Below are 144,179 nucleotides of genomic sequence, written 5' to 3' on the forward strand. Positions count from 1 at the left end.
TGGAATTCTATAACCTTATTGTCATCTTTGTCTAAGATCAGTTAGAGATGTAAAAGTAAATGAAGATTTATAATTATTATTAATGTATGATTTATATTTATAATATGATTTATATATGTAATAATTTATATAGAATTTATTTATATAATTGATAAACTTTCACCATTAAATATTTTTTCTTGTAAAATTATTAGTTTTTGTCATTTAAAGATATTTTTCTTAATTCTAAAATACTGTCTTTAATAATATAATCCCTAGTCTCTGATTGTATAAAATATATCTTTAAAGTTCACAAATTGAGAGATGGCTGATGATAATGTGATTAGGCCCATAAAGAAAGGAAATATTGCCAATATCTTCTATTTTTATTTTTTCTATGCTCCCCCTTTTTGAATAAGATAACATAACCAGAAATTTTTAAGTCTTGTGAGGATATTCAGACCATGCCCTTGCAACCATATCAGAAATATTTACCTTTTATCTGAAAATTTCTAGCAGAACCAGGAGAATATTGTACACAGTAAGAGCAGCATTGTGTGATGATCAGCTATGATACACTTAGCTCTTCTCAGCAATACAATGATCTGAGACAATTCCAAAAAACTCATGATGGAAAATGCTATCCATATACAGAAAAAGAACTGTAGAGTCTGGTCTGAATGCAGATCAAAGCATACTATTTTCTCTTTTTTTCTTTCTTGTGTTTTTTTTCTTTTGTTCTGACTCTTTGTTCACAACAAGACTAATGTGGAAATAGGTTTAATATGATTGTACATGTATAGCCTATATCGGATTGCTTGCTGAGTTGAGGAGGGGGGAGAAAAATTTCAAAGTCAAAATTTTATAAAAGTGAATACTGAAAACTATCTTTACATGTAATTGGAAAAAGTGAAATACTGTCAAGTGGGGGAAAAGTCTGCAGAATTAAATTACACTTGTAGCTTTCTCTGGGAAAGCATATGCTGAATGTTAATTATCATAAAATGGTCTGAAAAAATTAAAATTACTCAGTAGTACAAATTTCTCCACAATGAGCCAATATTCCTTTCATCATTCCCTAATAAATTGAACACTGAACTAAACCATTTCTACAAATTCTCTATACAGGACTAGGCCTAGGCAAAATTCTCCCCAATCAGTTCTTTCCCCCTTCCCCTTCAACGCAGTAGAACTCAGTTCTATTATTATGCTACTCCATAGTGATATAATTTAGAAATACAAATTCACACTTGCCTTACAAAAACCCTGAGTTAAATAGAGAGACTTATTAATCCCATTTTTATAGATGAGGAGCCCAAGTTACAAATGTGACTTGCCCAGTATCATACAGCAAGTATCACACTATCATACTACCAAGACTTCAGCTATCTCTGTGTTTTCCATTATGTTGATAGCTAAGCTGATAACTACTTTACACTGTCGTGTTAAGATTCTTAACATTTAATGAAATATTTTTTTCCTAAAATTGTCTTGTATTTTCCTTCTCCTTGCCCTAGAAGAATATATGTTTCCTGAGGGCAGGGATGATTTTTGTCTTTCTAAGCCCAGGTTCTAGCGCAGTGCCTTGCAACTGGCAGACTCCTAATGTTTGTTGATCTTGTGGCATTGACCACCAGGAAAGAGTGTACTTAATGTTAATGCATTCCCAATAGCTGAAGACATAGACTTCAGCTCTGAGATGTGGAGGAAACCCTCAAAAAGCAGAGACTAAGGCAGCTTTCTTCAGTTCATTCTTAAGGTCAGCACTTTGCAAACTTATTATTTTTTTTTCTGAAGGCTGTGTTCACAGGGTGTCTGACAATTCATGTTCCAAAGATGGCTTTGAGAATTCATTTTCTTGAGTCTACTTTTAATGAGCTGAATTAATATGGCAGAAGTTGTAGCAGAGGAAATTCTAATAAACAAATAATCTAGTCCATTATGGAAATCAATAAATATTAAATGGAATTTTGAGATTATGTGAAATAGACAAAGATATAAAATTTCTGAGGAATAATGGAATATTCTACTTTTCTTTTTAAAAAAACTTTCTATTTAAAGATAACTATAATATGAGAACATAAGTTGATTTGGCTAAATTATAAAGATAAGAACTGCTGTGTAGTATATACCCACCATTCTAAGTCATACAGACCAATGTTCAGGTCTTCTGGCACATACTGGCTGTGTAACCCCGATCTAGTCCCTTAATCTCTCAGTGCTCTAGACAACTCTCAAAGACAATACATTGCAGAAAAGGAGCCCATCTGCAAGTGGTAGAGGGAGTGTTCTCACTTGAGAGGGGAGTTCCCTATATCTATGATATCACAGGCCCAGTCCCTATCTCTTATTTATACAGAGGCAGTTAAAACATGAAAAAGATAAAGCTATTTACCTAGAATATAGTCGTATTATGTGTTGTTATTATAATGAATTATTGTTTGTGACCTAATTATCCAATTGATAGATTGTAGTCTTTGCTATTCTTTCTTTTGCTCCTTGTCTTTTGTCCATTTTTATAGGTTACTAAGAATCTTCAATAAAAAGTGAAGGTGAGAGGAAGGAAAAAAAAGGAGAAACTAATTATACTGAACTTGCTAAACTAATAGGGTTTGTTAAGGTGTCAGAGTTGAAATTATTAGTTAAAAATAGTATTTTGGATTATTTTTTGACATAATTTGACCATGCCACAACAGTCATCTGTTAGTTACATATTTGAGAATTGATTGTATCATGATATTCTGCACTTAATTTTTCCCTGCAAATGATGGCATGATGGTAGAAGTAGAAATAAGCGAATGGAGAGGTTGGCTACTCTACAGGTCCTTTGTACAATCTATGTATTTGTAAATTCTTCAGACTATGGAAATGGATTTCAGAGTATGTTCACAAGTAAGAAACCTTTCTATCCTCCCTAACTACTGTCCCATGATTTTCTTGCCTTTTGTGGCAAAATTCCTGAGAAAGTTGTCTATAGTGGGTGCCTCTACTTCCTTTCCTCTCCTTCTGAACTCCCTACCATCTGGCTTCTGACTTCATCATTTAACTGAAACTGCTTTTCCCAGTTAGTAATGATCTCTTAATTGCCAAATCTAATGGGCTTTCTGAATCCTCATCCTTCTTAACCTCTTTGCAGACTTTGGTACTATCAATCACCCTCTTCTCCTCGATACTTTCCTCTCCAGAGATTTTCAGTACATTACTCTCTTGGTTTTCTTCCTACCTATCTGACCACTCCTCTTTCTTTTGTTGGCTCTTCATCCAGGTCACGTCTGCTAATCATTGGGTACCCCACAAGATCCTGTCCTAGGCCCCCCTCTTGTCCCTTTGCACTATTTCACTCGGTGATCTCATCGATCCCACAGATACAATTAATCATCTCTGCTGCTGATTCTTAAATTTATTTATCTATCCATAACCTTTCTGCTGTCCTACAGTGTCACATCTCCAACAGCCTGTTAGACATCTCAAACTGAATGTTTTACAAATATCTTAAATTCAAAGCATTCAAAACTGAACTCATTATTCCCCTCCCCTCAAACTCTTCCCTTATCTGAATCTTTCTATTATTGTTGAGGTCACCATCAGTCTCTCAGGCTCAAAACCTGGGGGAAATACTTATATATCTGTGTGTGTCATCCTCAACCTCTGTCTCTTAGCTTTGATATTCAATCTGTTGCCAAGATCCTGTCAAGTTCACAATTGCAACACCTCTCAAATATGCCCCCTTCTCTCCTCTAATGCTGCCAGCCACTCTGGAATGGGCCCTCTTCTCCTTAACACTTGGACTATTGCAATAGCCTACTGGTCTCTCCCAGCTCCAGGTCATTTTACACTGTTGTTTTTCCTAAAATGTAGCTCAAACCCCCCCACCCCCCACTCAATATACTCCATTTTATCACCTATCTACACTCCAGTCTATCACCTCCATGATCAAATATATAATCCTCTGTGTTCAAAGTCCCACATGACCTAGCCATCCCTTCTCTCATTCATTTATTCACAGTATTTACTCATACAGTATAAATACAGAACTCATGCTGTATAAATGCAATATTTATTCATATTGTAGTGTCTTGTACACTTCAAATTCTGGCTCTTTATTCCTTCCTTCTTTTTCTTCCTTTCTCCTTTTTCTTTAATTTAGTGCATTCAGAGCTCCAAATTGCCACCTAGAGGTCATTTACTTCAATACACTATATTACCTTCACCAAGTTCTCCACAGCAATGCAATGGATTTGGGAAAAACAAAAGACAAATGACAATTCTCCCCTCCCCCTCAGGCTTATGTATGATTAGATATTAAATCCACAAAAATGTATTAAAACTGATGAAGTGTACCAGTTGGTATAATGGAGTTTTACTGTACTTCAAGCTAGAAGATTAGGGTTTGAATCTCTGCCTGCCCTGGGCTTGGTGAGATGAATCAGAAAAGATGCTATAAGTCCCTATCAAAATGTAAGGTGGCATTATATTCTAGCTCCATAAATGGAATTAGACGTGTGGGAGAAAAATCCAGCTTTGAAGGATAAACATAACGAACGCCTAATATTTTAGTTTTAGTGACAATAGTAAATTATGGAGCATGGTTTTGGTGTCAGTTACAGTGGAAGGAAAAAATGATATATATATGTTTATATGAATATATGTATAACATATTTTAATTCATGTAAGATTATATATCTTGATTTACACAGAATTATACCCATATAATTCTATAGATCTAGATCTATCTAAAGTTAGAAGGGCCCTTAGAAGACCATCTAATTCAGCCTTCTCATTTTACAGATTACAGAGCTAAGAGCTCCCTAAGGTCATGAATGTCTTTGTTGCAATATAAATGAAAAGGATACATCAAACGGAAGGTGGTGAACCTTGCCTAGGGGACAGCCCTGTGCTGAGGCTGGTAACATTGTTGCAGACTCTCTGCAAAATTACTTCCAGTGACCCATGCTGGTACATTTTCCCCCAATACTGACTCTTGCACGTAATACTAAATAAAGGACAATCCCGGCGTCCCTACAAGTTGCCCCTTATCTCCATTATTGGCAGGGGTGGGTGGAGAGTAGTATCTAGAGTGGAGGAAAGACCTGGTCCAGAAGCCAGCCTGGCTCTAGTTTGGTCGACTTCACCGACCTTCCGGAGCCTCAGTTGGTCTCTTCTATAAAATGGGAAGGAGACTAGCTCCTGGGGCCACTTCACAGCGCTTCTGTGACCACAGGAGGCCATAACGGCCCTTACAAAAGCCTGAGATGAGTAAACTGCTTCAGCCACTTGTCCCCACGGCTTCCCACGAAATAATCATCTTTCATGTCGGAGCCCCTCCTCGTCACCCCCTTTCTCTATGGGAATGAAGTGACTTGACTTCGGCCGCTTCGGGCCTCCCCTCCCTGGCGTCTTTCGGGCAGTCTCGCCCTCCCAGCCCAGTGCCCGGGGCGGGGGCCATTGCAGAGAAATAGCCAACGGTCTCTTTTGTCCCGTTTCTGCTAGGCGGGAGAGGGAGGCGGGAGGACTAGCGCGCGTGGGCGCGGGCGCGCGAGCGTAGGGGCGCGGGGTGGGGGCCGTTCCCTCCCGCTCCTCCTTCCTCTCTCCCTACCCCACCCGTACGAAAGGTAGAGTAGTCTGGCGCGCGCGAGCGGACAGTTGGAAGCCCCGTGGAACAGAGAACGGTTTCGTCCCCCGCCCCCCTAACCTCCGCAAAGCGGTTGGAATCCTTAGTCGGTCGCTAGGTAACTCGGGGCAGCGAGTCTGGTCCAATCCCCGAGCAGCCGCCCTCGTCCTGGAGCAACCCCGCGGAAAGGATGCCCGTGGTTTCTCTGAGTGCCCGAGAAGAGCGTGGATGGGAAATGGAGGACAGAGAACGACAAAGACAAGAAACTCCTCGGCGCCGTCCGGGCCCTTGTTTTACCACCTTTACTTTGATCTTCACCATCCTTGCAAGTCTAACCTGGCTTTGCATTACTCTGCGACTTTCCGCTCTCCGCAATGCCATCCCCTTTAAATAGCATATCCCTGGCTGTGGGAAACTCCCAGGCAGACCCTTCATCAGGGCAGACTTTTAGGTAGTAATCTCTATTTAAATCTCTTCTTAGGGAACGAGGGCACGAGGCTGAGAAATGACTTCTCAATCACTCTAGTTAAGAAAATTGATTTTCCAAAAGTCATGTACCTACCTAGTAATACTCGGTGTGATTATCATTAGATGATAAATTTCCACATAGATGGCCCAGTACCCGCAAGAAGAGGTTAATCATATCCCATTTCATAATTTAAGAAAACAAGCATTGGATGAGAATGGCTAAAAATGGAATTGTAGCTGTTTACATAAGTATATTGTGTCAACTATATAGCAAACGAATTACTTTTAACATTTGTAAGCTTAGACTATTCTAAATTATATTTTTAGATGATCAAATTTGAGTTTTTATCATTAAACTTTGTGGGCTTAGTACCAGGATGTTAGATTAAAAACAAAAAACTAGAAATCATAAATTTACATACGTAAATATACACAAAATGATATATTGCTTATCTATAATCAGATAATAAATCTAAATTTTAACAATTGGAATTGAAAGTCATTAATGTTATATTGCGCTGTTTCATCTTTGAATAGTTGATAGCAATAGCTGTGATTTACAGAAAATAGTTTTATAACTATTTTGTACACATCTGTAGACTTGCTTACGTTTGCTATTTTACTGGCTATATATTTTGGCTGTTAGCCAGTGATATGAGATTTTGTCAGTGAAAGGTTTTATTCCAGTTGGAAGTAATACTCAGTTGAAGTGAACCTAACATAAATAGCATTCTTGTAGGTGAAGCACTAATTGAACTTTTTACCAATAAAATACTTGATCATTAATTAAGTAGTATAACGTAACTCCTTGGACATATAGGACAGCCCTACCGTCTCTATTACGGCTTAATCTTTGGAGAAGGGCATTGGGCAGATTTCCTCTGCTTTCACAAATTGGATACAGTGTATCTTAAATCAGCGTTCATGAAAATGGGAACAAATAGCCATTGACACCCTGGAACACTCCAGCCACGCGCCACATCTCTTTTCTTCCTGAGATCCTATTCCTTTACACATCTTTTTTTGGTCTGCCATTTTCACCTGCTTTCCTAATATCCCTTCCCTTAAACTCCCGATATTCATTTCCGATTATAATGGTGTCCCCCACGTGTTTTTTCTGGTCCTTTCTCCATTCTTTCACTTATCCTTTCCTATTTGTCATCAACTAGTCCTCCATTTTTTCCTCTCTAAATAGTAGTTGATTGACCACCGCTAGATAAATCAGTTTTGGAGAGAATATGATTATTTCTTTAATGGGTCAAGAGAAGGAAAGATGCTTCCTGGATACCATTCTCGGACAGTATGGGAATCCCACCCCACCTCGGGTGATCATGCATTTTATTTGGGGGTGGCGAGTAGAGAAGGGCAGTCATGAAATGAGAAAGGGAAAAAAAGGAAGACTTGTCTTAAAGCGACTTTACATTAAATGATTTAAAAAGTGCAAAAACTGAATAATGCATTACTTTGAGAAAATAGAGAAATACGATTTTTAATATAAAATGGACGAGGAGACCTTGTGGGAGTTGTCGGATCGCTCAGAACCGTGGCCGACCCCGACAGTCCCCAAAGGGCCGGGATAGGGGGTAGGTGTTGGTGTTTCTTGAAACCTCAGGACCCGCTTCTTCTCCCGCCAAACCCCTCGCGTGTTGCAGCTGCAGGAACTTTTCTTGCACCCAACCCGAAGCCCGCCACCGGGCCCGGCCGGGCTTGGCGCCCCTGGCCGCGCCTCCTCCCCCAGACAATAACAAGGCTGGGGCCGCGGCGGGCCGAGCCAGCCAGAGCCCGGGCTCCCAGCCCCAGCGGTCCCGCGTCCATCGCGTTGCTAGGCGAACGGGGAATCCCCTCCCGTGCTCGTTCGTCACTGCGTCGACAGCCAATGAGGTCTCGGAGACGGGAATTCCCGCTCTGGCTGCCGCTCGCGCCTTCTCTTTAAACCCAAGCCTCGCAGCCTCCGGCCAAGCTCGCTGGGGGGCCCTTGGGGAGCTGCGGAGGAGCGGGAAAAGGAGCGTGTGTGTGTGTAGGATCCGGCGAGCTTGGCGGCTGGGGAGGACGGAGGCGGCCGCGGCAGGTTGGTGGGGATGGAGTGGAAGCTGGAGCGATTCGCCTCTCTGAGGGTGCGGACGGAGGAAGAGCTGTGGTGGGTGAGTGAGGTGCCTGGTGTGCCCAGAGGGGTTCAGAGCCAGGGGTCAGTGCCACCGGCTCAGCCCTAAGCTGCGGGGGGATTTCGGCTCTGCTTGTTCATTGGGCTTTATTGTTGGGTGGAAGGACGTTTTTAAATGAGGTTTTTTCGGTACAGCTTGAGAGTTTGAGATAAGCGAAATCGGACGTGATTATAATCCTAAATAACTTACCCCTTACTATGTTCCTATCTTCAAAGGAGAATGCCATGAAGACGTTTGCAAAAGATATTAGACGGAACAGAAATAAGAGCTTACAGAAGGGTAGCAAGGTAAGTCTCCAGTTCTGGTTTTCGGTGTCGTTTCTGTGATTCAGGGAAAATAGAATTCTTGCCGGATGTATCTGGGAAGGGACGGCAATCTAGGAATGCGGGAAGTCTAGGCCAAGCTGAAAACGTAGTACAGTGTGCTGGATTTTTAATTTTTACCACCTGCTTTATCCCAAATCGTATTTTAAGACTAAAATTAAACGTGTTGTAGAAGTTATGTGTTGTCTTAAGAAAAATCCTTGGAGTTCATCGTAAGCTATAAAATGTACTGGATTGAATGCTGGACTTGGTGTCCAAATCATATTTTAAGATTAAAATTTAAAAGTGTTATAGAAATTATGTGTTATATTAAGAAAAATCCTTGGAGTTCATCTTAAGCTATAAAATGTACTGGATTGAACGCTGGACTTGGTATCTGGACATTGAAGTTTGAACCTTTTCTATTACTATTTACTATCATGAACAAGTCATTTAACTTCTCAGAGCCTGTTTTCTTATCTGTAAAATAAGAACATATATACATACATACATACATATATATGTAACCACTTGATGAAGGAAATAAACACTTGAATTATCCACCTCACAGGCCCTTATGAGTAACGACTTGGGTGGGGGGGGATGAAGGTAAATGCAAACTTTTTTCTTCATTATTCATGGTTATTCATGGTTTCTTCATATTCATGGTTAAACTTTTTTCTTCATTATTCAAGGTTATATTCATTATTCATGGTTTGAGAGAGTTTTGGACAAATGGTCCCGTGGTCTTTGTTATTTTCTATATACTGTCACATAAATTGTTTCATTTGAGTGTCAAAGACAGCCTTATGGGGGAGATAGGGCAAAAATTTTCATTTTGCAGATTAGCTATCAAGTTAGAGACTCATTTGAGTGACAGATGGGTTAGCCGAAGATCTGGGGCTAGAATCTAGGTCTTCTGATTCCTGGCGGCTGCTCTGGCTCTCTTCACCCTTTGCAACCCTCCCTCCCTAAATGGGTAAAGAAACTTCTGTAAGAAAAAAATTTCATTTGGAAAACATTTTTAAAAATGGATATTACACATGGTTTCTGTCCTAAAGGAGTTGGCATTCTACTAGGATCAATCAGTTAAACATGAACTTATTAGCTGGGGGATAAGACACAACGTACTGGTTCTGAATCTGGTGGACCTGAATTCCAGTCCCACCCTTGGAAACTTTTTTAGTTATATGATTTTGGGCAAGCTGTTTAATCTTCCTTAATCTCAGTTCCTTTATCTGTAAAATGAGGGGATTGGATTAGATGGCTTCTGAGGTCCCTCCCAACTTTAGACCTATTATCCTGTGAAATATAGTATATTCCAGGAAAATTTGGGGAGAAAGTAGTTTTGAGGTGGAGGAGAGGTGTGCTAATCATATACAAAAGGGTTGGTATTTGATAAACTGTGAGGGAAGAGAAAAGATTTTGCAAAGCACAGATGAGGAAGTACTATGTTTCAAACATATTTGAACACATAAAGACAGAGGCATTGGGTTTGGGGAATATTAGTGTAGTTTGACTAGAATATAGAGTGTGTAAAGTGGAGTAGTGTGAAATAAGAAAAGGTAGGTTAGAACCATATAATGGAGGGTTTTAAAAGCTAGACTAAGAGTTTATAATTTATCCTAGAGGAAATCAGAAACTAGGGATGCTTTGTGAGCAGTTGAGTGACCTGGTCAGATCTGTGCTCTAGGAATATAATTTGGGAGCTGTGGCTGTTTGAAGGTTGGGAGATTGAAAGTCTATGAGAGTCTGAGAAAGGGGTGTGTGTGTGTGTGTATATATGTGTGTGTATGAGACAGGGTGGGACAGAGGGATGGAGAGAGAGAGAGGGAGAGGAACAATTAGGAGGCTAATATAATTCAGACAAGGTAAGTGAGATTTTGAACTAGTTTATTAGCTAAAGGAATACATAGAAGAAATGGGTTTAAAAGATACTGTAGTGGTAGAATTGATAATAGGACTTAGCAACTGATTGGATATGGAAGGAGGTTCAGGGAAGATAAAAAGTCAAATGTGACTGATTTTGAACTGGGATGATTATGAGGATGGTGATATCATCATTACAAATAAGGAAGTTTGGAGTGATGGGGTTAGTAAGATCTTGAGTTCAGTTTTGGACAAACTGAGTTTGAGATGCTGTCAGGACATCGAGGTACAGACGTACAACAGGCAGTTGGAGACGTAAAACTAGAGGTCAGTAGAGAGATGAGGAATGTAGATGTAAATGTGAATCATCTACAGAGGAGTAATAATTTAACCCATGAAAGTAGATGAAATAACCAAAGGACAGAGAATAAAAAGAGATAAGTAGAAAAGGACCAATTTGTGAAAGGATATACAGATGATTTTTCATTTGATCCTTGAAGTGATAGGGAAATAATGGAATTTACTGGGAGGTGGGGGGAGGGGTAACATGGTCAGACCTGCACTTTAGGAAGGTCACATTAGCAGCTGAGTGGAGGATGAGGAGAGGCTCGAAGCAGAGAAAGCAACCACCAGGTAATTATAGTCCAGGATTGAGCCTTTGGGGACACCCACTCACTGGGTATAACCTGGAGAAAAATCTATCAGAGGAGACTGAAAAATCGGTCAGACAGTTCAAACAGAACCAGGAGAAAGCAGCCTCCAAAATTTCTCATCTAGGAGCTACTATCAAGGATGGGGCAACCAAAAGCATCCAAGGTGTCAGAGAGGTCAAGAAGAAGGAATGTAGGAATAGAAAAGGAGGAGTGCAGAGGTTAAATGTTGCATGGCTTTGAGTAGGGAAGAGGACAGAGCTCATGATGGAAAGTCCCTGTTTCTCAGTAAAGTGGGAAGTGAGGTTACCTGCTAAAACAGTAGTTGCTGGAAGGGGAAGGTAAGGGAGGGGTGCTGAGAAGATGGGTTTATAAAAACCACACAAGGGAAGTATACTTCAGAATGGGTCAGCTAGCAAGGCAATGCACGACAGACACACTTGCTTTTTCCTTTCATACCTGATACTACAATTGTATTTTACCGCTCCAAAAGGTGCAATTCAACATAAACCACCTGCCTCAGCAGAGAAAACAATATATTCCACTCATTGTTACCTTATCTTTTGAAGTTTATTTGTGTAGATGTTTCAAATTTACCAAAATACATTTTCCTTTTCTTAATTTCTCCAAGTTTACAATACTGAAGAAAGAAATCTGAGTTTTCATTTTTCTTCTTCAGTGACTATAATACTTTCCTGAATGGCTGTAGCAAACTTCTCTTCCCTCAAAACAAATCCTACCAACCTCTCTTTCAGCAGGTAACCTCACTTCCTACTTTCCTACGAAAAAAGGCTATCTTTCCTCTCTCCTACTTCATACCTTGAAACCTGGCAGTATTTAACATCTTCACTCGCCCTTTTTGGATTTATTCTAGTTTCAGATTTGAAAGTCCTCCTGTCTAGGGACATCTAGTTTTTATCTACTTTTATCCTTGATTCTCATCCCTTCCCATGTCCTTGGGGAGTTTATCCTTTCAATTATTCCGTGAATTTCTCTACTGGCTTCTTTTCAGTTGTTCACAAACAAGCTCAGATTTTCCCTATGCTTAAAAAATTTTTTTTTGCCTTGACCTAACTATACCCTCAAGTTTTCACAGTTAAAAACTCCTGGAGTAGTATATACTCATTGCCTCCATTCACCCCTCAATCCTTTCCAGTTTGCTTTGACTGCAATACTCTACTGAAATGTTGCCAATTACCTCTTAATTGCTAAATCCAGTGGCTCGTCCTCCTTGATCTTTCAGTCGGATTTACCATCTTCTTGGAGATAGGCTCTCCTCCCTTGAATTTCCTGACACTTCTTTCCCCTAGTTCTCTCCCTGCCTGTTTTTCCTCAGTCTTATTTATTGAATTATATCCTGTCCCTTACATGGGCATACCCAAGGGTCTGGCCTGGGCCCACAGCTCTCTTTTTATCCTCTGTCCTTTGATTATTTCATCTATTTTCATGGGTTAAATTATTACTCCTCTGTAGGTGATTCACATACTTATACATTCCTCATCTCTCTACAGACCTCTAGTTTTACGTCTCCAACTGCCTGTTGTACGTCTGTACCTCAATGTCCTGACAGCATCTCAAACTCAGTTTGTCCAAAACTGAACTCAAGATCTTCCCTACTAACCCCACCACTCCAAACTTCCCTATTTTTATTGATATCACCATCCTAATAATCATCCCAGTTCAAAATCAGTCACACTTGACTTTTTATCTTCCCTGAACCTCCTTCCATATCTAGTCAGTTGCTAAGTCCTATCAATTCTATCACTACAGCATCTTTTAAACTCTTTTCTTCTATGTATTCCTTTAGCTAATAAACTAGTTCCAAATCTCACTCCACTACTACTGCCTTCCCTCGGAGATTACCTTCCATTTATACTGTATCTATCTTGTTATATACGTATACACATAAGCAGATATTTGCATAGTCATGTTTGCATATCATATCCCTCATTAGAATGTGAACTTAACTTCAGGGACCATCTTTTTGCCATTTTTTCCTCTTTAATGCTTAGCTCAATATTTGTTTCACTCACCATCATCAGATTCATCAGATTAAAAAAAGAGTAAATATATCGCCATCTTGTGGACTTCTAGGAGAAGCTGTAGAATCAAGGGTTTTGTTAACTAATTTAGGATCTCTAGGCTTCCTTGATTACCACTGTGAGTTTTTCTTCCATGTAGTTTCCTCATCTTTAAAGTTAAAGGGGCTGGAGAATATGATCTCTTGTATCCTTTCCAGTCCTCAGTCTAGGATTTGCTCAAGTCTGATTTTTAACCTTTCCTCCCAGATTCTAGTTTCTGACCCTTTAATTACGTTCTTTATATTTCTGTATACCTTTTTCAGTATTTCTGTATCTCTAGTTGTGAAATGGCCAACGTACTTTATGAAATGTTTGACATGTATCAAATATAATGTGAGACAAAAATCATACACAAGAAACTTCCATTCACATTTAAAGAAGGAACAACATGGAAACGATTCTATCTTATGGATAGAATGAATGGAAGCTGAAATGTATTTGGCACAGGGCTCATAACTTTGAGAAGCTGCCTAGTTTATTTTTCGTAGTCCAGCATTCTATATGCTGTGCCATATTACCTTTCCAAATGAAAACTGAGTCTGGAAATAGCTCTTTAATTATATGTAAGGGCTTGGCCCATCATCCCAAGCTCTGCACTTAAAATTACTATGTCCAATATTGGAGTGCGGAGCTACTGGTTACATGTAATAAAATGTTTAATATTTAAAGGAAATTACATATTCATTTTTATACCCAAAACCCTTACCACATTGATGCCTCATTTTCAACTTGTAGATTGCCATGATCCATGGACTTTTTCCCTCACAGAAGCACTTACTGGACAGTCAGTAGAAGTAATTTATGAAATTAAAATGTATTTAGGTAATTTTAAAATATCAGTTATATACATCATCCAGTTCCCATTGTCAGCATTTTTGGTTCTGAGAAGCTACCATTAGGTAGGTATTTTGGTGGCTTCTGGAGATTATTTGACTGTCCAGATGAAGTTTTTTTGAGCAGTCTCACAACATTCAAATACATTTAGCATTATTTTTAGGGGGGGATGACAAGTTTCCTCTCTCCATTTTCTAACAATGCTGTTGAGTTGTCAGTAAACCATAACCCCATAAACAGCTCTATCACCCATCTATGGTAATTATTGTTCCTATTTATTTAGCAAAAGTTTTCTCCTTATGATAGCCCTGTAAATACATAGTACCAGTATTATCCCCATTTTGTGGATGAGAAGTAGAAGCCCAGAATGGGCGAGAGACTTGCCCACAGACACAAAGATAGGAAATAGCAAGTCAGCACTACAACTAAGGTCCTTTGGCTCTAAGACGAGAGAGCTTTCTGCTCCGTGTACTGTCCCCATTCCCTGGGTCAGGTAGGCAGTGTGCTGTAAGCTGGCTGCTTGGGTTCAGTTCAGCAGTCACAACCACCCTGCCACTTGCTCCTGGACTAGTTCATCTTTCTCAGTGAAATCAACAAGAAGACTTTGAAAATCATTGGTTATATGGTTGTGATGGGATGGCAGTGTATTGTTAGCTGGTTGAATATCTGAATGTACCAGCTACTATGCAACTGCTGTCCTATTGCATCTGCCATGACATAAACAAATGTTCATACTTTTAATTTTTTAGTTGTCAATATGATATAGAAAAATTATGGTGTCCATGTGAACCATTTACTGTATTACAATTTATTTATTTACAATTTAATATAATAAAATGAGTTTGGGGTTCTTTTAGAACAACATATACCTGTTCTTCGTCTACATGGCCATTTTCTTTTTCTTTTTCTTTTTTGAGTTGCAAAGATTGTTTTTTGTTTGATCTGGCAGAAAAACCAAAGACTGGTCTTAGTATATGTGTGTGGTGATTGGGCAGTGTATTGTTAGTTAGCTGTTTTTCATAATTACAGCAACTGCATACACTTCCATATTTCCACATATTCCTTCATCAGGGCAGGTTTAAGCAAATTGTTTAGAGCACTTAGAATATTTATATTAGGGCTAATGAAGAAATACTTTTTCTTAACCCTGATTAAAGGTACTTTGGGTTTTACTATGTTCATCTTTCATCACAGGGGAATTTTAACTTTGTGTAGCATTCTTAGCTCAAAGAAAAGAGACAATTTCTTCTGGTGTTCTTCTTCCATTTAGGCAGCAATCCAGAACATTCAGATAGCCAGTTTTCTTGCTTTCTGAGTGTTCATATGGTAGTGATGTTTGGTATGCTTAACTTAAGAAGGATGTAACCTTTTCTACTTTTCACGTTGTGAGTTGTGAGTGGGCCAAACTGCTATGACCAGCATAACTTGGAGGTTCCTAACAATTTCAGTTTGTTACATACTCTCTGGTTCAGTACATCCAAGTTAGTACATCCCTACTTAGAGGTGAGGTTTCCTGCTTTCCCTCATAAAAATGCAAAAAGAATTCTTAATTGCCCATAAAGTATAGGAATACTTTCCTGGTATACAGAAGCAACCACTAAGCATTTAATAACCACCTAATATGTGTCATGGTAGACACTAAGTAGTGAATAAATACAGATAAATGCAAGGCAATTAAAAAGTGGAAGAAAGGATAGTTGGGGGCATCAAACAAGGCCCATGTAGAAGACAGTGTTGATTCATGACTTGAAAAAAGAAAGGTAGAATATTTTTTGAGACACAAGTCAGGAATTAGTGTATTCCAGTCATGGATATGGCCAATGCAGAGGTAAGGAGATAAGAAATGAAGTGAAGAGTTGAGAGGAGGTCAGTTTGGCTGGATCACAGTGTGCAGAATGGGGAATAATGTACAATGAAGCTACAAAGAAAGGTTAGGACTAGGTTTTTAAAAACTAAACATTTTTTATCCTAGTAGTAACACGGAGCTATAAGAATTTATTGATTTGGGGAATGATGTGGTCATAAGAAAAGTGTAGCATTGTGTAGGATGAGTGGAGTGGGGGAGAGACTTGAGGTTAATATAATAATCTAGTTGAGAGGTGATTAAGGTCTGAACTAAGGTGGTGGGTGGTATGAGAGAAAAGGTTGGATGGGAGAGATGCTATGGAGGTTGAAATGGCAGGTTTGGAAACTGATTAGATACGTGAGGTGAGAGTCTTGGATAATATTCAGATTATGAATTTAGGAAATTGGAGAAATGGTGTTGCTTTTGACAAATTGGGAAGTTTGGAAGAGGGGTAGGTTTTTGGTTGGTGAGGTAATGAGTTCTATTTGAAATATGTTGAGTTTGACCTACATGCAGGACATACATTTTTTAAGTATGCAAGAGGCAATTGGTGATGTGGGAATGAGACTCAAGGAGAGACTGGGACTGGATATATAGATCTCTTCATCTTCTGCATAGAGATGATGATCCAATCCATGGGAACTAATGAGGTCACCCAAGAAAAAGTGTACAGAGAGAGGAGGGCACAGGGCAGAATACTTGGAGCATTCAGAATTAGGGACTGTGAAAAGGATAATGAGCCTTTAAGAAGGAGTGATTTGATAGATAGGAGGAATAGTGGAGACTGCAGTGAGAAAGAAAAGAAAAGATCAAAGAGTAGGAGAGGGTCGTCAGCGGCATCAAATGCAGGAGACAGGATGAAAAGGATAAAGATAGAAAGCACCATTAGATTTGGCAATTAAGAGATCATTGGTAACTTTGTGGAGCAGGTTCAGCTGAATGAGGCTAAAAGATTACAGAGGGCTGAGGAAGAGACAAAGTAGGGGCAACAATTGTACGTAGCTTCTTCTAGGAGTTTGGCTGAGAAAAGGAGGAGAAATAGAAGATGACAGCTTGAGTGAATGAAGGATTTAGTGAAATTTTTCCAGGACTGGGGCTTAAGACATAGGGCATATTTGAAAGCTGTAGGGGAGAAACCAGTAGACAGGAAGAGGTTGAAGGTTAGAAAGGCAGGGATGATTGAAGTGATAATGTGCTGGGAATGATGGGAAGGGATCGGATCAAGGGCAAGTATGGAGGGCTTAGCATTGGCAAGGGAAATGACCACTTCATTGTGCGGGAGTATAGGGTAAAGGAGCGAGTTGGGGATGATGTTAAAGTATTTAAAGACTGGAAGGGGAAAAGATAGAGCTCATGTCTAATAGTCTCAATTTTTACAGCAAACTTAGAGGCAAGTTGTCATCTGGAAGGAGAACAGGGAATGTGAGAGATGTGAAGGTCTGGAATAGTTTCTGTGGTGAGAGAGGCAGGGTATCAGGGAGGAATAGAAGGTTAGCTTTGCAACACTGAGGGCCTGTTTGAAGTGGGATAACGCATTCATCATGTGCTCAGTACTGTTGTGTGACTTCCTCCAGCTCTGTTCAGCAGTAAGTGAATATGAGTGGCTGAGGCAAGATGGTGGGCCTAATGAGGGGCTGAGATTGTGCAAAGAAGGTGCAGGAGAAAGAAGCAGGGAGAGAGATTTGAAGGTGGAGAATAGTGTGTTATTGAATTGGGTAACCATTGCATTGACACTGGAATGGAAAGAAATGAATGAGAGCAAGGGTAATTGTCTGGGAGGACAGTGTGTGAGTGTGTGTGTGTGTGTGTGTGTCTGCATGTGTCTGCGTGTGTGTGTCTGTGTGACACAAGAAAAGACATTGACATGCAGTACAAGGTAGGACTGTTTTGGCCTTACTTCCTGGAACAGAACTCAATTCTTTTGAGAACCTTGGAATTTAAATGTTATCTCACTGCACATGGAAGTGACTGGTACCATCATGAAGTGAGATAGCATGCTATCCTTGAAAGCAGGAGGAGCCTAGCTTCAAAGTCAACCATTGAAATATATTGGCTGCATGCCCCGGGGCACAACCTCTTGGGCCTCTAGGCACCTCTCCAAGTCTGTAGGTTTCAAAGAAAGTGCCAGTCTGCATTGGTAGAGGGAATTTTCTCACCTGGGAGTTCCTTTTCCTAGTGAAAGCACTGGTCCAGTCCCTATCCCCATCCTCTATCCCACTGCAGACAGTCTTCATGTAGGGACAAACTATAATACATTGGGTAGGATGGTAAACCACTGTACTCTTCTGAAAGAGTTCCATAAATGTAGATGCAGATGAAGGCATACTTTTTTCACTTTACTTTTTTTTTTTGTTATATGTGTATGTTCTCTTTCACATGACTAATGTGAAAATGTTTTGCATGACTGCACATATATGACCTTTATTGAATTGCTTGCCTTTTCAATGAAAGGATCGAGGAAAGAAGGTGGGAGATAATTTGGAACTCAAAATTGTAAAAAAATGAAGATTATATAACTGGAAAAAATAAAATATTAAAGAAAAAAGACTTCCATTTTAGCGTTTGATCTTATTTTCATGCCTCAAACATCATTATTGTCAAATTCATCGAGACAGCCTGGGGAGGGGCTTCAGAGAGTTTGGTCCAAACCAGAGATTAGGAAATTTGAGTCCCAGAAAGGTTAAATGATTGTCCAGAATCACGTAACAAAAAAGTGGCAGAGCTGAGCGTGGGATCCAGGTCTCCTGGACTCTTTCCAGACAGACAAGGTCGGATATAAAGAAAGTTTCTGTCCTTAAGAAACCTATCATTTAGACTGCTGCTTCTATTATAACATGCTGCCTCTGAGTCTTTTTTAAAACAAAACAAAAAAAACCTCCTAAAGTCTTGATGTTTAATGGAAACTTTGTAAAAACAAATCTTATTATGCAAGCCTAGGTAGTTAAAGACATGTTGGTGTGCTTCTGCAGATATTTCTAGGTATGCCCTTTTAAGAACTTTAGTTTCAAAATAGTTTAGAACTGAATCCTGGAATCTTTTCTGCCTCTGCACCTGAACCCAGAACAGTAGCTTAATGGTAGGGCGGCAGAACTACCTCCATCTTACCAACGATCCTCACCTTCATAAGTGAGGACATGCTTTATGATAGAGAGCCAAACCAGAAAAAAATGGAAGCTGACCTTCTCTGTCTTAGCCAAATTTTAAATCACCCTTTGGCTATTAATCCCACCTCATTGCTCCCTTGATTTCATAGGAAGACATAATTAGAAAGGCTGCCTTACTTTTAGGGGTAGATTACTTGGTTAGAACATGACTATTATGTGACTGACAAAATTTATAAATTATGCTTTGGGAGGAAAAATCATGCAGACTTTTGAACTGCCATCTTACGGCTTCTATAATAATTGCAGTTCCCCACATTATTCTGCCACCATTATAACCTTTTGGGGATTGAGTCCAACCTCTCTCTCATTCCTTCCCATCAAAATGACCAAGCTTCAAGCAATGAATTACTTGCCAAGTGGTCAGTGCATCCTTAAAAGAAATAATCAATCACAACTAGTTGCTTTGAATAATTACACATACATCTGGACATAATTTTCAGTTAGTATTTACTTTCTTCAAATCCAAGCTATAGACTGGACATAAGCACCATTTGTGGAATTAGATAAACTTTAGGGAAATATGAGGAAATGACTAATAATTTACTAAAATTTAGAAAGTTCCTAAATAGCATGATATAAAAATTTTAAGAGACAACTTTGTCAAAATAATAAAATGCACCAGGATATCAAAAGGATGGCTAGGTGGCTCAGCTGATGGAGTGCTGGGCCTGGATTCAGGAAGACTAATTTTCCTGAGTTCAAATTTAGCCTCAGACACTTACTAGCTGTGTGACCCTGGGCAAGTCACTTAACCCTGTTTGCCTCAGTTTCCTTATCCATAAAATGAGCTGGAGAAATGATAAATCATTCCAGTATCTTTGCCAAGAAAACCTCAACTGGGGTCACAAAGAGTCAGAAGTGACTGAATAAAAGATGTCAGAGGAGTTCTACTTATAAAAATTTTATTTACAAATCTGAATATGCATAAGACTGCACATTGATCTTATGCTCTACAGTACCTCAGGACCCCTTTTCTGCTAATATTGACCATACAAAATTTTTAGTTATTTGTCGTTCAAATGTAATTGTCCTTACATAGCATTCTGGGATAGTTAGTATTTAATCTGTCAGTAACAAGCATCAAAAAATTTCATGTTTGTTAAATGGGCAGTAGTGAGCTTTGGTGATGAAGTATTCTGAATTTTCAGCTTTTGATGAGTTCTTGGTATATTTAATTTTGACTTTATCTCCAGCCTAAATAATCTCTTTATGGGAGGAGGGGCAGGAGAGAGAGTAACCTCCTAGGCACTTATTTAAGAGATGCCACCCTTCTGGACCATATTTAATGGGATTCCAGAATTGTTGGAATGATTAAAATGTCATTTAGACATTTTTATGCTCTCATTGTTGCATTAGATTCACATGCTTAATGACATTTTCAAAGGTCTTCTTTCTTTTTAATGATGATTTGTCTAACCAAAGCTGCTACATCGGGTCTGATGGCTTCCAAGGACTCATCAGGTCTCCAGAATTTCACAACTTTACCCTCAGGATTGACAAGATATTTCCAAAAATTCCACCTTGGCTCCTTCTTCGATGAATCTAAAAAAATAATCAGATAAATTAGCATAATTTCAGTGTAAACTAAAATCTTCAACTTAATTTTGGGCATAATTTCTGCTGAATTCATTTCAACTCAGCAAACCCATATGTAAGACACTGTGCTAGATACTGTACCTACAAAGACAAAATGAAAACGTTTTCTCTCAAGGAGTTTATATTCGAAAGTTGATACAGGATAATTAGAAGTTGCAAAGAGCCCTAAAAACTAAATACTGCCTAAATGAGGTCTTAGGAATCAGAAATGGAGTGTGTAATAATGTTAGTCAAACTCTTTTAGGAAAAAGTTGAAATGTAAAGATCTGGTTGTAGGAATGATTTTCTATAGATCTGCTAAGGGGTGGAGTGGAACAGTTCATTTTGGAAAAATACATTTAAATAGAAACATTTTTAACCTTATTCCTTTACTTCATTTTAATGGATAAAATGATGCTTTAATAATTTGTGGCTTAATTTGAATACTTAGTATATAATTGCTTCAAATATTAAAGAATACAATAACTACAAAAACTGAAGAATTACATGTATATAATAAATTTTTTTAAAGGTGGCTCTTTGTTAAGGTAGGAAAGGAATTGTTGCCTTTTAATGCCATTTATTTCAAGTTATTTGGTGTTCAGTTTAAACTTATGGATGTGTTTCATTTGTGCCCACCTAACTGACTAACTTAGGAAAGAGGCAACATATGAAGAGACATTTCTAACGAGAAGAACCAAATAAAAATTGCACTGAAGAACATATTTCAGTTAACATAGTTTAAAATTAGCTTGAGGAATGGAAAAATTTCCATGACGGAAAAGGTTTCAAAGCATAATACAACAGTTTGTGGCAAAAATCTTTTCACTATGCAAGGAGCTCCTAGCTAAGATGCTGCTTTATCTAGGCCTATCCTGCTCAAAGGACCCAGTTCTTATTTGCATCTGAAGTTTTGACACTTATTTGCTCTCAGAACTTTGCTGGACTTCAAAGAAAACCTTAAATCAACACAAGTTGCTAAATTCTTTGAGGGAAAGACTTTAGAGACAATGGAATTTCAGAAATTAACTTGAATAATAATAGGAAAAAAGATATTACAGTAATTCTCACATGAAAATGAGAGAACTAATTCTAAGATTCGGGTTGCAAATGGAGGTTGTTGATCTGCAAACACAAAAATGAATATTAGACTTTGAGTGTTACATGGATATAGTAAACAAATAAATTAGAAATTATTAATAAAGTCAGCAGTGGCAGGTAACTAAATAAAGATCTCTTGCATCTATTTCCTCCTTTCCACTGCCATTCCTACTAGGCCAGATTAATCTTTCTGAGACATAATTTCCCTGATTTAAATGGTTCCCCATTACTTATGGAATAAAATCCATTCTAGCGCACGGTGATGTAGCCCCAATCCACTGTTCCAACTCTTAACACTTCCCCTCATGCACCTGATGTTCAGCAAAACTGAACTACTTCATCATTCCTCGAAGATATCCTATATTTGTTTAGCTCTGGATCTTTGTTTTATCTACTTCCCTTGACTTAGTTATTGGAATTCCATCTATCCTTAAAGGTCCAGTTAAAATATTAACCTCCTTTATGAAGCCTGTCCTGATTCCCCAAGCCAGATGTGATCTTTTCCTTTTCTATGCTTCCATAATTCTTTGCTTAAACTTCTTAGTGCGTAACACCATTAGCTTTCTCTTATATTTAATTTAGTGTCAATTTAACAAACATGCATTATGTGCTGTGTGCTAGGCCCTGTGCTGGCATCGGTGATATCAAGATAAAACTGGACATCACACAGTTACTGTGCTTCAAGAGTTCGTAATTTTGCAGAGGATAGAAGTCATACATAAATAACTATAATATGAATTAGAATATAGTGAGTACAAGGAGAGGTCAAAGATGCAGTAAGAGATGTGTTGAGGGAGAAACTACTTCCAGCAGGGAGAATTTTGGAAAAAAATTCCTACGAGAAGTAGTGCCTAAGCTGGGCCTGAAGGATTTTCACAGGCAAAGATTTCTAGGGAAAAGAGTCCAATCCAGGTGATAGAGCTGGGCAAGAAGAGGGGAAATGAGCAAGGCAGTCTGGTTAGAATATAGCATTTGTGAAGACAAGAGCTATGAACTATGGACAGCAAAGGAGGCTGGAGTCGGGCTCTAGAGAGCTCTGAATGCCTGGCTAAGGAGTCAAGAGAATCACACAAACAGGGTGAAGGAAGGTGCAGTGATAGGACAATTGAATGGGGAGACGCTAGAATTAAGATCAGTTAGGATGTCGATGATAGTTCTTCAGTTGAGAGGCGATATAACTAGGAGAGTAGTGGTGTCATTACTGTAAAATAAGGAAGCTAAAAGGAGCTGTAGGTTTTGGGAGCAAAGGGATGAGTATTTAGTTTTATATTTGTCAAGTCTGAGGTTCTGGTAGCATGTCCAGATGGGAAATGTCTAGGAGTAAGTGGAAAATTATAGACTTGGGAGCCATCCATGTGGAGTTGATAACAATCCTAGGGAGTACATGAGCTCATCAGTGGAGGTTCAAGTTTTGGGGATAGAAGGAAAAGGAGGAGCTAGAAAAAGAGACATGGAAGAAATGATTAGAAGACTAGAAGGAGAAACATGGGAGCACAGTGTTAACAGAAGATAGTATCAAAGAAATGGCAGTCAATGGGTTGTCAGCTTCTTGAAAGCAAGGACAATTTATGGTTCATCTTTATATCTTCCAAAGTGCCTAACAGTGCTTTGCATGGAATATAAACTCAATAAATGCTAAATAAGGTATACATGTCATCAGTCCTTGTCTGGACTATTGCATTAGCCTCTGAAGTGGCCTTGCTAGAAGAATGTAAGCACCTGGAGGGTAGAGACTCATTTTTGTCAATTCATCCTGAACAATTAACACAGGGCCTCATATATAGTAAGTGTCAGCAGAAAAAAATGCTTATTGAGTTGGGGCAGTTCCCATTTACTGGAATAGACACTGTGTATATATATTTTGAGGGTTACAACCAATAATTGAATACTAATAGGGCTCACAGTGCCTCTTTTATCTACACTGCTAGATAGTCATTATGTTTGCTTTTTAGGATGTCAGGTCCTACGTAAGTTTTTCCAGCTGCTTCATATAACGTCACTAAAAGGGATAGGTCTTACCTGGCCATGGAAGAGTACAGAGAACTTTTACTTTCTTCATAATGTGGATCAGTGGTGCTTAAAGTTGCAAGGATTCGTAGCGAAAATGTTATGATATGGAACTGGGTAATTCAAGCACGAAGGTTATTTTACTTTGAATCTAGCAAGCTTTTAAAGATAGCCAAACTTGAAGGTAGCCTTGAAACAGGCTTTCATAGCTGGCAGGAAAATTATCAATGAGTTTCCTTTCTCATCAACATTATTTAGAGGTATGCAAAGAGAACAATGAGGTATTTCCATATTATGCTTTATGAAGTTATGCTAATAAGAATTTGCAAGATGAAATCTTTCATGAAATATGTTACGTAGCCATAGCAATGCTTCTGAATTAAACTGCAATTTACATTGGATCAGATCTTGCACTACCAAAGAAAACGAAGCACTAATTTTGGGGAAAGAAAACTTGCTAAGAATTGTTATTAGTAATAACAATGCCCCACTAAAGACTTTCTTCAGTGCCTCCCTATGTTGTGGAGGTGACTCTGGGCTGAATAAATCCTGTGTAAAATTAGGCTAATAAGGATTTGCACGGTGACAGCTTTGATGAAATAAATGTATTTCATAAAAAAACCTTTGCTAATAGCTGTACAAATTGTAAAGGAACTACCAAGTTAAAGATGAACCGTGTTTTTGTTTGTCTGAGGACTTGCATAGCTAAGTTTGGGGGTTACTTTCTTGGCCATCGGGGGGTGAATTTAGGAGACTATGGCAATTCATAAATACTGTGTGCAAGTATCTACATTTGTCAACAGAGTAATTATATAAATGAAGTGAAGGATCCTTAAAATATTTAAGTATAATAATATGAACTCACATTTACATAGGACTTTACTGTTTACAAAGTACTTTTACGGTTTGCAAAGCACAGAAGATGAGATGATTGTTTTGTAAGACTTTGTTAATGAAACATTTCTGAAATGAAAAACAGAAAATTAAGGTCTGGAAGCAGAGGGGTTTAATCTCAAAAATGAAAGCCAATTAGAAAACATAACAAGTGAGGAAGATATTTACCAATAAGGAATCTAAATGCAGGGTCTCCTTCAGATCCTAGAATCTTAATCTTGTGGAAAACGGGGAAGGTTACTCCATAGTTGGATTTCACAAAAGCTTCTATTTCGTGGCTGGGGCGGGGCTCCGATTCTCCAAACTGATTGCACGGGAAAGCCAGGACGTTGAAGTGGAAGGATCCGAACTCTCGGTGCAGTTCCTGCAGGGCTAAGTAATTCCTGTCTGTGTGCTGGCAGTTACTGGCCACGTTTACAATCAGTGATGCCTCCGGGAAAAAGAGAAAGGCCAACCAGAGGGTGAAACATATTTTCATAAAAACTGCAAGTTCAAAGAACAAAAACAACTTCGAACAAAGCAGCTCCTCTTTGGTTCCATTACATTTCTTCGTAAATATTTATAAAACAACGTAACAGTGCTAGGACTTAATAGCATTATATCACTGGTTAAGAAACCTTGGGAGTGCAGAAAAGGAGAAACTTTAAAGTTTTAGTGATATACGTAACTTTTTTTTTTGTTGTACCTGCATTTTCATATAAAAACTATTAAGTCATATATTCCTATCTCCATCCCCATCCCTACCTACCCTCCCCCCCATTAATCCCTAAATGATCCAAAGCATTAACACAAACAAGAGGTTTCTTTTAACATCCAGAAAATGAAAAAAAAGAGAACCGAACTTTATTTGGCTTGTGACATTATTTCAAATCTTGCTTTCCTTAGGGGTTAAAGGGACGTGTACTGAGAGTTCCCCCTGGGTAACGCCTTAGTAGTAACTAAATCCATCAATCCCTCCTAACCAAGTGTTACTATTACAGGATGTAAAGTTAAGACGTGGATTCTGCAAAGAGGATACAAAGTATCTGGAAAGGCATCTAAACGAAAACCACAAGACGCTACTCACTTTGCCCCTGTACTTTTCCAGAGAAACAGTCCTTCCCCTGGAGTCCTTCACTTCGAAAGAATAAAAGTCTTGGATTTTTGGCTTCAGGTATCTCAGCTGCAGCAGGAACAAGGTCCCGGAGCACAGGGCCATGGACAACAAGACCGCGATCACCCTGGCCTTGGGGACGGAGCATTTCAATGGGGTCGCGGCCAGAGGCTCCATTTTGCGGGGCTCGCGGGCGGCGTCGGCAGGCCTGCAGTGGGAGGAGGAGCCCAAACCCTAGGCCGGCCGCCGCCCCGGCCGCGGCCTCGCCAAAGCAGCCAAGGGTGCCGCAGCTCCGCTCGGTCCGGAGGGCACGGGAGGAGGCTGCTGGAGGGGCTTCGGCGGTGACACGACGAGAAGCCGGGAACGGACAGGCCCCTAACTTGTAATTGTCCCCCTTGCTCTCAAAAGAAGTCAGAACATTCCGCCAGTAGATGGCGCTGCAGCAGCTCGAAAGCCCCTCCGAGGCCCCGGCGTGAGTGGAGGAGGACGGTAGGGCGTGGAGCTGAAAGGGACCCGAGGGGGCATCCGGTCAGCTCCCCTCCTACCGTTGGGGCTGAGGAAGGACTTCCTAAGAGGCGGAGGGATGTGCTGGGCGGCCTGATGTCGTAGGGATTGAATGAGATCCTTGGGATTTAAAATGGGGAAGCCAGGATTCTGATACACACAAAACAAACCAAAAAAACCCAAACCCCAAACGTTCTCTAGACTTCTGTGTGGAGAAATAAATTGATGAAAAAAAAGACATAACGGATTGCGTGCCTTCTCAAGGAGAGGGGAAGGGAGAGATTTTGGAACTCAAAATTTTAAAAACGTGTTAAAATGTTATCCATGTTAAAATCCTTTATAGCCCTTTATCTCAGCTTCTCAAAGGGTTAGTGTTTATAATCCACCTCCACTTCATTTTGTTACATACAAAAATAATCCCATTACATTTAACTCAATGAAAAATTATTTAGCATCAACTATGTTCAAGGTGCCCTTGTAGGCTCTGGTTACAAAAATGAAAAATAATGATCTTTGCCCTCTAATTACTTACAATCTTGTAAGGGGGTATGAAAAGTATATGGATGAGTTTAATGTGAGTTAGAGTATCCAGAAAGTCAAAAAAGAAGGGGTTACAGTAACACCTGCATTGGGGCTTGAGATGGAGAAGAATTTCAGTAGGCAGAAATGACACTGAGAGTCTGGTGTAGGCACGAAGGATCGTGCACATGAAAAGCTCAGTGGTCAAAGATTTCTGTATAAGTATGTTGAGAATTCAAAAATGCCATTAGAAGGAAGGCCATCTAATACTGATCAGAGGAGGGAGAGATAAGTTGTGGTGGAGAGTGACTCTCAATGGCAAATAATCACCAGATATGAAGGAGGCAGAATATTATCTTTCTAGGAAATATACCTGAGATATGATGGACAGTCTAAGCAATGACAATTACCCACTTATGATTCGAGTGGAGACAAATTCTATTTTTCCTTTTTTTAATTTATTTAAAATGTTCATTGATATCTCTTGTTTTTATATCATCCTTGTGAGTCATCCCTTATAATAAAGAGTGAAAAAGAGAAAAAGTAGCCCAGCAGAACTAATAACATATGAACCATCTGACAGTATAGTTCATGTTTCATTTCCATTGTCCCCTATATTTGCAAAAATAGGAGGGGTTAATTGTCTTATCTCTTCTCTGGAGCCAAGCTTGGTCATAATTTCCTCCTTTTTTTGTTCTTTCAATTTACATTATTGTAGCTAGAGTATATATTGTTTTCCTGGTTCTGCTTACTTCTCAGTGAATCAATTAATATAAATCTTCTCACACTCTGAATTTTTGATACCCATTGTTTCATATGGAACAGTTATATTTCATTATATTCGTGTACTAAAATTTGTTTAGCCATTCCGTAATGAGAATTCATGACCTTAGCTGTCTATACATAAGTATTGGTGATAAATAAGGTAAAATATAAATATTGATAAAAGGAGGTATTCTATTCGTAGGTATTCTTAATAATAAGTGGCATTAAAATATGACATATGACTGGAATTTGACTATTCAAAAATGGCAGATTGGATAAGTATATCAAGAAGTTATGCTTGTATAAAGAAATCTGAACTAGAGAGAGGAAGCATCGTGAAAAGCAATAAAATGAAGTTAAATATAGACAAAAATAGGATGGTGTGGTCAAAGTAATATATTGGGCCTGAAGGAGGAAATGATTGATAAGTTTGGGAAGCAGATAATAAGCTTGGCATATGGCATCACAGCACAGTGGTATTGGTTGACTTCAACTATCTAGATGGCTGTTAGAATCTTTTCTTTTTTGTTACTAAAAGCAAAGATATATTCTTGACATGCTTAAATAATAATTTAATTCTGGATGTAGACAAGGAGGGCTGTATTTATCTGAAGTTTAAATCCTTGCTGTATCCTTGCTGAGTATCCTTGCTGAGTGTCTTTTCCATGCTGTGGTTAAGTGTCAAATGGTCTAGACTGTCTCATTTTGTTTTGATCCTGAACCTGAGCCACCAGACTGGACTGAATCAGGTCTAATCTCCTCCCCCACTCCTCCAGGAATCTTGGCAGGAAGTGTCTATGTATCTTAAAGTTTGTGATAGATAGACAAGGAGGGGAAAGCTGGCCACAGTATGATGCCTGCCCCAGACTTTGTCATGGTTGTTCAGTTGTTTCAGTCATGTCTGATTCTTTGTGACCCTATTTGGGGTTTTCTTGGCAGAGATATGGGAGTGGTTTGCCATCTCCTTCTCCAGCTCATTTTACAGATGAGGAAACTGAGGCAACACGGTTAAATGACTTGCCTAGGATCACACAGCTAATAGATGTCTGAGGCCAGATTTGAAGTCTGCCTGACTTGCAGACTGGCACTTTATCCACTGTGACACCTAGGTGCCTACCCTAGATTTCGGGGCACTGTCTTTTAAAGAATTCAGATAGTACATAGGTAGGATCTCATGGTAGAAAATTCTACAAGGTCTATAGAAGGTTATGTTTGTCCTTCGTAGACGAAGAAAACCATGCCATCAGAGAAATGATGGCAAGAACTGCAAGGTCTAATAGTAATAATGAAGTACTCTCAAGGGTGGAACTGGGATGACAAACACAAATGATTCCAATGAGACTCAACTACCCAAATCTTATTTTGCTTCTGTTTTTTTTTTCTGCCAAAGAGAACAACCTTTTTGTCTTGAAAGGGTAGAATAAAGATGGTTAACAGGGAGTTGAAATCTCAGAAAAGTAAGAAAGCATTAGGAGGTCTACCACATGCCAGGGTGCTGAAAAAAAATTGTTTGTTTTTATGTGTGTGTGTGTGCGTGTTAAACTAAGAATAACAAGAGAGGTGGATTATTGTCAACTTAGTTTTGATTTTGGGCAAATTCTAGAATGAAATGTTAAAGAGATGGTTTTTGAGGGCATAGAAAGGGAATCAATGATAACCAAGAGTTAGCATGCCTTTATCAGGAATATGTGAAATATCATTACAACTTTTTGTCAGGATTACTAGATTGGTAGACCATGGATTTCCACAGACATAATATACTTTGGTTTGAGCAGAGCATTTGCTAGTATCCTTTTTTTCCCCAAGTAGACAAGTTATAGTTATATAGATATTGATATAAGATCAGTTAGTAAAGTTAGTTGGATTTGGAACTTTTTGAATAGTGGTATTCAATAATAATTAACAAATTAATGTCAGCTTAGAGGGTGGTCTTGAAAAATGCATTTTTATCAATGACTTTCATCATCTTTGACTTCAATACTTTGGAGGAAAGAATAGTTGTCATGCTTATCAAATTTTTTGATGGCATGAGACTGGAAGGGAGAGTTTAAATACTGGATGTCAAAGTCAGAATTTTGACAGATAGGCCAAATCCAGTAACATGAAAGTTAATGTAATAAGTGTGAAGTCACATTTGGGTTAAAAAAATGACACTTTAGAAGTCTGTGTCTGAGGAAGCGTGGATGAACAACAACTTGCATAACAAAATCTTGGGACTTTAATGAATTTCAAACTCAATGAAGTAATAACATGATATGACAGTCAAAAAACTAATGTTCAGAATGTTAGAGGTATTATAGAAGTAGAATAAACAGGGCTTAGCAACTGATAGGATGTGAATAGTAGAGGAGAGTGAAGAGTCTAATATACATTTCATGTTTTGAGCCTGATTGGACTGGGAGAATGATAGGCTTCAGTATCCTTATTTGCAAGAAGAGAGAACTAGACCAGATGGTCTCTGAAGTTCCTTCCAATTCTAGATCTATGATACAATGATGAAACATGGAGTTAATTTTTTTTTATCATGTTGAGCTTGAGGCATCAGCAGGACACACAAGTGGAGAAGTCTGTCCAATGGATAATTGGAATTTCTGGACTGAAGCTGAGAGGTGAGGTCTGGGCAGAGATATTTGGGAATCATCCATATGGTAGTGATAATGGAAGCCTTGGGAGTAGACACAATTGCCAAGAAAGCAAGTTCAGAGAGAAAAAGAGAAGACAGACATGGATATAACTTTGAATAGATTGCCCACAATTGGGTGACAGAAAGAACAGAAATGGATCAATAAGTTAGCAAAGGAGAGGAAAGAAGAAAATCAGGACAGAGCAATCAATATATGTTGGTTTATAATGAACTGGTAGATTTCACTATACGTAGATTTCCTGAGATGAGTGGAAAGGTCAGAAGGAGGAACCATGGCTGGTGAGGGTGAGTGTGGAGTAATCTTGAAACAGAAGGTGTGATTCTGAACTCTAGTGTTGTGGGAAATGACTGCTAAGACCTGCAAGGTGAACAGTCAAAAGGTTGGAGGAGTCAGCTCAAGATGGACACTGGTAGGGAAGTAGTTTAGGCACAGAAGGAGAGATTTTGGCAGTGCTGTAAAGGCAAAAATGGTAGTTTGGCATTGGATGTTGTGCATAGCAAAGTCAACAGCGATGCGTAAATGAACCTGAAGTTTCTGGCTGAGGAGGGAAAACTATGTGATGGTACTGACCATTTCAAGTGTTCATATTTTAGTTTAAAATGTTATTGAGATACTTTGGTCTTCTCATTTGAATTTAAAATGAAATTGAGATATTAAGTTTAAAATTTTTTGTAGCAAAAGAGGCCAAGAGACAGTTCAGAGACCCAATTATACTCTTCACAGTAGTCTTCTTAGTCTCCTTACCCCCTATGGAACTGATTTATTGCCTTTTATTCAAACATTTACTTAATTGTGCTACTTAGAGAGATAGAGAGAGAAAGAGAAAGAGACAGATAGAGACAGAGAGACAGAAAGAAACAGGGAGACAGAGAGCGACAGAGACCAAGAGACAGACAGAAAAAACCAGAAATGCATTAGCTGTAATGATGGTTATTAAATATTTTTATGAACAATGTACTAGATGAATTCTATTATAGTGAATCATAAATATTTCCTTCTGGGTATGTTCATACTTTTTGGATGGTGGGCCACTTGGGAGGCGATGGTTGAGAGCGTATTGGATCATCTCTGTTAATTTTATCTCCACTGTATACTCTAGTGGAAAGACTTTAGCATCACTTCTTTGCCTTTCCTGGCATTTCCAGGTCTCCCCCCCCGAATATGTGTGCCAGATTATTTATCACCAGATATATTTGTTTCTATTTTCCCAGTTGTTTCATTTTGTTATTTCCTGACCTTATTTTTACCCTCTCTCTAGGTTCCATTCTATTTATTTTTTGGCCAGCGTACTCCAAATTCCTCCTGATTTAGTGTCAATGTAATGTGAACTTTAAAGGTAAACAAGTCAAGCAGATTTGCGTAGGGTATCGAGCCATCCATCCTTTTTCCCTTCTTTGTCTTGTTTTTCTCATCTTCCTCTTCCTCTCTATTAATAAATACTTGAGTCATTCCAAACTATGCGATAGGCATTTCCTCCAAGGGAGATCCTGCATCCAAAGTGTAAAAACACGGCAGAATGAAATGGTATAATCTAGTGGGAAGGCATGTCCCTCGGGACCCTCTCACGATGTACACAGTGAAGGGGGAGGCTGAGCAGCATTTTTGAATCAATTTGAGCTGTTAATCCAAATAATTCTGACCCTCACCTAGACTCTCTTTACAAAATTAAATAAGACATATGTCAAATTCAACGAAGACTAAACATTACAGGTTGCAAAATTATGTTGTGAGTAATGTAGTGTCTGCTCCAACACCTCCAGTGACAGAGAATGTATTACTTTGCAAGATGGCCCATCAGAGAGCCACAGAATTGGACTCCACGGCTTAGTCCCTATGTAGCCTTGGGCAAATCGCTGTCCTCTTTGGACTCCACTGGCTCTTCTAGCTATAGGGCCACCTAATCCAACCTGAATCTAAACAGGAATGCTTTCTATAAGGTGTGGTTATTGGGCTTCAACTCTTCTAGGGAAGGGAAACCCAGATTATCCTGAAGCAGCCCACTGACCTGTTTGATAGGATGTCCCTTACTTCAAGTGGGACTCTGCAACTTTCATCCAGTGATCCTGACTCCATCCTTTGGGGCCAACTAAACAGAACCATTCTATCTTCTACATTATGACTAATAAAACACTTGAAAACAGCTATTGTGACCACTTCTCCTCCACAAACTTTCTCTTTTTCAGGCTAAACATCTCCAGTTTCTCCATCTTGATGCCCATTCCCTGGTCTCAGAAGTCCTCATGTTCTGGTTGCCTTCCTCTAGACAGGCTTGTCAGTGTCCTTCTTAAAATGGTGCACCCGAATGGAACATAACTCTACAGATATGATCTGACTCCAGCTGTGTACACTGTATAGTGGTTCTGGAACCTCTCTCACATTAACATAACTTAAGACTAAGTTAATTTTTTTATTTGGGTCATGCTATTTACTCATATTTAATTACTGTAGTTCCCTAACCTCCTCAAATCCTATTCATCCCTCATCCCCTGTTGCTTGTTTCGGTTGAAGAAGTTGCATGTTCATTCTCAGACAAAGATGCACATCTGTTTTGCTCCCCCTGGTTTCAGATCCCTTAACGCTGCTTTTACTGAAATCTTCTTTGTTTTTCCATGAGGACTGGGCCTCCCTAGTGTCTTTCCCAGTCTGGAAGTGCAGGAACACTCACAGGCCCTCTCTGTCTGCTGATTGGCATTGAAGCTTTGACTTGCTGTGTATCTGACCTGAGCCCATTTGTATCTCTTGAGTCAGAGCCTGATGATGCTCCATTCCTGGGGCCTCACCTCAGTGGTGCCAGACTTATTCAGGACACCCAGTCCACTCCAGCCCTACTGCAGCTCAGATCTTGGGAACTCAGTCAGTCCCCCCACCCCCAACCCAGGAGCAGGGATTACAGGTGGGGCCACCATGCCCAGCCTGATAGGTTTGAAAAATCAAATCTTTATCTTTTACATCCTTTATCCTTGCTTAGTCTAGGTCAGAGCTTGATTCTTGATACTCCATTTTCCTAATCCCCTCCTCTCATTGCTAGGATGACACCTTGCTTTCAAGAAATGTTTATCACTTCATCTCCCTCTCCCCTCTTTCTTTTCTCTAGGGTACTTCTGTCTGATCAGCAGAGCCTGTTTTCTCTTTGTTCCCTCCAATATCCTTAGATGAAGTAGGACTTCTAAATACTCCCCAAAGACTATCTCCTTATTGTACCATGTAAACGACGAGACTTAGGCTACCTGGCCTTTTCATTTTATGTGCAAGTGTTTTATCTTTAAGTCTCCTTTGTCTATTGTTCAAACTTGCTCAACTCTGGCTTTCTCAAGAGGAAGGCGAAAGTAAGCCAAATTGCCAAAGGTCTGTTTTCTTTCACATTTCCTCAGGTCCAAAAGACAAGTTATCCTATGGTGTAAGCTATTTTCCTTTTCTTTTTGGAATATAAATAACATTCTAGTCTTTTATTTCTTTTCATCAAAGAGTGTTGTTGTTCAGTTACTTTTCAGTCATGTCTGAGTTTTTGTAACCCTGTTTGGGATTTTATTGACAAAGATATTGGAGTGGTTTGCCATTTTCTTCTCTGGCTCATTTATGTATCTCAATTTATAAACTGAGAAACTGAGGCAAATAGTATTAAGTGACTTGCCTAGAGTCACACAACTAGTAAGCCTCTCAGGTCAGACTTGAACTCAGGAAGATAAAAGTCTTCCTATTATAGGCTGGGTGTTCTATCCAGTGGGCCACCTAGCTGCTCCTCATCAAAGAGTAGTGTCAATGATTTGAACCAGTATTCTCTGAGAACACTAGTTCCTCCTGGAAACTTGCAAAGCCCTTTTGTTTATTCTAACCCTTTGTGATTACATTCCTGGGTGAGTTAATTTGGCTCTTGTCTTTTAGTATCCTGTGGATTCTGTTGATGTCCACTTTGTCCTCTAATTCTATATGATGAGGACATTTTCTTGTATGATTCCTGAACTGTGACATTCAGGTTCTTTGCCTTATCATTTTTTTTCTTCTTAATTCCTGTCTTCAAGATCAATTACTTTGGTTAAACATTCTTCAGATTTTGCTGTCTAATGAAGTTGCTATTTCTTGTGACATCTCTGTATTTTTGCATTCTGTCTGCTGTTCTTTTTGTCAGATTTATCTGGTTTATCTACCGGTTTCCTGCTATCTGTTCTGAACTATTGATTACCTGGTTGGTCTTTTTGAATTTTTGTTTAAGATTTTGCTCCTTATCCTTTCCTTTAAGTCTTTTATTAAACTTCTCAGCCACTCCAGTTCTTGCATTTTGAATTTCACTTATGAGGTTGGTTGTAATTAGGACAGTATTATTCCCTTCTGAGATTTCTTTTCACAATCTTTTATTCCTTAATATTCCTTTCAATATCATCCGGATTTTTTGTTTGTTTGTTTAATTACTTTTTTCTTCAGTCTCAGATTTTTTTTACTGTGGTTTTTTGTTTGTGAGCCTTTCTTTTTCCCTTCACTTTTTGGGGGCTTTTAAATTTTGCTTGGTATTGTTATTGTTTTGCTGTTTTGAGGTGATGGAGATTGGAACTCTTGCAAAACATTTTGGGACAGGCCTGGCACTTAAATTTGTTTGAAGGAGTTAGTTGTTTCCAGTTATTTCTTATATTATTATGGGCTTCATTTATTTCCTGATTTTTAAAAATCCTTTCCACTTTGAAGATCATTCATTCTCCTTGGTGGGCAAGATGGAGAAAAAAGAGGAGTCAATTTCCTCGATTTTCCTCAAAGTCCTTGAGTCTTTATTTATTTTGATCTTTTAGCTCTATCAATCACGTTTAGGGCAACAGATGGAGGCAGTGACAGCAGCATTAGGATCTAGAATCTGGGTTTTGTTTCATTGGGTGTATGGCATTTACCGTGAAATTCTTTGGCAACATTTGAAAAAAAACCAACAACTTACACTCCTCTCCCCCCGCCTCCCATAGACTCCTCTTCTTGTTTTTTTTTTTTGGTTGTTGTTCAGTATTTTCAGTGTTGTCTGAAACCCATTATGATTTTTTTTTGGCAGAAATACTGGAGTGGTTTGCCATTTCCTTCTCCATGTCATTTTATAGATGGGGAAATTGAGGCAAACAGGGTCAAGTGACTTGCTCAGAGTCACACAGCTTGTAAGTATCTATGGCCAGATTTAAACTTAGGAAGATGAGTCTTTCTGACTCCAGGACCAGGCATTCTATCTACTGTGCCACTTGTTGATATTTTTGGTTTTTTATATTACTGTAGTTATCCCTTATATTCTTCCTCCTATCCCTCTATCCCATATGACAAATGATATTTCTTTAGAAAGAAAAAAAAAGTCAGCACAACTGATTAATACTCAAAAAGTCCCAACACATGAGCATTGTGTAATGCCTGTGGGCCTCCTGCTCTTCCCTCACTTAAAAAAAAGTGGAAACCACTTAATTTTCTGTTCTTTGCCATAATTTCAATATAACTTACGGGACTCAAATGATTATTTCCAGAGCCTCATGATAATGCAGTAAGTTGGCACAATGTAATTTTTGAAAGAGAGCTGGTATATATCTTTTATTATTGCTGTTACATAAAGAACCTGAGTTTTCAACACAACAGACAATTCTCAATAAATATAAAATAATAACATGTTTGATTGAATTACAACCAGAAGCTGCTTCTTGCAAGGGGGTGGGGGAAGAATCCCTTAAGGATGTATGGTCAAAGCATTTGAGAGAATGTTGGCTGAAGGGGGATGCCTGGGAAAAACTTTACTGAGATTTCTGCAATTTAAACTTAGGTCCCTGGAAATAGTATAGTGGTATGAGACTTGTTTGAACTCTGGTAATTTAAGACCAGTTAATCTATGTTGTGTCAGACAAACTGAGCATTCTTTTAGAAATATTTTATTTTTACTTATTTAGGGCGACCACAGGTCACAGCCCTTTGTTATTATGTTGTTCGATAAACAGGAATCAGATGCAACTGATGCTACATACTCCAAGTTCAAAAGCAATATTGTGAAGAGACAGACAGCTGAGATGCCTGTTGCTAGTAGTCCAATAACCACGAGAGGGCAGCAGGTCTCCACTGGAAATTGTGGAGCTCACTCTGGGGAGGATCATTCTCTCGATCAGAAGGATGCTTCTGGATCAGAGTTGGAGAAAACACAGGAGGAAGTGAACATGATTCTTGGTAAGAATATAATACTGTGGGCCATTTCTGAATGGTTTAAAAGAAGGGGCATTCTGTCACTTACAACCTTGGACAAGTCTTTTACTTAGACAGGTCCAAAGTTCCTCATTTGTAAAATGGGGGATATTGGAATAGAGGTCCTGTAAGCATTTGTCCTCCACTCCTGCAGCCCCATCCCTCTCTCCCCTGTGCTGGACTAGAACCGTGATCCTATTAAGTCGTGTCTTGTGACTGAATTTAATGATGTTTCTTTTTTGAAATTAAATTTAATTTTTGGTTACATTTTAAGTTTGAAAGTGTCTCCCTCCCTCCTTATTTAGTATTATTTCTGCTCCACACAAATTGTCGAAATATGAGTTATTTTGTATTTACCCCATCTGTGTTTCTCTTTCCATTCCAAATGATTAGAAATTTCCAAAGAGTAGGAGCATCAGCTTAGTGTGCAAGTAGAATATAATTTGACTTGAAAACTTCTCTTAGGCTTACTTTGATATATGATCTCTTCTAAATCACTATGGCCTCTTAAAAAGATGCTTTCGATTTGTTTTGAAAATTGTTTTTATCATTCTGGGAAGAGATTCATTTGCTAGTCCTTGGTGGCTAAGGAAATTCACTGATGTTGAAATAATCAAGTGTCTAATTTCTAGTTTACCTATAATTTCTTGGGGTGGGGTAAGGGAAGAAAGTAACTGGAAAGTTCTATACACTGTGGCTGAATTAGAATTCAGGTTGTCGCTGTCTCTAATCAAAGCTCCCCATCATGGGCCCTATACATGGAGAGAGGACAATAGTCTGGAGTACTTAGCCAGGGACTCCTGCCCCACTGTCCTTCCTCAAAAGGTTGGAACCAGTCAGGAGAGTGGGAATGAGCAAATTTTTTTTGGGGGGGGTACCCTGTCATCTAGGGGAGAATAAAGGGAGGGGGAAGGAGAGAAAGAGAGAGAAGAATGGAGGAAGAGAGAGACAGAGAGAGAAAGAGAGAAATGATTCTGAGAAAGAAAAGGAAAGAAAAGGACAAGATGAGGTTAGAAAAAAAGAGGAGGGAGAAGGAAACAGAAAGAAAAGAAAAAATCGAGATTGGTAAGAGCAGAGGAAAGAAAGAAAGCAGAGCAGAGAGATGGATGAAGAGGGGAAGAGAGAAGATGCTTATGACCTTACATTAGGCAGGGCTTGGAATTGGGAACTTCCCTAAGGGGGCTGGCCCCAATTTTGACAGACAGGAATTCTAGTATCAACCTATTGGATCTTAGAAGCATGGACTTCCTCTAGAACAATGCTTCAAAGACTTTCCAAGCCCCTTTTCGTTTTTTTTTCTATCCAGGTCTCTAAATAAATGTTAATCCTGGACTTTAATTCATTTTGACCATTGTTTTTCCCTTCTGAAGCAGGCATTTCTTTGCTTATCCACTACATAGGTTCCAACCACTGTTAACAAGGCTCAGTGACCTTAAGGTCTAAACAGACTTAACTAGGAATTCAGGTATCTGGGAGAAATTGAGTTAAGTGGGGAGGAGGGATAGTAACCCTGCTCTGCTGCTGGAAAGCCAGAACATGCTGCTTAACCCTTCCAAACCTGATGCTGGTCCCTGACAGCCTGCATGGCCAGGGCCTGGCAGTATGCTATGGACAATTATTTCTGATCAGTTATGGTAATGGTGGCATGGCCGTAGAGGAAGATGGGCACCAGGAAAGGGGTATGACCGTAATGGGATTCTTTGGTTTTAGTACAGGGCAGGGGAGAGAGGGATGGTGCTGCAGGTGTGGAGGACAAATTTTAAGGAAGTATGCCCCCATTGGAAGTAAGCACCCTGAGTCAAGCTCAGGTTGCCCTGAGCTTGTTATAGCTCTTGACTTAAAAGGCAATTAAAATTTTAAACTACTAAAATTCCATGTAATAATAATTTTTATGAAAGACTCTCCTAGCCTCTAGGCTTCATGGATAGTGCCTAATGGATTGCTTGGTGCCTCTTTACTCTTACCCTCTCACTTGGGGAGGAAGCTAAGATTATGACAGTCACAGAGTTCTTGAGAGCTGATGACTTTATAGGCACTCATTTGGTATATTAATGCTAATAGAAGGAAATATTATCATTGCTATCAATATCCTTGCTATTGTGGTAGGAGGAGGATCTTTAGGCTACTCTTTTTCAATAAGAAAAGCTTGCTCCTTTCCCTAAGTCTGTGTCTGCACAGTGGTTTGGGAAACTTGGTTTTTTTAAATTATTGATTTCCCAGAATCCTCACTGGCCTCCTTTTAGATTTTACTAACCTGAATTTGGGTCCCTATGCCAAGATTTTAAATTAATTAACTAATGTAATACAATGAATTGAAGCACCCACTATTGTGGAGCACATGGAGAGCAGAGAGGACTTTCTACAAGGGAATGAATGCACTTTTCTATAATATTAAGAGTAAAGATAACTCTGAATAGTTAAATGGTGAAAGGGATGTTCTGTGTAGCTACAGATAAGACAGCAGGAGTGATCAAAGAGATGATCTCCAGGGTGCTTTTGAAAGATTTATGATGTTCCTAAGTAGTTCTTTGTTTATGTAATAGGGACAGCTCCCCCTGAAACAAGGTAGCTCATACTCAGTGGAGAAAGCTCCAGGACATTAGACTCCTGTGGGACTTTAAGCCTAGACTGGGAACTTTGTCAGATACTGTGGATTTAGAAAAGGAAAAAAGGAGTTTGGGCAAGAGCTGGAGATTAAAAAAATGGGTAGTGAGCATGGAAAGAACAGTTTTGGAGTATCTGTGAGGTTCTGGGAATGGAGTGGGAGAGATACAAGGTGTGGGCTGTGGTCAGAGCAGAGAGATAGAAGGGGAGGTGCATGGTGAACCACTTACTTCTGTATCAAGCAGAATTTCAGTGATCTTAGATACAAGCTGAGACGTTTTTAGCAGATTACAGCCTGTCCTGGGATGTTTGCAGATTTCTGTGATAAGAATACTCTGAAAGGAGAGGACTCATTAACAGGTTTCTCCTCCCCCCCCATCCTGCCCCTCCCAATCCCTTATAAGTTTTCCCTGAGAGGGTTTTTCTCGATTTACCTCCTTGAGAGACATAGGAGTTGTATCTGTTTTTTGTAGCTGGGAATGATCCTATTACTTGACACCCTGTCCTTATTTACGTTGCTTTTCTTTTTAATTTTTTTCAGATAAATAATTCTTTTAATACAAACATATCCATGAAATCACATTACCTCCTTTTATCTACTTAGAGGCAGAGCATTATAATGGCTAGAGAGCTGGAGCTGAAACTTAAGAGCTGGATTCAAGTTCTTCCTCTGATAAAGGTCATGTGACCCTGGGTAAGCTTTGAGAATTTTAAGCAACAAGCTTTTATTTGTTCTCTGGACGTTTACAATTTTTTCCCCCAAATAGAAAACCATAGATTTTACATTATCCTAGCTCCTTCATGCACATTAGTGTAAATTTCTGAAATTCTTTGGCAATTTTGAGAAAACAATTGATTATAAATTTTGAAAAGTTCATCTAGGGGGAGGTAAGAGTTGTTAGCATTTTTACAAAGAAATGGGAGTAAAATCAGTACAGGCAACATCTTTTTGACCCTTAAGTAGGGTATTTCCTTTTAACTTCATGCTTAAATGGTAGTTAACACGTCCTTACCCTCCATTACAGTATCTTAGGACTACAGTTCCCAGAAGGCTACATTGAGAAGGGTGCAGAGCATAAAGGATTTATTAACAGTTTTGCTATATTCCCAGCCACTGTATGTATTATAACTTCCAGAAATAGGGAAGGGATAATACCACAGTACTCTGCCCTCATCAGACCATCTTAAGTACTGTATTCAGTTCTGGGTACCATGATTTAAGAAAGATATTAATAAATTGGAAAGTGTACAGAGGAGGATAACCAAAATGGAAAGGGCCTTGACTCCATGGTAAATGAAGATGAGCTGAAAGAACTGGATATGTTTAGCACAGGATAAAGGAGAATGGGTGGGGATGAGGAGGTGTGAGGATTGGACAGCTATCTCAAAAACTGAAGGGTTATGAAGGGAAGGAGGGATGAGACTCATTCCACCCCACTGTGCTCTGAGCCCCAACACCCCGCTTAAAGCAGGAACAGTGGGGAGAAGTTGCAATGAGGTATATTTAGACCTGATGTTAGGAAAGACTTCCCAACAATTTGCTATCCAGCAGCAGAATGAGCTGCCTTGAAGGGTGGTAGGTTCTTCCTCTTTAGAGCTCTTCAGTCAATTGTCTGCTTATTAAGAGTGTGAATTTTTTTTTGTGTGTGGGTTGGGCTAGATGGCCACTGAGGTCCATTGCAACTTTCAAAACCTCACTACTTACTGAAGCAACCCCTTCCACTTTTGGATAGTTCTGTTAGGAAGTCTTTTGTTAGATCAAGCTAAAATCTGCCATGAGTATTTTTATGTTGTTCAATCCTGTCCAACTCTTCATGACCCCATTTGGGGTTTTCTTGGCAGAGAAACTGGAGTCATTTCTTTTTTTCAGATAATTTTACAGATGAGGAAACTGAGATAAAGTTAAGTGACTTGCCCAAGGCCACACAGCTAATTTAAATGTCTGAGCCTGGATTTGAACTCGGGAAGATGAATCTTCCTGCCTCCAGGACAGGCACTCTATCCATTGCACCACCTAGCTGCCCCAAAATGATTAAGAACTTTTGACAAATAATCTGATTTGTTTGACTGATTCATATGGTTTGTTTGACTGATTAATTTGATAGATGTATTCTCATCTGATAAAGCAATTAAACTGAGTCCATTTTCTTACTTTGCCTTTCAGAAATCTTTATCTTTCCTCAGCTCAGGTACTACCTGAAGCCACCCCTGGTTTCCCTAGCTGAAGGCATTCTTCTTTTCAAAATTTTCTCCTCATACTTTGTTGAAGTTTCTACCACTCCCTAAGGTGAGATCTCACCTCAGACACTTGACACTCACTAGCTGTGTGACCTTGGGCAAGTCACTTAACCCCAGTTGCCTCATCCTGGGTCATCTCCAGTCATCCTGATGAATATCTGGTCACTGGATTCATATGGCTCTGGGGGAGAAAGTGAGGCTGGTTACCTGCACAGCCTTCCCTCACTCAAAACAAAGTCAAGTGCAAGTCATGTCATCATTTGTCTGAAGGCGTGGTCTTCTTTGGCAACGAAGGACAAACACACCACTCCCTAAAACATATTGCACAGAACCAATTGCAGTCTTATAGATGTGGCCCCACAGGCATGTTATAACTGAATTCTGTTGTGCAGTGGATCATATCTGCTTCTTTAGCTCCTGGGTGCAGTGCAGTAGAAGCCTCAGGCTTACTCGTGTTTTCTCCAGACTGTAAGGGAAGACTTGGATTTTTGAAATCTGAGAGGACTTTAGCCTTTATTCACATTACATTTTATCCTATTAGATTCCCATGGTAAGGCAGTGTGGTATAGTGGATAAGAAAGGGTGACCTCAGAACCATGAAAAGCTGGATTCAAGTCTTGTCTCACACACTGGCTGTGTGACTCAGGGCAAATCATTTAGCCTCTCATTGCTCTTGGCAGCTCCATGCAAGTGCACATTGCAGGGACAGTAGCTATATGCACCGGTGAGGAGGCTCTTCACTGGGCTCTTCACTCCTTTATCTGTGTCAGAAGATTAGTTTCTTTTCCTCAATTCTGCTCATTGCTCTAGCTGGTCAAGACCTCCTGATACTTGTCAATTTAGCCTATTAGCTATCCTTCCCGGTTTTATGGGATTTTCAATTTTATAAATACTATATGTCATCTATCTATCATGCAAGTCATTGATAAAAATGTTGGGTAGTAACTAGAGTCCCTGCAGACTGACATCATTCTTTTTTGTTTGTTTTGTTTTTATTTTAGACTCAAATATCAGGACACAAATACACAATAGAGAACAGAAACAAAGGCATATCATAGACCGTAAGTAATACATACACCACAGATCAACAGGCAGATCCAGCTGTTTGACTATTACATGCATACATAGTTACCAGTGAGAGAATCACCAACATCTGGGTTTTCAAAGCCAAGGGACTCCTTAATGGCTGCCCAGAGTCTCATCTGGCCAAGCAAACAGTTCCAATGAGTAAGCCCCACAGTAAAACCTCACTGCAGAGTATTTATACACTTTTCAAAGCCAGAGGGCATCACAACCCTTGAGAACCAGTGCTTCATTAACAAAAGGTATGGGCCTTCTTACAAATCCTCCCTAATGAAACTCCCCTTAATGGCCATTAACAATTAATAATTAACAATTAACATTACAGAAGGGAGAACAGACATAGTGCTTTACCCATTTTGAAAGAAAAGTGGAAATGAACAATATCACTTTTAAGGTACTTGATTTATACGTTTCTCTGACTTACAAAGCATTATTTCACATACATTATTCCAGGCTTGAGGGATCTGTGAGCTCAACAGTGGATATTCTCTCCATCAGTGATTACATAGATTACAGCCTATCTGAGCCATTTTTGTCTGTATCTTTCCATAAATTCTCCGCAGGAAAGCTAGTCAGTGCACTAGATGCAGGGGTGTACCTGCCGCATGTAGCCTTCTAGGTCCTTTGACTGAGTCCAAGTTTTACAGAACAAATCCTTTTATTATGGGAATTTGTTCTGTGAAATTTGGATTCAGTCAAAGGGCTACACTTGAGCACATAGAAGGCCACATTGTGGCTTTGAGGCTGTAGGTTCCCCATTCCTGCACTAGAGTAATAATGCTTAACCTTTTTTACGTCCTGAATGCCTTTCACAATATGGCAAAGTCTATAGGGCCCTCCTCTCAGAATAAGATTTTTAAATGCATAATACAAAATACCTGAGTTTACAAAGGAAACCAATTTTACTGAAATACAGTTACCAAAATATTTTTAAAAACAGACTTGTGACCCCAGGTTTAGAACCTCTGCCCCAGAGGTCTTGCTTTGTTTCTTATGTTGTTTCATGGCTGCCAGGGTCGAGTGTTGGCTCTCCGTCCCCTCCCTTTGGCTGCAGGATGCTTTCTTTTTCTCCTCTCTACCCCACCTACTTTTCTGGCAGTGTCTGTCTTTGATAACATAGGATCATATCTCTGAAGCTGGAAGGGGCCTCAGCGGCATTTAGTCCAACCTTCTCATTTTACCGCATGAGGACCTGCCAGGTTAAATGAATTAGGTGACAGGGGTAGTGGCATCAGAGAGGGGATTAGAACCCAGGATGTCCCCTCTGGAGTTCCTGCTCTTTCTCATCTACCACCCCATTTTTTGATTCCTGCTTTGCCACATTAACACAAGGACCACTTGGCCTTTCCATTTAACTTTCAGCTGTTGTCTCCCCCTAGTAAGGTAAGCAAAGAAGGCAAGGATTGGCTCACTTTTTTATAGGTAACCTCATCACTTAGTACAATACTTCACATATAGTAAATGCTCTTTAATTAATTAATACCCCTTTTCCTAGTAAGTCATTGTGAATAACATATTGCAACCTTCTTACATGCACCATGCATCTTTCCCTTATGAGTTATGCTCATATGTCCTTATGACTTATGAGTTATGCTCAGAACATTCCTCTAGAATAGGGAGGGGAAGGACACTTCAGGAAACTGAGGCACATGGTCACAGAAACAAAGCAAAGGTTAATTGATGGTTTCCTGAGGAGGCAGTAACATTGTGCAACATACTAGCATATCTATTGAGATACACTGTGACAGAGTGGGTAAATTCTTAGATTTGGAATCTAGAAGACCTGCGTTCAGATCTTATTGCTTATAACCATTGGTAAGTCACTCATCCTTCTTGAATCTTCATTTCCTCATCTGTAAAATGGGGCTCATAGTAACTGCCTCCTAAGGCTGTTTGGCTCAGAACAGATAGTGTGGTGTGTGTGTGTGTGTGTGTGTGTATATGTGTGTGTGTGTATCACTTTGTAAACTTCAAAGCAGTTTGTAAATGTCAGGTTTTTTTATATGCTCAATTGTGGCCTTGGGGTGGTGAGTATGGGGGAGGAAAGGGGAAAAAAGAATGAAGTAAAAAAGTGTACAGCAGACAACAAAAGAAAACCTACAGGGAAGCAAAGTAAAGAGGGACAGCTCTCAACACAATACACAGTGTTTAATATATAGGATTTCTTGAAATAAGTTATTGCTATATCTTTTAAATCCTTTCCTGTGTTCTGGTGTGCATATGACAGTTTTTCTTTTCTTATTCATATTTAAGTTTAATATGTTTCTTTTTCTTTTCTTATGTATTTGAACTTTAGTATTTATCTAAAATAAAAAAATAAAAATAATTAAAAGAAAAATAAATGCCAGTTTTTATTATTATTGTAGTCATAAGTATGGGTTGACAGTGTTCTTTTCCCCAAACATTGGGTGTTGGATTTTGGACTCTACCTCTTGACCTAAAGCAGTTTTGCAGCTACCATTCCTGTGTTTAGACCAGGTCCTTTGACACAGATTGCAGAATCCTGCAGAAACCAATGTAAGTCACAATTTGTTTTTTTAAGAACTTAACTCTCCTGGATCTTTAAAGGATAGTAACTCTGTGACCTTGCATGGGCTGGACCAGGACTTACCAGGTTTTCCTAACCAGGTTGTGTTTCTTGTTGTGTAAGAGATGCTTTCAGGGAATCCTTCCATTTGGACTTGGCCCCTTGAATGAGGACAATTCCCTTCTCAAGGTTTGCAGTGGAAGGGCTGGGGCCTCTTTTCTGGTTTGAATAAAAATCAAATCTTGTTTTCAGGATCCCACAGTGATCAGTTTTGGAGGACCTGTGCAGCGTTGAAGTTAAGAAGAAATGATGCTTCTTTAAGGTGTTGGGAGTCATCGAACATCCAATGGAGAGATTGGCAGGACAGTGTTGCTCTGAAAAGTCAGGTAGGTAGGCATTATTGATGTTGAGGTTCAGTGGATTAAGGCCAAGAGGGGAGGAAAGAATTACACACTGCTGTTTAACCTTGGGAAATTGATGGAGGTCTTCCTAGACCAGGGGTGGGGAGCCTTTGGCCTGGAGGCCGTGTGTGGCCTTCTAGTCCTTGGGTGTGGCCTTTTCACTGAGACCAAGCTTTACAGAACAACTCCTTTTATTTAGGGGAGGTCACAGGTTCTCCACCCCTGCCCTAGGTGTTGCGCTGTGTACACTACAAAGGATTGGCTCCAGTTTCTGAGGATTGTGATTATAGATTTCAAAGCACTTTATAAATGTAAGGTATTAAATAATAAAAACAAGACATGCTGTGGGTAGGATCTTACATCATTTGGTTCTTGTCAGGATGTGTATTACCACCAGATTTGACACCTTGGGGACCTCTTTCAGGGAGCTGTTAATACATTGCATCGAAGCATCAAAACTAGGTGTATTTTCAGGTGGATCTTAATGTAAAGAAAGTGTCAATGCTCAGTGTTTCATTTTCAAAACAGGAACTGAGCTGGGTAAATGACAATTCTTAATTTTGGCAAAATCTTTCATTTAGAAATGAATTTAAGGTTAGAGTCAGAGGTGCTTCTTCCATTCTTATTTTGGGATAAACATTTCTTGTGAAAGGAACATTAAAATCATCTGAAAGCAGATTTTAATTGTTTGAACCCACTCAAGAAGACGTCATCATCTTAAATAAATTTCTATGTTGTAAGCTTCATCCATACAGGTATTTTTTTTTTTCTGGTGGTGGTCACAGAAACATGGGATTTCAGTACTGGAAGGAGCCTTGAAAGATAATTTAGTGTAATGTCCTTATTTTGTAGGTCCAAGATCTCATAGCTAGTTAGTTATGGAGCTTAGACTCAGCCAGGTTCATTTGTCTCCCACCTCTGTGCTTTTGTGTAGACCATTCATTCCTGACCCCCCCCCCCCCCCCCCCCGCCAAGATGTATTTTTTCATGTCTTTCTTTGCCTTTCAGAAATCTTTCTGTTTTCTCAAGGCTCAGCTCCGGTACCATTTTCTTGCTGAAACCATCCTTAGTTTCCCTAGGTTCTTCCTTTCCAAAATCTCCTAGAGTACCTTGTTTTAGATTTCTACCACTTCCTATCTTGTATTGTAATTATTTGTGTATCCCCACCTCTATCCCCCACTGGAACCTAAGGTCCTTAAGGGGTAGGAATGAGTAATAAAAAAAATTTTTTTTTGTTTTCTCAGTGCCTAGTATGGTGCCTTACACGTAGGAGGTGCTTAATAGTATTTGTTATTTGCTGGCTTTCCTCACTCTCAGTTCAATGCCACACTATATGCACTGTGCCATGCTGCCCAAAGGGGCACTGCTGACCATATGTTAGTGCCAACTCCCTGTTCACATCCTCCTCTCTGCAAATGAATGGACCATTCATTGCCTCACTGATCTGGGCTTCCTCATTACCTCCGTCATTACAGAACAGAGATAATGATAACGGCGAAGTGAGCAGTGAGTTGGCTGCTACATTTGTGGGATTAAGGTGCTTGTTGGCATCATACTGATGAGGTAGAAGCCCAAGCCAAGACCTTTTTCCCTTGGATCGAGAAGGCTTTTGTCCCATTTGTCTGAAGGGCCCCCAGAAAGTCTAGCCTTTGGGGGGGCTCCTTGGATTCCCCTTCTATTTCTTCCAGGTGAGATATTCCCTGTCTTCTATTTAGCATTCTTTTGATGTTCCTCCCTTTGATCCTATTACGAGCCAGTCCCATCAAGATCCTGCCTAGAGTCTATCCGTATTTATCCCCCAGGGTATCGGTCACTCCCGTATGGCCCCATCAAGACCATTTCTGGGACCCCAGACTAGTTGGGGGCACCTGGATTCTTTTCTCAGTCTTTTTCGGTATTTAAGGTCCATCTTACCTCCATGAAGGCACTCAGGTTGAATCCAGCACAGACTCTGTCTAGCTGAGATTCTATCTGGCCCGCTTTGCAATACAAGCGCTACAAATGGTGAGGCTCCTTAAGAGTCAACCCAAGGTGGCGAATCTTTAGTAAACTTTGTTTTTCTTTGGCTTTAAGAAGGCTTGTGTTGAATTCATTCTAGCAGGACCCAATGTGTTGGTATTTTGGGGTCCCCAGAACCCTTGGACCTCATCAATAGCACTTAGAACCATTAGTAACCCCCTTTTGCCCTTATTCCAGCACCACTAATGGACCCTCTGCATGATGCCTACTATGTGCAAGGCATGCTGGTGTTACATGCTAGGGATACAAGTTAAAAACAATCTTTGCCCTGGGGAAACTTCTATTCTACTGGATAAAATGATGTGAATTACTGATGGAATTTGTCATACTAACCTGTATAGCTGTGTGTGTGTGTTCGTGTGTGTGTGTTCGTGTGTGTGTGTGTGTATGTGTGTGTGCTGAACTTGGAAATGTGGAGCCAACATAGCAGGAAAGAATGGTAAAGATCCAGAAAAACATCTCTTCTAGATTCCTGTGAACACGTGTGTGGTCTTTCTCTAGTCCTAAAAGGTTGTTTCCAGCTATCTCCTAGTGAATTTTCCATGTAAGTGTCTGAACTTACTTTGGAGACTGTGCAAATTCTAGTAATCCGATTAACTCTCTGCCAAATTACTCTCTTAAATGGGCTCACTTAAGTTATGAATAAAATGTCTAGGAGAGAGCATCCCCTGGGACATGGAAAGAAGAAATACTTTTTATTCCGCAGTAGCTTAGATGCTTTTGTGGTTCTCATGGGAGTTAGAAGAAACAGGATGTTGAAGGAGAACATGGGTAAGAGCAACCCTGAACAGCTGACCAAGAGCAGTCTTCATAAACATTAGGGATTTATAGATATATTGGGATAACTTTGAATGCCTAAAGACAAAGCATCTGTCGGATGGCTAATTGTTTTCCTTGACACCATGAAAACAATTTTACAAACCTCAAGTTCCCCATTCATAGACTCTTAGGAATAAAAAGGATTTCTTTGGCAATTTAAAAACCTCATGGTGTCCTTGAGCACCCATCTTCTTTCTTAGTTGCACCCCAGCTGGGATGATTGTACCCCTGCCTCCCACTATCACTTGTCCCAGAGCTACTTTTCTGTTTGAAAATATGGTTAAGATTGTACTTTACTACTCATTTTTCTTCTCATTAAAGAGTTTACTAGTTTGATGCTAAAAAAACAGAAAAAAAGGAAATGGGAAGAATTTTACATATCTAGTCATACATAGGGGATTAAGCTTAATAAGAGGTAGTTTTACTTATCTCTCAGGATTTTGAAGTAAAATTAAAAGAATCCTTAGGGAAAGTATTCTTTTTGCCATAAGAAAAGTAATAATTTGTGTTATTACTTATTAAATGTCAGAAATACAGATTTCTCAGCCTGATTTCTAAAATCCTCTACAATCGGGCTTCCATCTACCCTTGCAGTCTTGTTTCATATGTAATGGGGGTCTCAGGAGTTAGTTCCATGCAGTTGTGTGCTGGTAAATGTTTAACAGCAAGCTTCCCTCCTCATCCCAACGCCCCAAAAGGTGTGCAGGACATACTTTTCAATTTACTCTACATTATTAACATTTTCTCCATTACTTTCTTAAACTGAGGCAATTAACAGAACAATAAATTAAGCCCTCACTTGTAGCATTTGCTGATTTCCAAAGTGTAAACAACTCATTCTAAAAATTTAACTATCTTCTCAAGAGAGGTGGTTTGAGCAGGATCTAGTACATTCCTGCTTCCATGATGTATATTCTAGAGAGATGAAGGAAAAGAGGGAGAGGTGAAGGAAAAGGGAGAGAGGTGAAAGAGAAGAGGGGCGTTGAAGGAGAAGAGGGAGAGCTGAAATGGTTCTCTTTCTCTTTATTCTATCGAGTGGATAGCTCTTCCTACTGTGGCCAAGCATCTTGAGACATTCCTTGGCTCTGTTTCTTTCATGGGGATCAAAGGATTTGGGCACCTCACCACTGAGTCCCACAGGTGGCACATGCTCCTTTGATGGTGGTGGCTTTTCAGGTGTTAGCTGATTATCCCTATTACACACATTACTTTCCTTTGCTCCATTTCTATTCTACTTCCACTGGCTTGCTAGCCCCTCCTTGGCACATGGCATTATCTCCTGCCTCTAGACTTTGAGAAGCAGTCCTTCATGTCTGGAATATACCCCCTTCTCTCTTCTTCCTTCTCCTTGAATGCTTCCTTCCAATCACAGTTCATTCAGGTGCCATGTCCTGTGTAGTTCAGTTTATATACATAAACTCTTTTGAAATTACTTTGTGTTTGCTTGTTTGCATACATGTTGAATCTTACCAGTTGAGAGCAGGGCATGCTTCATTTTACTCTTTGTATCCCTAATACTGTACCTTGTGCAGAGCAAGGGCTTGACAAATGTTTGTGGAGTTAAATTACGGCATTCTCCTCCAACATAGCTGACGCCTTGGAGCAGTCCCTCATTACTTTATAATTAGACTATTGGGGCAGCTAGGTGGTTCAGCAGATAGGGAGTCAAGTCTGGAGTCAGGCAGACTCATCTTCTGGAGTTCAAATCTGGCCTCAGATTCTTACTATCCGAATGACCCTGGGCAAGTCACTTAACCCTGTTTGCCTCAGTTTCTCATCTTTAAAGTGAGCTGGAGTATCTCTGCTAAGAAAACCCAATTTATTAAATTACAGTGACTCTTTATTACTTCCAGGATCAAATAAAAAAATCTTTTGTTTGGTTTTTGGAGTGCTTAATAACCTGGCCTCTCCTATCTTTCTAGTCTTCTTATATCTAATATTCTAACATCCCTTTTTCCTCACTGCTTACTCTGAAATCCGATGACACAGGTCTCCCTGCTGTTCCTTGTACATGACACTCCTCCTGAATGTGCATTTTCATTGGCTGTCCTCAAGCCTGGAACATTCTGTCTCCTCATCTCTACCTTCTGGCTTCCCAGGCTTCCTTAAAATCTCAGTGAAAGAAAGAGGCCCTTTTGGGTCCCTTTTAATGCTAGTGCCTTTGCTCTATGGATGATCTCTAGTTTATCCTGCCCAAACCTTGTTTGCACAGAGCTGTTTTCATGTTGCTTCCCCATTAAATCATAAGCTCCTTGAGATCAGGGACTGTCCTTTGCCTTTCTTTGTATCCCCAGACCTTCGCCCAATGCCTGGCATATGGCAGATGCTTAATAAATGCTTATTGATTGATTCTCAACATGATATTTGCATATTTGGGAGCTATACCAGCTTCTGGTCCACAGGCAGTTTCTCCTGAATTTGAGCTTTTTAGAGAATTACCCATGGTAGCTCCACATTTTTCATCATTTGAAATTTGTCTAGCCTTCCTTTACTTTTGTTTACTTTCAGAGGTGCCTCACCCCACTGTCATCAGCCTTGAAGGAGCTCTGGAATGTCACTGGGAAAATGCAGATTTGTGAGAGACCCAAGTGCCTTTGGAAAGGTCAGTGTTGGAAAGATGGGAGAAAATGGAGCATATAGGTAGTGCTTAAAGAAGCGCAGAGAAAAGTTTTTTCTTTAATCCATCTTCTTTCTGTCAAGTTGTAGAAATTCTTTTCTTTTGAGGTAAAATGGAAAGGGCTCTGGAGTCAGAGGACCTGGATTCAAATCCCACCTCTGAAACTTGGACAGGTCTCTTAATATTCTGTGCCTCAGTTTCCTCATCTCTGAAAAGGGGCTGGACTGGATGACCTTTGGTCCCTTTCATCTCTCTCTCTATGATCTTAATCCTCTCTTCCTTCATTTTTCTTTTTCTTTTGTCTCTTAATATTATCCTCACTCCTAACTAGTTGGTCTAGGCTTTCTTCCTCTTGGGAGTAGGGGGGTCTCTAGTGGAGTGAACATGCCAAGAACACAGAGAGAAACTTACATTCTTTAATGATAACCGTCCTCTAAGATTTCTGAGGCCTAAGGCACTTTCTGAAGCATGCATGAGAACTTGTTTTTATGAGTGCCCATGCACAGAGCAGGGGCCAAATCTGTTCCTAAGCATGCTTGATATGACATAGGCATGACAAAGGACTGGGACCTAACTAGAAACTTTGAGCCTCGAGCAAAAGTTTTGGATGAAGTCAGTCCTTCTGCCTTCACTGAAAGAGAAAGAAATCTTCAAATCTTTCTTTAGGGCCAGAGCTGGTTATACCTACAGGAAAGGAAAAAAGCAGGCTGTTGCCATGGGGTCTCTCCTTTGGATTGACTTGACGGATTTTTGTACTTTTTCTTTTCCTTTTTAAAAAAAATTTATTTATTTTTAGATTACAACATTCATTTCCACAAAATTCTGAGTTCCAATTTTCTCCCCATCTCTCCCCTCCCCCTACCGCATAACACCTTGCATTCTGAATACCCCTTTCCTCCATGTGCCCTCCCTTCTATTACACCCCACCCTTCCCTTATCCCCATCTTCTCTCTTTTCTTGTAAGGCAAGATAGATTTATATACCCCATTACCTGTATTTATTATTTCCCAGTTATATGCAGTAACAGTTCTCAACATTTGTTTTTAATACTTTGAATTCCAACTTCTCTCTCTTCCTCCCTCCCCACCCATCCCCACTGAGAAGGCAGGCAATTCAATATAGGCCGTATATGTTTTGCAAAAGACTTCCATAATAGTCATGTTGTGTTGTCCTGCCCACTCCCCCATTCTATTCTATCTTTTGACCTTGTGCCTCTCCAAAAGTGTTTACTTCTAGTTACTCCCTTCCTCCATTTGCCCTCCCTTCTATCATCTCCTTTACTCCTTTTGTCCCCTTCTCCCCTACTTTCCTGTAGTGTAAGATAGATTTTCATAACCAAATTGAGTGAGCGTGTTATTCCCTCCTTAAGCCGTATGTGAAGAGAGTAAGCTTTACTTTTCCCCTCTCACCTCCTCCCTTTTCTCTTCCATTGAAAAAGATTTTTCTTACCCCTTTTATGAGTGATAATTTACCCCATTCCATTTCTCCCTTTCTCCTCCCAATATATTCCTCTCTCATCCCTTAATTTTACTTTTTTTATAGATATCATCTGTTCTGATTCAACTCAACCTGTGCTCTGTCTATATGTGTGTGTGTGTGTGTGTGTGTGTGTGTGTGTGTGTGTGTATGTATAATCCCTCCACCTACCCAAATACTGAGAAAAGTCTCAAGAGTTGCAAATATTATCTTTCCATGTAGGAATGTAAACAGTTCAGCTTTAGAAAGTCCTTCACGATTTCTCTTTCCTGTTTACCTTTTCATGCTTCTCTTGATTCTTATGTTTGAAAACCAAATTTTCTATTTGGTTCTGGTCTTTTCATCAAGAATACTTGAAAGTCCTTTATATCATTGAATGACCATTTTTTCCTCTGAAGTATTATATTCAGTTTTGCTGGGTAGGTGATTCTTGGTTTTAATCCCAGTTCCTTTGACTTCTGGAATATCCTATTCCAAGTCCTTTGATACCTTAATGTAGAAGCTGCCAGATCCTGTGTTATCCTGATTGTATTTCCACAATATTCTCATTGTTTCGTTGTAACTGCTTGCAATATTTTCTCCTTGACCTGAGAACTCTGAAATTTGACTACAATATTCCTAGGAGTTTCTCTTTTTGGGTCTCTTTCAGGAGGTAATTTGTGGATTCTTTCAAGATTTATTTTGCCCTCTGGTTCTAGAATATCAGGGCAGTTTTCCTTGATAATTTCATGAAAGATGATATGTAGGCTCTTTTTTTGATCATGGCTTTCAGGTAGTCTCGTAATTTTTAAATTGTCTCTCCCGGATCTGTTTTCCAGGTCAGTTGTTTTTCCAATGAGATATTTCACATTATCTTCTATTTTTTCATTCTTTTGGTTTTGTTTTGTAATTTCTTGGTTTATCATATAGTTATTAGCTTACCTCAGCTCCACTCTCATTTATAAAGAACTATTTTCTTTAGTGAGGTTTTGAACCTCCTTTTCCATTTGGCTGATTCTGCTTTTTAAAGCCTTCTTCTCCTCATTGGCTTTTTGGACCTCTTTTGCCAATTGAGTTAGCCTATTTTTCAAGGTGTTATTTTCTTCAGCATTTTTTGGGTCTTCTTTAGCAAGCTATTGACTTGCTTTTCAAGCTCTTCCATGTCCTGAGCCCATTGCATATTTATTTTGGAGGTACCGAATGCAGAAACCTTGACTTCCTCTGACAGTATGCATTGTTCTTCCTCATCAGAAAGGATGGAAGGAAATACCTGTTCACAAAGAAAGTAATCTTCTATAGTCTTATTTTTTCCCCTTTTTTGGTCATTTTCCCAGCCAGTTACTTGACTTCTGAGTCCTTTGTCAAGAGGAAGGTCTTAATGCTCCTCCTTACTTAGGATGTGTTCAGGGCTGAGATTCAGATCAGCTACTCAGTTCCCCCAGGGGTTTTAAGCTGAGCCATTCCCACGATGGAAGCTGCTGCCCAACTTGGCCATTGCCACACAACCCTGCTGCCTCCTGCTGCTGCTGCAGCTGCTGCCTGTGGCCCATGCTGGGGGGGACCCTGCTCCCCTTTCACCCAGTTGGGAAAGCCCTCTCACTGACCCTTGAAGCTTTCTTTGGCTCTTGTGGGTTGAGGGATCTAAGACCCTCTCTGCTGGAGATTCTGCCCTGGAGGCCTGTTCTGATCCTGTTCCTCTCAGTGCTGCATGGCCAGGGCTGGGCTCTGCTCCACTCAGCATCCTATAGGATAGACCTTTCCTGTTGGCCTTCTGGGTTACCTTTGGCTGGAAATCTCTTTCACTCTGTCGTTTTGGGGCTTCTGCTGCTCTAGAATTTGTTGAGAGTTATTTTTACAGGTATTTTATGGGCTGTGGGGGAAGAGCTAGTGTATGTATGTCTTTCTACTCCATCATCTTGACTCCATCCCATACTTTTTCAACATGACCCAGAGGCTTCTAGTAATTACCCCTCAACTGACTGAGTGGCTGAAACTTTGCAACTGCTCCCAGTCTGACTGAGAGGTTATACATGGAAAGGCATTGTTGTTGCTTCCTTGGAGGGGGAAGGTTGTGAATGATATTCTCTGTTGAATCAGCTGAGCCTAGGAGACCTCTTGAGAGTCCTTGTGACTTTTAGTTTGTCCCTTGAGCCCAAAGAGCTTGCTTGAATGGTACCTTTGTACATCAAGATGTAGTCAAGAGATCTGGCAGCTATAGCCATGTCAGATTGTCCCTTCAGGCTACATTGGGTTCTACCAGAGGTTTCACAGGTGGTAGTCATGTCTGAGGGAGATGGTTGGTGAGCAACCTAGCCTCTGGTTGGAACCATCATTGGGAGAACTAGCTGTTCTTTTCATGAATGTCTAGGAAACTTGCCAGATACATTTCCTTCTGGAATAAGTGTCTAGGTTGCTTTATGTTCAGCATTGATTGAGAGTTGGAAGCCCTGAATCCTAAATTGTAATTTGACTCCCCAGTCTCCTTCTTTAGACTTTTGTGTAATCATTCATTCTCCCTTTCTTAGTTTTTTCCAGGTGCCAAATGGGGACTAGAGTATAGTCAGCTATACATTAGAATAGAGGCACAAGCTTCACACATTTTATATATTTTTTAGGTGGGCAGGAATTTAAAGTTGGGAAAATGGGGAAAGCTAGGGCCAGACCATTGAGATCTCTGCTTTCAGGATGATGCTTTATAATCAAACACAAGCATCAGGGGCTTTGGGGAAATGTGTAGGTGAAAAGGAGTGGGGAAAATGTCTCTTCTACTTCCTCTTTTGATGTGACCAGCAATAAGTTTGTGTTTTAGTAAGATTCTAAATACTTGATTTTGGTCCAAAAAACATGTTAGCAGGTTGAGGCATCTATCCTGTGTCTGCATTTTGACATTCTAGGAGATTTTTGGCACAAAGACACATCTGGCCTGAGGATGTCTAAGTCTGCAGCTGTGGTCCACATTTGATTACCTCATAAAGAACCTATTAACCCTAGCCTGGTCCCTTGGCTTCAGAGTCTGCAATCAACTGAGCAAAAATCCAACATTAAAAAAAAAAAGATAGCTTTTATGCTTCCAAATAAGTGAAAAAGCCTTGCTGGAATTATCTGCCATGGTTTTAATATAGGAGTTCTTGACCTGGAGGTTAAACTCCTAGATTTCTTGGGGTCTGTGAATTTGGATGGAAAAAAATGACTAACCTCCAGCTGGAAGTTAGCATAGCTTTTGATTATTTAGAAAGATTATTCTGAAGAGTTTGTAGGCTTCACCAGACTGCCAAAGGGATCAGTGAGACCAAAAAAAAAAAAATGCTAAGAGCCCTGGTTCTGATCAATTAGTCCCAAACTTTGGAAGCCTGGACTAGGGTTGAGTGTTCCAGTTTAACAAAAGAAAAGGAATTTGCATGATTTGTAGTGGAAATAGTTGAGGGCAGAAAAGGTCTTTTTTGTAATGGTCCATGAGTAGAATAGGGGTGTTTCTGTCTGTCGTGACTGCAGATTTCCTCAGCTGACAGAGAAAGCATCTTATTTATGGGAAGGCAGTTTCTTGTTCTAGCATGCAGGGGTCGTTTGTGATATCATACCAGTTATAATCTGCACTGCAGGACTGCTGTGTGTGTTGTGTTGCTTGTGGTGTGCACAACGCTAGAGAAGTAGAAACCACTGTCTTGTGGGTTTCGCCTTTGGAACGGAAGTGTCTTTTGATGAGAACTTGATGCTATCAACATTTTAATGACTATCTTGAAAGTAGAAAGAATTAGTATTCTATTTGCTGACTTTGTTTTTTTAATTTTTAATTTTTAACACAGTTCATACCACATAAAACAATTCCAACTTTTGGTCAGGTGATACTTCTCTTAAGGCATTTACAATATAGACCACAAATGGATTTTTTTTTTTAACATTAACCAACTGAGACACAAATAATAATTATGTGTGCTAACTTCACAAGCCTTTGACCTGATTGTCTCCACACTATTGCTAAGAATTAAAGGACCCTAACTTATTGTTGTTGGTCTAAAGTCCTAAGCCTAGTAGTTTAATTTTAGACTTAACCTCGGATGTTCCCTTACCAACAATCTATAGGAAACTGCCACTAAGAATAGGGACATTGCAAGGAAACAATATTTCCCCAACTTCATGTCATTTCCAGGCAGGAGCAGATTGTCATCTTGCATTCAGTCAGGCTTAAAATCTGTCAGGTGTCAGTGGAGAAATTGAGTCAGGAGAATCCTACCTCAGCCCAGGCTGAACAGCCGCTCTCCCACCCTTCCCATGAGATCACCTTTTGCAGTTCATACCAGCATCTCACTGGCTTACTGACATCATGGATTGGAGGCTCAGACCGTCTTTGTTGCTATCCATACCTGGAGTTAGACTCAGAAGAACAGTCAGTTAATAGTCCCATAGAATCTTAAAATAGCAAGTTCCAATAACCAGGTTTCAGATATGACTATAATTTCACATTGGCTAAGGAACATCTTTTGAGGCAAGTCTTAAGTAGCTTACATGCCTTTCTGTACTTGTTCTAGTTCCTGATTAAACAACAATCATAAAATCAAATTTACCATTAAAACCTTAACTTTTCCATCAATGCCAAATTTTACCCGAGGTTACTTGCCTTTAGGAAACTTAGACTAAAATTCTTTTCCCCAATCTAAAGATGTCTCTGATTTAGTCTCAGTAATCAACTGAGTAAATTGTTTTAATACTAATTGCTTTTACATCACTTTTTAATATGACCAATTTTTCTCCCCATCTCATTTTTCTCCCCTCCCCCTACCCTGTAATACCTTGCATTCTGATTACCACTTCCCTCAATGTACCCTTCCTTCTATCACACCCCACCCTTCCCCTATCCTTATATTCTCTCTTTTCTTGTAGGGCAAGATAAATTTCTATACCCCACTACCTGTGTTTCTCATTTTCTGGTTATATGCAATAATAATTCTCAACATTCGTTTCTAATACTTTGAATTCCAACTTCTCGCCCTCCCTCCCTCCCTCCCCATCCCCACTGAGAAGGCAAGCAATTCAATACGGACTAAATATGTGTCATTTTGCAAAAGACTTCCATAATAATCATATTGTGTAATACTAACTATATTTCCCTCTATCCCCCCTTGTTTTTTTTATTCTCTCATTTGACCTTGTCCCTTCCCAAAAGTGTTTATTTCTAGTTACTCCCTTCTCCCATTTGCCCTCCCTTCTATCATTTCCCTCACCCCACTTGTTGCCTCTTCCCCTACTTTCCTGTAGTGTAAGATAGATTTTCATACCAAATTTAGCAAGCATGTTATTCCTTCCTTAAGCCATATGTGGAGAGAGTAGCTTCACTTTTCCCCTCTCCCCTTCTCCCTTTCCTCCTCCACTGAACAAGATTTTTCTTATCCCTTTTATGAGTTATAGCCTGCCCCATTCCATTTCTCCCTTTCTCCTCCCAGTATTTTTCTACCTCACCCCTTAATTTTTATTTTATTTATTTATTTTTTTGTGGATATCATCTCTTCTGATTCAACACAACCTATACTTTCTGTGTATATGTGTGTATATGTGTGTGTGTGTGTGTGTATGTGTGTACAATCCCTCCATCTACCCAAATACTGAGAAAAGTCTCAAGACTTACAAATATTGTCTTTCCATGTAGGAATGTAAACAGTTCAGTTTTAGAAAGTCTTTTATAATTTTTCTTTCCTGTTTACCTTTTCATGCTTCTCTTGATTCTTGTTTTTGAAAGTCAAATTTTCTCTTCAGTTCTGGTCTTTTCATCATGAATGCTTGAAAGTCCTCTATAGCATTGAATGACCATTTATTCCCTTGAAGTATTATACTCAGATTTGCTGGGTAGGTGATTCTTGGTTTTAATTCCAATTCCTTTGACTTCTGGAATATCCTATTCCAAGCCCTTTGACCTCTTAATGTAGAAGTTGCCAGATCCTGTGTTATCCTGATTGTATTTCCACAGTACTCAAATTGTTCCTTTCTGATTGCTTGCAGTATTTTCTCCTTGACCTAGACACTCTGAAATTTGACCACAATATTTCTAGGAGTTTCTCTTTTTGGGTCTCTTTCAGGAGGTGATTGGTGGATTCTTTCAATATTTATTTTGCCCTCTGGTTCTAGAATATCAGGATAGTTTTCCTTGATAATTTCATGGAAGATAATGTCTAGGCTCTTTTTTTTGATTGTGGCTTTCAGGTAGTCCCATAATTTTTAAATTGTCTCTCCTGGATCTGTTTTCCAGGTCAGTTGTTTTTCCCATGAGATGATTCACATTATCTTCTATTTTTTCAAACTTTTGGTTTTGTTTTTTAACTGCTTTGTTTATCTCATAGTCATTAACTTCCCTGAACTCTATTCTCTCTTTCAAAGAAGTATTTTGTTCAGTGAGCTTTTGAACCTTCTCCTCTATTTGGCTAATTCTGCTTTTTAAAGCCTCCTTCTCATTGGCTTTTTGGACCTCTTTTTCCAATTGTTAGCCTCTTTTTAAAGGTGTTATTTTCCTCAGCATTTTTTTGGTCCTCCTTTAGCAAGCTGCTAACTTGCTTTTCAAGCTCTTCTATCACCTGAGTACAGTTTAAGTTCACTTTGGAGGCCCTGGAGGCAGGGGCCTTGACTTTCTGTGACAGTATGCCTTTTTCTTCCTCATCTGATAGGATGAGAGGAGACACCTGTTCACCAAGAAAGTAACCTTCTATGATCTTATTTTTTCCCCTTTTTTGGGCATTTTCCCAGCCAGTTACTTGACTTCTGAATCCTTTGTCAACAGGATGGTCCTATTTCCCCTCCTCTCCCAGATATGGTATTCAAGGTTGAGATTCCACTCAGCTGCTGGATTTCCCCAGGGGTTTGGGTGGAAGTGGGGGTGGGGTAGTCACTCAGGGCTGAGATTTAGATCAGCTGCTCCCTACCACCAGCGGCTTTAAGCTGAGCTTCCAGGACAGTGGATTCAGGTTGCTTCCCGACCACTATAGCTGCCTGCAGTCTGCTGCTACTGTTGCTGCCATCATTTGTGGCTGTTGCTGGATGAACCCCATTCCCCTCTTACCCAGGAGGGAAAGCTCTCCCACACTGACCTTTGGAGATCTCTTTGTTGCTTGTGGGTTGAGGTATCTGGGACGCTCCCTGCTGAGAACTCTGCCCTGGAGGTCAGTTCAAGTCCTGCTCCTTCCAGTGGAGCATGGCCAGGGCTGGGCTCTGCTCTGCTCAGTGTCCCATGAGATAGACCTTTCCTATTGGCCTTCTAGGTTACCTTTGGCTGGAAACCCCTTTCGCTCTGTTGTTCTGTGGCTTCTGCTGCTCTGGAATTTGTTGATAGTCATTTTTTAATAGGTATTTTGGGGCCTGAGCTAGAGTATATGCATCTTCCTACTCCACCGTCTTGGCTCCACCTCTATTTGCTGACTCTTGTAGGTAAAATGAACTGGAAACTCTTTGTAGATGCTGGGATACAGAGAAAAGGAACACAGAAATGGATTAGTCAACCAGTATGTATTGAGTGCTTTGTAAAAAGCAATCCCCAAGTAGAGCTTCACTTAATAAAGGGGAATTTTGGCACGCTGCTTATATGAATGTGCAAATGTCAATGTGGATTTGTGAATTCAAATAAGATAATAAACAACCCAAGCATGTTCTAACTAAGTTGTACTGTGTGTGGTTATATGTATGTGTGCTTTTGTTTTGAGGCAGTGTGAATAAAGTATTGAACCTGGATCAAAAAGACCTGGGTTCAGATGTTGCCTCTGACGTTACCTCTGTGGACAACACGTGGACAATTTCCCTTTCTGTTTCTCAGTCAACTTCCTAAGGCTTTTTCTACTAAATTATAGATGGATTATAATATGCATGTGTCAGTCAGACAGGCAGTCAGGTAAGCATTGTGCCTACCATGTGCTGGGCCCTGTGCTAAGATCAAGGGAGCATAAAGAAGGCAAAAGACAGTCTTTTCCCTTGAGGAGCTCACCATCTAATAATGTGCACTGATGTACATATGTATCCTTTAAATAAGAAAATGTCTTTTTATTGGTAAAAATAATAGTAATATCTCTGATTTCAGTTACTCCTGATACCTTCTCTTTCTCCTTTTCTCCTTTCTCATTTTGAAATGTATCATGATGCTCACTTTCCCTCTGGCACCTTTTCGTCTCTGGCACCTCTTTATACACATGAGGAAATATTTGAATGTGTTCCCAGGACCACAGTGGAGTGTTGGATAGGTTCATCTTTGATTTGTTCCTTGCAGGCTGCAGAAATGCAATTCCTAGAGAGGTCTGTGCATCATCAAAGTTTCAGTGATGCGAAACATCTTGTATTCCAGCCCGAGGTGAAGATTCATCTTACTGGCTTGCAAGATGACTACTGTGAGTTTTTTCTCTTTCTTCTCCCAGCAGATCAATTGAAAGGTAGAAGTGAGTAGTAAAATTCACGTGTAGACACATGGTAGAATTTGGAGTTCTGTTTTCTGTCCTGTCCTCTGGCACTAACTCGCCCTTTGAGTTTGGAAAAGTAATTAAGTCTTTTGTGCACCAGTTTCCAAAATGGCACATAAATATAAAAAATGATTAATATAGATAATAGTTGTCCTATTTTGAAATGCTGATATTGGGGGGTGGGACTAGTATTTTTTTCCCTCTCTGTCTCTGTTTGTCTCTGTGTGTCTCTCTGTCTCACTCGGTCTTTCTCATTTCTCAAATCAATCAATCAACCAATATTTACTGAATGCTTTGTGAAAAGCATTCACAAAATAGGACTTCATTCTCCCAGCTGAGGTTAGCATGATGGTTATATATTTATGCAAATATCTCCTTGCATTTAGTAAATCTCTAAATTAAATTCTCTAAATCCAAGAGCGTAATAAACCCTCAACGCATGTTCTAGCCAAGTTGTCTATGTCTGTCTGTCTGTTTCTGTCTCTGTCTCTCTGTTCCCATTGTCTTTGAAAACAGATAGTTCTGCTTTTGAATTGTTCAGAATTGGCAAAATAATCAAAGATCCAATAGTGTGCTAGCAGCTGGTTCACTGGGGATCCAGAGCATACAGTGACATAGTGATTGTGGGGTCTTTGGGAGGTTGGACCCAGGCAATGAGTCTGTTTTCTAGACTCTAATTTGGTTCAAGGTCAAACGATATAATGAGAAAACTAATGGTGCAGGGTGCATTCAAGTAGAGTGGTGTGTGTTGAACATATTATAGAAATGAGATGGTGCATGAACTGAATATTTGTGAATGAAGACACATTTTTACTATTTGTAGCAATAGATTTTTTTCTTTCTTCTTTTACCTTTTATAGGGATGCTTTAGATACTATCATTTTAGAAAATTTCCTGTTGCCATAGCTATAGGCAATTAAATAGCCTCCATATCCTTATCTGTAAAATGGACGTAATAATAGCACGTACCTCCCAGATTTGTTGTGAGGATAAAATGAAATAACTTATTAGGATACTTTGTAAACCTTAACTCTCTGTATAAGTGCTAGCTAATAACAAATGAAAATTAAAATAAGCCACATACATGTTTGCAATATTTAGCTGACAACAAGTGTTATAGAAAAAGGAATCTTAGTCCAGACAGAGGTTGAGTGACTTCAGGGTCACAGAGCAAGTAATTTTCCAAGCTGGTCCAATGCTCTATCCATTGTGTCAAAAAACATTCTCTTTGGATTGCCATGTCTGGACCTGATTTTGAGACTGGATGGGATAGATTCATTGCCCAGGTCCCAGTGTCTCAAAGACTGAGGTCCCTACCTAGTTCACACTAATTTTCTTCAGGGTTAAGGAGAGAAAGTTAAATAGCTTGTTTGGAAAGGAGGATTTTCCTATGCTGGAGTGAAGCTGTAGAACAAACAGAGATAGTATTAACAGAAGTATCGAGGGAAAAATATGCGGTGGGCAAACATAGCTGGCAAGTTCCAGGTACTGTACTAAATGCATTTACAAATATCTCATTTGATCCATACAACATCCCTATGCACTAGGTGCTTTTATTTTTATAATTCAGATACTGTGATTAAATGACTTTCCCAAGGTCTCACAGCCAGTGTCTCAGACTAGATTTGAATTCAGATCTTCCTGACTCCAGGTCTAGTGCTCTAGCTAGCCACTCTACCACCCTGCTGCCCTACGTGTGAGTAGTTGAGAGTTGACTCTGTTTTTTTGTGATTATCATGAGGTAGAAATCAAGATAGCAGCTTGTTCTTTAGATAAAGAATCTAGATTGGTGCATTTTAATAAATAATCAAATATAATTTATTTCAGTAGCAAGAGATTTCTAATAGCATAGACTAGAAAGGAATGCTGAAAACCTTATTTTATATAATTGAAGAGTGAGAAGCTAGGTGGTTCAGTGGCTAGAGCACTGGCCCTGGAGTCAGAAGGATCTGAGTTCAAACTGGGCCTCAGATACCTACTGGATGTGTGTCCCTGGACAAGTTACTTAACTGATTGTCTTCAAAAAACTCCAAAGCAAAAAACTGAATAGTTTTTTTCCTTTAATAGTCAGTCTCCAACTGATGGAGGTGGGGATTGAGGTGGTATCTCCTCCCAAATACATTACATGATATAAGAGCAGCATGTTTGTAATTTTGGGGAACTATGTAGGACATTGCTCATGTGCTAATAAAGTAGTAAAGGAAAGTGTCCTGCTCCTTACTGTACCCTCTTATCAGATGCCCTTGACTTTACCAAAAAATGGAATTGCTTCCTGGACACCTTGGTGTGTATATTTGGGTTCATTCTCTTTTCCCATCACTCACTTGGCAACTCCATATTTATAAAATGGAAGTAATAATGCCTGCCCCCTCATGTCTCACAACATTAAGACTGAATGCCTTGAGAAAATTAGATAATGACTTTATCTCATTTATGTAAGTCTAAGAGATGTCTGCTTTGGGATTCTGTTATTGCTAAAGAAAATGATTTATTACAGCTCTTTTTCTTCCTTCCTTCTTTCCTTCCTTTTTCCCTTCCCTCTTTCCCTCCTTTCCTTCTTTCTTTCTTTCCTTCCCCCATTCCTTCCTTCCTTCCTTCCCCTTTCTTTCCTTCATTCCTTCCTTCCTTGTAGATCTCAATATCCTGGACTGGAATTCTGAAGGTCTTCTTGCTCTTGCCCTTGGGTCTGCTGTACACATCTGGAATGGGGAAAGCCATGATGGGATGGGAAGCATAGACTTGAGTCCCGGGTCCAACTATATCTCCTCAGTTTCCTGGACAAAGGAGAGAGCCTGCCTGGCCATTGGCACCAGTGAGGGAGAAGTACAAGAACTGAATGTTTTGTTCTTCTACACTCTTTTGGTCATATTGGACCAACAATTTTTAGATATTTCAAAGCTTCTTTTAATTGGTAGGTTAACATGAAATGTTAACTCTTGAATAGGAGAACTTGAGGCTATTGTGAATTAAGGGGAGATGGCATTAAAATTCTTTCTGTGGAGTTTAAAGCAGCCCTGTTGTCCTTATCTTCCCTCACTTTCTTTTTCTTCTTTCCTTCCTTTGATGTGGGTCAAGCTTTCTTCTTATGCCCTGTATTTTGTGGAAGAAAGAATTGCACAGCATTAAAAGTTTCATTCATCATATGGATCAGAATATGCTGTAAAAAAAAGTCCGTGACTTCCTATGGGGAACATGGAGGAGACCAGTTGACTTTTGCAATCTGCTTATAGGCAAACTGCATCCAGAACTCCAAGTTTGTTGACTCCTTTAACAACAGTCAGAGAGGACTTGTGGCCAGGGCTAACAATGCTCTCTTGACCATCAGCCAGCAGAACACCAGCCTCCTCAAATTTAGCTGACTCGTTAATAGCCAACCCTGCACAGATTGAATTAGGACTGTAGAAGTGTTAGGGGCGGAGCCCTAATTACCGCATCAACTCACCCCTGCCCAGGGGTCTTCAGACGTCTCTGGCTCCCCTTGGGGGGTCGAGGGGAGAATCACTAGGCAGAACACCGGAGGTGGGTAAGAGCAGCTTTATTACATGACGGTCAGCAAGAAATCCCCCCCGTCCCCTTCCGTGTTGTGCCTTATATCCCCCAGAACTCGCCCTCCTATTCCGGGTAAGCCCCTCCCCAGTTCCTCCCTGAGGGCGGAGCCCAGCCCAGTCCAGTAGAGCCGCCCCAGTGCCACCGTGGCAAAGCCACGTCAGCAGGTCCAGACTCTTGGGCGTCTCCTATCCACCCAGGGGGCCCAGGTCCAGAGCGCCCCTCACATAGAAGCACCAATAGAACACTGATGTGGTTATAATCCTATTTATTTCTTTTCTATTCCCAGTTATGGGATGTGGTGACTAAAAAGAGGCTGAGAAATATGGTTGGTCATATTTCAGTTGTTGGGGCTATGAGCTGGAATGATTGTGTCCTCAGCAGGTGAGAAGTACACTGATGGAACCAATGATGTTTAAAGAAATTGTGTGTGTGTGTGTGTGTGTGTGTGTTTGTGCGTGTGCATGTGTGTGTGTGTTTAATTTTAATTGAGCAATGGATTGGGGTTAGCAAAACTAATCAATTTTAAAAAAGACTGATGAGTCAAAAATCATTATATTTTTATATCTTCAGATTATTTAGTTGTAGAAATGGTCTGATTACCTCAGGTGCTTTCTGCCAATGTAAAACTCCTTCCAAATAAAAGCTTTCTTTAGGACAGCTTTTCTCCCATACACACTAGTGGTCATCCTGGAGATCATGTGATTATTGCTATGATTTTCATTACTTTTGGATTAAATTAAGTTTTATGGAACGTTGTTCCATTTCTTAATCTAAAGTTTTAGGTTTGTCACATAAACCAATTTATCTCTAAAAAGGAAATTTAAGGCAGAAGTTTCTTTCTTAGTTATTCAAAGGATTTCCAGATGGGTCAGAAGTGACCAATAGCATCTATGTAACAGGGTGGGAACCTGCAGCCTTGAGGACATATGTGATACTCTAGGTCCTACAGTGTGGTCCTTTGACTGAATGCAAACTTCACAGAACAAATCCCCTTAATAGAAAAATTTGTTTTATAAAACTTGGACTCAGTCAAAAGGCTGCACCCAACAACCTTGAAGGCCACAGGTTCTCTGCACCTGAATATTATTTTTTAAATAATGTTTTATTAATGTCTGTTATTTTTATATGACATTCATTTCCTACTGTTCTTCCAGACTGAACCCTTCTTTTTTTGTTTACAAGGACTTCTTGTACAGAGTCTGTATTTGACAATGTTTGCCAAATTTTGTCCTAGTAGTCCCTTACCTCTCTGCCAAGAGAGAGAAGGTAGACTTCATTATCTTTTCTTTGGGATCTTCATTTTTTTTTTGTTACTCAGAGTTCCTTTTAGTGATATTTAAAATTTGTATCATTTTCCTCACTGTGTATATTGTTCTCTAGTTTCTATTTTGCTCTGCATTAATTCATACAAATCTTCCCATAGTAATTTTTTGTTGCACAATATTTAATGATATTCTTTATTATACTATGAATTTAATTCTTTACCATATGCTCCTGACAATAAGACTATCATAAGAAGATGTCACAATTTACTCCTATCCCTAGATAAATCTAAACAAAAAAATAACAAGAAGAAAATTAATGACATGAGTAGAATTTTGGACAAATTAGATATGACTGATCTTTAGCAATTATTGAATGGAAGTAGGAGTCTTCACATTTCTCATCTGTGTGTGGTGGCATCTTTACAAAATTTGATAATGTCTTAGGACATAAAATCTCACAAATGCAGAAAAGCAGAAATATTATACATATCCTTTACTGATTATAATGCCAGAAAATCATATCAAAGAGTCATTAAAATGTATTAAGAATCGATGAGAGACTAAATAACAAATCCTAAATAGCAATCCCAAAGAATTATTGGGTCAATGAAGAAATCATGGAAACAACAGAAAATTTCATTAAGAATAATGACAGTGATGAGAAAATGTTCCAAAATTTTGGGTGCAAAGCCAAAGTCGTTCTTAGGGGGAACTTTTATTAACAAAAAAGAGAAAGAACAAGTCAATAAATTGGGAACACAACTAAAATACTAGAAAATTAATAAACCAAAAACCCTTGAATATATTCAGGTACCACAGTTTTCTGGCCATTCCCTGACACTTTTTGCTACCACAAAGAGTCCATAGCATCTATTCTTGCTAGAGATTATTCTAGGGAATATTTGGATAATTCACCACTGATTTACTGGAAGTCCCTTCTTTGCATTTTCTTGATGGTCACAGAATTCTTGCAGTGTAGGTAGTTGAATGTGGTGTGGAAGTCAGTGGTCAACCATGCTTCTTTTTCTCCTCTACAGCGGTTCACGACTGGGCCGTATTCATCATTACGATGTTCGAGCAGCTCAGCATCATGTGGGAACACTTCACCATAAGCGATCTATCTGTGCCCTGAAGTGGTCACCAAGTGGTAAACTGCTTTCCAGTGGTTGTATTGATGGGCTTTTGAATATATGGCCCTGTGATCCTGGTGCCAAATCCTGTCAACCACTAAAAGTTCTACATCACTCTACAGCAGTAAAGGTAAGAAAATCAAAAGCTCTTTTTGGTTAAAGAATGTTCAGTTCAACAAATTGGGGTAGATGGATGGTGTAGCGGATAGAGTATCAGACCTGGAGTTGGGAAGATTCATCTTGGTGAATTTGAATCTGGCCTTGGACACTTACTAGCTGTGTTATCCTGGGCAAGTCATGTCACCCTGTTTGCCTTGCTTCCTCATCTCTAAAATGAGCTGGAGAAGGAAATGGCCCAACACTCCAGTATCTTTGCCAAGAAAACCCTCCAAAGAGGTCACGAAGAGTCAGACAAGACTGAAAAAGAAACGAACGACTTCAACAAATACAATTTGATTAATTTTTATGAAGTACTTATAATGTATTAGTCCCTGAGGGTACAAAAATAGATGACAAAAAAAGAAAACAAACAGCCCCTGCCCTTAAGGATCTAATTTTCACTAACACCCTCCCCCCCATTCTAAGTAATAATAGCCTATGTTTATACAGCAATTCATGGCTTGCAAAGTGTTTTACATACATTAACTCACCTGCCTCGTAACAGTCCTGTGAGGTCAGTGCTGCAAGTATTATTAGACCTATGTTATAAGTGAGGAAGAATAAGCTCAGGGCAGGCAAGTGACTTGCTCGTGGTCACACAGCCCCCATTTCTCTTGACTTCAGGTCCAGAATTCTTTCCATTACACTATTTCATATTCCCCCAAAGTATAATACTTTAGCATGTGACAAAGAAAAGACGGTGGTTTCAAACTCAAAGAGAAATGATGGGACAGGGAGGGGAGAGAGCAGTAAACCATGTCTAAGGATCCCTGGGGTGAATATTGAGTGAGAAAACCAAATATTAACATAATGTGTGCGTTATTGTATTTATTCTGTTAACTCTTTCTCTATTTCATTTTAATTTGGTTCATACTACTGGACAATACTGTAGCATTGAGGAGGATGGGTTGTTGTTGTCACTTGTTTGTGCTTTGTTCTTCAAGAGGACCATGACATCAGGAAAGTGATGTCATGACATCAAGTGAATAGATTTAAGTGAGGGAGGACTGTGCCAAGTCACCAGCCTGACTGTCTCCTCCAGAGCCATCTGGGTCCAGTGGCAAGACACAGATCAGGATGACTGGAAATGGTCCCAGATGCTTGGGACACCTTGGCCTTTTCAGCCTAAGGTCTTTCCCAGGTTTCAGTTTGACTGAGGCAATGCCCATTCAAAGATTAAAGCTAGGTAAGAAATTAGGCAAAGAATGGCCTCTTCTATCTAGTCAAAAAAAAAAAAAAGTCCTTCTGGTAGGGGAAAACTCTCAGGGTTTCTGGCCAAAACACAAACAATTGTGATTTATCCTCACTCTGAGCCATCATACCCCAAGCAGTGACCAGCTGAGACTTGGGCTTAGCCCAGTCAATGAGAGCCAGAGTGATTTGGGTTTAAGGCTTGGTCCTAAAGAAAGAAATCTAGCCAGTAAACCTCAGGATCAAAATTTCTATTCCTTTGGATAGAGCTCCTGCGTGGTTATGGGAAGGAAGAGAGAACTTTTCACTAGGCAGATATTGAGGAGGTGGTCCTGGGAGGGTCTTGAAGAGATGAAAGTATCTCACCAAGTAGAGATGACTAGGGTGTTGTGCATGGACGTGGAAACAGGATGAGACTGGGGACTAGATAGAAACCCAGCTTAGCTGGAATATAGCAAATGTGTGAAAGAAATATAGAATAAACTTAGAGACAGATTTTCAGTGGCCTTAAATTTCATGTTGAGATTGTTTTATATCCTAAAGATTATAGGGAGTCATTGAAAGTTCCTGAAAGTGATTCATGTGACCAAACTGATATGATTAGAACTCTGTATTAACTTAAGGCAATGGGGATGGAATGCCCTATACATGTAAGGAACTAAAATCTCTTCTAAGGAAATTTCTGTGGAGAGGTAACCTCTAGATGTAATCTACAAACAAAAGGATATAACTCAAATTATCAATAATCAATATTCAATACAAAACAAATTAAATGGCCATTCTTTCCTTTATATAACAGTGGGAATAAATGGTAGGAAAGAAAGTACAGAGACACTCTGTACATAAACACAATAAGTGCTGGGCATTGCCAATCTGTAGCAAGAGCCTGTTTTCTTTATTGTTTCTTCTCAGGAAGAATCCAGACTCTGAAGGAGTGGAGTCTTTTTCACTGTTGCTGCTTCCTTTTCCTACTCAGAGTCATGGCACAGAGTTTTCATCAGTAAGAGCAATTTGGGGTCATCTCACCAAACCTAGTCCTGTCATCACCACATCTGTCTTCACCACACACACAATCTCTCTGGGCCCAGTAACAGCTGCACTGCTAACAGGTGCAATAGTCATGGTTACCTCTCAGTCTTCTTACAAAATATCAGGGGGGCAAAAATCAGGAGAACAGCCACATAGTGCTGTTTTGTTTTGCTTTGTTTTCTGAAAAAATCTACCTGGTGGTAAGATGGAGGACAAACTCCCAAATTCTGACTTGGTTTGCCTCTCTTCTGGCATCTTTCTCCCAGAAATCTCTGTGAAAGGTGCAGAAACACCTGTCTTATGATTTCAGTGCTGGTGGATTCTGGGGAAGCATCTTTCATTTTTCATCTCCATACTGATGCTGATGAAGGGTTACATTAGGAAAATTTTCTATCAGCTATGTGAAGAAGGATAAATTGGTGACTGGAAAGACTGGAGGCAGAGAGCCTATTTAGAAAGTTATTACAGTAACTCAGACAAGAGATGATATAGGCCTGAGACTAAGGTGTTTGCAGTAAATATAGAGAAGAGAGGACAGATGGAGGAGAAATTGTGGACATGGCTTTCACAGTGATAGCGGATTGGATTTGGGACGTTAGAGAGAAGGAATGAAAAAAGACAAAAGGTTTTAAGTCTGGATGACTAGAACTATGGCAGTGTCATTAGTAGTGATCGTGTTCGTCCTTTGTTGCTGAAGAAGACCATGCCATCAGAGAAGTAATGACATGACTTGCACTTGACTTTGTTTTGAGTGAGGGAGAACTGTGCAGGTCACCAGCCTCACTTCTCCTCCAGAGCCATTTGAATCCAGTGACCAGACATTCATCAGGATGACTGGAGATGACCCAGGATGCACTGGGAGATCTTGGGCCCTTTAGGCCAAGGCCTTTGCAGGTTCTCACTAAGGAAGTTAGGAGAAGGACTGGGCTTGGAGGAAGAGAAGACAGGGAGTTCTTTTTAGAAACCATTTAATTTGAAATGCTGGCTGGACATTCAGGTGAGATGTCTACCAGACAGCTGGAGATAGAGGGCTGCTGCTCAGTAAAGAAAAGAAGTTTGACATAGGCTTTGTAGTTACTTATAAAGAAGTAATCCATCATCATGGTAGTACATGAGTTTGTCAAGGAGAGGAGTGAGGAGGCATGAGGACAGAGCCTTGGTGGGCACTGCTTAGGGGGTGGGAGGAGGACAATGAGTCCATAAAGCCTACCCAGTGGTTAGGAGTGATTATATAGGTATGAGGAAAACCAAGAAGAGGCAGTGTCTTGGAAACCAGGAAAGAGAACATATAAGCAAAGGAGGAGGTGGTCAACAATGCCACATGCAGAAGGGTCAAGGAATACTACTTCTGGACTGGATCTGGGATTTCATTGGTGTTGGAAACTCTTGATGATGAAACCCCCTCTACTAAAAAGGCTCAGCACCTGCTTCTTCAGCTTATGATTTTAGAGAATTCTGGGGCACAGAAAAATTAAATGAGATGCTGCGGTCACCCAGCCATTATCTTGCAGAGGCTGGACTTGGAGAGGCAATGCGACATGATAGATATAGTGCTTTCTGAATCAGGAAGGTCTGGGTTCAAATTCTGCCTTTGAAATTTACCACCGTGTGTAAATGTGTGTATGTATGTATGTAAAATCAGGAGGTTGAATGAGATGGTGTCTAGGGTCTCCTTTAGCTGTAAATCTGAGATCCTGTGGACCCAAGTCTGCTTGACTCCAGGACTGACTCTTTACACACTGTGCCATGCTGCCTCTCTAAGAAATGTTAGAGAGAGTAGAATGGTTGAGACTGAGGAATGAATGAGAGATGAGAAAACAGAAGCCAGAATCAGAGAATTTAGCAGGGGTACCCTTGAGGGTTTTTTTTGGTGGTTTTAGGGTAGGGAAAACCTGAGCATGTTTAGAGAAAGCAGAGAAGGATCCAGGAGAGAGGGAGAGATTGAAGATAAGAGAGAATAATTGATGGAGTAAGGTCCCTGAGGAGATGAAAGGACATAGGATCCAGGTCATGATAGGGGTGGTATGTTGGTTTGTTTATCCTTTGTTCTTGAAGAGGACCAATGGTGTCAGGAGGGTGATGGCTTGACTTGAGAGTGAGTTGAATTTAAGTGAGACAGAGTGGTACAAAGTCATCAGCCCCACTGTCTCCTCCAGAGTCATCAGAGTCTGGTGGCATTACCTTTGACAAGGAGGCAGATCACCTTATTCTTGGAGGCCAAAGGAAAGGAAGGAGGGAAGAGTGAAGAAGTAGATTTGGAGGAGTAGAAGGGAAGAGATGAGGAGGCTCACGATGGATGGCTTTGGTCTTCTCAGGAAAGTAGCAGACAAGATTGTGATGAGAAAGAGTGATGGGGCTGGAGGAGAGGTTTGGAATGGCAGCTGTGGGGAATTTGTCATGGAGTCAGAGAGTGATGGAAGAACTGCCATGCCATTGGGGTGTGTGTGATGTTCTCCCCACTTCTAGCTTATTCTCTCTGAGATTCCTCTCATCAATGACACTGTATATCTAAGCTTCTTGAGGGCAGGGACCATATTTTTGCTTTCCTTTATATCCCCAGTGCATAACTTAATGTCTGGAACATAGTAATTGCTCAATAAACACTTGTTGGTTGATTGATAATTAGCTTGAAAAGAGATTGATCTTTAGACACTGGTCTAATGAACACTGACCTACTGATACCGTTTCATAGGGTCCTCAGCTCTTGTAGAGGGGAAGGATTTCTTTATTAACGGTGCAAAATTTTTGAACTCACAAAATGAAAACTTATCTATACTTTAAGGCTATGAACTGGTGTCCTTGGCACTCGGAAATCCTTGCCGTTGGAGGAGGCATGAAAGATGGACATTTATATGTCTGGGATGTAAACACCAAGAGTAGCATCCAGACTCCATGTACGAAATCACAGGTACACTCATGAATTAGATATGAACTGCTTCTGAATTCAGTTCATTTTGGTTCTTCCATATTTTAAAATAGCAGTTTGTGGTCAAGTGCGGGGTCCAGATCCCCCCTTTTCGTACTTGGTATGGGTGGCATCCTTGTTCTGTAGTGGTTTGAATAAGTAGGACCCAAATAGACTGTCTTCTCTATAGAAAAACTCCCCTTTCTAGACTGTTATTTAGATTGTATTTCAGACTGAAACAACAATGTCCACAATTCTTTAATTTATTTACTTCTTCAACAGATTTGTTCCCTGATCTGGTTACCTAACACAAAAGAGATTGCGAGTGGCCATGGTATTCCTAAACATGAGGTGACTCTGTGGAACTATTCCCTCCTGACCCAGTCTGGTGGGTTTTTCGGTAAGTGGGTGAATCAAATGTGTGGTCCTACACAGTCAAAAAATATTTATTAAGCACCTACTATGCGCCAGACATGCTCTACTATGTGCTAAAGCTCTGGAGATACAAATACAAAGAAGAAAGAGAGTTCCTGCCCTCAAAGAACTTAGAATTTAGTGCACCAAGACAAAGATAAAAGGAAACTGAAAAGCAGTGGTGGGGAGTGAAAGGGGAAGCAAGGTGAAAGAAACTACTCTTCTTTAATTGACATGAAAACTAGAGTGGAGAGGGAGTAACTACAGTTTGACTGACAGGGGGTTGTCATTTTAAATCTCTGGGTCTCCTCTTGGCATCCAGTCATGGATGACATAGTGACGATATTGGGCAACTGAGCTCTAATTCTGAGCCCCCTTAGCACCACCTCACCTCACTTCGAGTGAAGAAAGCACTGCCTGGAAAGGTAGGAGACTATGCCATGAAAGGGCTCCATTTCTAAGAGCTGTCCATCACAGCCCTCACCCATGTGCTCAGGGCCTGTCCTGGAAAAGAAGGCCGAATCTTGTTTATTGACAATGGCGATCAGAACACCTCTTAGTCTTGTTTGGCACAGCCACGCCCTGAGAGGGCCAGGGCTGGGGAGGCCTCCTGGGAAGCCCAGCTCCACCCCGACTGTGCTGCCACCTTGGTCTCTGACCTCCACTTTCCTTATCGGCAAATTGAGGGAACGGGACTAGAGGATCCTTAAGATCCCATTCGCCTCAGAATCTGACATCTGTGAATTATACACCATCAACGTTAAAGGTGCATGTGGGCACAGAGTAGGTGCTTTATAGCTAATTGCTCACTAAAACAAATTTGTAAAAGGTTCATGGGGTCTTTTTAAAAAAAATTATCTATCAATGTAGTATGGTATAATGGATGAAGTGCTGGATTTAAAGTCAGGAAGACCTGGGTTCAAATCTGCTGCAGACATTTATTAGCTGTGTCCTTTCACGTTTCTGGGCCTCAGTTTCCTCATTTACAAAGTTTTAAAGCTATGATCCCAAGTTCTGCAGAATTAGTGTTCGTAGAATTTAGTAATTATATTGACTTTCATGTAGGAGGTTAATATAGATTATCTCTTTTGTTCTCCCAGCATGAGGTGGCCCTCCAGAGAATATCAACACATTTCTTACATTAAAAATTACTGTTTGCAGAAGCCTGAATATTGCAGTTTTGTTGGACACACAGAACCTTAGTGTTACGCTATGATCCTCAAAATATAAGACTGCCTGCTCAGAATACTCAAGTGGCTCTGTGATCTCATTGGCAGGGGTGTGGTGCCTTGGGGTAAAAGAGCAGAGACAGTTGTTAAATTTTCAGTGTGAGCGTTTACACCTCAGAAATGGGCACATGTTGCATATTGAGGCTTTGTTCGCCACTTTGTTGGTGACTTAGATTTAAGAAAGTGATAGAAAAATTGTTAATAATGCAGATCAGACCCAAAAGTTGTCCTTTACCCTTCCCCTTCCCTCCCCAAAGCCACTTCTTAAACATTACACGCTGTAGGATGTAGGTAGGTATTCCTTACAATGAGGCAGGTGACAGCCCATCCATGCCTGCTTATCCTGTGAGACTCTTCTATCTGTCTTCCAATAAGTTAGCTTGCCACCAATTTGCTAGCTGTGTGACTCTGGGCAAGGATCTCCCTTATCTGATGTGAGGAAACCAATGGTGCACACAGGCTGTCTCTCAATTATCCCCCTCATCCTGCCAATCTACTTTCTTTATCATTCATATACTTACACTATAATATTCTCTCCAGACTTCTTTGTTTTTAATATGTTGCAGTCTGCTCATGCCCACTATGTGCCTCTCTATTGCCCCATGGGTGATTACACTATTTGCAATCTTTGAGACCGTTGTGTTGCTCAGGGCTGCACATATGCAGTTTCCATGGGTTTCTGGACCCCTCTGCATGCATCACAGACAGCACCCCTACCTGACTGCAGTGGAGCTTTCTGCAATAGCAGCGTATCTTTCCTAACTTCTATTAGTATTGCTATTATTTCAAAGGAGTAGAATCTTCATATTTGTAACCACAAGACTGGGGACTTCAGTTGAAAGGGATCCACCTCACAGCTAAAACTGGCCACAAAGAAGAAACCAAAAACTAATTCTTCAAAATTATTTTATTACTAAGCTCTAAAGGAAGTATAGAGAATCTTCTTTTGGTCATATCTGACCCTTGCTTGACCCTCTTAAAAACAAAGTGGTGAGGGAGGAAACAAGTGTTTATTAAACAGATACTCGGAACTGTGCTTAGTGCTTTACAGTTTGTTTCATTTGATCTTCACAGTAAGCCTGAGAAGTCGGTCCTATTATTATTCCCATTTTACAGTTGAGGAATTGAGGTAGAGAGAGATTAAGTGACTTGCCCAGAGTCATACAGCTAGCAAATGTCTAAGGCTGCATTTGAACTCAGGTCTTCTTGACTCTGTGCCTTATGGCACCACCTACACTTCTCCATCTCTGATTAAAGGTATCATCACAGAGAGTGCTCTGCCCCAGGAGTCAGGAGGCCTCGATTCTAGCCGTGTGACTTGATGCACATCTTTTCTTTTGTTGGGCCAGGCTTGCATCGGGCCATATGGTATTAGTTCAAGTTTATGATTGGGATGAATTGAGATACTCATACATTACCCAGGGATTATCAAAAAGAAATTCACTTAGCTTTTCATAGAAAGGCTGTTTGACAAGGATGTAGCTTTGATTCACTTGGGCAAAGCTTTTCTGCTTCTGTGTTTGTCATGGTGGCACATTAGTGTCAAGGGGATGTCTTCTGAATTCTTGCATGATGGATTTTTACACTTGAACCACCAGGAAGCTATATCAATGGTTCAATCCTTTGATCCCTGGACCAATTAAGTTTTGAGGGATTTTAGGAAAAGATAGCCTAGCCTACATGGCCAGGACCCCAGTAGATATTGTTGTGACCACACGGCCTCAGTTTCCTCAGCTGGCCTCCCTTTCCCACCAACCTTCCATAGTACCACCTTCCTTTCTATCTGGTTTAAAATCCCCACCTATTAGCCATTAATGGGTCAGACAGCAATGAATAGGGGCATTGCTGAAACAGAACAAGTAAAAATGCACATTTTCTGGTAGGATTCTTTCAACTTCTGTAATTAAGACTCATCTGTTAGATTAATTAATTAATTAATTAATTAATTAATGGTATTGGATGCTGAAGAAATGCAATACTGAAAAGGTGAATTTCTATGGGAAGCAAAAGCATCCTGGCAATTATAATCTCAACATCTCAGGGAGGACATGAGGCCTAAAGAGAAGAGGGTATCTGGGTAGGTGCCAGGGAAGGTGCTGAGGGACGCAAACTTCACTCACCTCTTAATCTTGTCCATTACTAGCCCTATTTCCATCCATTTTAGCAGAGTCTGGACAAAGCTCAGCTGGAGGCCTAGGTATGGGTTGGGGATGAGGTCATCAGTGTGCATTGTGTCGTGGGTCAAGGTGAATATAACTGGATGATTAGCCCAAGGGGCCAATTTGCTTTTAAATCCTCTTTTTACCCCCTGGTATTCACCACATTAATTTGTGTCTTTCCTTCTACAGGCCACAGAGGCAGGGTATTACACCTGGCCTTGAGTCCAGATCAGAACAAGATTTTTTCAGTTGCAGCTGATGGAACAGCCTTTGTCTGGAAATGCTGTTAATGTCACCAAAGGAGACAGGGGTTGATGGAGCTTGTGCCTCAGGGGCTCTGTTGCAGGTGCCTGGGGGCAGATGCTCCTCAGTACTTTTGGATTCAGAGGAGCAGGAGCAGCCCAGCCTGGGAGCAGACTTTATGTCATAGATGAGTTGTCTTTCCTGAGGACCCAGTTTTCTCTCACTCTTCCAGAAAGAAAAGACTTGTGAAGGGAAAACGACCCTCCACTTCATCAGATACCCAAACATGTCCCCAGGTTGGCTCTCTCTTCTTTTGGGAACCCCTTAAACTGTACCCCAGTCCCTACAAATGATGTAGCCACTTCAGTCAGCCTTCTGCACCTGAGTCCTCTGTCATGTGACCTGCAAGTAGCTCTGGCGCTGAAGGGCCTGTCCTGAGCTGCATGGCAAACTCACCACTAAGCAGTAGGGCCTGAGAACCAGCTGTGCCCTATTGTTGGGAGGCTTTTAGGAGACCTCTGTGTGCTAGGAGCACATTTTCAGAAAGTCAGACGATTAACTTTGGATGCTCCCCTATACAGAGCCCACCAGTGCTCTTGTCCCTTATGAGCAGATCTCTCCCAGATCTCTCTTTGGTTCTTCTTCTTCTCCTTGTCCCCTGAACCTCCATGATCCCTAGACTTCAATCCTCAGCTCTGGATTCCCCCTCTACACTTCATCAGTTATAATAACCGTGGCTTACATCTTGCCGTTTGTCCTGCTGTGGCCCCATTTCTTCCCACCTGGACTAGCAGTGATGTCTCTTGTCCCTTGGCAGTTAATCCATTTGGATTTAGAACTTGTGAGCTGGGATTGAGCTGTCTTGGTTGGTGTGTGGGCGACTGAAGTCTTCCCAGAGCCCACATATTTACCTGGTCTCAGACGAGATCATTCTTTGCATCACACTCAGCTGTCCACCTAAGCTTTTATTTTCTACTTCCTTCTCTGGACACAGTCATCAATTCAGTCCTACCATTGCTTATGGACAGGCTTGTCAATCAACTGCCCACCGACTCTACCCACCACTCCTATGATTCCCTGGATTTCCTTCTTGGGACCCCACTCCCCTCTTATGCCTCTCCTATGGCTAAACCCCTTGAGGGTATTATATTTGTGTTCTCAACAGTTAGCCTAGACATGGGCACATAGAGCTTAATAAAAACTTTTTTCTCATTCATTCATTCATTTATTTATATTGTGAAAAATATTAGCTTATTTAATATTCCTATTGAGATTGGCTACCAAATGGTTATTTTTTATGCTGCAATGACTTATGAATAATATCTGCTAATATGTAAAACATTGAGATCAGCTTGGATGGCCAGGGAAGGAAGTCCAATGTGCGTTCAGTATTCATATTGACTTATCCAATCCAACAGTGTTGTGAGGCTGGTAGTACAAGCATTATTCCCATTTTACAGATCCTTAAAGAAGGTAAGTCCATCACTTCCATAATTAGTAAGTGCTTGCCTGGGTTTCAGACTCCTTTGTCCCTCCAGTTCTCCCTACTGCTGCACCATACTTGGGCAGAATGAGCTCCCTGAGCTTTTGAGCAGAGAGTGGTGAGATGTGCAGGGATTCCCATTCTCATGGCTTCAGTGATCCCCTCTGTTTGTTTCTAGGCCTTTCTTCTCACCCAAAGTCCCCCCAGCTTTCTTTCTATGTACTGAACCTTTTCTTGTTCAGCCCTTGGTACCCCACAGTGGGCTCCAATGGAGCATGTCTAAAACTGTTGTCATGATCTTTCCCAACTTGAAATCATCTCCAGATTCCAGCCTTCCTATTTCTGTCCCTGGGGTCCTCATTTGGGTAGCTGCCAAAACGGGCATTCTTGGTCTTCTCTCTGTCACCTCCTACAGTTAATCTGCCTCTTTGTTTTTGTTCAGTGATGTGTGCGACCTCATTTGGGGTTTTCTTGGCAAAGATACTGGAGTGGCCTGTCATTTTCTTCTCCAACCCATTTTACAGATGAAGAAACTGAGGCAAACAGGGTAAAGTGACTTGCCCAGGGTCGCAGATCTAGTTAATGTGTGAAGGTGGATTGGAACTCAAGTCTTTCTGACTTGAGGCCTAGCTTTCTATCTACTCTAATACCTAGTACCACTTTCATCCTGAAGAATTCTGAAGTTCTTTATCTGATCATACCTGCCTGTTATTTCATCTTTACTTTTACCTTATTCCTCCAATCCTTATCCTCTGTACTCACAGCGGATGGATGACCAATTCATCTATCTTACAGCTCTTTCCCATGCTACTGCCCTTGATCTAGCCCTGTTCTTCCATCCTGGTCTCAAGCCCTTAGGGACCCAGTTCAGCTCTACACAGTGTTTCCCTCTCATGTCTCTTCTTCCCTTGTCTGTCATGACTCACGCTTTACTAACCTCCCACTCTCCATTCTCCCTGCCATCCACTCCCTATTATCTTTATGAAATACTATAAAAACCTTCATTGGGCATTTCAGACTCTTCACAACCTGGCCCTTTCTTATATGTCCAGAGTGACACATTTTGTCATCTAGCATTAATGGCCCCCTTGCTGTTCCACACATAATACCTCATCTCTCACCTCTGTGCTTTTCCCCTGGCTGTCCCTTATCTCTGGAGTCCATTCCCTCCTCATCTCCACTTCCTTCTGGCATCCTCATGTTCCTTCAGGATGCAGCTTCAGCACCAACTTCTACAAGGAGCTTTTGCCGATCTCCTCTGATGCCAGTACCCTTCCTCTTAAACTACCTTTATTTAATGACTTAATTTATTTGTATTTATTCCTTTTCATAGTTGTGTTCTATATACACTTATATAGGCACTTATTGTCTTCCCCATTAGAGTATAAAATCCTTGAGAATAGGGATTCTTGTATTTATCATCTTTGAGTCCTCAGCACCTGGTGCTGTGCCTGGAACTTGGTCCATGGTTAATAAACAGTGGTTGGTTGATTTCATCTCAGATGGATGATGAGGAGTTGAATGATTATTGAGCTGATAACATTATAGACGCTGGGATGAATCTGTCAACCCCCAAACCACTTTCTCATGACTGTACGTGGTTTACAAGCTTCTTAGAAATCACATGACATAGTGTGGTTATATGGAGAGCATTAATTTCTGCTTATCTCACAGGACTTAAACCAATAACTTATAACTAAAGATTCATACTTTCAAAAGCATAAACACCTGCTGATGTGTGTGAAGCCTGGGGCAAAGAAAAAAACCATCTACATCACTGACTCCCAAATCTATAAGTCCAGCCCTAATAATGTCCCTGAAGCTGTCATCACACGTTGCTAACTCCTCATTGGATTTTTCCTCCTGCATGTCTTGCAAGCACCTCAAACTCAATGCTGCCCCCAATGGAGCTCATTTCCTTCTCTCTCTGTATCTCCTCCTTCACACTTCTTGGCATCTGTTGAGTGTACTACTCTTCTTCCACTTCCTAGTTCTCAGTGGCTTCCCTGTCCTGCCGCCCATTCATCCAAACAACTGCCCAGTATTGTCGCTTCCCTTTTCCTCCATTTACTTGTCCACCACCCCTCAACTTAGCTCCTTCTCTCCCCTAGAAGAGTTGTTTATAAAGTGTTTTGTTCATACATCCCAGCAGAGAAAAAAATCAACCTTCACAGCAAGGCCCAAACTCAAATCTTTTGAGCATTTGTCCTTTTTTTTTTTTAACTTGTTTACCTAACTAATTATGTTTATGTAATGTATATATTAGAATGTGAATCTGCTCTAAGAGTTTTGGGACACCCTATATTCACATGGGCAAAAAGAGAAACAAAAATGTGAGAGAAAGATGAAATAATATTAAAAACAATTTGAAAGTGTTGCTAATAGTCTAAAACTCCTTTTTGCCCCAAAAGTTAATTCTTGATGAATTTTTAACGATGATATTTTAATGGGATGTGATTGAAGATGCTTCCATGTTTTTGAAAATCTTGACTTAATACTTTGTTAAGCCAAATGATTTGACCACCTATTTCTAAGCTCAGTTTGTTTCCATTCTGGTTTTGATGGTTGTCGTAGCTGAAAATGTTTATCCTGGAAAAATTACATGGATCGTAATGAAAGAAGTCCGTCAGCAGATTCATGTCCTAGCTCTTGATGTTTATCTTTCAATTCTAGTTCATTGATTAGGCAAAGTTTATCATTGAATATTTTATAGCAAATTTCTTTTTTATGCCAATCAGAGGTTCTTCCTAACTAGTCAGAAGGTGTTAGTCTTATATTTAAAAAATACGTCATGAATGAATGACTCATCAATGAAAGTCTTCCTTTGATTTTGATGCAGGTTAGAAAATTCTGTTTCCAAATATAAGTGTGCAGCTACACAAGTTTTTATAGGTGACATCTTTTTCAATAACAAAAGTTGGTCTTTTCAAATTCTTCCTAATTGTGGTGGCTACTATCTCAGGGCAAAATATAGTGAAGGTAATGGTCATTATTAATGATGGTAGATGTAAACTTGTATTCCAATAATGTTCTTGAGAAATTTGAATTTTTTTTATCTTTTTTTCACATCTTATGGGATAAGCATCATCTTTAAGTCCACAAAGTACGACCAATAGAAAATTCCTAGTAGGAGGAGGAATGTCTGTCATTGGATTGTTCATTTGTGCCTGCAAAATTTCATCTTTACCCTGTGGTTTCTTTGGAGGAATTTTCCAAAGCCACTTGTTCAATTTATGAGAATGAGTTAAAGCTAGGTGATGTAATCCCTTCAGTGCAGGCAATCTGGTACATGTAGACTGCAATATGTTTCCATGTGCCAATAGAAAAAAGCAAGTGAGGGGCACCACTGTCAACCCTTCCGTCATTTGTAAGTCCTGCTCCTTCCTTTGGAAGCAGAAGGTGTGTGGCATATGACTGACCCATACACCAAGTGGTTGTGCTAATCTATCTATCAAGTATTTATAGAGCTTAATTCGACTTTTATATATATTCTACTTTATATGTAAATAGTATTTCTGTATAAGTAACGCAGAAACCCGAGGGAGGCTCAGAAGCTTAGGGGTGAACATCCTGGTTGTTTTAGGTGACCAAGAAGCTCAATCCAACATGGTTTCCATCACACCATCCTTCCTCTTGCCATGGCCATATATCCTGTCTTCCAGTCTGTTTTTGAAACTAACAAGGTTGATATTAAAATTTAGCACCAGAACTGGTGAATTAGGTGGAGAAATATGATGTATGGACAACTCGGTTTAACACGTATTAGTTTAATGCCACAAAAATGCTATCACTGGTGCTTCTAAATCTCAGTTCCATTTTGACAAGGTGGTGAGGGATCTAGATGGTGCAGTGGATAGAGCACTGGGCCTGTAATCTGGAATACGTGAGTTCAAATCTGGACTTTGGTACTCACTACCTTTGTGACCCTGGGCAAGTCACTTAACCTCTGTTTCTTCCACTGTAAAATGTGGATTATAATAACACCTACCTTTTCAAAGTCATTATGAAGAACAAGTGAGATAATATTCATAAAATATTGAGCACATTGTCTGACCCAGTGCTATCTAAATTTAGGCTTGGAGTATAGATACAGCTATGCTGAAGTAAATATAAATAGGATGGCAATCAGACTTCATGTGAACAACGAATCTTTTAGCTTAAATGATACTCCAAATTGTCCTGCGTTTAGCAAATACTGCCTTCCTCGCAGGGTTGTGAAGAAACTGCTTTGTAAAGTGTACCTAAGGAAATGTGAGGTGTTCTAATGCTGTGCAGACAGGATCTCAGAGCAACCACACCTCTCGTGTTTCTCCCATAGGAGGGCCAAATCCCCATTGGTCAGGTTATTAAGGCAGTTATCTGAATAAATCAGCCAAAATCCAAGTTTTCACTTAACATCTACCTTTTTAATTTGAATTATCTAACTTATGCGCAATTTTTCGCCTCACTTTGCCAGTGGAGACTTGGCTTTCATTTACTTATGCTTCAGGAGAAGGAATAACTATTTCTCTTTGGTCACAATTGTTGAGTATAGCATTAAGGAATTATAGTGCTTGAGTCAAAGTGGGCTAAACCACTCCCTTGATGGTATTGCTTATCCAGTTGAGATATTCTGTTGAAAGAAAAGTATAGACACCAGGTCCTTGGGGAGTACCACATTTTCCAGGAGGGCTGAAGGAAGTGATTCCTACAAAAGTGCCTTTGCATATCAAAGGGCCACCAGAATTCCCCTGCAAAAAAAAAAAAAGATTTAGGATGGGAGGGAAATCAACATTAAATGTTAGTTGCTATAGGAAAGAGGTTTAAGAGACTAAAAAAAAATAAATTGTCTTCAGTTGATACTTAGAGCAAGTGAAAGTTAGCATTTAATAAATACTGTGGTGTATTTGCTTAATAAATAGCATGGTAATATTTGAAAAATCTTAAATTTTATCATTCAGTTTCTTTTCAGAATCAGTGAAAGCATGAGCTAAAATCCTAGCAGCAGCTAAATATTTTTGTTTGTTTTTTTAATCTCAACGTCTGAAATTAATCAGAATTTTTTCATTTTGAAAAGAGAAAATGGTGATGGAAATCGTGAATTTAGTAGTTTATTTAAAAGCAATGTTTTTACATTAAAGGGCAAATTAGTCAAATATATTTGAGACATTGTGATTGAAGTCCAAGAAAAATGTCTTGGTGGTTTAAGTTCTTTATGGATTGTTCAGTCATTATAGTTGAGTCTGACACTCTGTGACTCCATTTGAGATTTTCTTGATAAAGGTACTGGAGCAATTTGCCATTTCCTGCTCCAGCTCAATTTACAGATGAAGAAACTGAGGGAAACAGAGTTAAATGACTTGTCCAGGGTCACACAGGTAGTGCCTGAAGCTGGATTTAAACTCAGATCCTCCAATCCCAGAGTTCTCTCTGATATGTCACCTCACTACCCCACTTTCTGGTTTATTCTTCACCAAAAACCAAACAAAAACCAATCCAAAGGCAAACCAGACCAGAAACCCAACCCCAAAGGCAATAATGACCAAACAAAAATCTCACAATGATATTTCCTCTTAGGTTTCTTTTGGATTAGGAAATCCTTAGCAACCAATGACACGCTAAAATGCAGCCTAGAGTCAGAGGGCCTCAGTGTGAATCTCCTCTCTGTTATTACCTATATGACCTTGCCCAAGTCACCCAACCTCTGCTTACCTCAGTTTTCTTGACTGTCAAATGGAGATGATAACACTCCCTTCTAGGGTTGTTGTGAGGATCAAGTGAGATCACATATGTAAAGCACTTAGCACAGTGCCTGGCAACATATATGTATATATTTATATTTATATATATACATACATACATGTATATACATATATGTATACCGATGCTATTTATTATTGTTATGGCACCTGGCACATGGTAGGCTGTATATAAATGTCAGCTCTTTTATCAGTCTGAAACAAGAGCTCAAACATGACTACCTGCAGAGGAATCTGGTGGTTGATGGGCAGGATCCTGGAGGGCCTAGTTGTAACCCTCTTAGAGAAGTAAGTTACCATTTATGCAAACCATCTGGCTACTTTCAGGCATAGTTAAGCCAAGCTAGCAAGCCATTTGAGGAGGTGCAGTAGGGAAAGTGCTGATCTAAGAGGGCTAGTCAAACACTCCTCCCTTGCAAGCTTGTCATGGTGCTAAAAATTCACAGCAATCACTGTTATTCATTAAGGTAAAAGAGAGAGCCTGGAATAGTGAGGAAAGAGGGGTTAACCTTTCCCCTGATGTTAGCTATCTATGGGACTGTGGGCATCTCACCACCTCCCTGGTCTTCAGTTTCCTTATCAGTCAAATGATGGGTTTGGGCTCCATGTCCTGTGAGGTCCCTTCCAAACCTATGATTCTATGCACTTGGTGTGTGTTTCTGAGAAGAGCAGGCCTTAAGGGTTAGGACAGAGGACACATGTTGTGATGAGTTGGCAGAGAGAGTTGAGGAAGTGTTGGGGATGGGGGTTAGGTCCTGCCCCCTCATGGTGCCCCTTGGTGACTTGCACCTATGAGGAATAGAATGTTAAAGGATATGTCTGGGGCCTGAGAAAAGGAAGCTGCAAGGTGCCGACCAGCTCCACCTGTCTTACTGCCTGGACTACAGCTGTCTCTAGTGGCCAGGCACCCACATTGATCTCTCTGCTTCTGTTTTCCCTCCCCAGACTCTTCTGGGCCTCACCCACAAGAATCTCCTTCATTTAGAAAGGCAAACCATTCATTCTGTCCCTGCCTCTGTTTACCTAACAGAATAACTACTGTCTCCACCTTGTTCTTTTACTTACTCCACTCGTGTCTTTCCCACCATTTCTATCTCCAGCACAAATCATGTTCGGTCCAATATCAGGACGATGATTGTAATGATCTTTATCACTGCAGATTTTTCTGTCAATAACGGTGACATTGACTTCTCTCAGAGTGTCTGGTAACTTCTTGGGTTTCTTGGTTATTGATCCCCATCCTGCAGCTTGGCAAGTGGTACCAGGTTTAACATCTGTTCCTCTTTTGGGCAGATTCAGTTGTTTTACAGCCTTTGTAATCTTTACTTTCCCATTGAGCTATTGGATAAAAAATGTAAACAATTATACTTTCAGGACAGGATAGTGAAATAATGCCCATGTTTGTTGCCAGTAAAATATGTATAAATTGGTGAGATCTAGACAGAACAGAGCACACATCAGAGACCAGAAAGCCAAGAATGCATCTCTATGTGTGTATGTGAAACCTTTTTCACATCTTTCCCAACATTGTGCCCACTCATATCCAAATCCCAAATATCCCCTTTCAGCACAGGTATGGCTGCTATGGAGCACAGTGGTCTGAGGGATGGTAGCGAGAGAGGAGCAAACCTGCCAATGTTGGAGGCGGCACAGGAGAGTGGGAAGTATTCTCAAACACTGTACTTCTGGAATAATAACAAGAATTCCAGGCCCAAAGATTCAGTACATGAAGCATGGAAGTGGGAAAATGGGAGAGGCCTGAGTCCTGAAGTGGGGGCAGCAAGACTTGGCCTTTGCTCCATATGATTGTAGCCTCCAAAGGTCAAGGGTTCTGATGGTGTACTCTTCAAGTCCTAACTCTTAGGGTAGTAGTATAAGACTATAGGTCCTAGGGGTAGAAAGTGAGAGCAATAATTTAATGTACTGGGCTCCTGGAAATCCTTTGAATTTTTAGAGGGATCAAATAAAAGTTGTCCTAGAAAAAAAAATACGTGAAAACCCTAAGGCAGCTTATGGAGTTGGGACATCTGTTGGATTTAATGAAAATCCATAAAATTAATGAAAGAGCAGTATGAGGGTGCATGGCATAGCAGATACTGTTGAAGTTAGGAAGATCTGGGTTCCAGTCTCACCTCTGACACTTATAAGGTGCAGGTCACTTGACCTCTGAGTGACCATCTCCCATTCTGTGAAATAAGGGAGCTGGACTTTCAAGGTCCTTCCCAACTATAAGTCTATAAATCTCCCAATTTCTGTTCTGGCTTTAAATATGTGATCCTCTGATAGCAAGAGAGTTTATCAAGTAAATCTTTTAATTATCCTTCTCCCCACTTGAAAAAAAGTAAAAAGAAGCATTTATTAAATGTGCAAGAAGTGCTAGGCACTGTGCTAAACATTTTACAAATATTATTTCATTGAATCCTCATAACAATCCTGGGAGATAGGGCCTATTATTATCCCCATTTTACAGATGAGGAAACTGAAATAGACCGAGGTAAAGTGACTTTTCCAGGACTATACTGCTAGAATCTGAGGCCATATTTGAACTCAGGTTTTTTTCTGACTCCAAGCCCAGCACTCTATCCACTGTTCACCATTCTTATGCTCCTGAGGAGGCACTGTTCTTCCTCCCCAATTTCCTCCAGCCTAACACTTGGATGTCTCCAGTTGAAAAAGGAAAAGGGCTCAAGTTCTTGATGAAAGCTCCTTTTTACAGACTAGTATAGTATCTTTCCTCTAATGTGATGGAGCTTCTCCAAAGTTTTTTCCATAACTCTGAGAGTCTATCAGTTCATCTTGGGGCAGCCCTAGTCACTTAGCCATGAGTAGGAGAGTCCTGTCCTCTCAATACAAGATCAGTGGTACTTCATAGTAGGGGTTCTTAACTTGTTCTGTGCCACAGATCTCTTTGGCTCTCTGGTAAAGCTTATGGACTCCTTGTGAGTTTTATTTTCTTCAATGCATGAAATAAAATGTATAGAATTACAAAGACAGCCAATTATATGGAGGTAAAGATCCATATTTTTCCCATCCAAAGTCTCAAATCCCATGAAATCTATGCAGTGACCCTTTGGGGGATTCCTTGAATGAGGAGATATTTCAAAAATCCTTCCCAAAGGTGCATCACTTTATACATTCATCATGCTGATTAGAAAACATCTTTGATGAACTCCCTACAGTTATAGGTCCAACACATGATGTGTTGACTAATTTATAACAGTTCTACATACAAAAGAAGAAGAAATTGAAAATAGTATACCTGGAGAAGTTTAAGATCACCTTCATGTGTTTTTTTATTGTAGCATGGATAGGGAAACTCTTCCTTAATGGTCATCCTCTGTTGTTCAGGCTCTTTCTTGCTAACTGAGCGAGCTCCAAGAATGACCGTGGCTGTTTTTTTTCTGAAACAGATAGGATGCAATTAGTATCAGGGAATTCCAAATACTTGTTGCATCTGCCATTTTATAGATGCTAGCTATGTCATCTGTGTGTTAAGAAGTATATTACTAAATGCTATATATGCTCTGGATGTAGCGATCTGAAAATATTGGAGAAAACTGCAATGCTCTCTCTCTCTCAGGTACTATGGCTGTTCATCTTGTTTTCATTTATTTTTGGAGGGGATAGTGTTCAGATAGAAATGGTCGTAAAACAAGAAATATGTAATTAATGTTGTCTGAATTATTTATTGCACAAGTGACCAAAAGAAGTGGGTTGGTTTCTTTTTTTTTTTTTTTTGGTAATTGAATAAGGTGTTGGTATACAAGTTGATGTTCTTAGTACTAGTAATAGTAATATATATCTCCCTATACTTATACAGTATATTAAAGGCAGGTGTGTGACATAATGGATAGAATGGCAGCCTGGAGTCAGGAAGACTCATCTTCCTGGGTTCAAATCCAGCCTGAAACACTTACTAGCTGTGTGAGCCTGTGCAAGTCACTTAACCCTGTTTGCTTCAGTTTCCTCTTCTGTACAATGAACTGGAGAAGGCAATGTCAAACTACTCCACTGTCTTTGCCAAGACCCCCCAAAAGGGATTACAGTGAGTCAGACATAACTAAGCAATACTCTCTACAAGGAGACGCAGGTAGGTGGTTTGGTGGATAGCTGCTAGACTGTGAATGTACCCTGGGCAAGTCAATTGACTTCTCTCAGACTATTTCCTCACCTGTAAAATGAAGGGTAATGAGACAACCTACCTCACAGGATTTTTGTGAGGATCAAAAGAGATAACACCTGTAAGGTGCTTTGCAAATCTTCAGCACTCTATAAAATAGGAACTCCTTTTAAGGAGTGGTTTGCCATTTCCTTTTTCAGCACATTTTACAGATGAGGAAAAGGAGGCAAACAGGGTGAAATGACTTGCCAAGGATCACAGTAAGTAAGTATGTGAGGCTGGATTTGGACTCAGGTCTTCCTGGCTCCAGATCTCCAATCACTGTGTCACAGAGCTGCCCTAAGAGAAAGGAATGAAGGGTTCCCCTGCGGTTGAGCTCTGTAGCACTCTCTGTGGCCTGATGTCTCTGCTGACTTCACATTATGCAGAGACTGTTTAATCTTAGCTTCAAAGCCCATTTGATGAAGGCTCCTGTTTGTTGGAGATGGATCACTTCACTGCTCCATGCTTACATGGAGGATAGAGGAGAGAGTTGTTAAGTGTTTGGGAAAAGAGCATTCTGATTTCCAGTTCCAGACTTTCTTCAGTTCCCTAAAGGTAAAGAAAATTTACAAGAAGCTGAGCTGCAGAGGAGCCTAGCACCTCAGTCATGGTCAAGGACCTGAAGAGAATCTGGAACATGTGTCTTTTTTTCTCATAACTGGAAGGCAGAAGACCAGGTTTGTCTTCCCTCAAGCTCTTGCTAATTTCACCCACTGTGCATGCATGGGACATTGGAGTCATCAACCTCAGTTGGAGGAGTGTTCAGCAAATGTTCTTTGAGGCAAGGGTTATATTTCTATATGGATCCTGGACCTGCTCCTTTTTGCCCTTGGGTGTCCATTCACAGGTAGTTCAAGGTTTTCTGACAGCAAAGGAAACAGGTCTAATTGGGCAATTCAAGGCCCTAGCTTTGGACTTCCCCAGAAAATCTAAGTAGATACAATGGATAGAGCTATGCAAAATATTTGGGGGATAGGAGGAAACCAGACTGGGTGTCTTGCTCATGGAAGTTAGGTAATGAACTTGTAGGCCTTAAAAAAACAAACAAAAAAAAGAATTTCTATTAAAGGTTTTTTTAAACCTGAGATTATTTTCTCTCAAGAACTTGTCTCCCTCTCTCACCCTCTTACTGAACTTTAGAAATGGCAACATTCTAAAGACACACATTTATTTTACATAACATTATCTCCTCAAAAGTTGCAGTTCACAATCTGAACCTATTAGCAGGAGCTGTGATAGCAACTTGTTCAACATTGAGTCCACTTACTTCTTAGTGAGTTTTTCCTTTAATGAGTCAAAATCTGCCTCTGCTCTTTCTCCCCCATTGCTTTGTTTTCCTATTAATCTGCTTGGAGAGAGGGGCAGGTCAGCAAACTTAATGAAAAAATTTTGAAGGCAGTCAAGTGTTTACTTACTGTGTACGACAGTGAGCTGCAGTTATCACCCAGTTCTCTTGGATCAGAACTCCTCCACACATAGATTTTCCATCACGGATTAAGGCCATGTAAGGATAGGCTTCATTGCCTCCAATTATATCTACACAGGAGTCTGTTTTAAAAAAAGAAATAATTAAAATAATGAACAATCTTTCCGGGAGGGGCTTCTTGGAAAAAGAATGTTTTCTTCACTCTTCTTGGAAATACTACATTTAAGCATTTCCATCAGAAAGGAAGGGCCCACCTCCATGTCACCCACAAAGAACATGTTGATGTTGAGGGTCATTTTGAGGTGGAATGTGTATGGGGGAGTTGGGTTCAGTTGCGAGTTGGGACATATCACTGGCCTAGTAATATTAGGAGAACTGCAAATATCTAGCAAAAAGGAAACAAGTGTGTAATCATTTGTGGAGCATGAACGGTATTTGGGTGAAGTGATAGCTTTCAGAGGATTCCAGAGTATGATCCTGTAGTACCACCTAGATTGGAGGAGCAGATGTCCTTCCTGCCCACAGGCCCTGACCAAGTCCCTTAGTGCAGTGGTCACAAGCAGCCCTTTGGTCACAACTTTCCTTCCAAGTCTTTAGCCCTAAGGGTAATTTCCTTTGGCTTTAGTGTTTGGCATCTTGTAATTTCTGATTTTTCTTGTTTTTGTTCAGGTGTTTGAGTCATATCCAGCTCTTCCTGACCCCATTTAGAGTTTTCCTTACAAAGACACTGGAGTAGTTTGCCATTTCCTTCTCCAGTGCATCTATTTTGTTAGGAAATGAGAGATTAAGTGACTTGCCCTGGGTTACACAACTAGTATGTCTGAGGTGGGATATGAACCCCATACAATTTGTCATTTTCTTCTGCAGCTCATTTTACAGTTGAGGAAACTGAGCGAGATGGGGGTTCATTGACTTGAACTGTACAACTTAGCTGCCCTAGAGAAATCATTACTTAAACACTTTGTCCCAAACCCGAAATAACTCATTGCAAAGCATAGCAGACATCACAAAATTTCCCCAAGGGTGCACAAAACAAAGTTGAAAGCAGCCAAGCCAGGAGAGCCCCACCCAAGGCCCGCAGATCCCTGTAGCTTAATTTCTCTGCTGTGTCGAGATCTTGGCCAGATCTTGCCAAGAAAAATACCTCTGCAAGTGCACTGTAGTATTCCAACTCAGAATAAAAAGCAATCCAGGGGATTGGGCTCTTCCTATTTTTATCCACTTTCTAAGCATCCTGAGAGTGGAAGTGAAAGAGTGCTGTACTCCTGAGGGGCTCTGAGCAGTGACTGCTGTCTTCCTCTTCCCATCACAATGTTCTTTCTGATTTATCCTCCCAGTTGTGGTCATCTTTGTAATGACATAGGATCAGGTTTGGATTTTTCAATTGTAGTCCAAAGTGGGAAAGCCTTGATTCAGCTATGACATGAGACCACAGCTGCTACCTCCTGGGGGAGGGATAGAATGCTACACATTGTTTTTTTTTTCTTTTGCAAAATACCATTTTTGGATGCTAATCTGGAAATGTTTGATCAAACTTGCCCATGTGTCTGGAGAAGGTCACACATACAGACAAGGTCCACTAGACTTTGGAAATCTGCCAGGTCTCCCAATCAGAACTTGATTTAGCTTTTTTGATTGATTGTTGAGATTTATTAAGCAATGGAGAGAATGTTAAAAATTCAGACTAACCTTAAAAGTGTGCTGTGGGTCCCTTTTATTATTTTTATTATTATAATTATTGGAGAGCTTGTTGTCACACATTTACCAGCACACCTCTGTATACAGAACTCTCCTTACAGGTATATGTCATTACCACTGTAACTTTGGTTGTTCGCTTTCAGAGACTATCGGAAGCCTCCTGCTAGCTCTCCAACATATTTCTTCATGCCTACTGGATGAGCTGGATGAGAGTTTCACAGTTAATCAATGATTATACCGTTAATAATAAATTATACCTCCCCTATCCTCCAAATAAAATTGAATGCATTTTATTGGCCGTATGATACAGTGCATGTAACAGAGAGCCAGGGAATGTACTGATGATTCAGTGGGGTCTCCCTTTACCACTGCAAATGGCCATCTTCTCTACAGCTTAGTCTTACAATATTGTCCAGAGCACTTAGAGATTATGACTTGACTAGTTTTCAACTTTGTTCTTATTGGCAAATTTAAAGCTCAAAGCTGGCAATGTGCCCCTTTGAATGCCAGTGGCTTAAGCAGTTTGTTCTTCCCCAGATAGAATGATGAAAAGATTTTCTTCTGAAATACAAGCATGCATCTTGGTCATCAGGAAAGAAGGCTAAATCTAATGTTTTACAAGCTATGATAACTTCCCATTTGTTTGTGGCAGAAATAATACCAAGATGTCCTCCTGAGCATTAAAGGGCTGGAACAGAAATAAGTAGAAACACTCTTACCTCCTGGTATTAGCAGTAGGAATGTGACACCAGAGAGCAAAGAGATGAAGGAAGTCAAAGGCATGTCCATTTTTACTTGTACCCTCCTTGTCCTTTGAGCCTTTCTGAGTACTGATGTAGTCTATTATATACTGAAAAAATAAAAGGAGGGTGTGGTTTTCTTTCATACCTCTTCCTCTGCTGTTTCCCCTCTTGAAGATTAGCGTTAAGAAACAAAGCATGGGTGACCACCAAGTGACAACAGATGACCAATTTTAGCAGCCATCACTGCAGCCTTGCATAAATTTACTACTAATGGGCGATATCACATAGACTTAGGACAGGGTGAAGGGAGAGGACCCCGCTTTGAGTCAGAATGGTACTTATTCCTATGTAATATTTCTCTTAATTACAGTAATATTATTACTGAATATTACAGCATTCTATGGTAATGATCTAACTGTTCATGAGTTTTGCTGATGTGACTAACTTTTTTTAAGGTATGAAGAAACCAAGCATCTAGGATAATAAGGACTGAGATAAGAAGGAGTGTGATTTTAATTAAGAAAGGAAGATATTTTGAGATCAAGTAAATGTAATTTTGAAAAACTATATGAACAGTCAGTCATCAACCAGATCTTTTATTAGGCATCTCTAAGACATGTAAAGATGGATTGATTTGTCGGCTCTAAGTGGAAGAATACTCTTCCTCATCCCCAGGCTGATGCCTTCCAGTCTCTTGGTTGCTTTCCCCTTTTTGGAGAATGAGTTATCCATATTCTTGTCTGGAGGTGTTGGGGAGGAAGAGATGAGTTAGATTAGGGGTTCTTAACTTGTTTTTTCTTTGTTGTGGTTGTTGCATTTGTGTTATTGACCTTGTTGGCATTCTGGAGAAGGCTTTCCCCCTCTTCTCAGCTTCAAACCCGAGGCATGTTTTGCCTTACTACAAAGGAAGGATTCCTGGTTGGTGGAAAGAAGGACAACTCGGTACTGCATGACTGGTACAACTTTGGAAAGGTGAGGTGTTCTTTACACATGGCTGTATGCATGGCTCCGGACTGTGTCTGGGACCAGTTTTGGAGAACAGGAGGGCAAAAAAAGACCTTGGGAAGTGGCTGATGTATAAAAGAGGCCATGTCTCAATATGTCCCTGATTTCCTGCTTACTTCCATGGAGAATCTGGGGAATTTCCCGTTAGATAATATCAGGCCCTATTTCTTGGCTGAGCTATTTACTTAGTTCATTCATTCTGTATGTTTTCTGGTATGTTCTAATCTCTACAATATCTGTGTTTCTGTTTTCTGTCAAGTTGGACAAATGAGTTTATTATTTTTCACTATTAGTGATGGTCTTTCATGTAACTAATATTTGGTGGAAGGAATTAAACCTATGGATGTAAAACTAGCATACATTTTCTCTTAAAAAGTTAACAAGAGAAGTAACTTGGATGTTTTTTTTTTTTAAATCATGCCTTTGGACCAGAAATATTTAGGAGAAGGGGAGATAGATATTTTTTTTTCAGTGTCACTTTTCTCAGCCTCATGATCCCTTCTCCTCCCTCTCCCCCCTGGCCAGAATCAATGTCTCTCTTGGAGAGGAGTGGGCAAGATTTTATATCTATAAATCTACATCTGCATCTATATACAAAACTCCCTGCAAATTCTATTTAGACAACTCCTATACATAAGCACATCACACAGTACAGGCTGAATCAGAATAATGCTTTTAAATGCATAAAATAAAATACATAGGATGATTAAGGAAACAAATTATGTTGATATATATTTATCAAAGTATAAAAAACAAGTCTATAAAGTTCTAAGATTAAGAGCCCCTGGACAATACAGATTCTTGATGCTCTTTGAGTTTGTGTTTTAAAAGGAGTTTAATGTTTCTGAGGCTTCAAAAATTGCTTACATTTTTGTAAAACTTAATTATCTCAGAGAATTTCATTTTTTTCAAAGCATACATGTGTTAAGAAAGGAATCCTTAACTGAAAGCCAAGGCCTGATTTTACCACATCTGTCCTAATTGAGGAAAAATTTTTTTTCTAAAAATTACTGGCTTTAGCTTTTGAGGAAACATTAGTTTGCTTCTAGTCTCTTAGAAAGAAATTTAATTTTTATACCTTACAGGGAGATGGGATTGGGTGGAATATTAAAGAGACACTTCTATAATTCTTGAAGCTGTTTGATGATGAATTCACAAGGCTCTTCATTAAATAGGCTGCTGACCTCAAACTTAACATCTGTTTCTTATAAGTCATCACTGAAAGCATCAGGTGTAACTAGTCTGACATCATCCTTTCTGCTTTTCCCACCACTGAAGAGATATGTCATAGATTTCAGAAGTGGAGCCCTTTCTTGCTGGTTTTGGTGTGATCCCAGTGGGTAATTTTTAATGTAGACAGAAACAACAAAAAACAAGACTGGTTAACACAAAGAGACTGAAAAACCCTCAAAGGAAGCTTTGACAATTTTGCTTCTCATACTATTGGTTTGGTTGCCTTGACTGATTTTATGACAAACTTTCAAAAAATGAAACTGCTTCTGGACCCCCAAGGACTGAGTTACTGTGCTCTGTATTCAGGCATGTGGTTTGGAAAACCTTCAGTTTTTGAGAGCCACTCCTTTAATGGGAGGGGGCTCGGTTCTGTTCCATAGGACACTCACAAGTACCCATTTTAAAGGAATAATCAAAAGAGAATTCAGTAATTTCATTTACAACAACTGTTCTGATAGGAAGATGATACTTAAACCTTATCAGAATATAAAGTGGATTTTGTGACGTTTCATTAGGCATTTCCCTTTCACCATAGTGAAGGTGGTCCAACCAACTCCTCCTGGTACAAGACTAGGCAAAAAAGGTCAAGTCTGAATGAATGAATAAAAGCCACATATTTAAGCATTTATTATTTGCCAGGCATTCTGTTAAGCACTGGAGATACAAATAAAAGTAAAGAAGATGTTCTCTTAAGGATCTTATAATTTAAGAGGGGTAAGACAACTCGTAGAGGGATTGATGGTGTATTTTAGGGAGGGAAGTCAGAGAGAATGGCCATTGGAGTAGTAGGGCAATTGACTGAGATGTCGTGGAGAAAAAGAAAAATTGCATGCAGAGTCTTCAAGGAGTAGCGGGAGAGCTATGGAGAATAAGCTAGTATCCTGGGTGTGATGGTGACACATCCTGTAATCCTGTAGTCCTCCTTGCCCCATAGAGTTCCCTATTTGAATGAAAACATTAGACTTCCAGTCCCAAGGAAGCAGGCTTAATGCCTGCCACAGGGTAGAAATCAGGAATTACTGGTCTAGGAAGAGAAGTGGCCCAGAACACAGAATAGCTAGAAAGCACACAGACAAGTACCCAAGGTGAGCGACTTCAATGCATAGTCTTCTTTGATCACTTTTCTGGTTAGATGTGCCTTGCATTTTATGTCACATCTCACATCCTGCCTTCTGCTTGCCTCTCTGTCTGCCTCACCATGCACCCAAATGCTTTTGGGAGAGGGACAAAGGAGCTGTCCCTGCCTGAGTGGGGGTGGTGAGGGGAGTAGAATGAGGCTGAAGCAGCATCCAGAGGATGAGGAGAGTGTAGAACAGGTCCCCTTGTTGCGTGACCATCTGCAGGTGGGCAGGATAGTCTAGGAGACACAAATCTTTTTTTTTTTTTATTTTTTTTTAATGTTTAACAATCACTGCCATACAATTGAGATTTTATCCCCGCCACACCTACCCCCCACTACCCCCCTCCCTCCCCACGACTGCATACAATTCTGTATAGGTTCTACATATACTTTCCTATTGAGTATATTTTCACTATAGTCATGCTATGTAGTCAGACTAAAATAAATGAAAGAAATCATATAACAAATCAAAACATGATACACAAACACATACACATACACAAACATGATTTGCTACATTTTGCGAATGACTTCCATATTTCTTTCTCTGAGTGTGGAAGGCATTTTGCCTTGAGAACCACCTTTGGGATTTTTTGTTTTATAAGAAGTTTTTGCATTATTACAAAATTCCAAGTCTACCAGAAAAAACTCTCGCACACTGTGGTCGTTGCTGTGCACAAAGTTCTCCTGGTTCTGCTCCTTTCACTCAGCATCAGGTCATATAAGTCCTTCCAGGCCTCTCTGAAGTCTTTTGTTCATCATTTCTTACGGCACAATAGTACTCCATTACATTCATATACCATAATTTATTCAGCCATTCCCCAATTGATGGACATCCCCTTGACTTCCAGTTTTTGGCAACTACATAGAGTGCTGCTATAAATATTTTTGTACATGTGGGACCCTTTCCCATTTTTATGATCTCTTGGGGATATAGTCCTAGTAGCGATATTGCTGGGTCAAAGGGTATGCACATTTTTGTAGCCCTTTGGGCATAGTTCCAAATTGCTCTCCAGAATGGTTGGATGCGCTCGCAGCTCCACCAACAATGAATTAGTGTTCCAACTCTCCCACATCCTCTCCAGCATTTATCATTTTCTTGTTCTGTCATGTTTGCCAATCTTATAGGTGTGATGTGGTACCTCAGAGTTGTTTTGATTTGCATCTCTCTAATCAATAGTGATTTAGAGCATTTTTTCATATGATTATAGATATCTTTAATTTCTTCCTCTGAAAATTGCCTCTTCATATCCTTTGACCATTTATCAATTGGGGAATGACTTGTATGATTATACATTTGGGTCAGTTCTCTATATATTCTAGAAATGAGGCCTTTATCCCCGAGCTTAGCTGTAAAAATTCTTTCCCAATTTACTACATCCCTCTGGATTTTGGTTGCATTGGGTTTGGTTGTGCAAAAACTTCTCAGTTTAATGTAATCAAAGTTATCCATTTTGCATTTCATAATGCTTTCTATCTCTCCTTTAGTAAAGAATTCTTCCCTTCTCCATAGATCTGATAAATACACTATTCCTTGCTTCTCCAGTTTATTCATGTTATCAATCTTTATACCTAAATCATGTACCCATTTGGACTTTATTCTTGCGTACGGTGTCAGGTATGGGTCTATGCCTAATTTCTGCCACACTGTTATCCAGTTTTCCCAGCAATTTTTGTCAAACAATGAGTTCTTATCCCAGAAGCTGGGGTCCTTGGGTTTATCAAACAGAAGGTTGCTATATTCCTTGCCTACTGCATCTTGAGTGCCAAGTCTATTCCACTTGTCTACCTCTCTGTTTCTTAGCCAATACCAAGTGGTTTTGATAATTGCTGCTTTATAGTACAGTTTGAGGTCTGGTAGCACTAGGCCACCTTCCCAAGCATTTCTTTTCATTAGTCCCTTTGATATTCTGGACCTTTTGTTTTTCCAAATGAATTTTGATATTATTTTATCCAGCTCTAGAAAATAATTGTCTGATAGTTTAATTGGTATGGCACTAAATAAGTATATTAATTTAGGTAGAATTGTCATTTTTATTATATTAGCACGGCCTACCCATGAGCAACTAATGTTTTTCCACTTACTTAAATCTGACTTTATTTGTGCAAATAGTGTCTTGTAATTGTGTTCATATAATCCCTGGGTTTGTTTTGGCAGGGAGACTCCTAAGTATTTTATATTGTCTACCCTAGCTTTAAATGGGATTTCTCTTTCTATCTCTTGCTGTTGGACTTTGTTGCTAATATATAGGAACGCAGAAGATTTGTGTGGGTTTATTTTGTAACCTGCAACTTTGCCAAAGTTGTTTATTAATTCAAGTAATTTTTTACTTGAATCTCTGGGATTCTCTAGGTAAATCATCATATCATCTGCAAAGAGTGATAACTTAGTTTCTTCTTTGGCTATTCTTATTCCTTGAATATCTTTATCTTGTCTAATTGCTACAGCTAACATTTCTAGTACCATATTGAATAATAGTGGTGATAATGGACAACCTTGTTTCACCCCTGATCTTATTGGGAATGCATCTAGCTTATCCCCATTGCATATAATGCTTGCTGAAGGTTTTAGATAGATACTGCTTATTATTTTATGGAAAGTTCCCTTTATTCCTACGTTCTCCAGTGTTTTTAGTAGGAATGGATGTTGTATTTTGTCAAAAGCTTTTTCTGCATCTATTGAGATAATCATGTGGTTTTTGTTAGCTTTGTTGTTGATGTGATCGATAATGCTAATAGTTTTCCTAATATTGAACCAGCCCTGTAATCCTGGTATGAATCCTACCTGATCATAATGTATTAATCTTGTGATAAGATGCTGTATTCGTTTTGCTAAAATCTTATTTAAAATTTTTGCATCTATATTCATTAGGGAAATTGGTCTATAATTTTCTTTCTCTGTTTTGTCTCTTCCTGGTTTGGGTATCAAAACCATATTTGTATCATAGAAAGAATTTGGGAGGACTCCTTCTTCCCCAATTTTCAAAAATAGTCTATATAGTATTGGAATTAACTGTTCTTTAAATGTTTGATAGAATTCACTTGTGAATCCATCTGGCCCTGGAGATTTTTTCCTAGGGAGTTCATTGATGGCTTGTTCAATTTCTTTTTCTGAGATGGGGTTGTTTAAATATTCAGCTTCCTCTTCTGTTAATCTGGGCAATTTGTATTTTTTAAAATATTCATCCATCTCATTTAGATTATCGAATTTGTGGGCATAAAGTTGGGCAAAGTAGTTTCTAATTATTGTTTTAATTTCCTCCTCATTGGAGGTGAGTTCACCCCTTTCATTTTTAATATTAGTAATTTGATTTTCTTCTTTCTTTTTTTAATCAGATTGACCAAAGGTTTATCAATTTTATTAGTTTTTTCATAAAACCAACTATTGGTTTTATTTATTAATTCAATAGTTTTCTTAATTTCAATTTTATTAATCTCTCCTTTGGTTTTCAGTATTTCTAATTTGGTATTTACTTGGGAATTTTCAATTTGTTCTTTTTCTAGCTTTTTCAACCACAAGCCTAAGTCATTGATCTCCTCTTTCTCTATTTTATTTATGTAAGCATTCAAAGATATAAAACTTTCCCTAATAACTGCTTTTGCAGTATCCCATAAGTTTTGGTGTGTTGTCTCACTATTGTCATTCTCTTGAATGAAATTGTTGATTGTTTCTATGATTTCTTCTTTAACCCAACCCTTCTTTAGAAGTAGATTATTTAGTTTCCAATTAATTTTTGGTTTCTCTTTCCATGGCCTTTTATTACATGTAATTTTTAATGCATTATGATCTGAAAAGGATGCATTGATTATCTCTACCTTTTTGCACTGGATTGTGAGATTTTTATGTCCTAGTACATGGTCAATTTTTGTAAATGTTCCATGTACCGCTGAGAAAAAGGTATATTCCTTTCTATTCCCATTTAATTTTCTCCAAAGATCTATCATATCTACCTTATCCAGAGTTTTATTTACCTCCTTAACCTCTTTCTTGTTTATTTTGAGGTTGGATTTATTGAGTTCAGAGAGGGGGAGGTTGAGGTCCCCCACTAGTATAGTTTTGCTATCAATTTCTTCCTTCAACTCCCCCAACCTCTCCTCTAAGAATCTGGATGCTATACCACTTGGAGCATACATGTTTAGTAATGATATTGCTTCATTGTCTATGGTGCCTTTTAGCAGGATATAGTTTCCATCCTTATCCCTTTTGATTAGATCTATTTCTGCTTTCGCTTTGTCTGAGATTAGGATTGCTACTCCTGCCTTTCTTACATGAGCTGAAGCACAATATATTCTGCTCCATCCTTTGACCTTTATCCTATGTGTATCCCCCCGTTTCAAATGTGTTTCTTGTAAGCAGCATATTGTTGGATTATGGCTTTTAATCCATTCTGCTATCCCTCTCCGTTTTATGGGAGAGTTCATTCCATTCACATTCACCGTTATGATTACAATCTGTGTATTTCCCTCCAACCTCTTTCCCACCATTTGTGCTTTTAGCTCTCCCGTCTCCCTTCCCCTCCTCAATAGTATTCACTTTTCTCCCCCTCCTCCTGCAGCCTTCCCCTCCTTCTTTTAGCCCCCCTCCCTTTTACTCCCCTTTACTCTTCTTGCTTTTTTCCTCCCTCTTAGCCACCCTCCCCTTTCTTCCCCCTTCCCCTCCTACTACCTATAGAGCTAGTTAGGATTATTTACTTAAGATTATTGTTCCCTCCTTTGAACAAATCATATGAGAGTACCTCTCAAACAATGCTCATCTCCCTCCCCTCCTTCCCTCTACTATAGTTTTGTACTTCTTCCTGTGATATAATTTGCCATTTTCTGCTTCCCCCTTTTCACACCTCCTATTACAATCCCTTCTCATACTTAAATCATATTTTTTACATGACATCATTTACTTTATGCCTGTTCCCTCTACATATATCCCTTTTATCATAATAGCTGCACAGTTCTCAAGATTAACAGGTATCATCTTCCCTTATAGGGAGGTAAACAGTTTGCCCTAATTGAGTAGCAAGTTTTTGTTTTTGTTTTTTCCCCTCTGTTTACCTTTTTATGATTCTCTGGAGACCTGCATTTGAAGATCAAATTGTCTATTGAGTTCTGGTGTTTTGGTCAGGAAGCTCTGGAAATCCCTTATTTCGTTGAATGACTTTCTCCTTGCCTGAAATGTTATGCTGAACTTTGCTGGGTAGTTGATCCTTGGTTGAAGTCCCAACTCCTTTGCCTTACGGAATTTTGGGTTCCAATTCTTTCGATCTTTTAATGTAGAAGCTGCAAGGTCCTGTGTGATCCTGACATTATGTCCTTGATATTTGAATTGTTTCTTTCTGGCTGCTTGTAGTATTTTCTCCCACACTTGATAGCTCTGGAATTTGGCAACGATATTTCTTGGGGTTTTGAGTTTGGGATCCCTTTCGGGAGGGGAACGGTGGATTCTTTCGATGACTATTTTGCCCTCTGAGTCTAGTACTTCTGGGCAGTTTTCCTTGATGATTTCCTGGAAGATGTTGTCCAGACTCTTTTCTTCATCATGGGTTTCTGGCAGGCCAATAATTCTTAGATTTTCTCTCCTGGATCTATTTTCCAGGTCAGTTGTTTTTCCAATTAAATATTTTACATTTTCTTCTATCTTTTCATTCTTTAGATTTTGTTTGACTGATTCTTGTTGCCTCATTGAGTCATTAGTTTCTACTTGCCCAATTCTAACCTTCATCGTATTGTTTTCTTCAGTTAACTTTTGCATCTCCTTTTCCATCTGACCAATTTTTCCCTTTAAGGAGCTATTTTCTCCATTTAATTTTTGTACTTCTTTTTCCATTCGACCAATTTTCCCAGTTAGGTTTTGTGTTTCCTTTTCCATTTGATCGATTTTCCCAATTAGGTTTTGGGTTTCTTTTCTGTTTGATTAACTCTTCCTTTTAGGGAATTATTCTCTCCAGTTAATTTTTGAACTTCCTTTTCCATTTGTTCAATTTTCCTTTTCAGAGTGATGTTCTCATCAGTGAATTCTTTTTTTATAATTTTAAATTCATTGGCCAGTTTTTCTTTTATTTCCTTCTTCAGCTGTTCCAGGTAATCTAGTTGTGCTTGCGAGAAATTCTGAGGTTTCAGATGGAAGTACAGTCTCAGCTCTGACCTCTTTGGTGTTTGTGTTTTGGTCCTTATCCCCATAGAAAGATTCTATGGTTTTTTCATTTTTCATCTGCTTTTTCCGATTCATGATGTTGGCTGAGTGTTGTAGCTTCTGGTTCTTTCAGTCAGAAGGTACAGATCTTTGAGTTGAGCTGATGCGTGTCTAGGCTAAATGCAGGCTTTTGTTTTTTGTTTCCCAGATGAACACTGGGGTTAGCTTGTTTGGTGTGTGGGAGGGGTGGTCTGGTCTCAGGAGATCTCCTCAGCTGACCTGAGGCAAAGGCAAGGTCAGGGGATGGTGATCCCAGCTTCCCTATTGTCTTCCCTTTTCCCCTGGAGGGCTGGGGCACGCCTAGATGCTAATGCATGTTCCCGCCCCTCCTGGGGCTCCTCTCCCGGCGCTGAGACTTGCCTGGGTCTCAGTGCGAATTTTCTCTGCCCTGGGTCGTCTGTCCCTCCAGATCGCCTCCGCCACAGTAGGAAGAATCCCCCTTTGCTATTTTTCTAGCCTCTGGTGTTATGAGACTATTTGCCCCCCTCTGCTGCTCCCGCTGATCCAGGATTTATCTGGGGAAATATTTTATGGTTCCTTCACGGTCATCAGGGGCGAGGAGAGAGCATCCACTGATCACTCCGCCATCCTGGCTCCAGGAAGTTCAAGTAGGTAACTTACCGAAGTTTAGTCTTCAGGCTGAAGGTTTCAAGGGCTGCTGCGCTGATATCTGGCGCTCAGCGGCTCTCACCAGCTCGGTTTGGCTTGTCTCCTGCTCCGCTGGTTTCGCCCGCCACTCTTGGGCTTCTCAGGTCCCTTCTGCCCTGCTGTGCTGACCGCGCTGAGCTGTGCGCTGGGGGCTTACCCCCGCGGAACAGATCTTTCCCGTGGACCTTCCAGTCCAACCTGGGCTCCGAATCTGTCAAAGTCTGTCACCCACTGGATTCCACACCTCCAAAGTCTGGTCAGATTCTCCTTTCAGAGATATCCAGAGGAGTTTGTCCAGGAGCTTAGGTGAGTCGTTGCTTTTACTCCGCCATCTTGGCTCCCCCCCCCCCCCTCTAGGAGACACAAATCTGACAAGCAAGTTCAATATGCAGGCCCCAAATAGAAGGAGCATTAAAAGTGATTTCAGAAAAGAGGAAAAGCAAAGAATGAAACCAAGAGCCCCATGATATTATTATTTACTTTTGATCTTGTTATTTTCTCAAAAGTTTCCACTGTGATTCCAATTCCTTTAGGAGGATCAGATGCTATTGAGGATCCAACTCCATACATGTAAATATAAGTAACAGCACGTTGCAGATAGAAGCTTTCTACCCTTGAATTCAATAGTTATACAGACGAATTTACTTATCAGAGAGACTTTTCCTCAAGTTATCATAAAAGACTTGGGAAGATCCATAAGTAATTAATTCCAAAACAGTGCATACCAATACGTTGCTTATAATGAAACACGTTTGCAGCACAGAACACACAGTTTAAACAGTCATTTTTTCCACAATAGTAACAAGCTTTGAATGAAGCTGACTTTTCCATTAATACAAAAATATTCCAGGTTACTTTCCTCTAAGAAAATTGCACTGAAATTCTTTTCCTTAAACTGAAGATGATTTTGAACTAGTTTCAGCAATTAATAGAATAATAGCTAGGTCCCTGAGTCAGGTGTACCAATACCCAATTATTCTGACATCATTTTAGACCATTTAAGGACCTTATTCCATATAGATATATGTCTGGTAAGAGGCGGATGAGTAGGCCAAATGCCCATTTTCTAAGCTGTTTAAGGCATGAAAAGGAATACAATCTTAGGCTGAATAGCTCAGATCTTAAACACACACTTTATTGCAGCCTTAGTCTATGGGATGATGGTTTAACATTGTGTTTGTACCTTGGTTTCACAAACTTCTTTTCCCTTTGTCTAATTATTTCCCTATCATGCAGGAAGAATGTTCTGTTTCAGGGATTTAACCTTTCACATGGCTATGCAGGAGTAGTAATTTACCCAACTGGGTTATGGAATAACTAACTACCCATTCAGATTGACTACTTGCCTTGATTATAGAAATTTGCCATAAAAAGGAAAAGCAAGGACATGACTAGATAAAACATCCCAGTTTTGCAATCACATAATTTCAATTGTATCTCATAGCCAGACTCAGGAATATTCAGTTGGGAAACATTTCTTTTCAAAGCAACACAATGGGGAAACTGAGCCAGGAGGATCCCATCCAAGGTAGAGGCTAGGATTTTCCCTTCAGCTTTTCTTGAGGAACATCTCCACCTGTAAGAGTCACATTTTCTGTGAGTAGTTTGTGGCAATTCTCTCAGATGGTAGATTATTGATTATCGACTGTTGATGAGTTTTTATGTTCCATCAAATAACTGAAAGCAGAATTCATTATAGTCCTAAGAGCTTTTACTACAGATGGGAAGTTTCAGTAATCAAAAATTTACCAAGAGTAACATCTCCAATTTTAAATTTATCCTCGTAAAAAAGGCAATTACTAGTGATAATTTCTGTACATTTTCAAATTCTCACCAAAACGAGTTTCTCCTTTTGGAACTCCATAACTCAAACAAGGTCTTTACAGCTGCTGAGGCTGTACATTTTGACTAGCCCAAGGACTGCTCCTTTCCACTCATACACACACAGCAATCAGTTAGCAGCTTATTTAGCATTAAAACATGACCAGCAATCTTATAATTTTCATAAGTGATAACCAATTTTTTTAGCTGTAGACAGAAACAAATTTTAGAAGACATCGCTGCATTTCCAGATTACATAAAAATTCCTGACAGAGGATGGACTCTCTTACCAAGTACAGATGGTGACTTGCTGGCTTCTTTATTTTGACCCATTCCCCTTCATTCACTGTCTACAGTCAAGGGAAGGGAGTGGGGGAAGGGAGTGACCAGAGTTGTAAGGAGGTGTTTCAAAAGTCCTTAATGATCAATGACAAAACCTTCAGAATCTGCTGATTCTAACTTTTCACTTCTATGTCCACCCCTTAAAAATTTATATTGGGCCTTTGAACCTTTCAGACTGATATTCAAGAGAGTGCCCTTTCTTAGGATACCTGAAGCATGAAGCCAAGACTCAGTTTCTCTGAAAGCACCTATTTAATGCTGATCCAAGGACACAACAAACCTAAGAGTGAAACTTAGAAAACTCACAATAGTTTTGGATATCATTGTTATCTGTATCAAGCCACCAAAACAAATTAGCTTGCAAATGGAAATTTAGTAAATCTTCAGTATTACACACAAAAAATGTTGCAAAACATTTCTTTGTAAACAGTATTTCCCTTTCCAAAAAAGCTTACAATTCATCCTGATGCTAAAAGAGACAATGACTAAACTTTCATTAAGCAAATTAGTTGGAAATCTCAAAGATGGGGATTTATGGAAAATAAGTTAGTGCAAAATGTCTTTTAAGTATCACAAATTCCCAAAGTAACATAAAACCAAAATTCTCAAAAATCAGAAATTCCTCAATACCAAAACGTATTTACCTTGGGGAGAAAGTTCAGTTTTTTTCTAAGGCAAGAACATACCTAATTGAATTAGCCTTATCACAATATGTTTACTAGACCTTTAAAATTTACTCATTATGAATTCTACTACTGATAAGAATTTATGAAGATATGGTTCCAAAAATCTTGTTTTAGTTAACAACCTCATAATCTGTTAGTAGAATTCTTCATCTAACAACATCTGGATTATAAGAGAAATTGCTTTTCCAACAATATAAGTAATATAATAGTTAACCAAATGCCTCAATATATGAAAATTTAAAAATATAAGTATTCCACAAGAAATTATCATGTATTTAAACCTTGAAACAGAACCAATTAAATTACTAATTAGGTGACTGTACTTAATTGAATGAGCAAATCACATCTGGATTCATAATCACTAATTGTTACATTTTAAGTTCTAAGGCTCAATCCCCTTATCACTTTAAAGGAAAAGATTATTATCAATAAATTCATTTTTAAAAAACATTTAATTAGTTAATTAATTTTCAGTTTTGTTTTTAAAATTTTTGAAAAATGACTTTTTTGTTTTTAGTTTTAAATAATAACTTCCATAAGTTTTTAGTTTTCTCCCCCTTCCTTCCCACTGTTTCCCTCAGATGCCATGCAATCTTACGTAGGTTCTACACATACATTCTTATTAAATATATTTTCACATTAGTCATATTGCATAGAAGAATTAAAATGAATGAGAGAAACTGTAAGATAAATCAAACCAAAACCAAACACAACACAAGAGAAAATAGTATGCCTCATTCTGCACCCAATTCCATTGTCTTTTCTCTGGATGTGGATCTCATTTTGCCTCAAGAGTCCTTTGGGAATCTTTTAGGTTCTTGCATTGCTGTGAAGGACTAAGTCTATCAGAAACAGTTCTCGCACACTGTGGCTGTTACTGTGTATAATATTCTCCTGGTTTTGCTCATCACACTCATCATTAATTCATGTAAGTCTTTCCTGGCTTTTCTGATGTCCTCCTGTTTGTCATTTCTTATAGCACAATAATATTCCATTACATTGATGCACCACAACTTGTTTAGCCTCAATTCATGGGCATCCCTTTGATTTCCAGTTTTTGGCCACCACGTAGCTGCTGTAAATATTTTTGTACATGTGAAATCCTTTCCCATTTTTATGATCTCTTTGTGATACAGTGCCAGAAGTGATATTGCTGGGTCAAAGGGTATGCACATTTTTGTAGTCCTTTGGGTTCCAAATTGCTTTCTAGAATAGTTGGATCATCTCATAGCTCTACCAGCAATGAATTACTGTTCCAACTCTTCCACATCTTCTCCAACATTTGTCATCTTCCTGTTTCGTCATGTGAGCCAATCTGATAGGTATGCTGTGGTACCTCAGAGTTGTTTTGATTTGCATCTCTCTAATCAATAGTGATTTAGAGCATTTTTTCATATGAGTATAGACAACTTTAATTTCTTCCTCTGCAAACTGCTTTTCATATCCTTTGACCATTTGTCCATTGGGGGATGACTTGTATTCTTGTAAATTTGACTCAATTTCCTATATATTTTAGAAATGAGGCCTTTATCACAGGCACTAGTTGTAGAAATTCTTTCCCAGTTTTCTGCTTCCCCCCAATCTTGCTTGCATTGGGTTTGTTTGTATAAAAGCTTTTCAGTGTAATATAATCAAAATGATCCATTTTGCCTTGCATAATATTCTCTATTTCCTGTTTGGTCACAAATTTTCCATTCTCCATAAATCTGATGAATACACTATTCCTTGCTTCCTTGTTTATAGTATCAGTCTTTATACTAAGATCATGTATCCATTTGGACTTTATTCTTGTGTATAGTGTCAGGCATTGGTCTATGGCGAGTTTCTGCCATAGTTATCCAATTTCCCCAGGAATTTTTGTCAAACAGTGAGTTCTTATCCTAGAAGCTGGGGTCCTTGGGTTTGTAGATTGTTATATGCGTTGACTACTGTCTCTTGAGTACCTAGCCTATTGCAGAGGTCTATCCCTCTCTTTCTTAGCCAGTACCAAGTGGTTTTGATAATTTCTGCTTTATAATACAATTTGAGATTTCTTGAGGGAGGCTCCCTTCTCTAGTATTTCTTTTCATTAGTTCCCTTGATATTCTGGATCTTTTCTTCTTCCAGATGAATTTTGATATTACTTCTTCTAGTTCTAGAAAGTAATTATCTGGTAGTCTGATTGGTATAGCACTGTAAGTGAAGTAATTTAGGTGGAATTGTCATTCTTAGCTAGTCCTACCCACAAGCAACTGATGTCTTTACATTTACTTAGATCTGAATTTATTTGCATGAAAAGTCTTTTGTAATTGTGTTCATATAGTCCCTGGGTTTATTTTGACAGGTAGACTCCCCGATATTTTATAGCATCTATTGTAGCTTTACATGGGATTGCTCTGTCTATCTCTTACTGTTGGGCTTTTTTTGGTAATATACAGAAATGCAGATGATTTATGTGGGTTTATTGTGCAACCTGTAACTTTGCCAAAGTTGTTTATCATTTCAAGTTGTTTTTTACTTGATTTTCTGGGATTCTCTAAGTATCATCATTTCATCTGTAAAGAGAGTGATAACTTAGTTTGTTCTTTGCCTTTTCTAATTCCTTCAATTTCTTTTTCTTCTCTTATTGCTAAAGCTAATATTTCTAGTACCATATTGAATAATAGTGATGATAATGGACATCTTTGTTTCACTCCTGATCTTATTGGAAATGCTTATCCCCATTGCATAAAATGCTTATTGTTGGTATTGGGTAGATACTACTTATTATTTTATGGAAAGTTCCATTTATTCCTATGCTCTCCAATGTTTTCAATAGGACTAGCTGTTTTATTTTGTCAAAAGTTTTTTTCTGCATTTATTGAGATAATCATGTGGTTTCTATTCGTTTTGCTGTTAATATGATCAATAAGCTGATAGTTTTCCTAATATTGAACCAGCCCTGCATTCTTGGTATAAATCCTACCTGATTATAATGTATTATTCTCATGATATATTGCTGTATTCTTTTTGCTAATATCTTATTTAAAATTTTTTGCATCTTTATTCAGTAGAGAAATTGCTCTGTTATTTTCTTTCTCTGCTTTGTTTCTTGCTGGTTTAGGTATCAGAAGCATATTTGTATGATAAAAAGAATTTGTTAGGACTCCTTAACCAATTTTCCCAAACAGTTTTTGTAGTATTGGAATGAAGTGTTCTTCCAATGTTTGACAGAATTCACTTTTAAATCCATCTGGTCCTGGAGATTGTTTCCTGGGCAGTTAATTGATGGTTTGTTCAATTTCTTTTTCTGAGATGGGATTATTTAAGTGTTCAACTTCCTTTTCTGTTAATCTGGGCAATTTACATTTTTAAAAATATTCCTCCATCTTGATTAGATTGTCAAATTTTTGGGCACATGGCTGGGCAAAATAATTTCAAATTATTGTTTTAATTTCCTTCTCATTGAATGTGACTTTATCCCTTTTCATTTTTGATATTGGTCATTTGGTTTTCTTCCTTTTTTAAAATCGAATTGACTAAAAGTTTATCAATTTTATGGGTTTTTTCATAAAACCAATTCTTAGTTTTATTTATTAGTTCAATTGTTTTCTGAAGTTCAATTTTATTAATCTCTCCTTTGGTTTTCAGTTTTCAGTTCATTTCTAATTTAGTATTTACTTGGGGATTTTCACTTTTTTCTTTTTCTAGATTTTTCAGTTGAATGCCTTATTCATTGATCTCCTCTTTCTCTATTTTATTCATGTAGGCATTTAATGATATAAAACTTCCCTTAAGAACTGCTTTTGCAGTATCCCATAAGTTTTGGAAGATTGTCTCATTTTTGTCATCCTCATAAATGAAATTGTTGATTGTTTCTATGATTTTTTTGTTTAACCTATTCATTCTTTAGGATTGGATTATTAAGTTTCCAATTAATTTTTGGTTTATCTTTCCATGGCCTTTTGTTACATATAATTTTTATTGCATTATGATCTGAGAAGGATGCATTGACTATCTCTGCCTTTTTGCAATATATTGTGAGGTTTTATGCCATAGTACATGGTCAATTTTTGTATATATGCCAAGTACCACTGAGAAAAAGGTATATTCCATTTTATCCCCATTAAGTTTTCTCCAGTGGTCTATCATATCTACCTTATTCAGAGTTTTATTCACCTCCTTAACATCTTTTTGAGTTTGAGATTAGTTTTATCAAGTTCAGAGAGGGGGAAGTTTAGGTCCCCCACTAGTATAGTTTTGCTTTCTATTTCTTTCTGTAATTCCCTTAAGTTCTCCTGTAAGAATTTGGATTGTATACCACTTGGAGCATGTATGTTTAATAATGATATTGCTTTGTTATCTATGGTGCCTTTTAGCAGGATATAGTTTCCTTCCTTATCTGTTTTGATTAGATCTATTTCTGCTTTTTTTAATTGTCTGAGCTTAGGATTGCTACCCTGATTTTTTTCTATCAGCTGAAGCACAATGTATTGTGCTCCAACCTTTTACCTTTACCATGTGTTCCCCTATTACAAATGTGTTTCTTGTACGTTCTTGTAAATTTCTTGTAAAAATATTGTTGGGTTATAATTTTTATTTCACTCTGCTATCTGTCTCCATTTTCTGGGAGAGTTCATCCAGTTCACACTCACAGTTATGATTACAATCTGTGTATTTCTCTCCACCCTATTTCCCCCATTCATACTTTTATTTCTGCCTTTTCCCTCCTCCTCCACAACAGAGTTTTGTTTTTGACCACCACCTGCCTCTGTCTTCTGTCCCTTCTTTCAGCTCCCCTCCTTTTTTCTCCCCCTTTCCCTTACTACTTCTTGCATCCATCATAGCCTCCCCTCTCCCTTCTTTCCCCTTTCCCATCCTACTGCCTATAGAGCTAGTTAGATTTCTAGACTTAACTGATTTTGTTATTCCCTCCTTGAACCAAATCAGATTTTTCTTATCTCTTTTATGAGGGATAACCTGCCCCATTCCATTTCTCCCTTTCTCTTCCTAATATTTTCCTCTCTTACACCTTAATTTAATTTAATTTTTTATGGATATCATCTCTTTTTATTCAACTCAACCTGTAATCTGTGTGTGTGTGTGTGTGTGTGTCTGTGTGTCTGTGTAATCCCTCCACCTACCCAAATAGTGAGAAAAGTCTCAACAGTTACATATATTATCTTTCTATGTAGGACCGTAAGCAGTTAAGTTTTAGAAAGTCCTTTATGATTTCTCTTTCTTGTTTAGCTTTTCATGCTTCTTTTTATTCTTATATTTGAAAGTCAAATTTTCTATTCAATTCTGCTCTTTTCATCATGCATGCTTGAAAATCCTCTATATTATTGAATGACCATTTATTCCCTTGAAGTATTATACTCAGTTTTTCTGGGTAGACGATTCTTGGTTTTAATCCCAGTTCCTTTGACTTTTGCAATATCCTATTCCAAGCCTTTTGATCCCTTAATGTAGAAGCCACAAGATCTTGTGTTATACTGATTGTAATTCCACAATAGTCGAATGCTTTCTTTCAAGCTGCTTTGCAATATTTTCTCCTTGACCTGGAACCTTTGAAATTTGGCCACAATATTCCTAGAAGTTTATCTTTTCAGATCTCATTCAGGAGGTAATTGGTGGATTCTTTCAATATTTATTTTGCCCTCTGCTTCTAGAATGTCAGGACAGTTTTCCTTGATAATTTCTTGAAAAATAATGTCTAGGTTCTTTCTTTTGATCATGGCTTTCAGGTAGTCCCATAATTTTTAAATTGCCTCTCCTGTTTTTCCAGGTCAGTTCTTTTTCCAATGAGATGTTTCATGTTATCTTCTATTTTTTCAATCTTTTGGTTTTTCTTTTTAACTTCTTAGTTTATCATATAGTCATTAGCTTTCCTCAACTCCAGTATGTCTTTTAAAGTACTATTTTGTTCAGTGAGCTTTTCAAACTTCTTTTCCATTTGGCTAATTCTGCTTTTTAATGCCTCCTTCTCCTCATTGGCTTTTTGGACCTCTTCTTCCAATTGACTTAGCCTATTTTTAAAGGTGTTATTTTGTTCAGCATTTTTTAGGCTCTCCTTTAGGAAGCTACTGACTCACTTTTCAAGCTCTTCTATGGTTGAACCCATTTCATACTCATTTTGGAGGTACTGGAGGCAGAAGCCTTGACTTCCTCTGAGAGTATGCATTGTTCTTCCTCATCAGAAAGGATGGAAGCAGACACCTGCTCACCAAAAATGTAACCTTCCATGGTCTTATGTTTTTCCCTTTTTCAGGAATTTTCCCAGCAAGTTATTTGACTTCTAAATCCTTTGTGAAGAGAAGAGTCCTACTGCTCCTCCTCCCCTCCAGTACAGTGCTCAAGGCTGAGATTCAGATCAGTTGCTCAAATCTCTCACGGGTTTTGAGTGGGGACAGGACTGCCACTGAAGGCTGAGGTTCAGATCAGCTGCTCAATTCCCCCAAGGCTTTAAGCTGAGCTGCCTGGACAATGGACCCAGGCTTCTTCTGTGGCCACTGTAGACTCCCACCGCCCACTGCTGCTGCTGCCACTGCCTCTGCTGCCACCTGGAGACAGTGCTAGGGGGACCCCACTCCCCTCTTACCCAGCTGGGAAAGCTCTCCCACACTGACCTGTGGAGTTTTCTTTGTCGTTTGTGGATTGAGAGATCTGGGACGTTCCCTGCTGGGAATTCTCCCTCGAAGGTCTGTTCAGATCCTGTTCCTCCCAGTGTCAGGCCAAGGCTGGACTCTGGTCCACTCAGAATCCCATAAGATAGACCTTTCTTGTCAGCCTTCGAGGTTACGTGTGGCTGGAAACCTCTTTTATTCTGTTGTTCTGTGGCTTCTGCTGCTTTAGCATTTGTTTAGATTTATTTTTTACAGGTATTTTGTGGGCTGTGGAGGAAGTGCTAGAGTATATGCATCTTTCTACTTTGCCATTGTGGCTCCACCAGCCCAGTATTTTAATGTAGAAGCTGCAATGTTTTGTTTGATCCTGATTAAAGTTCCTTGATATTTGATTTATTTCTTTCTAGTGGTTTGCAGTATTTTCTCCATACTGTGATAGTTCTGGAATTTGGTAACAATATTCCTTGGCACTTTCAATTTGATGTCGCTTTCAGGAGATGATTGGTGGCTTCTTTCAGTTACCCTTTTGCCCACTCTACCTGGGACCTCAGGGGCATTTTTCTTCATGGTTTCTTGGAAGATATGGTCCAGGCTCTTTTTTTCATCATGGCTTTCTGATAGAGCAATAATTCTTAGATTTTCTCTCCTGGATCAATTTTCTACTTTAGTTGTTTTTCTAATTAGGCATTTTAACTTTTTTCTATTTTTTCATTCTTTAGATATTGTTTGAGTGATTCTTGAAGTGTCTTATAGTCACTAGCTTCTACTTGCCCCATTCTCATTTTTAACACATTTATTCCTTCAGTTAACTTTTGCACCTCCTTTTCCATTTTTCTAATTGTTCCTTTTAAAGAGTTATTTTTTGCAGTTAGATTTTTGAACTTACTTATCCATTTGCCCAATTTTCTTTTATAAGGAGCTGTTCTCTTCACTGAATTCATTTTTCATTTTGTCATTTGTATTTTTAAAATAATTGGCCAATTGTTCTTCTTCCTCTCTAATGTGGCTTTTAAAATCCTTCTTGAGCTCTTTCAAGAATGCTCTTTGGACTTTAGACCAGTTCATATTCTCTTCTGGGATTTCAGATGTCAGTACAGTCTCAACACTGACCTCTTCTGTAATCATAATTTGGTCTTTCTCCCCATAGTAAGATTCTATGGTCTTTGCTTTTCTGATTTGCTTCTTGCTCATGGTGATTGCCTTTTTTTCCTGGCTTTTAAAGTGGATCTTTGCTTCTGGGGCATCAGGGGCTCTGTCCCACATTTCTTGTGCTGAGAACTTGAGGCTTTGTGTATTGTGGCCTCTGGTTCTTCCAGCTAGAAAATAGAATTCTGTGGCTTACCTGTTGCTGCTGGCTGGTGTGCCAAAGCAGAGGCCAGGTGAAGTCTTTCTGAGTTTCCCTGGGGTTACAGTGAAGCTCAGTGTGTGAGGTGTTGAATAGGTGTGATTTGGCTGTATGAGGTCTCCTCTCCTGAGGTAGAGCACAGTCAGGCTCAGCCAGTGGTGAAGAGGAGAGTGGTGAAGAGGACAGCACTGTCTGTGCTGGTGTTTTCCTCATTTCTCTGACTCTGCTAAGGCACCCCTGAGGTCCGGATATTGTTCCTTAAGGACTCCATCCCCTGGGGCTCAGGATTTCCTCCTAGTTTGCTGACATGGGGCTGTCTGGGCTTCACTGGCCCCCTTCAGGCACAGCAAGAAGTATTCCCCTTGATGATCTCCTTGGACTCCTGAGCTTAGAGATTGTTTACCCCTTTGGCCAATCTCACTATTCCAGAATTTTTCCTTGTGTAATGTTCTTTGGATTTTTGAAGGTTACCAAGGGGAGGGTGAGAGCACTTAACTCTTTACTCCACTATCTTGGCTCCAGGAAGTTTAAGTAGGTGACTTATAGACATTTAACCTATAGGCTGATAGTCTCAGGAGTGGCTGCTTCTGTTACTGGGGGTCCTGTGCTTCTCTGTCACTCCAAATTCTTCTTTTTTGCTAACTTAGGATCAAGTCTCAGGGAAGTCTTGCCGAGGCCAACTGCAAGGATCTGCTGGCCAATAGGTCAGGAGAGAAGGGCAATCCTGCAGGCACAGGTATGGGGACAGGGAGTATTGGAGTGCGGAGAGAAGAGAGCAGTCACAGTTTTCCCCAATTCCTAGTGATGAGAGAATTGAGAGAATTGCACTTACCTTCCAGACAGGGCTTTGGAAGGTGTAGCCAGGTCCATGACCTCCAACCACTGGACCCAGAGTCTGGGAGTGTCAGGACAAGTGTGAGACAGCCTTGTAACTGTCTGCTCTAATGGGACCTGAGAGATGCGCAGAAGGCACCTCCAAGCCTTCCCAAATGCTTGGAGAATGACCCCAATTGCAGGGACAGCAATGGTTAGGGATAGAGGGGAGGCTTCTATACCTTCTAGTATTGGCTTGAGAGTTGTTGTATGTCCTTGTCTCTTTTACTTTTGGAACTTATCAGACTAGAAAATGCACATCCTTCAGGGGAGGGGAAGAAAGGAGCAGGGAGAGAGAGGAGGCTTACATCTTAGCAGTTTTTCCTGGCTCAGAGGTCCACTGACCCAGCTCCCCCAATGTTCCCTGTAGGGAGGGGACCAACAAAGGGCACAGAGATACTGAGACTGGGATGCAGGGACCCCTAAAGAAAATCAGGTGCAGAGGCCCACCTTTTCACCTCCCCTAATGTCCTATAGGGTAGGGGAAGGAACAACACAGGGTAGAAAGTTTGCTCAAGCAGAGCAACGTGCCTTTTCTTTCAGTTTTGGAGACCAAATTTCTTACTAAGTTTGTTTTGTTTAGAAATCCCCTTCCAAAATTACTTTTCTACATTATATTGAAGTTATGATGGAACACTAATTGCTTTTCCTTAAGATCTCCTCTTCAAATTCCCCTCCCCTCCAAGCAGCCTCTTACCACTTTTCCTAACATCCCAAGAAGAGAGGAGAAAAAAAAATGTGACCCACGCAGTGCAAGGGCATCCCCTTATATGAGGGTCCACAGTCTGACTGACTGTCCAGAACTCAGTGGAGCTACAGAAGCCTCTGGCAGTGTCTGCACACTCTAGGGGTCTCACTGCTAGGGAGACAAATAGGAGCAAATGAATCTCAGGAAGAGAGCAAGGAAAATGGCACTTACCTCTTATCACAGTGGCTAGGAGAAGATCATTGGAATCCAGTTAATATTTGTACTCCCGGGTTTAAGCACCATAGTGTTGAGGAGAGAGATGAGAGAGCTGGTTGAGATGTGAATGAATTCCCTTAGACCTTCTCTGTAGCCATTGGGAGTTTTCTTGACACAAAAGCAGTGGACCTGATATTTAGCAAGGAGCTAAACAAAGGCAGTGGCACAGGAAAAGGACCAGACTTATATACACAGCCTGTAGGGTGTAGATATAATTTTTAGGGTTTCTAATGGGGGTTGGAGATTTAGGGACAGGATGAGGAAGATGAATGACCCAAGATAATGGAGAAAAGGGAAACTTTATGACCCAGAACAAGAGGAGGTATGAAATTTTAAGGTCTATGATAAGGAGAAATTTTATGGTGTTTCAAGATAACAGGGAGAGACTTTAGGGTGCCTTCAGGTTAGAACATAAACTTATCAAAGTTTATACTTTGTGTTTTCACAAAGTCCATCCTTAATATTATTTTTAACTCTTAGGGAACTGTTTGTATCCATATCACTATTATTCTATTTAGGTTTGGTAAGTGTGAATGGAGTAGGGAATGGAAGCAGCAGGACTGTATAGAAATGTCTGGAAGGGTCCTGGTGGCCTGACCTAGGCAGACCCTAGGGTTTATTTGTGTGAGTTTTAGTTCCAGAAGGAGGTGGAGGCTGGAGAGCAAGTCCTGTCAGGGGCAGCCCCCTCCACTGTGGAAGCTTCTCCTCCCACCAGCCAGCTCTAACTCACTTGGACCCTGGACGTGGAGACCTCTGAACTCAGAATGTCACCTTCAAGCTGACACATTGTGTTGTTGCGTAGTCATTTTCTGTTGTTCCCAACTGTAACATAGGAATGGCATTCTCCTGTTCCCAAGACAATATTTGCTTCCTCTCGATTTTGAGTGAACCATTCGGCCATGGTGGGAATTTGAAAAGCTTCTAACCACTTTCATTGGGACTTATTGTTTGGGGCAGATTTGTTCTTACTTCCTGAAAGTCCTACGGGAAAAAATGTTTCCTGACTGAATTTGCTGGAGTCAGGTTCTATTAAGAGCTGAAATTTTCAGAAATGGAGGAAATGCCCATCAATTGGGGAATGGCAGACAGGTTGTGTTATAGGAATGTAGTGGAATACTATTCTGGCACAAGAAATTATGAGCAGATGGACTTCAGCAATACCTGGACTTTTATGAACTGATGCTGAATGAAGTGAGCAGAAGCAGGAAAACCTTTTCCGTACTAACATCCACATTGTTCCTTGACTGACTTTGATAGACTTAGCTCTTCTCAGAAATACTAGGACGTAAAACAGCTCCATAAGAGTCAAGATGGGAAAGGCCATCGACATCCAGAGAAAGAAATATGGAATCTGAATATAGATGGAGCACACTATTTCCTTTCTCTTTTGTTTGTTTCTCATGATTACTCCCCTTCATTCTAATTCTTATACCTTACACGGCTAGTGTGAAAATATGTTTGATAAGAATATATATGTAGAGCCTATATCAGATGGCAAGCCCTCTTGGGGAGGGGGAAAGGAGAGGGAAGTGGAGAAAATTTAAAACTTATGGACGTGAAAGGTGAAAAGTATAAATAAATAAATAAATTGCAAAAAGTTAAAATTTCCTATTGGAATATTTTGACCTTGAAAATTGGCACACGCTACAAATCAGGGCATGATTTACTGTTTTGTTGATTAGGAAAGTGATGGAAAACTACGACAACTGCAGATTAAATGTATTTATGTGTTAAATGTACTCTCTTCCCCTCCTGCCTAAGAGCCAGTTGTTAAACATTTACCAGCACTGCCCTGGAAGATCAAGAGCATGACGATCTCCATGAGCTGCTGAAGGGAGATGGGAATCGAGTAGCTTGAAGAGCTTGGAAGAGGTTCTTTGAAGGAATATTAATATGGACATTGAAGTCCTTTATTGTGAAAGCAGTGGTTAGGGTGGAGCAGAGGATGCTGAGCCAGAGACCTTAGTCATTGAGGAAGGAAGAAGAGTGACCTGATGCAGGTGGCAGCAACCAGAAAAATACTGAATGGGTGATAAATCTGAATTGAATGAATCTCAAAGGAGGAGAGATGACAATGGAGAGCAGGGAAGTGAGTGAAATGACAACCAGTCCTGGAGGGGGTGACCAGGTATATGATGTTAGGAGGAGAGAATCAGGTATCAGTGAGTGCCAGAAAATGGAAGGAGTGGGGCAGGGAAAGATTTTAGATGAAAGCAAGATTGTTAACTCTAGAACAGGCATTCCAGAGAGCACAGTGGAAGGGGTGGGTAGATTGGAGTGGGTCATGGAGGGAGGATAGGATTGAGGGTGATGGGAATAAGGGGATGGGCAATGGGGGATGGGGAATAGGGTTTGTATAATGACACCCAGAGGTTCAAATTGGCTTCTATTTGAGGAGTACAAAGAAGCAAGCAGCCCCACCTGGACTGGTACCAGATGGCTATTAAATCTTTTAAAAGAAGAGAAAAGTCACAGCAGGGCCTGTGTGGTACAGAGGAAAGGGTATTGAGGAGGATTAATACTGGATCATTTCACTTAATATCCAGTATTTCTAAGTGATCCAACCCTTCTCCCATTTTGACAGACCCCACACCTGAAGATCGAACAGTTTCTGAAAAGTGCAATTAAGATGAGTATTCCTAGCCCCCAAGGCATCAGCTTACCAGCCAGTCAGACTCTGCCTAGGGAGGAGTCTTAGGATCTGCCTATTCCCTACCTCCTAATGATGAAATACTAGGGAAGACCTGAGAACACTTAGCCCACCTCCACATGAAAATGTCAACCCATCAGGATGGCCTTACGTTTTCCAGGAGAGGTCCAAGTGATGTACTGTCAGGATGACCAGAAGAAAGCTGTGCATAGGGTTTCAAAGTGGTGTTGTACCTTGCTCTGGGTCTTTTGGACAAATGGAGGCATGACATAAGACCCTTGTCTTGCCAGGCTGCACGCCCTTGCTAAGAAAATATTTCTTGCTTGGAGAATTGCCTCATTCTGCCTTTAGTTGAATTATTCTCATGACAGGATGGCACTGGGGTCAGATGATGTGGGTTCACATCCTGCCTCTGATGCTTAGCATTTGTGTGGCCTGGCATAAGTCACTTAGCCTCTCCTGGCCTCAGTTTAGTGATCTGTGAAATGAGGCAGTTGGAAGAGATAACCACTGAGGTATCTTTGAACTCTGCCTCTTAGACAGTATACATTTATTAAGTGATTACTATTTTCCTAAGTTCTGAGGATACCAAAAGAGACAAAAGAGAGTCCCTCACAATTTAGTGGGGTCACAACCTGTAAGTGCCTCTGCACAGACAAGCACAGTCGAGTGAAATAGGAAATAAGTAAAAGATGGAAGGCACCAGAATTAAGAAAGGTGGGAAGGATATGCTGCAGAAGATGGAATTTTAATTGGGATGTATGAAAAGCCAGGAAAGATAGTGGGTGGGGATGAAGAGAGAGAGTTTTACAGGCATGGGGGACAGCCAGAGAAAATGCTCACATCGAAGAGATGGGGCATCTTATTCCTGGAGCAGCCAGAAATCCAATGTCATGGAATTCAAGAGTGTGTGATAGGGAGTAAGGTGTAAGAAGGTTGGAAAGGTGTGTGTGTTGGGGGTTCTTGGTCACAGCTTGAGTGTGATGATCCTATGATACCAAGTGTTCAAAGACGAAGAGCCATAAAGAAGCTGAACAGCTGCAATGAATTATTTAAAGACAAGAAAACTGTGAATCATTATGGGGTCTTGTAATTATGGATATGTGTAAGTTTGATCATATGGATGGGGAACTTGATGGGGCAATGGATAGAGTGTAGGGCCTGGAGTCAGGAAGATTCATTTTCCTGAATTTCAATCTGCCCTTAGGCATGTAATAATTGTGTTATCCTGTGCAAGTCACTTAGCCCTATTTGCCTCAGTTTCCTCATCTGTCAAATGAGCTACAGAAGAAAATGGCAAACCACTTCATTATCTTTGTTAAGAAAACCTTAAATGAGGTCAAAAGGAGTTGGATACAAGTGAAAAAATGGCTGGAATGTGTTTGTGTTTTGTATGTATTTTATGTGTATATGTACACCCAGATATATACAGTAAAATTTTAAATGTAAAACATTTAGGATCTCCTACTCCAGTGAGCTCAAATAAACATAGAAGTCCATATTGCTTACCTCTTGTAATTAGTACTGGACAAATTGTGTTAAGAAGAGGGAGGAAGAAGAAAATTTCTCTTGTTTCTGATTATTTACTTGTCATCATTGATATAAATAGCTTTTTGGGTGTTGAATTTCTAATATGCACCCATCATACTCCCCTGCCTCCCCTTTGTTCATCTAGTAGGGATTTTGACTGATTACTGGGCATCCTTCTCCCTTAAGTTCAGCTAGAACAGAGAGGTTTTTACAAATTTTTATCAGGTGATTGCTACATCCTTCCAGGTTAGAATTTTCTATTCCCAAATGCTGTGTATGCAGACCCTGGGAGAATGAAAAATTTGTGAGAAAATAAAACAATTGAAATCAACGTTATAGAACACTTTTCTATTATCTTTCTGTCTTTATATGATCAATACTTCTTAAACTTTAAAATGTTTCATCTTTTTCTCTTACTTCTTTTATTTCCAAATACATCATTTTCCCAGTGTTTTTCCAGAGAGCCATCCCTTGTAAGAGAGAATAGCAGTGAAAAAGAACAGAACAGTCCCCCACAACCAAGTGGGACCTAAACTGAGCCTGCCTATGTGTGAGGCCCCCTGCAGAGAAAGGAGGGAAGAGCCCTTTCCCTTCTTCTTTGAGGCTGATCTTGATCATCATCATTTCATTATAATTTTTGCTTTCCCCGTTTTCCTTGGTGTAGTCCTTGTGTATATTGTTTTCCTGGTTCTGCTCACTTCACTCCCTACCAGATTGGTAGGTTTCCCATATTTCTCTGAATTCTTCATCTTCATTGTTTTTCATGGGGCTATAATAATATTCCCTCACATTCATGTAACACAGTTTACTTAACCATTCTCCAATTTGATGAGTATCTACCTTGTTTGTATATCTTTGGTACTGGAAAAAAAAGTCGCTAAGAAGGTAGTATTCCTTCTAGCTCCACCACACCTCTGGTATATGCCCCCCTTTTTGCACCCACATGAGATGTGCCCTATCACAGGCCCCCCCCTCCACACCTGTGCTATGTCAGCAGCCCAGTGTCTCCCCACTCAGTTCCACGCTCTACTTGTCTGAGGCAATGAGAGACACCCTTACAGATTCTACTTAGTTCTTTTGTTTCTTTCACATTTTACCTTCCCTTTCATGATTAGGAAGTTTCTTTTGCTTTTGTGACTTCTCTCCCAGTTGTTATAATTCAGATTAGTCACCCCTACTTGTTTCCTGGTTGAGTTTTATGTATTTCCTTATGAATCTGATGTGTGTATGTGTTTTCCCCCTTTGCCCAGTTCTGATAAGAGTAAGTTTTCCATGTCTACTCCTCCCAAACCCATCCTTCATGTTTGTATATTTTTCTCGTAAACCCCAAGCTACATCCCACTATTTCCTTTCTACACTAACATCTTCCACCTTTCGCTCTCTCTTCTTTTTTCCTCATTTCAGATACTCCAAGTCAAATCCTATTTTTACCCCCTCATATTTACTACATGAATTTGTGTCTGTTCTTGTACAGGCCACAGAGGCAGAATATTGCAACTGGCCTTGAGTCCAGATCAAAAGAAGATTTTTTCAGTTGCCGCTGATGGAAGAGGCTTTGTCTGGAAATGCTGTTCACCTCACCAAAGGAGACAGAGGTTGAAGGAGCCTGTGCCTCGGCGGCTCTGTTGCAGGTGCCTGGGGGCAGATGCTCCTCAGTACTTTTGGATTCAGAGGAGCAGCAGCAGCCCAGCCTGGGAGCAGACTTGATGTCGTAGATGAGTTGTCTTTCCTGAGGACCCAGTTTTCTCTCACTCTTCCAGAAAGAAAAGACTTGTGAAGGGAAAACGACCCTCCACTTCATCAGATACCCAAACATGTCCCCAGGTTGGCTCTCTCTTCTTTTTGGAACCCCTTAAACTGTACCCCAGTCCCTACAAATGATGTAGCCACTTCAGTCAGCCTTCTGCACCTGAGTCCTCTGTCATGTGACCTGCAAGTAGCTCTGGTTCTGAAGGGCCTGTCCTGAACTGCATGGCAACCTCACCACTAAGCAGTAGGGCCTGAGAACCAGGTGTGCCCTATTGTTGGCAGGCTTTTAGGAGACCTCTGTGTGCTAGGAGCACATTTTCAGAAAGTCAGATGATTAACTTTGGATGCTCCCCTATACAGAGCCCACCAGTGCTTTTTTCCCTAATGAGCAGATCTCTTTGAGATCTCCCTTTCTTTGTGTCTTCTTCTTCCCCTTGTCCCTTGAACCTCCATGATCCCTAAACTTCAGTCTTCAGCCCTGGTTTCCGCCTGTACACTTCATCAGTTATAATAACCATGGCTTACATCTTGCCGTTTCTCCTGCTGTACCCCCATTTCTCCCCACCTGGACCAGCAATGATGTCTCTGGGCCCTTGCCAGCTAATCCATTTGGATTTAGAATTTGTGAGCTGGGATTGAGCTATCTTTCTTAGGGTGTGGGATAGCCCACATTTTCACCTGGTCTCAGACCAGATTATTCTTGAGAGCACATTCAGCTGTCCACCCAGGTTTTCACTTTCTACATCCTTCTCTGGACACAAGCATCAAGTGAGTCCTACAATTCCTTCTGGGTAGGCCTGTCAATCAACTGCCCACTGACTCCACCCAGCACTTCTGTGATTCCCTGGATTTCCTTCTTGGGATCCCAGTGGCCTTGTATGGCTCTTGCATGGTGAATGCCTCAAGGGTAGGGACTGTTTATATATGTGTTCTCAACAATTGGCCTAGCTGTGGGCACAGAGAGTTCAATAAAATGTTTTTCTTATTCATTCTTTCTTCTATTCATATTGTGAAAAATGTTTGCTTATTTAATTCCTGTTGAGTTTGGCTACCAAATATTTTTCCTTTTTTTTTCTTAGCCACAAAAACTCATTAATAATATCTGCTAAGATGTAAAACATTGAGATCAGTTTGGATGGCTTTGGAATGAAGTCCAATGTTCATTCAACATTCATAGTGAGTTATGCAATGTAACAGTGTTGTGAGGCTGGCAGTACAAGCATTATTCCCATTTTACGGGTCCTTAAAGAAGGTGAGTCCATCGCTTCCATAATTAGTAAGTGCTTGCCTGGGTTTCAGACTCCTTTGTCCCTCCAGTTCTCCCTACCACTGTACCATATTTGGGCAGAATGAGCTCCCTGAGCTTTTGAGCAGAGAGTGGTGAGATGTGCAGGGATTCCCGTTCTCATGTCTTCAGGGATACCCTTTGTTTGTTTCTAGGCCTTTCTTCTCACCCAAGCTCCAGCCAGCTTTTCTTTCTATGTACTGAACCTTTTCTTGTTCAGTCCTTGGCGCCCCACAGTGGGCTCCAATGGAGCAGGTCTAAAGTGGGTATCATGATCTTTCCCAACTTGAAGTCATCTCCCGATTCCAGCCTTCCCATTTCTGTCCATGGGGTCTTCATTTGGCTAGTTGCCAAAAGTGGAAATATATTGGCATCATTTTTCATTCCTTTCTTTGTCTCTTCCTACAGTTAATCTGTCTCCTTATTGTTGTTCAGTCATGTCGGACTCTTTGTGACCCCACTTGGGGTTTTCTTGGCAAAGACACTGGAGTGGTTTGCCATTTTCTTCTCTAGCTCATTTTGTAGATGAAGAAACTGAGGCAAAGAGGGTAAAGTGGCTTGCCCAGGGTCACATAACTAGTTAGTGTCTGAAGCTGGATTCAAACTCAAGTCTTCCTGACTTGAAGGCTAGCTTTCTATCCACTGGACCACCTACTACCACTTTCATAATCAGGAATTCTGAAGTTCTTTATCTGATCACACCTGCCTCTTATTTCATCTTTACCTTTACCTTATTCCTCCAGACCTTACCCTTTGTACTCACAGTGGATGAATGGCCAATTCGTCCACCTTACAGCACTTACCCATGCTATTGCCCCTGTTCCGACTCTGTTTCTTGTTTCTAGTCTCAAGCCCTTAGGGACCCAGTTCATTTCTACATGGTGTTTCCCTCTCATGTCTCTTCTTCCCTAACCCCCCCACTCTTCATTCTCCTTCCCATCCACTCCCTATTGTCTTTATGACATACTAGAAACACCTTGTGTTTATACTTGTGGTGACTGCTGAGTCCTCAGTAGCTCTCCTTTCCCTGTCATCCCATCCATCCAATTAATTGCCCAATATTGTCATTTTCCTTTTCCTCCATTTACACTACCCTTCTACTTAGCTCCTGTCCTCTAGGAAAGTGGTCTATAAAGTTTTTTGATCACACACCATATCAGCAAAAAAAAACCCAAACCAACCAGAAACAAACCAACAGTCACTAAGACAGAGCCCAATATAATGTCAGGTATTAGAATGTGAAACTGCCCTAAGAGTTTTGGGACACCCTATAATCGCATGGGCAAAAATAGAAACAAAAAATAGAAGATAAAGATGAAATAATATTAATATTAATAAAATGTGAAAGTGTTACTGATAGTACTAAACTCCTTTGTGCCCCAATAAGTTAATTCTTGATGAATTATTAATCATGATATTTTAATGGGATGTGATTGAATGTGCTTGCCTGTTTTTGAAAATCTTGACTTAACACATTGTTAAAGAAATGATTTGAAGGTCTGTTTCTAAGTTCAGTTTATTTCCCTTCTTGGTTCTGAGGATTGTCATAGCTGAAAAAGATTGTCTTCCAAATATTAAATGGATACTAGTGAAAGAAGTACAGTAGCAGATATATGTTCTCCCTCTTGATGTTAATCTTTCAATTCTAGTTCATTGATTAGGCAAAGGTTTTTGTTGAAAATGTTATAGCATCTTTCTTTTTTAAGCTAATCTGTGCTTCTTCCTAACTAGTCAGATGGTGTAACTTTCTTACATTTAAAATAGAAAGTCTTCACTTGATTTTGATACAGGTTAGAAAATTCTGTTTCCAAATGTAAGTGTGCAGCTATGCAAATTTTTATTAGTGACATCTTTTCTGACAACAAAAGCTGAGTTTTCAGAATTCTTCCTAACGGTGATGCTCCTGTCTCAGGACAAAAGATAAAGGTCATCATAACTGATGATAGATGTAAATGTGTGTTCAGATAATATTCTTGAGAAATTTGCTTTTTTTTCCTTTTGGGCAAATCTTATTAGATAAGCATCATCTTTAAGTCCACAAAATAGGACCAATAAAAAATTCCTAGCAGGAGCAGGAATGTCTGTCATTTGACTGTTCCATTGTGCTTGCAAAAGTTTCATCTTCAAACTGTTATTTCTTTGCAGGAATTTTCCAAATCCATTTGTGCATTTTGTGGGAATGAGTTAAAGCTAGGTGATGTAATCCTTCAATCCAGGTAACCTGGTCCATGGAGACTGCAGTATGTTGCAATGTGCAAAAACAAGGGAGGGCACCACTGTCAACCCTTCCATCATTTGAAACTCTTGCTTCTTCTGTAGGAAGCAGAAGGTGTGTGGCATATGACTGTCTGACACATACATCAAGTGGATGTGCTAATCTATAGATCAAGTATTTATGTAGCTCAATTCTGCTATTATTTGTAAGTAGTATTTCTGTATAATAATGCAGAAACCCAAAGGAGGCTCAGGAGATTAGGGGTGAACATCCTGGCTGTTTTAGGTGACCAGGAAGCTAAATCCAACATGGTTTCCTTCACATCATCCTTCCTCTTGTCATGACCATATGTCCTGTATTCCAGTCTGTTTTTGAGACTGTCAAGGTTGATATTAATATGTAGCACCAGAATTGGCAAATTAGGTGCAGAAATATGATGTATGGGCAACTCAGTTTAACAGATATTAGTGTAATGCCACACACGTGCTAACACTGGTGCTTCTGAATGTCAGTTCCATTTTGACAAGGTGGTGAGGGATCTAGATGGTGCAGTGGATAGAGCACTGGGCCTGGAATCTGGAACACCTGAGTTCACATCTGGACTTTGGCACTCACTACCTTTGTGACCCTGGGCAAGTCACTTAACCTCTGTTTCTTCAGCTGTAAAATGTGGATCATAAGAACACTTACCTTGTCCATGTTATTATGAAGACCAAGTGAGATAATATTCATGACATGTTGAGCACTATGTCTGGCCCAGTCTTATATAAATGATTGAATTCAGTTTGATTTTTGATATTTTTCCATTTATATAGCTGGATTTATTGTGTATATTGTATATATTGCCGGGTCATCTCCAGTCATCCTGACTGGTCACTGGATTCCGATGGCTCTGGTGGAGAAGTGAGGCTGGTGACCTGCACAGCCCTTCTTCACTCAAAACAAAAACAAGTGCGAGTCATGTCATCATTCCTCTGCTGACATGGTCTTCCTTGGCAACGAAGGATGAACACAATAAATGCTTAATGTAGCCTTGGGGTGTAGATACAGCTTTGCTAAAGTAGTTATAATTAGTTTGAAAATCAGACTTCATGTGAACAACCGATCTTTTAGCTTACATGCATGATACCCCAAATCGTTCTGTATTAGCTAATGCTACCTTCTTCATAGGACTGTGAAGGAAATGCTTTATAAACTGTACTTAAAGAAATGTGAGTTGTTCTAAAGGTGTACAGACATGATCTCAGAGCCCTCCATAAGTGCTGTATTTCTCCCATAAGAGGGGCAAATCACCATCGGTCAGAATATTAAGGCAGTTATCTGAATCAATCACACAAAATCACAGTTTTCACTGATCATAAACCATTTTTTAATTTGAATTATCTAAATTATACTCAGTTTTTAGCTTCATTTTGCCAGTGGAGGTTTGGGTTAAATTTACTTATGCTTCAGGAAAAGAAATGACTTCCTCTTAGGTCACAATTGTTGAGTATAGCATTAAAGAATCATGAGAACTGAGTCAAAGTGGGCTAAACCACTCCCTTGATGGTATTCCTTATCCAGTTGAGATATTCTGTTGAAAGAAAAGTGTAGACACCAGGAAGATTGGGATCGCCACATTTTTCAGGACCAAAGGAAATGATTCCTACAAAAGTGCCTTTGCATATCAAAGGGCCACCAGAATCCCCCTGGGGAAGAAAAAGATGTGGGATGGGAGGGAAATCAACATTAAATATTAGTTGAAGTAGGAAAAAGGATTAAGAAATTAAAAAGAAACTGTCTTCAGTTTATACTTAGGAGAAGTGAGAGTGCTTAATAAATACCATTGTGTCAGGTGATATTTGAAAAATACTAAATGTTATTACTGAGATTCTTTTAGAATTAGTGAATCCATGAACTAACATCACAGTAGCAGCTAAATCTGTTTTTTTTTTTTTTCCAGTCTTTGGAAATTAATCAGAGTCTTTCTTATTTGAAAAGATGTAATTTCTGGAAATGGTGAATTTAGTGATTTAATTAAAAGCAATGATTTTACACGAAAGGGCAAATTAGAGAAATCTATTTGAGGCATTGAGAGCAAAGTGGTTTAAGTTCTTTATATACTGTTCAGTCACTTCACTTGAGTCTGACTGGTTGTGACTCCATTTGAGATTTTCTTGGTAAAGATACTGGAGCACTTTGCCATTTCCTTCTCCAGCTCATTTTCCAGATGAAGAAACTGAGGCAAACAGGGTTAAGTGACTTGCCCAGGGTCACACAGCTAGTGTCTGAAGCTGGATTTAAACTCAGATCCTCCAATCCCAGAGCTCTCTTTGATATGTCACCTCACTACCCCACTTTCTGGTATATCCTTCACCAAAAACCAAACAATAACCAATCCAAAGGCACAGCAGAGCAGAAATCCAGCCCCCAAAGCAACAATGACCAAACAAAAATCGCACAATGGATATTTCCTCTTAGGTTTCATTTGGATTAGGAATCCTTAGCAACCAATGACATGCTAAGAGGCACCCTAGAGTCAGGGTGTCAGTGTGAATCTCATCCCTGATATTACCTACATGACTTTGCCCAAGTCATCTAACCTCTGCTTGCCTCAGTTTTCTTGACTGTCAAATGGAGATGATAACAGTTCCCTTCTAGGGTTGTTGTGAGGATGAAATGAGATTGTCCTTGTAAAGCACTTAGCATAGTGCCTGGTAACATATATATATATTTATACATACACACATACATATATATACATACATATGTACATACACACATATATACATATATGTATACAGACACTATTTATTATTATTATGGCACCTGGCACATGGTAGGCTGTATATAAATGTCAGCTCTTTTTTCAGTCTGAAACAAGAGCTCAAACATGACTACCTGCAGAGGAATCTGGTGGTTGATGGGCAGAATCCTGGAGGGCTTAGTTGTAACCCTCTTAGACATGTAAGTTACCATTTATGCAAACCATCTGGCCTCTTTCAGGCATAGTTAAGCCAAGCTACCAAGCTATTTGAGGAGGTGCAGTAGGGAAAGTGCTGATCTAAGAGGGCTAGTCAAACACTCCTCCCTTGCAAGCTTGTCATGGTGCTAAAAATTCACAGCAATCACTTTTATTCATTAAGGTAAAAGAGATAGCCTGGAATAAAGAGGAGAGATGGATTAACCTTTCCCCTGATGTTAGCTATCTATGGGACTGTGGGCATCTCACCACCTCCCTGGTCTTCAGTTTCCTTATCAGTCAAATGATGGGTTTTGGCTCCATGTCCTATGAGGTCCCTTCCAGCCTATGATTCTATGCACTTGGTGTGTGTTTCTGAGAAGAGTTAGGACATGTTGTGATGAGCTGGCAGAGAGAGAGTTGAGGAAGTGTTGGGGATGGGGGTTAGGTCCTGCCCCCTCATGGTGCCCCTTGGTGACTTGCACCTATGAGGAATAGAATGTTAAAGGATATGTCTGGGGCCTGAGAAAAGGAAGCTGCAAGGTGCTGACCAGCTCCACCTGTCTTACTGCCTGGACTACAGCTGTCTCTAGTGGCCAGGCACACACATGGATCTCTCTGCTTCTGTTTTCCCTCCCCAGACTCTTCTGGGCCTCACCCACAAGAATCTCCTTCATTTAGAAAGGCAAACCATTCATTCTGTCCCTGCCTCTGTTTACCTAACAGAATAACTACTGTCTCCACCTTGTTCTTTTACTTACATCACACGTGCCTTTCCCACCATTTCTATCTCCAGCACAAATCATGTTCGGTCCAATATCAGGATGATGATTGTAATGATCTTTATCACTGCAGATTTTTCTGTCAATAACGGTGACATTGACTTCTCTCAGAGTGTCTGGTAACTTCATGGGTTTTTTGGTTATTAATCCCCATCCTGCTGCTTGGCAAGTGGTACCAGGTTTAACATCTTTTCCTCCTTTGGGCAGATTCAGTTGTTTTACAGCCTTTGTAATCTTTACTTTCCCATTCAGCTATTGGATAAAAAGTGTAACCGGTTACACTTTCAGGACAGGATAGTGAAATAATGCCCATGTTTGTTGCCAGAGAAATATATATAAATGGTCGAGATCCAGACAGAACTGAGCACACATCAGAGACCAGAAAGCCAAGAATGCATCTCTATGTGTGCATGTGAAACCTTCTTTTTCAAATCTTTCCCAATGTTGTGCCCACTGATACCCAAACCCAAAATATCCCCTTTCAGCACAGGTATGGCTGCTATGGAGCACAGTGGCAGAAGCTTGTGGTCTGAGGGATGGTAGTGAGAGAGGAGCAAACTGGCCAGTGTTGGAGGTGGCACAGGAGAGTGGGAAGTGTCCTCAAACACTGTACTTCTGGAATAATATCAAGAATTCCAGGACCAAAGATCCAGTACATGAGGCCTGAAAGTGGGAGAATGCAAGAGGCCTAAGTCCTGAAGTGGAGGCAGTAAGACTTGGCCTTTGCTCCATATGATTATAGCCTCCAAAGGTCAAGAGTTCTGATGGTGTACTCTTCAAGTCCTAAGTCTTAGGGTAGTATTATAAGACTATAGGTCCCAGGGGTAGAAAGTGAGAGGAACAGTTTAATGTACTGGGCTCCTGGAAATCCTTTGAATTTTTAGAGGGATGAAATAAAAGTTGTCCTAGAAAAAAAATACATGAAAACCCTAAGGCAGCTTGTGGAGTTGGGAGATCTGCTGGATTTAATGAAAATCCATGAACTTAATGAAAGAGCAGTGTGAGGGTACATGGCATAGCAGATAGTGTTGAGGTTAGGAAAATCTAGGTTCCAGTCTCACCTCTGACACTTATAAGCTGCAAGTCACTTGACCTCTGAGTGACCATCTCCTTTTCTGCCAAATAAGGGAGCTGGATTTCCAAGGTCCTTCCCACCTGTAAGTCTATGAACCTCCAAGTTCTGTTCTGACTTTAAATATGTGGCCCTCTGATATCAAGGGAGTTTATCAAGTAAATCTTTTAATTATCTTTCTCCCCACTTGAAAAAAGTAAAAAGGACCATTTATTAAATGTGCAAGAAGTGCCAGGCACTGTGCTAAACATTTTACAAATATTATTTCATTGGATCCTCATAACAAACCTGGGAGATAGGGCCTATTATTATCCCCATTTTACACATGAGGAAACTGAAACAGACCAAGGTAAAGTGACTTTTCCAGGATCATACTGCCAGGTTCTGAGGCCATATTTGAACTCAGGTTTTTTCCTGACTCCAGGCCTAGCACTCTATCCACTGGCCACCATTCTTATGCTCCTGAGGAGACACTGTTCCTCCTCCCCAATTTCCTCCAACCTAACACTTGTGGCACTCATAGGATGTCTCCAGTTGAAAAAGGAAAAGGGCTCAAGTTCTTGATGAAAGCTCCTTCTTATAGACTGGTATATTATCTTTCCTCTAATGTGATGGAGCTTCTCCAGGGTTTTTCCCATAACTCTGAGAGTTGGTCAGTTCATCTTGGGGCAGCCCTAGTCACTGAGCCATGAGTAGGAGAGTCCTGTCCTCTCAATACAAGATCAGTGGTACTTCCTAGTAGGGGTTCTTAACTCTTTTTGTGTCACAGATCCCTTTGACTCTCTGGTAAAGCTTATGGACTCCTTGTCATCTTCATGTTCCTCAATGCATGAAATGAAATGTATAGAATTACAAAGACGGTCAATTATATGTAGGTAAAGATCCCTATTTTTCCCATCCAAAGTCTCAAATCCTGTGAAATCTACTCAGTGACCCTTTGGGGGATTCCTTGAATGAGGAGATATTTCAAAAATGCTTTCCAAAGGTGCATCCCTTTATACATTCATCATGGTGATTAGAAATCATCTTTGATGAACTCCCTACAGTTATAGGTCCAACACATGATGTGTTGACTAATTCAGAGCAGTTCTACATAGAAAAGAAGAAGAAATTGAAAATAGTATACCTGGAGAAGTTTAAGATCACCTTCATGTTTTTTTTCATTGTAGCGTGGATAGGGAAACTCTCTCTTAACCTTCATCCTCTGTTTTTCAGGCTCTTTCTTGCTAACTGAGTGAGCTCCAAGAATGACCTTGGCTTTTTTTTTTCTGAAACAGATAGGATGCAATTAGTATCACGTAGTTCCAAATAGTTGTTGGATCTGCCATTTTACAGATGCTAGCTATGTCATCTGTGTTAAGAAGTATATTATTAAATGCTATATGTGCTCTAGATATAGCAATGTGAAAATATTGGAGAAAACTCTGCAATGCTCTCTCTCTCTCAGGTACTATGGCTGTTCATCTCATTTTCATTTATTTTTGGAGGGGATAGGGTTCAGATAGAAATGGTCCTAAAATAAGAAATATGTAATTAATGTTGTCTGAATTATTTATTGCACAAGTGACCAAAAGAAGTGGGTTGGTTTCCCTTTTTTTTTTTTTTTGGTAATTGAATAAGGTGTTGGTATACAAGTTGATCTTCTTAGCAGTAGTAATAGTAATATATATCTTCCTATACTTGTACAGTATATTAAAAGCAAGTGTGTGACAAAATGGATAGAATGCCAGCCTGGAGTCAGGAAGACACATCTTCCTGGGTTCAAATCCAGCCTGAGACACTTACTAGCTGTGTGAGCCTGTGCAAGTCACTTAACCCTGTTTGCTTCAGTTTCCTCTTCTGTAAATGAACTGGAGAAGGCAATTTCAAACGACTCCACTGTCTTTGCCAAGAAAACCCCAAAAGGGATTACAGTGAGTCAGACATAACTAAGCAATATTCACTTCAAGGAGAGGCAGGTAGGTGGTTTGGTGGATAGCTGCTAGGCTGTGAATGTACCCTGGGCAATTCAATTAACTTCTCTCAAACTATTTCCTCATCTGTAAAATGAAGGGTAATGAGACAACCTACCTCACAGGATTTTTGTGAGAATCAAAAGAGATAACACTTGTAAGGTGCTTTGCAAATCTTCAGCACTCTATAAAATGGGAACTCCTTTTAAGGAGTGGTTTGCCATTTCCTTTCTCAGCACATTTTACAGATGAGGAAAAGGGGGCAAACAGGGTGAAGTGACTTGCCAAGGATCACAGTAAGAAAGTGAGGCTGGATTTGGACTCAGGTCTTCCTGGCCCCAGATCTCCAATCACTGTGTCACATAGCTGTCCTAAGAGAAAGGAATGAAGGGTTCCCCTGCTGTTGCGCTCTGAAGCATTCTCTGGTCATGTAATGGTTCATCACACTTGCTGAGGCAGGTGTCTCAGCTGACCCCACACTATGCAGAGACTGTTTAATCTTAGCTTCAAATCCCATTTGAACAATTTTCCTGTTTGTTGGAGATGGATCACTTCACTGCTCCATGCATATATGGAGGATAGATAAGAGAGCTGATAAGTGTTTGGGAGAAGAGTGATTCTGTTTTCCAGTTCTAGACTTTCTTCAGTTCCCTAAAGGGAAAGAAGATTGAGAAGAAGCTGAGCTGCAGAGGAGCTGAGCACCTCAATCTTGTTCAAGGACTTGAAGAGAATCTGGAACATGTGTTTTTTTTCTCATAACTGGACGGCAGAAGACCAGGGTGTGTCTTCTCTCAGGCTCTTGCTAATTTCACCCACCATGCAGGAATGGGACATTGGAGTCATCAACCTCAGTCAGAGGAGTGTTCAGCAAATGGGCTTTGAGGAGAGGGTTATATTTCTATATGGATCCTGGACCTGCTCCTTTTTGCCCTTGGGTGTCCAATCACAGGGAGTTCAAGGTTTTCTGACAGCAAAGGAAACAGGTCTAATAGGGCAATTCAAGGCCCTAGGTTTGGACTTCCTCAGAAAATCTAAGTAGATACAATGGATAGGTCTATGCAAAATATTTGGGGGATAGGAGGAAACCAGACTGAGTGTTCTTGCACATGGAAGTTAGGTAGTGAACTTGCAGGACTTAAACAAACAAACAAAAAAAGAATTTGTATTAAAGATTTTTTTAAACCTGAGATTATTTTTTTTCAAGAACTTGTCTCCATCTCTCACCCACTTACTCAACTTTAGAAATGAAACATTCTAAAGACACACATTTATTTTACATAACACTATCTTCTCAAAAATTCCAGTTTACATTCTGAACCTATTAGCAGGAGCTGTGATAGCAATTTGTTCAACATTGAGTCCACTTACTTCTTAGTGAGTTTTTCCTTTAATGAGTCAAAATCTGCCTCTGCTCTTTCTCCCCCATTGCTTTGTTTTCCTATTAATCTGCTTGGAGAATGGGGCAGGTCAGCAAACTTAACAAAAAAATTTTGAAGGCAGTCAAGTGCTTACTTACTGTATGCTACAGTGAGCTGCAGTTATCACCCAGTTCTCTTGAATCAGAACTCCTCCACACATATATTTTCCATCATTGATTAAGGCCATGTAAGGTCTTGAATGAGGATAGGCTTCATTGCCTCCAATTATATCTGTACAGGAGTCTGTTTTAAAAAAAGAAATAATTAAAATAAAGAACAATCTTTCTAGGAGGGGCTTCTTGTAAAAGAATGGTTTCTTCACTCTTCTTGGAAATGCTGCATTTAAGCATTTCCATCTGAAAGGAAGCGCCCACCTCCATATCACCCACAAAGAACATGTTGATGTTGAGGGTTATTGTGGGGGGAAATGGGTATGGGGGAGTTGGGTTCAGGTGGGAGTTGGGACAAATCACTGGCCTAGTAATATCTGGAGAACTGCAAATATCTAGCAAAAAGAAAACAAGTGTATAATCATTTGTGGAGCATGAACGGTATTTGGGTGAAGTGATAGCTTTCAGAGGATTCCAGAGTATGATCCTGTAGTACCACCTAGATTGGAGGAGCAGAGGTCCTTCCTGCCCACAGGCCCTGACAAAGTCCCTTAGTGCAGTGGTCACAAGCAGCCCTTTGGTCACAACCTTCCTTCCAAGTCTTTAGCCCTAAGGGTAATTTCCTTTGGCTTTAGTGTTTGGCATCTTGTAATTTCTGATTTTTCTTGTTTTTGTTCAGGTGTTTGAGTCATATCCAGCTCTTCCTGACCCCATTTAGAGTTTTCCTTACAAAGACACTGGAGTAGTTTGCCATTTCCTTCTCCAGTGCATCTATTTTGTTAGGAAATGAGAGATTAAGTGACTTGCTCTGGGTTGCACAACTAGTGTGTCTGAGGTGGGATATGAACCCCATACAATTTGTCATTTTCTTCTGCAGCTCATTTTACAGTTGAGGAAACTGAGCGAGATGGGGTTCAGTGAGTCGAACTGCACAACCTGGCTGCCCTAGAGAAATCATTACTTAAACACTTTGTCCTAAACCCCAAAAAGCTCATTGCACAGCATAGCAGACATCACAAAAATTCCCCAAAGGTGCATAAAACAAAGTTGAAAGCAGACAAGCCAGGAGAGCCCCACCCAGGGCCCGCAGATCCCTGTAGCTTAATTTCTCTGCTGTGTCGAGATCTTGGCCAGATCTTGCCAAGAAAAATACCTCTGCAAGTGCACTGTAGTATTCCAATTCAGAATAAAAAGCAATCCAGGGGATTGGGCTCTTCCTATTTTTATCCACTTTCTAAGCATCCTGAGAGTGGAAGTGAAAGAGTGCTGTACTCCTGAGGGGCTCTGAGCAGTGACTGCTGTCTTCCTCTTCCCATCACAATGTTCTTTCTGATTTGTCCTCCCAGTTGTAGTCATCTTTGTAATGACATAGGACCAGGTTTGGATTTTTCAATTGTAGTCCAAAGTGGGAAAGCCTTGATTCAGCTATGACATGAGACCACAGCTGCCACCTCTTGGGGGAGGAATGGAATGCTAAACGTTGTTTTTTTTTTCTTTTGCAAAATACCATTTTTGGATGCTAGTCTGGAAATCTTTGAAGAAACTTACCCACGTGTATGGAGAAGGTCACACATACAGACAAGGTCCACTAGACTTTGGAAATCTGCAAGGTCTCCCAATTAGGACTTGATTTAGTTTTTTTGATTGATTGTTGAGATTTATTAAGCAATGGAGAGAATGTCAAAAATTCAGACTAACCTTAAAAGTGTGCTGTGGGTCTCTTTTTATTATTATTATTATTATTATAATTATTGGAGAGCTTGTTGTCACACATTTACCAGTACACCTCTGTATACAGAACTCTCTTTGCAGGTATATGTCATTAACACTGTAACTTTGGTTGTTCACTTTCAGAGACTATCGGAAGCCTCCTGCTAGCTCTCCAACATATTTCTTCATGCCTACTGGATGAGCTGGATGAGAGTTTCACAGTTAATCAATGATTATACCGTTAATAATAAATTATACCTCCCCTATCCTCCAAATAATATTGAATGCACTTCATTGGCCGTATGATACGGTCCATGTAACATAGAGCCAGGGAATGTACTCATGATTCAATGGGATCTCCCTTTACCTCTGCAAATGGCCATCTTCTCTACAGCTTAGTCTTAGAACATTGTCCAGAGCACTTAGATATTATGACTTGACTAGTTTTCAACATTTTTCTTATTGGCAAGTTTAAAGCTCAAAGCCAGCAATGTGCCCCTTTGAATGCCAGTGGCTTTAGTACCTTGTTCTTCCCAGATAGAATGATGAAAAGATTTTCTTTCTAAAATACAAACATGCATCTTGGTTGTCAGGAAACAAGGCTAAATCTAATGTTTTGCAATCTATGATAACTTCCCATTTGTTTGTGGCAGAAATAATACCAAGATGTTCTCCTGGGCATTTAAGGACTGGAACAGAAATAGGTAGAAATAGTCTTACCTCCTGGTATGAGAAGTATGAATGTGACACCAGAGAGCAAAGAGATGAAGGAAGTCGAAGGCACGTCCATTTTGGCTTGTACCCTCCTTGTCCTTTGAGCCTTTCTGAGCACTGATGCACTCTATTATATACTGAAAAAATAAAAGGCAGGTGTGGTTTTCTTTCACACCTCTTCCTCTATTTTTTCCCCTCTCGAAGATTAGTGTTAGGAAACAAAGCATGGGTGACCACCAAGTGACAACAGATGACCAGTCTTATCAGCCATCACTCCAGCTTTGCATAAATTTACTACTAATGGGGGATAACACATAGACACGTAGGACAAGGGGAAGGGAGAGGACTCCGCTTAGAGTCAGAATGGTACTTATTCCTATATAATAGTTCTCTTAATTACAGTAATATTACTATTACTATTATAGCATTCTATGGTAATGATCTAACTGTTCATGAGCTTTGCTGATGTGACTAATTTTTTTTAAGGTATAAAGATACCAAGCATCTAGGATAATAAGGACTGAGATAAGAAGAGTGTGATTTTAATTAGGAAAGGAAGATATTTTGAGAACAAGTAAATGTAATTTTGAAAAACTATACAAACAGTCATCAACCAGGTCTTTTGTTAGGCATCTCTAAGACATGTAAAGATGGATTAATTTGTCAGCTCTCAGTGGAAGAATACTCTTCCTCATCCCCAGGCTGATGCCCTCTAGTTTCTTGGTTGCTTTCCCCTTTTTGGAGAATGAGTCATCCATATTCTTGTCTGGAGGTATTGGGGAAGAAGAGATGAGTTAGATCAGGCGTTCTTAACTTGTTTTTTCTTTGTTGTGGTTGTTGCATTTGTGTTATTGACCTCTTTGGCATTCTGGAGATGGCTTTCCCCCACTTCTCAGCATCAAGCCTGAGGCAATTTTTCCTTACTACATAGGAATGATTGGTGGTTGGAGGACAGAAGGACAACTCAGTGCTGCATGACTGGTACAACTTTGGAAAGGTGAGGTGTTCCTTACACATGGCCATATGCATGGCTCCAGACTGTGTCTGGGACCAGTTTTGGAGAACAGGAGGGCAAAAAAAGACCTTGGGAAGTGGCTGATGTATAAAAGAGGCCATGTCTCAATATGTCCCTGATTTCCTGCTTACTTCCAGGGAGAATCTGGGGAATTTCCCATTAGGCAATATCGGGCCCCATTTCTTGGCTGAGCTATTTATTTAGTTCATTCATTCTGTATGTTTTCTGGTATGTTCTAATCTCTACAATATCTGTGTTTCTGTTTTCTGTCAAGTTGGACAAATGAGTTTATTTTTTTTTCACTATTAGTGATGGTCTTTCATGTAACTAATATTTGGTGGAAGGAGTTAAACCTATGGATGTGAAACTAGCATACATTTTCTCTTAAAAGGTTAATGACAAGAGAAGTGACTTGGATGTTTTTTTTTTTAATCATGCCTTTAGACCAGCAATATTTATGGGAAGGGGAGAGAGATATTTTTTTCCAGTGTCATTTTTTTTCAGAGGAGAACAGAATGGCCAGCCTCATGATCGCTTCTCCTCCCCCTCCCCTCTGGCAGGAATCAATGTCTCGCTTGGAGAGGAGTGGGAAGATTTTATATCTATAAATCTACATCTGCATCTACATACAAAACTCCCTGCAAACTCTATTTAGACAACTCCTATACATAAGCACATCATATAGGACAAGCTGAATCAGAATAATGTTTTTAAATGCATAAAATAAAATACATAGGATGATTAAGGAAACAAATTATGTTCATATATATATTTATCAAAGTATGAAAAACAAGTCTGTAAAGTTCTAAGATTAAGAGCCCCTGGACAATATAGATTCTTGATGCTCTTTGAGTTTTGTGTTTTAAAAAGAGTTTAATGTTTCTGAGGCTTCAAAAATGGCTTCCACTTTTGTAAAACTTAATTATCTCAGGGAATTTCATTTTCTTCAAAGCATACATGTGCTAAGGAAAGAATGCTTAACTGAAAGCCAAGACCTGATTTTACCACATCTGTCCACATTGAGGAAAAATTTTTTTTCTAAAAATTACTGGCTTTAGCTTTTGAGGGAACATTAGTTTGCTTCTAGCCTTTTAGAAACAAATTTAATTTTTATACCTGACAGGGAGATCGATAGGGTAGAATATTAAAGAGACTTCTATAATTCTTGAAGCTATTTGGTGATGAATTCACATGACTCTTCATTAAATAGGTTACTGACCTCAAACTTAATATATGTTTCTTATAAATAATTATTGAAACCATCAGATGCAACTTCTCTGAGATCATCCTTTTTGCTTTTCCTACCACTTAAGAGATATGTCACAGATTTCAGAAGTGTAGCCCTTTCTTGCTGGTTTTGGTGGTGAGCCCAGTGGGTAATTTTTAATGTAGACAGAAACAACAAAAAACAAGACTGGTTAACACAAAGAGACTGAAAAACCCTCAAAGGAAGCTTTGACGATTTTGCTTCTCATACTATTGCTTTGGTTGCCTTTACTGATTTTATGACAAATTTTCAAAAAAATGAAACTGCTTCTGGACCTCCAAGGACTGAGTTACTGTGCTCTGTACTCAGGCATGTGGTTTGGAAAACCTTCAGTTTTTGAGAGCCAGTCCTTTAATGGGAGGGGCTCGGTTCTGTTCCATAGGACACTCACAAGTACTCATTTGAAAGGAACAATCAAAAGAGAATTCGGTAATTTCATTTAAAACAACTGTTCCAACTGAGAGGAAGATGATACTTAAACCTTATCAGAATATAAAGTGGATTTTGGGACCTTTCATTAGGCATTTCCCTTTCACCATAGTGAAGGTGGTCCAACCAACTCCTCCTGGTACAAGACCGTAGGCATTAAAGGTCAAGTTTGAATGAATGAATAAAAATCACTTATTTAAGCATTTATTATTTGCCAGGCATCCTGTTAAGCACGGGAGATATAAATAAAAGTAAAGAAGATGTTCTCTTAAGGATCTTATAATTTAAGAGGGGTAAGACAACTCGTAGAAGGATTGATGGTGTATTTTAGAGAGGGAAGTCAGAGAGAATGGCCACTGGAGTAGTAGGGCAATTGACTGAGCTGTCGTGGAGAAAAAGAAAAATTCCCTGCAGAGTCTCCAAGGAATAGCGGGAGAGCTATGGAGAATAAGCCAGCATCCTGGGCATGATGGTGACACATCCTTCAATCTTGTACTCCTCCTTGCCCCACAGAGTTCCCTATTTGAATGAAGACATTAGAATTCCAGTCCTGAGGAACAGTTTAAACTGTCGTTATTTCCACAATAGTAACAAGCTTTGAATGAAGTTGACTTTTCCATTAATACAAAAATATTCCATGTTACTTCCCTCTAAGAAAATTGCACTGAAATTCTTTTCCTTAAACTGAAGATGTTTTTGATCTAGTTTCAGTAATTAATAGAATAGCAGGTAGGTCCCTCAGTTCGTTGTACCAGTACCCAATTATTGTGGCATCATTGTAGACCGTTTAAGGACCTTATTCCATATATATATATGTCTAGTAAGAGGCAGATGGGTAGGCCAAATACTCATTTACTAAGTTGTTTAAGGCATGAAAAGGAATACAATCTTAGGCTGAATAGCTCACATCTTAAACACACACTTTATTGAAGCCTTAGTCTATGGGATGATGGTTTAACATTGTGTTTGTACCTTGGTTTCACAAACTTCTTTTCCCTTTGTCTAATTATTTCCATATCATTCAGAAAGAATGTTCTATTTCAGGGATTTAACCTTTCACATGGCTATGCAGGAGTAGTAATTTACCCAACTGGGTTATGGAATAACTAACTACCCATTCAGATTGACTACTTGCCTTGATTATAGAAATTTGCCATGAAAAGGAAAAGCAAGTATGTGACTAGATAAAACATCCCAGTTTTGCAATCACATACTATCAATTACATCTCATAGCCAAACTCAGGAATATTCAGTTGGGAAACATTCCTATTCAAAGGAACACAATGGGGAAACTGAACCAGGAGGATCCCATCCTCTGCAGAGGCTAGGATTGTCCCCTCAGCTTTTCTCGAGGAAGATCTCCACCTGTAATAGTCACATTTTCTCTGAGTAGTTTGTGGCAATTCTCTCAGATGGTGGATTATTGATTATCGACTATTGAGGGGTTTTTATGATCCATCAGATATCTCAAAACAGAGTTCATTATAGTCCTAAGAGCTTTTACTTCAGATGGGAAGTTTCACTAACCAAAAATTTACCAAGACTCACATCTCAAATTTTAAATTTGTCCTTGTAAAAAGGGCAATTACTAGGGATCATTTCTGTATATTTTCAAATTCTCACCAAAATGAGTTTCTCCTTTTGGAACTCCATGACTCAAACTATGTCTTTAGAGCTGCTTGGGTGTACATTTTGACTAGCCCCAAGGACTGCTCCTTTCTAGTCATACACATAGCAATCAATTACCAGTTTTTTAGCATTAAAACATGACCAGCAATCTTACAATTTTTATTAGTGATAACCAATTTTTTTAGCTGTAGACAGAAATAAATTTTAGAAGACATCAATTGCATTTCCAGATTACATGAAAATTATGACAGAATATGGGCTGTCTTACCAAGTACAGATGGTGACTTGTTGGCTTCTTTATTTTGACCCATTCGCCTTCATTCACTGTCTATAGTCAAGGGAAAGGAGTTGGGGGAGTGAGCAGAGTTGTAAGGAGGTATTTCAAAACAATTCAGTGATCAATGACAAAACCTTCAGAATCTGCTGATACTAACTTTTCACTTCTACGTCCACCCCTTAAAAATGTAGAGTGGGACATTGAACCTTTCAGACTGACATTCATGAGAGTGCCCTTTCTTAGGATACCTGAAGCGTGAAGCCATGACTCTGTTTCTCTGACAGCACCTATTTAAGGCTGATGCAATGACACAACAATCCTAAGAGTGAAACTTAGAAAACTCCCAGTAGGTTTGGATGTAATTGTTATCTGTATCAAGTTATCAAAACAAATTAGCTTGCAAATGGAAATTTAGTAGGCCTTCAGTATTACACAAAAGAAATTTTGCAAAGCATTTCTTTGTAAAAAGTATTTCCCTTTCCAAAAAAGCTCACAATACATCCTGATGCTAAAAGAGATAATGACTAAACTTTCATTAAGTAAATTAGTTGGAAATCTCAAAGATGGGGATTTATGGAAACCAAGTTGGTGCAAAATGTCTGTTACGTATCCAAATCCCCAAAGCACCATAAAACCAAAATTCTCAAAAATCACAAATTCCTCAGTACCAAAAAAGTATTTACCTTGGGGAGAAAGTTCAGTTTTCTTCTAAGACAAGAACATACCGAAGTGAATTAGCCTTATCACAATAAGTTTACCCGGACTTTAAAAATTTACTCAGTATGAATTCTACTACTGATAAAAATTTATGAATAGATGGTTCCAAAAATCTTGTTTTAGTTAACAACCTTATAATCTGACAGTAGAATTCTTAATCTAACAACATTTAGATTATAAGAGAAATTGCTTTTCTAACAATATAGGTAATACAATTGTTAACGAAATGGCACAATATATGAAAATTTAAAAATTAAAGTATACCACAAGAAATTATGATGTATTTAAACCTTGATACTGAACCAATGAAATTACCAATCAGGTGACTGTAACTTAATTGAATAAGCAAATCACATCTGAATTCATAATCACTAATTGTAACATTTTGAGTTCTAAGACTCAATACCTTTATCACTTTAAAGGAAAAGATTATATCAATAAATTCATTTTTAAAAAACATTTAATGAATTAATTTTCAGTTTTCTTTTTAAAATTTTTGAAAATTAATTCTTTTGTTTTTAGTTTTGAACAATAACTTCCAGAAGTTTTAAATTTTCTCCCCCTTCATCCCCACTGTTTCCCTCAGATGCCATGCAATCTTATGAGTTCTACACATACATTCTTATTAAATATATTTTCACATTAGTCATGTTGCATAGAAGAATTAAAATGAATGAGAGAAACTGTGAGAAAAATCAAACCAAAACCAAACACAACACAAGAGAAAATAGTATGCCTCATTCTGCACCCAATTCCATTGTTCTTTCTCTGCATGTGGATCTCATTTTTCCTCAAGAGTCCTTTGGGAATGTTTTAGGTCCTCACATTGCTGTGAAGGACTAAGTCTATCAGAAGCAGTCCTCACACACTGTGGCTGTTACTGTGTATAATATTCTCCTGGTTTTGCTCATCACACTCATCATTAGTTCATGTAAGTCTTTCCTGGCTTTTCTGAAGTCCTCCTGTTTGTCATTTCTTATAGCACAATAATATTCCATTACATTCATGCACCACAACTTGTTTAGCCTCAATTCATGGGCATCCCTTTGATTTCCAGTTTTTGGCCACAACATAGCTGCTGTAAATATTTTTGTACATGTGAAATCCTTTCCCATTTTTATGATCTCTTTGTGATACAATGCCAGAAGTGATATTGCTGGGTCAAAGGGTGTGCACATTTTTGTAGTCCTTTGGGTTCCAAATTGCTTTCTAGAATAGTTGGATCATCTCATAGCTCCACCAACAATGAATTAGTGTTCCGACTCTTCCACATCTTCTCCAACATTTATCATCTTCCTGTTTTGTCATGTCAGCCAATCTGATACGTGTGCTGTGGTACCTCAGACTTGTTTTGATTTGTATCTCTCTAATCAATAGTGATTAAGAGCATTTTTTCATATGAGTATAGATAACTTTAATTTCTTCCTCTGAAAACTGCTTGTTCATATCATTTGACCATTTGTCCATTGGGGGATGACTTGTATTCTTGCAAATTTGACTCAATTTCCTATATATTTTAGAAATGAGGCCTTTATCATAGGCAGTAGTTGTAAAACTTCTTTCCCAGTTTTCTGCTTCCCCCCAATCTTGCTTGCATTGGGTTTGTTTGTATAAAAACTTTTCAATGTAAAATAATCAATATTATCCAATTTGCACCGCATAGCATTCTCTATTTCTTGTTTGGTCACAAATTTTTCCATTCTCCATAAATCTGATGAATACACTATTCCTTGCTTCCTTGTTTATAGTATCAGTCTTTATACCAAGATCATGTATCCATTTGGACTTTATTCTGGTGTATAGTGTCAGGCATTGGTCTATGCTGAGTTTCTGCCACACTGTTATCTAATTTTCCCAGCGATTTTTGTCAAACAGTGAATTTTTATCCTAGAAGCTGGGGTCCTTGGGTTTATCAAACAGTAGATTGTTATATTCATTTACTACTATGTCTTGAGTACCTAACCTATTGCACAGGTCTACCCCTCTCTTTCTTAGCCAGTACTAAGTGGTTTTGATAATTGCTGCTTTATAACACAATTTGAGATTTCTTGGGGCTAGGCTCCCTTCTCTAGTATTTCTTTTCATTAATTCCCTTGATATTGTGGATCTTTTCTTCTTCCAGATGAATTTTGATATTACTTTTTCTAGTTTTAGAAAATAATTATTTGGTAGTCTGATTGGTATGTCACTGAATAAGTGAAGTAATTTAGGTAGAATTGTCATTTTTTTAATATTAGCTAGTCCTACCCACAAGCAACTGATGTCTTTACATTTACTTAGATCTGAATTTATTTGCATGAAAAGTGTTTTGTAATTGTGTTCATATAGTCACTGGGTTTATTTTGGCAGGTAGACTCCCAGATATTTTATAGAGTCTACTGTAGCTTTAAATGGGATTGCTCTATCACTTACTGTTGGGCATTTTTTAGTAATATACAGAAATGCAGATGATTTATGTGGGTTTGTTGTGTAACCTGTAACTTTGCCAAAGTTGTTTATCCTTTCAAGTTGTATTTTACTTGATTTTCTGGGATTCTCTATCTCATCATTTCATCTGCAAAGAGTGATAACTTAGTTTGTTCTTTGCCTATTCTAATTCCTTCAATTTCTTTTTCTTCTCTTATTGCTAAAGCTAATATTTCTAGTAACATATTGAGTAATAGTGGTGATGATGGTCACCCTTGTTTCACTCCCAATCTTTTTGGAAATGCATCTAGCTTATCCCCATTGCATAAAATGCTTGTTGTTGGTATTGGGTAGACACTACTTATTATTTTATGGAAAGTTCCATTTATTCCTATGCTCTCCTATGTTTTGAATGGGACTAGCTGTTGTATTTTGTCAAAAGTTTTTTCAAAAGTTTTATTGAGATAATCATGTGGTTTCTATTCGTTTTCCTGTTAATATGATCAATAAAGCTGATAGTTTTCCTAATATTGAACCAGCCCTGCATTCTTGGTATAAATCTTACCTGATTATAATATATTATTCTCATGATATATTGCTGTATTCTTTTTGCTAATATCTTATTTAAAATTTTTTGCATCTTTATTCAGTAAAGAAATTACTCTGTTATTTTCTTTCTCTGTTTTGTTTCTTCCTGGTTTAAGGATCAGAACCATATTTGTATGATAAAAAGAATTTGGTAGAACTCCTTAACCAATTTTCCCAAACAGTTTTTGTAGTATTGAAATGAAGTGTTCTTCAATTGTTTGATAGAATTCACTTTTAAATCCTTCTGGTCCTGGAGATTGTTTCCTGGGCAGTTAATTGATGGTTTGTTCAATTTCTTTTTCTGATATGGGGTTATTTAAATGTTTAACTTCCTCTTCTGTCAATCTGGGCAATTTATATTTTTAAAATTATTTCTCCATCTCTATTAGATTGTCAAATTTATGGGCACATGGTTGGGCAAAATAATTTCAAATTATTGTTTTAATTTCCTCCTCATTTAATGTGACTTCACCCATTTTCATTTTTGATACTGGTCATTTGGTTTTCTTCCTTTTTTAAAATCAAAATGACTAAAAGTTTATCAATTTTATGGGTTTTTTCATAAAACCAATTCTTAGTTTTATTTATTAGTTCAATTGTTTTCTGAAGTTCAATTTTATTAATCTCTTCTTTGGTTTTCAGTTTTCAGTTCATTTCTAATTTAGTATTTACTTGAGGATTTTCACTTTTTTCTTTTTCTAGATTTTTCAGCTGAATGCCCTTTTCATTGATCTCCTCTTTCTCTAATTTATTCATGTAGACATTCAATGATATAAAACTTCCCCTAAGAACTGCTTTTGCAGTATCCCATAAGTTTTGGAAGATTGTCTCATTTTTGTCATCCTCATGAATGAAGTTGTTGATTGTTTCTATGATTTTTTGTTTAACCTATTCATTCTTTAGCATTGGATTATTAAGTTTCCAATTAATTTTTGGTTTATCTTTCCATGGTCTTTTGTTACATATGATTTTTATTGCATTATGATCTGAGAAGCATTGACTATCTCTGCCTTTCTGCAATGTATTGTGAGGTTTTGTGCTCTAGTACATGGTCAATTTTTGTATATATGCCAAGTACCACTGAGAAAAAGGTATATTCCATTTTATCCCCATTAAATTTTCTCCAGTGGTCTATCATATCTACCTTATTCAGAGTTTTATTCACCTCCTTAACTTCTTGTTTAGTTTGAGGTTAGTTTTATCAATTTCAGAGAGGGGGAAGTTTAGGTCCCCCACTAGTATTGTTTTGCTTTCTATTTCTTTCTGTATCTCCCTTAAGTTCTCCTCTGAGAATTTGGATTGTATTCCACTTGGAGCATATATGTTTAATAATGATATTGCTTTGTTATCTATGGTGACTTTTAGCAGGATGCAGTTTCCTTCCTTATCTGTTTTGATTAGATCTATTTCTGCTTTTTTTAATTGTCTGAGCTTAGGATTGTTACCCTGATTTTTTCCTATCAGCTGAAGCACAATGTATTGTTCTCCAACCTTTTACCTTTACCATGTGTTTCCCTATTACAAATGTGTTTCTTGTAAATTCTTGTAAATTTCTTGTAAAAATATTGTTGGGTTATAATTTTTAATTCACTCTGCTATCTGCCTCCATTTTCTGGGAGTGTTCATCCAATTCACACTCACAGTTATGATTACAATCTGTGTATTTCTCTCCACCCTATTTCCCCCATTCATACTTTTAGTTCTGCCTTTTCCCTTCTCCTCCACAACAGAGTTTTTCTTTTGACTACCACCTACTTCCGTCTTCCGTCCCTTCTTTCAGCCCCCCTCCCTTTTCCTCCCCCTTTCCCTTACTACTTCTTGTATTCATCATAGCCTCCCCTCTCTCTTCTTTCCCCTTTCCCATCCTGCTGCCTATAGAGCTAGTTGGATTTCTAGACTTAATTGATTTTGTTGTTCCCTCCTTGAACCAAATCAGATTTTTCTTATCTCTTTTATGAGG

At 39.5% G+C, this 144,179-nt stretch overlaps 4 protein-coding genes and 1 long non-coding RNA gene across 5 annotated transcripts; 2 read left to right on the forward strand and 3 right to left on the reverse strand.

Moving 5' to 3' along the window:
* Positions 1 to 19,851: 19,851 nt before the first annotated feature.
* On the reverse strand, positions 19,852 to 26,370 carry GPX8 (glutathione peroxidase 8 (putative)). The gene is made up of 3 exons (XM_072605631.1): positions 25,610 to 26,370; positions 24,712 to 24,973; positions 19,852 to 20,508 (listed from the first exon to the last, which is right to left on the reverse strand). The coding sequence occupies exons 1-3, from the start codon at positions 25,811 to 25,813 to the stop codon at positions 20,345 to 20,347; spliced, it is 630 nt and encodes a 209-aa protein (XP_072461732.1). The 5' UTR covers positions 25,814 to 26,370; the 3' UTR covers positions 19,852 to 20,344.
* On the forward strand, positions 24,970 to 25,591 carry LOC140501741 (uncharacterized). Its single transcript, XR_011966338.1, has 2 exons — positions 24,970 to 25,094; positions 25,524 to 25,591. It is a non-coding gene; the product is annotated as an uncharacterized lncRNA (long non-coding RNA).
* An 8,363-nt stretch (positions 26,371 to 34,733) lies between the features above and the next one.
* Positions 34,734 to 76,924, forward strand: CDC20B (cell division cycle 20B). The gene is made up of 10 exons (XM_072606645.1): positions 34,734 to 35,195; positions 36,012 to 36,234; positions 44,954 to 45,087; positions 60,063 to 60,366; positions 63,068 to 63,273; positions 64,271 to 64,365; positions 66,287 to 66,509; positions 71,541 to 71,666; positions 71,946 to 72,063; positions 75,655 to 76,924. The coding sequence occupies exons 1-10, from the start codon at positions 35,142 to 35,144 to the stop codon at positions 75,753 to 75,755; spliced, it is 1,584 nt and encodes a 527-aa protein (XP_072462746.1). The 5' UTR covers positions 34,734 to 35,141; the 3' UTR covers positions 75,756 to 76,924.
* Positions 76,925 to 81,575: 4,651 nt separating this feature from the next.
* Positions 81,576 to 91,055, reverse strand: LOC140501737 (granzyme A-like). The gene is made up of 5 exons (XM_072605630.1): positions 90,935 to 91,055; positions 88,507 to 88,639; positions 86,189 to 86,330; positions 83,995 to 84,267; positions 81,576 to 81,921 (listed from the first exon to the last, which is right to left on the reverse strand). Exons 1-5 carry the CDS (start codon positions 91,002 to 91,004, stop codon positions 81,760 to 81,762), a joined length of 780 nt encoding a protein of 259 aa, XP_072461731.1. The 5' UTR covers positions 91,005 to 91,055; the 3' UTR covers positions 81,576 to 81,759.
* A 33,482-nt stretch (positions 91,056 to 124,537) lies between these two features.
* Positions 124,538 to 133,982, reverse strand: LOC140501739 (granzyme A-like). Its single transcript, XM_072605632.1, has 5 exons — positions 133,898 to 133,982; positions 131,456 to 131,600; positions 129,114 to 129,255; positions 126,895 to 127,167; positions 124,538 to 124,880 (listed from the first exon to the last, which is right to left on the reverse strand). The coding sequence occupies exons 1-5, from the start codon at positions 133,965 to 133,967 to the stop codon at positions 124,722 to 124,724; spliced, it is 789 nt and encodes a 262-aa protein (XP_072461733.1). The 5' UTR covers positions 133,968 to 133,982; the 3' UTR covers positions 124,538 to 124,721.
* Positions 133,983 to 144,179: the final 10,197 nt, after the last annotated feature.

Source organism: Notamacropus eugenii, chromosome 4 (assembly GCF_028372415.1).
Source record: "Notamacropus eugenii isolate mMacEug1 chromosome 4, mMacEug1.pri_v2, whole genome shotgun sequence".
Classification (NCBI taxonomy): Eukaryota; Metazoa; Chordata; class Mammalia; order Diprotodontia; family Macropodidae; genus Notamacropus; species Notamacropus eugenii.

Bases quoted from the DNA above. Each gene is read 5' to 3' on its own strand.
- GPX8 (XM_072605631.1), bottom strand. From the start codon at position 25,813: ATGGAGCCTCTGGCCGCGACCCCATTGAAATGCTCCGTCCCCAAGGCC. The intron at 24,974-25,609 runs GTGAGTAGCGTC...TTTTTCCCGGAG, and splicing joins TGGAAAAGTACAGGGGCAAA to GCATCACTGATTGTAAACGT. The intron at 20,509-24,711 runs GTAAATATCTTC...TTATTTTTTTAG, and splicing joins TGCATTTAGATTCCTTATTG to ATTCATCGAAGAAGGAGCCA.
- CDC20B (XM_072606645.1), top strand. From the start codon at position 35,142: ATGGGGAAATTGAGGCAAACAGGGTCAAGTGACTTGCTCAGAGTCACA. The intron at 45,088-60,062 runs GTAGGTAGGCAT...CTCTGATTTCAG, and splicing joins GTGTTGCTCTGAAAAGTCAG to TTACTCCTGATACCTTCTCT. The intron at 71,667-71,945 runs GTACACTCATGA...CTTCTTCAACAG, and splicing joins CTCCATGTACGAAATCACAG to ATTTGTTCCCTGATCTGGTT.
- LOC140501737 (XM_072605630.1), bottom strand. From the start codon at position 91,004: ATGGACATGCCTTTGACTTCCTTCATCTCTTTGCTCTCTGGTGTCACA. The intron at 88,640-90,934 runs GTAAGAGTGTTT...TTTTTAAAACAG, and splicing joins CCTACTGCTAATACCAGGAG to ACTCCTGTGTAGATATAATT. The intron at 81,922-83,994 runs GTAAGTAAAAGA...TTTTTTTTGCAG, and splicing joins GTGGGAAAGACACGAGTGGA to GGGAATTCTGGTGGCCCTTT.
- LOC140501739 (XM_072605632.1), bottom strand. From the start codon at position 133,967: ATGGACGTGCCTTCGACTTCCTTCATCTCTTTGCTCTCTGGTGTCACA. The intron at 129,256-131,455 runs GTAAGTAAGCAC...TATCTGTTTCAG, and splicing joins GCAGCTCACTGTAGCATACA to AAAAAAAAAAGCCAAGGTCA. The intron at 124,881-126,894 runs GTAAGTAAAAGA...TTTCTTCCCCAG, and splicing joins GTGGGAAAGGCACGTGTGAT to GGGGATTCTGGTGGCCCTTT.